This window comes from Leptosomus discolor, chromosome 8, assembly GCF_034619465.1.
Source record: "Leptosomus discolor isolate bLepDis1 chromosome 8, bLepDis1.hap2, whole genome shotgun sequence".
In the NCBI taxonomy this organism is placed as follows: Eukaryota; Metazoa; Chordata; class Aves; order Leptosomiformes; family Leptosomidae; genus Leptosomus; species Leptosomus discolor.
In genome coordinates, this window is record NC_141398.1 from 6,393,708 (window position 1) to 6,537,886 (window position 144,179).

The 144,179-nt window shown below is 43.6% G+C and overlaps 2 protein-coding genes across 2 annotated transcripts; one reads left to right on the top strand and one right to left on the bottom strand.

Annotated features, from left to right (window-relative positions):
• Positions 1–339: 339 nt before the first annotated feature.
• Positions 340–46,328, bottom strand: GALNT12 (polypeptide N-acetylgalactosaminyltransferase 12). The gene is made up of 10 exons (XM_086469016.1): positions 45,946–46,328; positions 32,807–32,976; positions 31,893–32,082; positions 29,080–29,265; positions 26,665–26,782; positions 20,041–20,217; positions 17,281–17,412; positions 9,025–9,138; positions 3,514–3,669; positions 340–902 (listed from the first exon to the last, which is right to left on the bottom strand). Exons 1-10 carry the CDS (start codon positions 46,326–46,328, stop codon positions 765–767), a joined length of 1,764 nt encoding a protein of 587 aa, XP_086325142.1. The 3' UTR covers positions 340–764.
• A 9,278-nt stretch (positions 46,329–55,606) lies between these two features.
• Positions 55,607–99,342, top strand: ANKS6 (ankyrin repeat and sterile alpha motif domain containing 6). The gene is made up of 17 exons (XM_086469041.1): positions 55,607–55,950; positions 59,128–59,627; positions 63,696–63,740; positions 67,865–68,069; positions 71,044–71,150; positions 72,573–72,721; positions 77,548–77,758; positions 78,372–78,421; positions 79,441–79,644; positions 81,452–81,617; positions 82,301–82,470; positions 85,943–86,129; positions 87,582–87,698; positions 89,601–89,668; positions 90,958–91,074; positions 92,013–92,109; positions 98,593–99,342. The coding sequence occupies exons 1-17, from the start codon at positions 55,607–55,609 to the stop codon at positions 98,640–98,642; spliced, it is 2,787 nt and encodes a 928-aa protein (XP_086325167.1). The 3' UTR covers positions 98,643–99,342.
• Positions 99,343–144,179: the final 44,837 nt, after the last annotated feature.

Below are 144,179 nucleotides of genomic sequence, written 5' to 3' on the forward strand. Positions count from 1 at the left end.
CTAAACAGCTTTTCCCAGAGCATCACCTTTAAATATTGATACCTAATTTCTTTAAGGAAGATGAGAAAAATCCCCATTTTACTCCAAAACCAGACTTAAGCATGACTAGAAACTTGTCAAGTGCCATGAGGATCTAAAATTGTCGCAACATTTGATGGGCAGTATTGTCAAGCATGTGCAATCTGTATGCGTCTAGATTGTTGTCTGTGCAAAAACATGCAGACCCCGCTCTGCCCTGACGTGAAAATCCCCACTGGCTTCAGTGTGGTCGCCACTGAGAGCAGAATCTGTCCTACACTTACCTTCTTGGTATTCAAAAGACAAGAAGAATTATCAACTACTACCTGTTAAAAGGCCCAACTGCACAATGTTTTAGTAGAAAAATAAACATTTTAAGTTATTGGCTGATAACATTAGTGCAATTATTTTGACTGACTGACTTTCACACAGTAGATTAAAAAAATATATTGTCACTTGTGAAAAGAACCTAAGACACTCCAGAAGCAGTTATGCAGCTGCCAAGTAAAGAGAAAAAGAGGAGCAGATTCTGTGGCGTGATACAGCCACTGCACCTACTTTATGTAGCTCTCAACGCTTAAGAGTCTTTTAATGCTCCAGAAAATGAAATCCAAGGCTTGTAAACCAGTTACAGTTCTTTCCATACAAAAAATACATCACTTTTAGGTGATTTTCAAAAGGCTGACTAACTGCTGACTAGAAAGAGCACATTTTCGTATTCAGCTATATCCTAGGCGACATCTGGATCAACTCCTTTCTTTGAAGAACCATTTTTGGTAGTCCGAGTTGGTACACGGTCGTAACAATGGTGCTGGGTTACCGTTGTAAGCGTTTGACTCTGCTTGTACGCACTTCTGGGTTTGCAGGTGAAACAAGGTACCATCCTACAAAAGACAGAAACAATTTTTGCTTTTCGGGTCTTAAAAATTACAGGCAGCCCGCTGTGTTTTAGAAGCGACAGAAGACGTTCGTAACAAGTGTGTATCACGCGCATCCTTCTCATGGGGCCATGCAGTGAAGCCTAACTTAAGCCTAACTCTGAATCTTTATCAAAAGACCCTGCTTTCAAACCTACATTAACATTCTTTAGAGTGATTCGTGCCTTGACATCTAAGCCTCTAAAGGATGTGTTAACTTCCTTCACTTTTGCTGCCTTCTGTTACTGCGCCGGAATATGAGCAGAGAAAACCCAAGCCAAGTACAGGCACTACCCAAATTCACCAACTTACTGCACATCTTGCAAGGAAAATGTAAATGTTGTTAGCTAAGTGCAGATGTTGGATATATTTTTAGCAAAAAAATTTTCCCCTTTCTTCACAGAGTATATTTTTAGTGGCAAAGGCAAAAATATCTCAGCGTGCCCCTTGCCTGCAGACGCGTGGGGAGGCAGCTTGCTTTGCACGAGGGCAGCGCAGCTGCCTCAGAGGTCTAAGGTCTGACAGGCCTCCCCAGTCAGATTCCCTAAAGGACACATTCCGAGGCCTCAGGCCCTCCTATCACGTGAACCTCCAGTTCACGTCGCTCGCTCCAATCCAGGAGTGAGCTGCAAAAAGGCGGCGCAGCCAGCTCTGGAGATCTGCCCTGCTGCCAGACCGTTCCTTTGGCCCAGCTGACATTCCCACACGGAACCATTTCCAAATCCTCCGGTGGCTTCAAAAGAAAAATGCCAACAACCCTGTTTCTGAGCGTAACCCCGACTCCTCTGAAAGTCTCCTCCTCCCGTCGTCAGGAGCGTCGCACTAATTGCGCCTCCAGCCGCAGCCCCTGATGCCCAGCGGCGCGCGCTGGCTCACGGGCTCGCTGACAGGCTTAGCTGCTGAATGACTTTCCCGTTTCTGCCGTGATAATTCAAATTTTTGAGTGGACTGATCAATATCCACCTCACTCTTTTTTGACTCGGTGCCCGTAAGAACTTAATTCTTGCCAGGCTGCTGGGAAAGCCGTTCGAATCTTTGATTATGCTACATCCAGTGTCCGACACTTCTCTGCACAAAGCAAGAGAAACGAGGTACTGACACCTCACCCATCACCTGCCGTGAAAGGTGGGGACAGCTGATTGTGACACAATGCAATGGAAGAGGAGGAATTGGAGCAGAGCAGTGCGTTCAGATCACGCACAGGCGCAAAGCGATCACGAGAAATAAAGATGATTTAAAATAAGTCCTGAAGTTTCACACGCTGAACGTTAACGGTTAGGAATGCAGTGTAAACAGATGTATTCCAAAACTGGGGTTTCTTAGTTATTTCCTGAAGGGACTGAGAGTCATTCAATAGATTTCATTGTAGGGATTAATGCATATGACCTTGAAAAATTTTGTTAAAAGTCAGCATTAAAAATGAAACGTCATTTATGAAGTCAGCCTTTTAAATATTTTGATTTACTCCATAATATCACTGCGAGCTTCAGTCTGCACTAGATTTAGTGAATGGACAGTAGTTTTCTTTTTTTGTTGTTGTTGTTTTTGAATTTACTCTGCCCTCTACCACTGGTGGTAGTATCCAAACATGAAATCTGTCAGCCATGGAGCCTGCATAGTTTAGATGCATTATGCAGACACACTATGTAAATATACCATTTTGATATATTATATGACCTTTTCCCTTAGCCAAATAATAACACTCCAGAACCTGACCAAGGCCGTCATTTTTCATCAAATTTATTTTCTCTCAGGCATCCAGGAACTCCTTCAGAGACCAAAAACTACTAAACACAAGAGTTTCTAAGATCACGTCATGTTTATTAAATACACTCAATCCTTCTCAGCATTTCTCCCCTTTGGGAGCAGGCACTAAGCTTCAAGAAGAGAGCTACAGATTTGCTGAGCCCCACAGCCAGTCAGATGTGTCCTGCGTAGGGGCAGGATGAAGGGCGGAAGGTATTTTTTGATGGTGCATCCAGTTACACAACTGCACACCACACTGCAGAAAAGCTCAGGGAGCACTTTTGGTGCTCACGGGGAGGGTCACGCGAGACGGTTTGCTTCCTAAAAGCAGGGAAGAGCGTAAAGTGACGGGGGTATGTGAAGAATCAGGGATATATGGTGGTACGAATAATGGGAAATAAAAGAAGCCAGTGAAAGGAGAGCAGAGCAGGCCAGCCAGGAGACTGGCTGGGGAAGTGGTACATGGAGGCACCTCAGATCTCAGGAGACAGCAGGGGTAAGAGGTGAGAGAGAACCGAGCAGCCCACAGAAAGCCCTAGATGTGGACAGGGCAGAGAGACCTCTGCCAAGCTCCTGAGGTTAAGAAGGGCCCTCTCCTTCCTCTGACCTTCCTACCCTTTCTGACTGCCATATTCTTCACCTGCGCGCTGCTGCTACCCTGGTTCTGTGTTCAGCTATTAAAAGCCAACACAGCTCAGTTCTCCCAGAGATCTATGCCGACGTTGTGGCCTGCCTGATGTCTATGCAGTAAGATAAAAAGGGAAAAACTCAACAATTCTTCTTCCACCCACTCCCCAAAAAAAAAAACCAACCCCCAAACCGGCACAGTTACCTCTCTGAAAACAAACTTCTGGTTCTCAGGAATACTGCGGATGTTTTCTTGACACAAGTACATTGTCAGGTAGTCGGTCCCCGAATCAACTGCTGCACAGACCTCTGGCTGCCGGGTGTTGTAACGGATTTCATTATGGGAGGTGTACTCAAAAAACTACAAACCCAAGAGAAGAAACAAAGGACAACAGTCAGTTCACAGGTACACAGGAAAGTATTTATAGGGAGGATATACTAAGATACTAAAATTACGTTCACATATGAAAGTTGCTATTGTGGAGTGAAATTCTGCCAAAAATACTCAAGGAGACTTAATTGCTGCCGTTTGCTTACTATTTTACAGAAAAATCAATCTCACCACAGCACTGCTTTACTCTGGTAGCACTTAAAATGTATGAAATGCTGAATGCACGTCCTGGAAAACAGACATTCCAGCTTCAAAGAATGTACAAAATCTGACTGTAATATTCTCCTTTCACATTCTAGATCACCCTCGAAAACAGGACAGAAAACAGTTTCAGCCTGTCGTCACGCCTTCTTAACTCGGTTGTCACAGAGCAATGTGACTTCTGATTAAGGAGTTGCCCACTGCACAGTTCACACGCAGTTCGGTCGAGGTTCATTTCCAGTTACAAAGTACCCAGGATGCACGGCGATGAGCATTTTACCACACCACATTTTAAGATATTATTTGAAGCAAATCAGCTACCGCTGCTTTTAAAGATGAACAGAACTTTATTAAATCAAGTTACTGGCTTTGTACAATATCCTACAGAGGTGTTCTGAACCCGCTCTGAAACATCTTGGCTTCTATAGCAATTATGGTTAAAGACTTCCTTAAAATTTTTATATTTATCATGGACATTTGCCAAATTTTGGATTTCATTAAAGAGCGGCAGAGTTTGAGAGTTGTTTGTATTTAGCACGCTCGTAAATAATTTAGATGACTATAGTGCACGGATGTGTGTTTAGATCTGATTTAGATTATACTCGGTAGAGGAGAGTTTTATGCACATCAGAAAATTGCTTGTTACCAATAGTACAGCTGCATTAGTGGAAACCAATAAAAGGATGAGGGAGAGAAGGAATCCTCTTCGTTTTGTTTCACCCTTGAAAAAAGAGACTGTAAGGCCGTGTGAAGGAGGCTGTCACAATTCAGAAATTCCGTATATACTTGAACTTGGCACAAACCCACCCTCAGCAACCACCAAGGCTAACTAACCTTGAAAGAAAATCTGGAAACGGAGTTTTAATGTAAACAGGACCGTGTGATTATGAAGTCTGCCCTCATCCATTTCCAGGTGCAAGAGCTCCGATCCAGACGGCGCTAAGGGTAGTTGTTTCATGAAATCTCTCTGCCCCTCCTTCCATCCCAACCAGGAATTTCTCTGCCGAGGTGGCCGTCGCAGCCGTACGCAGACCCGTGCTGTCCACTGCGTCAGCCGGTGGAGCTCCGTGGCTTTTCTTTGGGCCGTGACCCAAGTGACGCCCCCAGAACTAACCCGTTGGTCACCATTCATTCGTGGCAAGCCGCGAAGGGAAGCGAGCGTTTCCAGAAAGCAACTTCAAGTCTGAGAGTCCACCCGCTGACGTAACGCCCAGGAGATCTGATGTCTGCTCAAAACTTGCTGCTAGGGCCTGTTCCTACGATGCGGGCTGCACTGCCTTTACAGCGTTTGCTTTATGCCAGAAATGTCTCATCATCAACAAAAGCCAACTGTGGTAATACGGGCCCTTTTTTTTTTTAAATTATTATTATTATTTTCTACCCTAATAGGCAGGGGCTATTCCCTGGCCTTCAGGCTTTAGTTCCCAGGTTCAGTAGCTGACTGGCACATGGAAAGCCCGCTACTTCGGGCACCACAGTGAGCTATAAGGGCACCCATTTTAAGCCTGTGACTCATAAATAAAGAAAAAGCTCCACTCCTGCTCGTTTGTGTCTGGACGGACACGTTTTTACAGCCGCCACTTTTACAACGCCACATTTACAGCCTTGCTCATTAGTGGATTTGTAAGATATAACAACTCTTTCTAGCAATTTGTATTCGGTATCAGTGAAAACCTGCAAACTGCTGATTATACCGGGTGCATCAAAAGTAGATGGAGCAGCTACCAGGTCAGTGTGCTCCTTACTACTGACATCTCTCCTGAATGGCCTCTCAAGGACTTGCACTAGATTTTGGAGAAGAGCAGCAAGCAAAATAGCTAATTTCTGGATAACATTAAGGATTGAGGTTACAGTATTAGCAAACAAGCACTCCTGCCTCCTTGCCCAATGAACATTATACAGTTCTTTACCCTATACTGCTTCAAATGGAATAAATACTTCAGGCTTTGGGCTTTTTCAAGCTCTGGTAATAAAGGAAAGAAACCTCTTCCTTCTCCTCAAAAGATGAACAGTTTTTTTAGTGCTCTTTCCTTGCCCAGTGGGTTCTGTGGGCAGAAAGGAACCATTTTCAAACTGATCCATGGCCCAATAACTAGCAGTCTTATTGCACTTTCCTTCAGAAAACCAGTAGATTCCCTTGAGTGCTACTGGGAAACTTGATGAGGACTTTTACCCAGGGCCTACTGCTTCCGGGCAATCTACAGAACACACCGCAGCTGCATCAGTGCTCTGCGTACAAGGGATGGAGGCAGATTTTGGCTACCCCACCAGACCCTGAAACACACTCTCATCCCTCTCTGTGCCTGGCTACCGCTCTTCTGCACGCAGGAAGAAGTTTGCACTTGATGGGCACAACCAGCAGAGAGGTTACCCGGTCTGATACACCTTTTGCAGAAAACCCAAGGGCTTTGCTAAGCTCTTTGCGTGCCTCTCCCTATTTGCCTCCGATCTACCAGCTGCAAACGGGAATATTGGGGGGTACTGTCAGACAAAGCAGGCTGCTCAGTGGGTTGCCACCCTCTTACCACGTCAGGGCAGCTTCCTACCATCGTTGGTGCCCGTGGTACCTCTTCCCAGCCATACCAAGAAGGGCAAGGGGCTTTATTGGTGTTGCATTTCAAAGCCTTTCATTCTCATCTACTGGGACAGACACTTCCACAAACCATCAGCAACCTGAAGTGCAAGCACCAAGTAGCCCGTGGTTTGTGTATTTTATGCCTCTCTTCCATATACGCTCAACTCCTACCACTGCGGTCGTATCCTCACCTTCTTGCTATAATGAACACACTAATTTTAAACAACCCAGAGTTACCTTTCTTACTGCTTACACAAAAGCAACCTGAAAGGACTAAAGGGAACACTCTCACTTGGGCCATGGATTCGAGGAAAAATAGCAACAAATTACCAGGGACCTTACTTTTCTGAGAGTGTTTTTACTTACTGAGACATAAAATGAGAGCAGGTGCTGGACTTCATAAATAATCAAGAGCCCAGAGGTCTCTCCTCTCAGCACACATATTCAGAGGTCACTTTAAACAGAGAATTGCTTTCAGTGAAAAGAGCTTTTGCAGTTGTCCCCTACATAAACAGCCACCTGCCACTTGTGTATCATACCAAAGGACGGGTGTACTGGAGTGTAAGACACGTATGGCTGACCAAGTTAACCTTCGTTAATGTTAAATCCTATCAAGATGTTTTTGGAGAATAACTTTACTGAGCTGTACTCTGGAGAACAAACTTCATTCTTTTATACCATGAGAGAGTGTGAATGGGCAGCAGGGAGTACTATTTGAGAAAGTGATGAATGGTGGAACAAACTCTGCAACTGGAGGATGGGATGAAAAGGAGAAGACTAGAGGATTAAAAATGTGGGCTAGCCAGGAAAGGAGCGAAGCATGACCTAGTGTGGGTAGTAACTGGTGGAAGGAATAAGTGAAGGGAGAGACAGAGGTGTTAGAGAAAGAGTGGGAGCCAGCCAGCATGGAAAATAAAGTGTTAAATAGCACAGAGTGGAGACACCAGAGCTGTCTGTGACACGTGGTGCAGGACAGGGGACTGGAGCGAAGCTTTGTAATGGGGGTTTGCGGCTGAAGCTGTATGCGGGTAATGAGCGGAGCGATGAGAGCAGACTGGAGGAGAGCAGGCAGAAGAGCTTGGGAGGAGAACGGCAGATTCCCTTCCAAGGGCAAAACAGAAGGTAAAGGCTGCCTGTTGTCAGCAAACATCTGTGAAACTCTGTGGTGAAGTGCCTCGCTCTCCTTAGCATTGATACAACTAGAGGACGACCAACCTTATCACCATCAGTTCCATCAGCTGACAGTGGTGGATGCACATGTGGGAGATTTGACTGTTTCGGTCCTGCCATTGCCACTGAGCTAAGGCATTCACACCACCAGCCTGTTACCTTTGAAGAACAGCTGTCAAAAGTGTGGGTGGATGGGAAGGAAACGGAGAGAAATGTCCTGCTGGTAAGTTAATGGCTATTTGTGAGCCAGAAAAAGGAGGTGCAAGTTCAGCAGTCCTGACTTCCATTGCCCATCTCGCTTGTGCTTCTGTGCCTTGTCTTATTTTGGCCTCTCTCTGTTCCCCCACCCACAGCTCTTCCTGCTGTCCACTACGTGTCTTGCAACTACTACCTGTCACCCCTACTCGTGCCCCCACTTGCCAGCTGGTATCTCTGCTCCCACGTTCAGCCCCCTTGCCCCTTTCCACTGAAGGGGTCTCCAGTGATCCTGCCTGCTTCACGCTCCCTCCCTTTGGCTCCTAACCACTCCTTCCTCTGCCACGCATGCCCTCCTCCTCACCTGTTGCCCTGCCTCTGTCCCAAACTTCTGCCCTCTGTCCCCTTGGCCCCCTTGCCCTGGCTCCTGTCAGCCCCCCCATGCCTCGTGCCCATTTCACTGACACGGTTTTGCCCATTTCCTTCCCTCCTCCGGCTCTGCAATTCTCCTGTGCCATCTCATATTTTCTTTTATCGGTTTATACTGCACTCCTGTCGTTTCTCCACTCCTCCATCCTCCTCCTGCCTGGATGCCAGCAGAGGGAGTACTAATTGCACAGCTCCGGGAGCCTCGCTGCTCCCAGCCTGGTGCCTGGTGCCTGCTGCCGCAGGGGCGCCGATGCATCGCACCATCAGCAGAGATGTTGAGAGCTTTAACAGCCGGTGATGGGATGTCTTTGCAGTAAGTTAATCTTTTAGTGCTCGCTAAACAAAGGATAACTGTAAAACTGTCATCTCACGACAATTCAACCCCGAATCTCTTTTGCTTTAACCTTTTATCCTATGTCATTATTTTTTTCTTGGTGGAAGAGATAAAATTTGAACAAACTTTTTTGCTCAGAGGAATACAAAAAGATTCAGCCCCTTTCCTCTCCGTACTCTGTAATACAAGGAAAAAAAAAAATACGTACCTTTTGTGCCTGAGCATGTAATCCCACACACGAAATACTTCTTAATCTACAAAAGCCATCAACTCTTCCTCATAAGGAAGTGGCTTTCAAAAGGTTCTCTGATCATTAACTTATCTTCTATATAGTTGTATAGAAATATGCTTAACTGAGCTGAACTGAGAGAGTAAAATGGGCTGGTGGTTAGTCAAAATGAAAACAAAACATGAAGCTTACCTGATTTTGTCCCATGCCATGACATGGGTACAGTATGATCCTGTGTCCGGTTACTTGATGTTCATTTGGAGGGTTATAATCAAAACAGAAGTTTGCCATTCCTCTGCTCTTCAGCTAATCAAAACAAAAGAATATTTTAAAGTATTGAACGAAAGTAAGGAAGATATGCTGTAGTCACTTCACACCCATCCCGCTGGGCTGTGAGGTTTATGTCCCAGCGCTGGTGCAAATTAACGGGAATAGACCAAACTGATCCAACGGCAACATCTGTCTGACTAATTTGAAATAAAACTCTTGGGACCGTCTTGACTTTGGGCACTGAAGCAGCCAGTCACAATGGCTTCCCCTAGGAATGACACCGTCTTCCAATGTATTTGCAAACCAAGTAGGTAGGAACTAGGAAAAGCTGTGCTGAAACCCAGCAAGCCAACCACTCATGCAGAACAAAAGAGCCTGCCATGTCTTCCCGCCCCGCCCCAGGATCTACGTGTTCAATTTTCTTACGAAGAGAAGACCACAGACTTTTCTCAGTTTGTCAACTGGGAGATGTTAGAAGGATTTGGTCTCAAAAGGACTCCAGTACCCTCTTGAGGTTGAACAAGCAGACAGATTTTAAGATCAAAAATCAAAGAAGTGGGAAAGATGTACCTTTGGAAAGTGACACTAGGTGTGAGATGAAGCATTCTTTACTAGCATTGCTGATCTCTGACACGATGGGTGCCTAACTTTTAGACTAAATTTTAAAATATTGAGTTACCTGATTTTAAAAACATCAGGCTAATTGACAAAGAATTGCATTAAGTATTCAGGAGGCAAAAGTAACTGAAAATAAGTTAAACAATGCCGTAACAATTCCTGACTCCTAGTATTAGCCACTTAACCACATTTAAAATGACACAGAGCAAAACAGGTTCTGAAACATAGGTTCGAGCTGAATGCGCCCGTTACTGAGTGTAACTCTATCACAGACAAAAAGAATAAGCAGAGCAAATCTCAGAAGAGTTACTTCAGCAAGGTGTGTTTTCACCTCTCTTCCCTAGTCGGGATAATTGTATCCTCAGTCCTTAACGTGGAGAATGAACAGACACGAATGACTGCAGAAGGCTAAAACCAAACCAGACAAACCCCGCAGGACCCAAACCCACCACGGAGCAAACCTCACAAGCTGGAAAACTAAATACTTTATGTTCTACATATATTTTGCTTTCCCAACTTCTACTTTTATTGCTACCCGACGTCTTCTTTCCACTGCTTGGTGCCCGCTCCTGCTGAAAGACAGCCAAGCTCTCGGTGCTCTGCGGGCCTGGGCTGCCGGCCCACGGCAACAACAATACACTGGGGGGCTGGGGAGGACCACGGAGCCACCACAGCTTGGGGCCCCTTGCAGGGCTGTGAGGCTTTCCCGTCAGAGCCAAACGTACAAACGTAGGGCTGAAGCCCTGCCCTTACAGGCTTTGCCTCTGAATTCCTCTCTGAACATGCTTCCACTCTGCATTTGGTGTTATTTTTCAGCACAGGATACACTAACGGCTGAATCTGGTGTATGATAAAATTCATCCTCAGTTTTAGTGCCCAAGTTTACTGGAAGCAAAAGAAACCCCCTGGGCACTCGTCCTACAGAAAGCCCTGCTGGGTTTGATGGGAACGCACTAGATCTCTGCACCCCTCCTCGAGCTGTCAGAAGAAGACATGTTGTTTACCTTCACAACACTAGGCAAGAATTACACTTACAAAACCAGGAAAGAAAAGTGTCTTTTACAGGTTATTTTTAATACTACCGTGGAACTACATAAACCAAACAATAAGCTTCTCGTGCTTCCACATTCTACATCAAGAAATGTCAACTTAGAGTCATAACCACTTAAAAACAGCAATTGTACCTCTACAACCATAAATTGGTTTCGGTTTGTCAGCAGCTGTCCTCAGGATCAGAGGGTCTCTCACTAGTGTGCTTAATAACATATGACTTTGCCTGTCTACCGGCTCCAAGGGAAAACAAACGCAGCAAAGCCCTTATCCGTGGTGCCTTTCCAGCCAACCCAACGCCTTCGCTACCGCTCCCAGGGTGCGCTCTTCGCTGTCAGCCCCCGGCACGGGCTCGAGCACCTGCTCCGTTTTGTGGCCTGCGACTTTAAATAACCTACTTTAAAATGCTATGCACCACCAGAACTACGGTAACTCTCCTCCACATCTTACTCAATGCCCAAAGGCAGGCCACAAAACAAAAGCTGGGTAGAAGATTACTAACTTAAGCTTCATTTCAGATCGTTTAAAAGCGAGCCTGTACTCCCAGGGTGCTACCACGTATGTTCTCTTATTTTTCTCTTTCATGTATAAATGCTTGTGAACCATACAGACATATTCCTAAACATACGTGGTCCATATTTCAACCTGATTCTTTTAGTTTGCTTTATCAGACATCGGTAGATGTTCTTTTATACCCACGTTTCATCAGGAAACCTAATAGATATTGAAGGCTTAATTTGTGGGAATAGTACATACTAAGCCGTTGAATGACCTGATCTGAAATGACAAAGATTTGAAAATAATCAGATTTGAAAAAATCTGATCTCAGCATCATGTATGAAAAAACAAACAAACAAACAAAAACCCAACAAAAAACCTGCCCTCTGTTCCAAGGCAGAAAAAAGTATGAGAGAATTTGCGAAAGTAATATTTTTTTCTCTTGTTAAATGAGAATACAGTTTAAGTTCCTTTTACGTGCAACAGCTCTATCAAAACAGTAATCACCCATTCATTTCTGAAGCTATCTTTGTTCCCATATCCACCACAAGCAAGTCATGCAATAAGAACAAAATTTTCTCCGTGACTTACCTGAATTCTTTTGCAGAATGCTGCATTAGAGAAACAGAAGCAAGAAAAAATGTTGATCACCTTGCCATTAAAACACATAGCTCAGTGCTAAAAAGTTCTGCCCATGCAGGATTACTGGCTGTGTCTTCCTACAGTGTTTGTCTCCTACTGAAATGTTGCAGGTGTACCCTACAATGCCATTTAGTTACCACTCTGGAGGCTGGGACAGGTAATAAACAGCAACTACAGAGATACTCACCTCAGACTTTAACCCTTACTGCCGGGAGAAATTTAAATCTGTTGTTTCCTAACATCTGGACACTTGCACATACACCATACAGATGGCATTCTGTAAATAATTCTTAGTTTTGGGTCTGTTTTTTTTAAGATAAAATCCATTTCATATAACTGTAAGCAAAGCATCAACAACAGATTTTTGACATTAAAACTTCATTACATTAGTTGATAAATACAGCCAGTGGAGCACAGCCAACCTTCCTCTTCATCCACAAAATAGATCAGAATCCTCTTTACTCCGCCACAGTGGCGCTGGTGCTGATGCATTAGTGGTATGGGCAGATGATACTGTGGGACACAGTAAAACGTGAACCTGTAGCAAGCCAACAGCTTCATGGTACTGACCAGGCATGAGCTTTTACCTCAAAGGTAATCTGAGCAGCCACAGGGAATGATTTTACTGAGCGTATGCCATTTTCGTTATCACCCTTTTTGGAAAAAAGATCCTAAATATCCCCAGATTTCTGTTAACTTGTTAAGAGCAATGCTGAAATGGATATGCAACGTTGATGACTAAGACCCTTTGAAGGAACTGATAATGAGATGCTGCTGTTGGAACTCAGTTGCTCACCCCAGCTGCCCTCTGGGAGGCCCAGGAACATACCAGAACATGTCTCAAGCGATGGTGCGTTCACTTGAGATTCATATCAAACACTTGAGTCTCTCTCACTGTCTTTAAAAAAAGTCTAGTGGCTGAGCAGCCAGCTAAGTGGTGCGTATTTTTCTGTGTTGGGCATCAGATCTCCAGGTCTAGTCAGCCATAACCCTGGGTACCGATTCAATCTCAAGGGGCAGCTCTACGAATTGTATTACAATCAGAGGTAAATCCTAGAGGAGGCCGTTTTGGAGGCCGATACCTCTGGGAACTTGTAACACTAGACATGCAACAGTCTTTTTGATAACACAACTTAAGCCACATGGCTAAGACCATTTCTCCTGTACGCCTGTCCCCACATATCTTGTGTTACTTCGATAATTTACAAAATGGCCTCTTTCATGTCACAGCAAAACAAAATTCCTCATTGTTTGAAAACCTTTCTTCCTGATTTTTTTTTTTTTTTTAAGGTTATATCTGGTCTAAATTTAAAGAAAATTATGACTAAACGTTTGGACATTCATTGAAGACAAGATGGTCTTGGGGGAAAATGTGGAAGGAAGCCGCCATCAGAAAAGTTCAAGTTTTTGATCCAACTGATTGAGCCAGTCACACACTCCTTTAAGGATAGGTGGTGAAAAGAGCCATTGGCTAGATAGTCACAACAGACATCTATCAGCTTGCTTGCTTCACATTCAGCTGGAATAAAGTTTGAGAAGATCAAAGAAAAACTTCTCTTATCAGAACATAACATGGTCTCACGGCCAAGTGATCAAACTTACAGAAAAGGAGAGATAAAATCCTGATTTTTGTGTCAACACTGTCTTTTAAAAGCAATCTAGATGCCAAGTTCAGAGCCAAATTCACTGACTGACCATGACCCAGTTCCCCTACCTTCACTTAGCTACACAGTGCAACCGTGTCACAGTACTAATACTAAACACACGATGAATTCCCTAATGCTGCCCACACTATCCCTCCCCAGGGATGTAAGCAGGCCTAGTCTGGGCTCTCTAGGTGGGCAATCTACACAGCGCACAGACCTGGGGTTCGGGTCTTTTTAAGATTTCACACCCGCTGAAGCAGAAGTACAGCACGCTGGTAAGTGCATATTCAAGGACAGACAGATCAGATGCTATACCAGAAAAAAGAGAGACATCATCAGTGCTCTACCCAAGAGCCTACAAGGTTTATCAGCCTTTCCAGAAACACTGATGTCTTATTACTTTAACCCACAAAGTGCCTACACCAGCCTCACTCCCACCAAAATAAAAAATATCTAAGTCAAAACGTTTCGTTCATGTCCCACACAAAGTTCCAAAGCCACATGGAGCCCAAGGACCAGAAACACACTGACTGCACAGCTGCCCGAGGCACTGCATGGCTTACAAATGGCAGCTGCTTGAGCCACGCAACGAGACAATCATATAGCCACAGACTGGTTTGGGCTGGAAGGGACTTTAAAGACCGTCCAGTCCAACCCCCCTGCCATGGGCAGGGACACCTTCCACCAGACCAGGTTGCTCCAAGCCCCATCCAGCCTGGCCTTGAACACCTGTTCAGCACCTTACCATCTGCACCGTAAAAAATTTCTTCCTTACATCTATATACAGATACAAGACAAGACCATGCCTACGCCCCTACCCCGGCAGCTGAGAAGACATTTGATGCCCTCTCATTCAGAGCTCCAGGAGCTTCCAGTTCACCCGGCTTTAATACGCCACTGCACAAAACAATACCGGGCGCTCAGATGGGAAGTCAGATTAACTCTCCAAATTTTCTTTGCTCTTTTCATTAAAATATTGAACAGGGACTTAGGATGTGCTCCTACAAAGACGCTATGCAGAAAAGGGAACAGCCCACAAAGTTGTGGCAATTTATTTTTTAAGCTGTCCATGCAGTTACCTTTCTCTCTAATGCTGCTATCTCATACAGCAATTTACATATTTACCAAAATTTCATCTCATAATGGCATCTGCAGCCTTAATGTTTGAATTTTTACGTTTTGAACATCTCCACTGTTCCAGTACTGGAGCTTCTATGGAAAAATCTGACTTCAGTTTAAAAAAAAAAAACAAAAACCAACAAGATTTTATGAACAATAACACTCATAATATTGATAGCACCCCTTCTCAAAGTATGATTTTGTACCGAGTACTGGGCGAAATCAGCATTGTGGCATTCCAGATTTATTTATTGTGGCATTCCAGATTTATTGATGCTACACGATTTTGGTGTACAGTGTACTCATTTTACTAGTAAGGAGATGTATTTCCCTCATTTCTAGGCCTCAGGCAGTTTGTAAGAATGCAAACATAGCTCAGGCAAAAATATTCAAAATTCTGTACATTGAAATAAAGTTTCAGGCAGCTAACCTTTTAGACAACCAAGCTTAGTGCGGACAGGAAAAATTTATCTATGTATCAGGAGAAAAATTTTAGCACAAGTGTCAGTGCATGGCACTGAGTGCTGCTCAGTAATTCTCACATTTATTTCAGTAACACATAGCTGACCTACCAGCAATCTTAGAAAGATTTTTCAACTTCAGTGTAAAGATTTTCAAGGGAGGGATAAATCACCATATCCCTTTGCAATCTCTTTGAACAATTAAATAACCTCACACTAAACCGAGCTGTTAACAAAGCCGACACTTTTAAACACAGTATTTTTGTAAACCAGAAAAGCACTACACGGCAGGAGTAAAGAACAGGATCAATGATTCACTGAAGTTAGCAGATGGGACTCAATATCCACAAATCAGCTGAATCATTAGGTGTCACTTTTGCACTGTCACTTTCTCAGAGTATAACTGTACTTTAATCACATTTTAAATTCTTCCTGCCAAAAAAAAAAAAAGGCGTATTCCTATTATGCTCACAACTGGATGACAGCATTTAAGAATGGTTTTTAAGAGAAATACACAGAGCACACCTAAATTACACTGTAGGTACCTCATGCAGCTCTGAACAAGAATAATTATTTCCAAGTGTTGTCAACACCTTTCCCGAGGATGACACGCGCAGTTAAATCGTGCAAGAAACCGCACAAATCCCTTCCCCTCCCCAGGAGGCTGAAGCGCTATCACCGCCACCAGTCTAGGGTTTCTTTTGGAGGGCGAAGGATGGAGGTGGAAGGGAGGATAAGGTTACTGAAATGCTCCTGGGAGGTAAGTCTTAGAATATCTTATCGCTTCAACTGCCTCTGACCTTGCCAGTTAGCAGTCCAGCACAAAAGAACAACCAAACCAGTGCTGTACTGGGGTCTGTTCAAGGCACGGGATAAAGGTGGGTATTACCTTCAGTGTCAGCGATCACACAGAGATACCGACTCCAGTGCAAGCTCCCAGACAAACGGTGGAGGGCGGCTACCGTCTCAGAGGCTCCCTAAGGGCTTTGCTGCCAACTGACACGCTCCCTACGGGAGCTCCTACAGCTCCCCGTGGGAAACCCAGCGGCTCCCGATGGGAAACCGCAGCGTTTCCACATTAGGATCATCTCTGTTCAACAGGTAACAAAGCCATTAGGGAAGACGGCAGAGAGACCTGGTTCCTGCGTGTTTTCTACGCTCACAGCGATCAGGTTTTTGTCCCTCCACTGCAGGAGACCCAGCAGAGGCCGAGTAACCGAAGCGCAGACGGCAGCAAGACCAGGCTGCTGTGACACGGGCTGGAGGGGATGCAGCGGGGTGGGAATGCAGCCCGGCAGGATCTGCAGAGCGATCGAGTTACCAGCAAAAGTACTTCTAAGCCCATGGGGCACTGGTAATCAGGAAGGTATTTCCTACATCTTTGCCTGGCAGAAAGGTGCAGTCTGGTCTTCCCAATAAGGCACGCAGCAGATATCCGCTGTTTTTTCAGAGGAAGCAGGTATTGGCTGCATCATCTCTGCCTTCATCCCTTCCAAATGAGATTACTGTAACGTGATACACGTGGAGCTAGTGTTTATATTTATTTGTAAGCTGCAAACAGCATAGAAAGTTGTCGACCCTCAAAAAAGGAGGATTCTGGTATGGAACCAATGAAAATCGCTTGTGAACCTCTGCTGGTCTGAAGTGACCTCCAGATTGAAAATTAGCATGTGCCATACAGAATCCCGTATGAGCTGGGAGTACACAGCACCGGGTCTCTTTCCTATCATCAGGGCATCAGAGTTTTCATCAGATAAAATGTGCAAATACATGTTTCAAAGCACACTCTTTCTATTTTCAAGTCGACAACTAAAAACTAAAACACTTCAGTGTTCTCTTTCTTTGCCATGCAACGTTTCAAGAAATAAAAAAAGTCATCCTTTGCTTCCTTTAGCACTCCTAAGATGTCATGTGGAAGGCGTTAATTCACGGCAACGTTACCTGTTCTCCTACCCTCTCACACAGCTTCATAAACAGCATCCCCTAGAACAAAGGCTCTGATAGAAACCCCACTTTAAAGCCTACCAATTCTAACTGAATTCTTCCAAAATCTCCAACTGATTTTGGCATAAAAATAGGTTCCTATGGAGTTCGTATGAGAGCTCAGAGAACCACGAGGAGGCCCCTTCTCAGCAGCCACGTACCATTCCAAAGAAGCCTGGTCTGTCCTCGGGTACATGAAGCTCTGGGTACACGTTCTCCAAGAACCATTTGAAGTCCTTACATTTCAGCTTCTCCCGAAGGAGTCTCCTTTCTGTCACATCTCCATATGGCTCCTGAAATTAAAAAAAAAAAAGAAAAGAAAAGAAATGAGATTAAAAAGAACCCCAACCAGAACAAATGCTCTCTTTTAAATTATCTGTATACATTAATAGGAACTGTATGCTCAAGTGACGAGTAGGGCTTTTAGTCAGGAAAAATCCCCATGTTTGGGTACTGGATATGATTTCATTGTCCTTACATTTGTTAAATGTCGACAAAAAAGAATTGGAACGGAACATGTAAAACTTCAAAATATTCTAGAAGACAGTTCGTCTGAGAAAACTCCCCAAATCTGCAAGTACGGAAGTCGTTGAATACAGATTGCTGGGAACTGAGAAGGCGTATTGGAAAATAAAACTTCCTTTAGCTGGATAATTGAAAATCTCAAAAGCACTGAATGAATCTTGAGAATTTAAAATTATTCCACCATCCATTTGCAACTTATCCGTACAGGCAGTTTTACACTTAACTGATGAAATTTGTAAAATCTGCTAATGTTTCCTTTGAACTTCATAGTTTTGGGGGGTGGGGAGTATGAAATCTTAAACCTCCAAAGAAAAGCTTTCATTGCAGCCTTTTCCCTGTCTATAGACTGGAGCAGAGTTCACATCTTTTCATGTCTGTCTTCAAAAACCGATCTTTGTACTGACTGGGGACTTCAGACAGTCAGGCATGAGATACCGTTTGCAGCCCCCAGATTTTTACAGGTCACTTGACACACTGCTTCATCAAACCCCGGATCTATTTGCATTTCTCAAAGCTGTGGAAATATCACCGACAACACAAAGCAGATGTAAAACAGAGGCAGAGATTCCTGCTTGAATAAACAAACAGCACGACACATTAGCTGCGAGGTCTGAACATTAATCTTGGAAGTGAAACTTTATGGAACCAAATTCAGCAGCCCCAGCATCAATCATTTTTCCATTACGCTACGGAACTGAATATTTGGGTTCGATGAAGTGAACGGGTCTGAACTCAAGCACCGCAACAAGTGGTGCACAGGGCGCGACAGAGCGCGGTGGCGGCAGCTCCGATACGTGCCAAAAACCGCGGGGGTCTCAGCTTACATCCACCGTGTTACAGTAAGCCGACAGGCAAACCTTCCAACGCTAACACACAAATATCCTTTAAAGTTCTGTCATCACAGACACCAGCTGCCCACAACTTTACAAGAAAAATTGTCAGCATTTATTGCTGTTTTCTCCGTGCACGTGACAAGCGGAATCAGCCTGGCACTGCCTGCGAGCTCCCACCTTCGGATACGCAAGCCCTGTATTTCTCTCAAAGTCAGACTCTAATCATAAAACCTAAATGGCTCTTATGATATTGAAGTAAAACAATTATTACCAACGCGCAGGCTATAACCACCTCACCACCCAGTTTAATCCAAAGGAACGCGAGACAGAAGCTAACCAAACCCAGCTTCCCCGCTCTCCCCCAGTGCATTTTTTCAAAGCCTACTGGTTTCAAGAGCATTTTCCCCCCAGCATGTCTCTCGGCGTAGGCCACCCAAACGCGTGGGGAGCTCCCTGTCCCCCTGCCTGCTCCCGACGCTCAGGACTGGCACGGCCGGGGGCGGGTGCCCACCAGCCTGCCGCAGGGCACTTCTCCCCACGCCCAGGACCAGAAGGCCGGCACTCGGAAAACTCTCCGTGCAAGGAGACGTGCCCGGCGAGATGAAGCACCTCCAGAAACAAGCAGCACCAGAGAGTGGTTTCTTTTAGGCCCGAGCTTCGGACTTTGTGCCAGAGGTTCAGCTAAGTCATTTCTAGACATCGGGAGGGTATTTCAGCGTTATTGTCTTCCAGCCTACAGGCCCCTCGTGATAAATAGATCCAAGGTATGAAGTTGCACACGGCTTTGCTGCTCTGACCTATGCAACTTTCACAGTGTTTATCGCCTGAAAAATTTCACAAGCAAATGATCTTGCGTCTTCTTCCTCATGGAAAATAAAAGTAGTAACTCTTTTTTAAAAAAAAATCCAAAACAACAGAAATGATACTTCAAACATTTTATTAGGAACATTTTCATCTGAGTTCCTAGGACTGATTTTAATTAATTTTTGCAATATTTATTATGTCGGGTTTTTTTAAACAAAAAAAAATTAAAAAAAAAAAAAAATCAAGCATTGTGCAGCAGTAAATAAAACAAAACAATCCATTTTGTCTTACATCAGTCCAAAGTTTTACACAAGACCGGTAATTTTATTACCATGCTGCTCACTTAAAGATCTACTGCCCATTGAACCTTGTTGATTAGCATTTGTTAATTATGTGTCTCCTCTGTAATTCTTTATTGATAGAATCCTGTATCAGCTGTTTCATAGAAGTGCACACTTTAGGCTAAACAGCTCCTCCTTACTTGGGTCACCTTGCTTAACTTTAATTTTTCCTTTATTCATTTGTTCATTTAATATTGACACAAATGTAGCCTTCTCCTAGTCTTATAAAATATCTGATTTTTTTCCATGGAATTAAAAATTAACTATACATATACTTATTCTAGGTTTGGGAAAAAGTTTCAGAAGAAATAAGAAACAAATGTAAAAAGCACTTCATGTTAAATATTAGCTAAATTAACAGTTATTTCACTGAAGACAAATTCTATTGAAATTCCAAGAACAAAGGACTTGAACTTACCAGGCGAGCGTGTGGGTTTCGGTGGTAATAAATTTCTTTATATTCGTCCATCCACACTTCAGCTGCACGCACGCTGTTTGCCAAAGCTTTGGACCGTGAGTACGGAGCTTGTTTGGGGAAAACGTGACCTACATGTGAGCAAGGGTGGATCTCAAGACTCCCTCCACACTGCCATATCTGAACAAAGAATTGACATCGTGCATCATTCATTTGAATCTTTGCAAGCAGAAGGATACAGCAACAATAAGTCTTTGCAAGGATAATACCTTCCCACAGACATCACAGCATACTACAAGCAACACATACAGTAACTGTGTGTTTGATTTGACGGCACTAAATGACATCCTTGTGACCTCAGAGCAAATGACTGGGAGTAACAAGGAGATAACCCCATCTCCGGTTTCTTATGGTGTGCAGTTACCCCTTTCTTAGCTTTACTTTCTCTGAAGGCATGGTAAGAAGGGTCCACAATATTTCTGCAGGTCTCACTGTGGTCTACAAGTTTTATAGGCTTTAGTAACAAAAGAGCCATGCTTCCAGTCCAAATGAGCCACACACACAGCCTCCTCAAAGAAACCAATGACTGACTTTTTACCAGAAACTTACTCTTGTACTCTGCAGGAAAGCCAACTTGACAAACCACGTAAGCTCATCAGATTACTGTAGAGTGACAAGTTGTGTTCCCATTTCTATATTCACCATTTCAGAAGAGCAGTATGGGTGCCTGGTCATAAAATACAACTTACCTTTTTCATTAGAAAGCTGGGAAAAGAACCCAAGATCTAACTCATAAAAGCAATAAGCAAAGTAATTCTGTAACTGACCCATGGTGGTCCAGCCAAGATTAGTGAAACAACCTCTCCTATCCAAACTCATATTCCTACTTGCTGTCAAGGAAAGTACTTGAACCAGAATGTGGAGTTGGCAGAACTCATCCGGACCTCGTGCCTCTGGCTCTCCAAGTCAGGAAATACACAGCCCTGGAGATAAAGCCCACAAACGACCACCAGGCAGGGACACCAGTCTCAGAACCCTGTGCAAATTTTTGAATTATTCTCATCTCCTTCGAAAACCGGGGACTTTTGGCAGCTCACCCACACAGCCACTGACCTCAAGTCTGACGTAACGGAAGAGAAGCAGGGCCAGCCATTTCCCATTCAACGCCCTGCGCAATGTGGCGGACAACCTGTTCCTGACAGGCACCCGAAACAAGGTTTCTGGCACTGTCAGATGGGAGGAAAGGACACGTTGCTGCACCTGAAAAGACTTGAGGCTCTCTCAAATTTCTTAATTTAGAAACTAATGAATGCTGTCTCAGTTGATTTGGTTTTGGATAATGACGTCAGACCCTTACATGTGCCACAACACTGTCCTTAAGAACAAAATTATAAGCACTCTAATACATAGATTTACTTTTAAAACAAACTGTTTCCTTAAAGGTAGAGCTAATTCATTACTCAGCTGTAGGCAGCACTGGATAATCTTAACTTCCTGGATTTAAAATTTCAATTTCTTGCTTTTCATGAGCGGTTTCTCTCTCCTTTTTTATTGTTTTTGGGGGAAGCAGTATATTTGTCATTTGAACAGAAAGATGATCAAAGGAATTATACAAATAAATCTAGAATTCTGCACTGATCTTTTAAACAAATTGCATATTTTTGCATGTAGGTTATACCACTGCAATTTTGAAAGCTGCTATGAAACCAGCTATCCCCTTTCACTTCAAGATCTTCCTTTTTGAGATTTGTTTCACAACAATAGCTTTTTTACATTACTGTTTCTATATCCAAGATTACTTTTTTAAAGTTGAAATTTATCACCCAAGATCTGTTTGTCAGCAAATATTAAGTGCCATTAAATTTATTAAAGTTTAATGATTTCCATATTTGTTACATTCCATACAAGCATTTTTAATTGATCATTACTGGTTTGATCAGTCTGTTTTTAAACAAGATATGAGAAACGGACCATAAAGACTACTGAAGTAAAACTGTACAGTTAAGAAGGAAGCATATTCTTCTACCCTTCCACAATAAAGTCCGATTTAAATAGACTAAAACAGACTGACCAGAACTCTGTTAAGTTGCTGCCAAATGAGAATTCCAGAACAGCTGATTTTTCAATAATTAAAATTCTGAATTTCTCTAAAAAATAACCGTAGGTTGCTAAGCAATGCTCATTAAATTCTGCTTTTTTCATTAAAACAGTTCAAAAGTTCTCTTGTCTTCTTACTACAAAGAAAAATTAAATACATTTCAGCTAAACAATTCCTCAAAAAGGTTTCTTTATTTTTATTTTAATGGAAAACATTTTGACCTCTATATAAAATCAGGTACAAACGACCAGCCACAAAATAAAGCAAGGAATTAAACAGAGAAACCAAGGTTGATTACTAAATAAGTGACTCTGGAGAAGATTCTCCCCTAAAACTATTCAACCTCCTCTAACAGAGAAGCACATTAGATTTCACATCTATTTTGCATGCTCACGTGCATGAAAATACGTTTCTTTACTAGGTCTGGCTACCTCACCGCTCTCACTGTAAAAGTATTTTTTTCTTCCACCACAAAAAGAAACCAAGGTGACATTCCTTCTTACTTTCACTTTCATCTTGATGCATGCAGACTACCGATATTTTTTCTTTTCAGAAGCAGATGGTGGCATTACAAAAAGCTACAGTAAATGTTCAGATCTCGCCTTGAGATCCCCGTCCCTGCCAGAGCCTCCGGACAACTGACCCAACGCTGGGTCAAGGAACGCGAAATAAGACAAGCTCTGTAAACACTACCACCTCCATTCCAACGCTTTAGGACTCTGGGAAAAAAAAAAAAAAAAAAAAATTGAAAAAGGATGCTACCTCCTGAACAAAGCCAAACTGCAGAAAACTCTCTGTTCCTGCCCCTCTCCCTGCTGCAGTTTAGCTTGCGGGCTTGCGGCTGAGCCCCCCGGCATGGTGCTCACGCACAGTCTGCTGGGAGCCGGCTGGGCAGAGGGGCTTCCCCAGCTGCATGAACCCATCTCGGCCACAAGACAGACTTCCAGATTTGGACAGGAAGAATCAACACAAAAAGATCAGAAAAGGGAAGACCCCAGGCGATGCGAAGCATATCACCGAGGCTCATGGGCAATGCTGCCTTCAACAGAAGGAAGGACTTCCCAGTAAATCGTTTTGTCCGTTTGAACATGCCCAGTTTTCTCTTGTGCCATGATGGTGGCTTGAAGGACAGACCTCAAGTCTATCAAGCGGTGGTCCCCAGAAACAAACTTAAATTGCGGGACCAAGAGCAGAGAGGGGGGGAAAAAAGCTACAACCAGGTTCCCCTTGCTCCATATACCGGAGGGATAAGATGAAAGGGCATGTTTTGCATCCCTCAAAGAGGAGTTTCAATGTCCATTATGCCCATGAAGTGAAACTTTACCCAGACAAATAGCATTAAGCAATTCGAAATCAGGGCACATTGACTCGATCCTGCATTCAGCACACAGCCTCCATCTCTCTTAGTCATCATGCTTTTAGCTGAAGCTTTGTCCTTGTGGCACCTCTCAAAACCACAGAGAATTTTTTTCAGTTTAGAATAATCGAAGTATGAGAAAGAGGAAGCTTGAGGACAAGTCCTTTCATGTCATCAGGAAAGCATGGTGTTTTCAGAGAGAAGAACAATGAATTAATTTGCACTGTTTTTCAGTATCCCTGATCCTAATTTTCAGGTCTGGCAGGTCTAGAAACCATGGGGACAACAGAATTAACACTGATTTATCCCTCTTGACCTTCTTGAGCACCCTGGGCAGCCAGAAGAACATAGTTAAGCAACATCATAGCGCTCTGCTCTCCCACAAAAACCCTCACCGCAGGAAGCACTAGTACAGGGGCTCGCTATCAAATAGAGGAAAGCATGTCGCGCACAATTTGGATCCAAATGCCCAGATCTTACTGGCCAGCTGCACCGGTAAAATTAACACACCCAGGTATAGTCGCCAGCCATCGCACAGTCTGTCCTTCAAAACCATCGGCCCCCAGAAGACAGCCTCTCGATCCAGCGGGGCACAGCAATGTGCCTGTGCAGACCCCCCCCCCCAGCACCCTGGCTCCTGGGGACTCTGCTGCTGCTCCTTTTGTGCTTTTCTGAGCGCTAGGCAACCTCTGATGCTTCCTCCAGCCCACGAGAAGACCACATTTCTCCACGCTGAAGGAGCAGAGGCACTGCTCGTTCATGCCGCTGCACCCCGTGGGGTCAAACACCTCATTCAGGGGAACTGGTAACATCAGAGAGAAGACTTGATGCCAGAGTCTGGCAGAGGTCAATGGTAGCTTGGGCCTAAGGCAGCAGCCAGTGCAGGGGCACTCCATGTCGTACAGGGCAGGGGTCAAGCTTGTCCTATCTGCAAGCCTCGGTCTCCCAAAAAACAAGGCATGAAGAGCAGGGCGCCAAGAACTGCATGCAGAGAGGGCCGTCGTTGAGGCTTGCTACAAGCAGCTGTAGGGAGCTCCTCCTAGAAAGCCGCCACAATCCGTCTCAGAGGAGAAAATCACTGCCGTCTAGGGCAGTGCTACCCCTAACTCCTACTGGTTAGGAAGCAACCATTTTGGTGCCACCAAATCTGTGGCAGCCAGGGTCACAGAAGACTGCAGACTTTTCAACAACTTGAAGTAGATCCTGTAGTGTCCAGTTCTGTCAACTGTGGCTGTTGTTTCGAAGATTTCAATCCCTCAGTAAGCAAGAAAAACAATTTTCCCTTGCCAGAGTTAGCTGGGGATGGCATCGACCACCAGGCTGCTTGCCAGCTTAACCTACCTTGGGTTGTGGCTGATGACAAGCACGATCATTTCTTTGGGCCCCCAAGTACAACCCAAATCTATTGCTACTTGTGGCTCCTGGAGCAGCCTCTCAAAAGGAAATATAAAAATAATTTCATCAAGAGTTATTCCATAACTCCTGACCCCACAATGAAGCAGCTATCCCACAGAGAAGAAATCCCTTCCAGTGGAAAGAGGGGATCACTGCAACATACACATCAACACGGGCTGCCCCAGAACTGAAGCCAGCGGCGGGACTCCTGCTTCAGAAGCTCACAGAGCTGACGGAGGTGGGTAAGCTGCTTTGAGCTTCAGGCACAGACCTGCTGAATTTACTGACCAAGACAAGTTAGGCCGTGGGTTCGGACTCACGTGCCAGAGAAACTTTTCCCTACGTGAGGAAGAAGGTGGTCATGAATCCAGATCAAACAGCAACCTCAGCTCAGAAATCCCCCTCCAGAGAGAAACCACGTCAGCTGAAGGTCTGTGCTTATTATCTTCCCTAATCCTTTTCTTTCCTTATTTTTGTGCCCTCTCTGCTAGGATTTCTGCACTACAGGCATCAGGAGACAGGAACAGCCGCCAGGAAGACTCCATGCTTCTGTGGTTAACAGCCAGACATACCACATTAGACTGCCTGAAGATGCTTCCCTGCTCAAGAGCGGGTTTATAGCATCAAATGACTATTCAGAATCAGAACGGTTTGGGTTGGAAGAGACCTTTAGAGACATCTAGTCCAACCCCCTGCCATGGGCAGGGACACCTCCCACTAGACCAGGTGGCTCAAAGTCCCACCCAACCTGACCCTGAACACTCATTAATCCCTGAAATCTGTCATCTGAAAAAAAATACCAACCAAAACAAAACCCCAAAAAAAACAAAACAAAGCAAACCCACCAACTCTCTCCTCCCACAATCCAGTGACACACAGAAGTGCCATTATGACCATAAAACATACTCGATGATGAGCAGCAAAAGCAAGGGGAATCCAGGATACTAAGTCGTGAGCTCCCTGCAAGCCAAACCCAGCCCTGCCGTGTACCCCTTGCACCACCACTGGACTGCTTGAGCAAGCTAAGGGTGAGAGGGGGCAAACCACAGGCAGCCAGTGCTCTGTGGGAATCAGCAGCAGCACAAGTAACAGCGGGGTTAAGGAGGAAAAGACTGTTTTGCTCGCCAGTCTGGACTGTCTTGTACCTCCTTTCTCTTCCTCTGCCACAAATTCGTTTCACCCCAGCAGAGCTAGCTAGCTGCTTCACACCTGAGCACTGGTCCACCTTCCAGCGGGGTACAGCTCTACAGTTCCTGGAGATTTTCCCCATCACCTGTTACAACCTTTATACAAACTTTTCCTGAAGCGAAACAGAATAAAGCCTTCAAGAAGAGCAGGGGCTGGCTTGTCCTGCCCCGCTGGTAACTGCCACCAGCTGCCTCCCGCTCACTCCAACCGTGGTGAGAGCTCCAGAGTCACGTTAAAGCATTATAAATGCTTCTTTCCAACAACCCTCTTCAAGACACAGAATGTAAACTTCATCCACTAATATCACACACCTCTACTTACATTTTACACTGGCATTCAAAACAAAAGACATATCCTTTTAAATGGTTTTAAAATGGCTACTCTGAAGGAAAATGTAACTACACTGCAGCATGAGAACAAGGAAGAGATTCATATAAACATCTCCCAAAATATTCTCCTCTTAACACTTGCTTACATTACAGCTATCTCATTAACTTAAAGACCACGAAGAAAGAAAGAAGAAATTTGTTTTTGTTCTCCCAAAAAACAAACAAAACCAACCCAAACAAATTTCAATTCAGCCACTTACCCTAAATGAGAATTCAAGGTTTTCTCCTCCCCAGACTTCCATTCCTGTGTCATATGAACCAAGATAATCAAAATACTGCTTGCTCACAGAAAACAATCCACCTGCCATGGTTGGAGACCTATAAAAGAGAATAGTAACTCTGAACTGAAAAAAAAGTGAAAAAAATTTAACAAACTGCAGATCAAAAATACAGTTTATGTTTATTTTCCATTTTCACAGTCTTTTCTGGCTACAACAGTCTGCCACTGATCCGTTAAGCGGTGTATCGTCAGGCCATTTACATTTAATTTTGTAGTAAAAAATTGTATCAGAAACAAGTTCCAGAATGTATTAAAATAAAAATAACAACGAAACCAGAGAAGATAAACATTGTGTTATCAAAAATTTTCGCAATTGCAGTGTCTTTGCAAGTGGCCACGAATGGCTAGCCTCGTACCTTCACACCGTAGAACATAAGCTTTTTTGTGGCAGAATTATTTCAGTCAGCTCTGAAAATCTAAGTGAAGCACCCTTATATATTTTACTTAAGTAGTAAGTAAACACATAGTTTTGCTTTAGTAATTAGTAACATTTCTTTTCCCATTTATATCCAGTGGAAAAACTCTCAGACATCAACTGCACAGAATTAATTAAACAGAGCCCCTGAAGAGATTTTTTTTCTTTCTAAGATCCGCCCATCCGTTTTATTTTTCAATTGTTTGCTACATTTGGAAGAAAAATCAGGGGCCAAGGTTGGATCCTCACTGAAGACCACAAGGCCCAGAGCGACAGTGCACTTCGGGGATGTACCTTCAGCAGGGTGGTGCGTGCACGTAGATACAAACTTGACTTTGTTGCTTATTGTTCCTAATTGTTTACAGTCTTAGAAAATGACCCTCTTTAAAGTGCCAAGCATATAATGCTGGTTGGAAGTAAATCCAGCTGACACTTTATGAATTCTACTAAATTGCTGTTGAGGTTAATATTAACAAATATGCTAGGTGCAGTGATCAGTTACTCTTAATCTGTCAAAACTAATTTTACCAGCCATCTTTTTGAAGCAACACTGTCTTACACTGTCATATGTTGTTTCAAAGAACTGAAAGAGATGAGGTGAGACAGAAGGAAAAAACCCCCAAACTCCATAACCAGTCAAGCTCTTCTGTCTCACTCCAGATCTCATCCTTCCAAACACAGCTGTCGGTGACACCACTCTCAGCACTGCTGCTTTCTCCAGACACTTGCCGAGCTCACAGTCCTCAGGCTACTGTGAAGCTTTATCCCTCATCATTTTCACCCCCCTTGGCATGCCAAAGACGATTCTTGTCGTGGAGAAGAAAAGCATCACATTTAAACTAAAGGCTTTAAAAACATTTACTGTATTTTGAAACTTTATTTCAGGAGGATGTGGACTAATACATGCTGAGAAGGACTAAATTACTGCCTCACTTTTCCCATTTAAAAACCCCAACTGTTCTCTTCTCTCAGTTGAGGATAAGTTTATTAATACTTGTGAAGTAATGGGTATTATTACCATGATAAGCGACCTATAAAAGACCAAAAAAATTCTAAGAGAATTCTGTATTTGTTGTAGTCCGTAAGATAACAGCTTATAAATAAAGCAAGGAGGAACAAAATCGTGACGTTAAAAATGCCAAATAACTGCTTCATTTCTTACAATACACTAATGAAATTTAGCAACTTCCAAATTGAGCGTAGCAGACCCTCAACTCTCAGGGTTTTGTCTACAGTGTCCATTCTCCCAAAGCACTGTCTGTACTCTCACCTTACCTCTCCTAAAAACACAGTATGGAGTGACAGATAATACTGACTAATTGCAACTTGTCTTAAAAGAAACCAAAACTAAAACCCACAAGGACGTCACCTGCGTGAGCTCTTACGAGCTCGCCCTTCATAGAAACTATGATGGGTAGAGCTGTATCGTTTCATCCCAACGAAGAACTGGCAAACTGGTTCACCTTTGAAAACAGAACAAGGAACCACCACTATTGCTACAGCACGGATGAAGTCTTCTAAACCGCTTTTGCCTTCTGACTGGTTGATGATTTTTTCCCCTTTTCATCGTTGACCATGAAACATTTTTTACAGCGCGGATCTCTGCTTTGCAGAGGACGTCCTTCAGTATTAGTTAATGAGTTACACCCTTCACATTGTTTGCCTGCAGGAGTCCAGAGACTGCTTGTGCCATAAGGATTCCATATGGAAAAGTATAAAGGCATTTCAGCTTTTAGAGCAGAATTTTTTGAGAAGCATGGTGAGCAGGAGCTATTTTGGGAAAAAAAAGGGGAACTAAACAAGACACGTAATTTTGAGTAACACGCTTATTTCTCAAATATTGTTCAGAACCTGGCATTTCCAAGTGAAGTCAAAAGCACTTGTAACATTCACAGTTTCACAAGATGTGTAAAAGTTAACCTGATCACATCGGTCTTGGACTTCCTCCGTTTCTGTTCTCTTTCAGGTGTAACATGCCAAGTGAAGACCAGTCTCCAGTCAAATCCGCCGATCTGTGGCTCACCAGCATTTCCCAAGTACTCAAACGTATTCCAGTCAATAACATCAATAACAGGGCAGACAACAGCTGATTCTTCTTCTGCAATCCTAACATGATTTTAAAAGAAAAGGGTGACTTCCATTAGAAACGTCTCTCAAAAACCACAACTGTCAAGAGCAGAGAATACTTACAAATACCAAACGCCAAGTTTTGACCCTTTTCAACCCATGCTGCAATACAAGAAAGGACAGCTACAAGAACAACCACCGATTTATTGCTGAGGATGCATCAGGATGGACTCAGCTGTAGGCACCTGGCAAGCATCAATCTTCCCGGACAGTGGAACTGAGGCATGCCAGGTGGCCCGAGATAACACATTCAGCATCTGGCTTGGCTGCCATACCCAGCACCGCGGTCTCAGCAAAAACATCTATTTTGTTTTGTACAGGTAGCAGCATTCAAGATATTCAGAAAGCAGCATGACTACCATGCTGCAAGGATGCCAGGCTCTTGGCTCATGGGCTTTCTTGTAACTGATTATCTGCAAAAAGTTATACGGAGCACTGCAACAGTAACTCAAAAGGAAGGCATGAGCTTAAACAAAAAAAAACCCACACCCATGTGACAGAGGAATTAGACCTCCAACAGGGACAGCGACATGCGAGAGGCCTCCAGCAACCCTGACAACACAGGAGATAAAAAGGAGAAACAAGACAGTACTGCAGAATGACACACCTATCAGCAAGGCTGATGTAAAGATAGTCAAGATCTTTATCCTACCAAGAATACATCAAGAGCTGACAACATTTCTTGCAGGTCTGTTTTTGCAAGGAGATAAAATCCTTCCTCCCATTTCTCAGTACCACACAGGGTTTTCTGGATTCCTTTCCAAAAGCATTTGCCCATACAAAAGACCGTGGGATCCTTTGCCTTCGGCTCAACTTCTGGAAAGGCCTCTCAGTACCAGGAGAGATCAATTTCAAGCACACCAGCTCAAGCCAAGGAACTATCTTGTTTCTCCTAAATCACCCTTGAGCAGTCTTCCCTGCACCAGTCTTAGACACCTCCTGTCAGTTCAGTGAAAAACTGACTTGTTTGACTTTAAGGTGCTGGTACCGTTTTAGCCCTGCATCTTCTGATTTGGGCACTGCAGAGGAGAAGAAAAACTGAACACGTTACATTGCCAAACCAGGAAGAGACCTGATGTATCTGTCATTCAAGGGGAGCCAGTTCCTCACGGGATTAGTAAGCTTAAAACCCGCAGGCTGATTGAGGGGCTCCGACTCTGAAATTAGAGCAGCTTGTGGTGGTTAAACGCAGCAGAGAACAGAAGCCATTCCGAAGAAATATTGTCTGAGCTGAGAAAGACTGCCTTAAGTATGAAACGGTGCCTTGTTGCCAGAGGCAAGATGTCACACAGCTGTTTTCTTCTTTATGATCTCCCATTGAAATCCTGTTTGGTAAAGCGCACAAAAGGGCTTAGACAAATATTGCTGTCTCCTGTCTCACTTGCATAAAGCTTAGGTACGAAGCAATGAGAATGACACATACACGGAGGAAAGCAATTCCCAATAAAATGTAAAAATGCAGTATCTGGAACGTGATTTTAGTTATGAAAGGAATCAGGTAAGTGAAAACCCATCACCTTTTCTGTAAGTTAAGGATTAATTGTGGTACAAAGCGTGGGCAGCTTACAAATACAGCTGTGCTTGCCCTGAAAAATGCTAACACTGCGGTATTGCTTCCATACATGTGAGTCAAGAGACGACGTGCAAACACCCCTTGGAGATGTACGGCTGCATCTGCAGCAAAAAGGGCAAAAATTCCAAGACATATCCAGGGCTAACTTTTTACAGAAGGCGATTTATTACATGTAAAATTATCCACATCCTTCCTCAAGATTGCCATCTAGTGGTTTGCTAAAGAAGTGAAGAAATTACAGCAGCATCTCCAGAGTTACATACTGGTTTTTTCAGAGAACAGTCGTTAAAACCATGCTTATGCTTTGATTATTACGCCTTTTCCTTTCTTCACACTATCTATACTGTTCATAGTTAACCCACAGTTATCTGGAATACACTTGGTATGAAATTTAGAAAGTACGAGATTTTTTAGATAAGTATGACAACTTTAAGGGAAAAAAAAAAAAATTTATTCCAGATACAATTTCAAATAAACATGGGAAGTTGGAGAACACAAGTTCCACTAGGAATCAGGAAGATTCACATGTCTCAAGGGAGCGTGTGCTTTTGGAAATCTCTCTTCAGTTGGAGAGAGATGGATTAGCTCAGGACTGGGAAGATGGAATTTACTGACTTGTCTTCCAATCTGCTTACGTGTACGTTGCCCTGCAAGAGGGGATGTCTCTGGGCACACACCTCTCCAGATCTTCTCATCCACCACCCAGGCTGATAGAAGTAGCCACCTTTCCCATGGTAGTTTGAAAGCTGGAGGAAGATTATTCCTCTTGCTGAGAACAAAACAAAAAACTTTCCCTTTTCTGAAGGAAAAAAAAGAGCAGCCTGGCCTTAGGGAGAAAACAAAAATCCACCTCCTGATCTTCCACACATCCATTCGCTACCCCACGGCCAGGAAACACACCCTCGCAGTGCCTCAGGGACCAGACTTCGGCCAACGCCTACCAAGAGCCATTTTTTTCCGCTGCAGGAGTGTGCCAAACCCTCTCTTCTCCTTCTGCAGCGGGACAGACACCCAGCCCAGAGCACCAGCTCACCTCGCCAGCAGCGGCTCCAGCCAGCCCTCGTGGCACTCGCAGTGGCAGTCCAGGAATGTCAGGATGTCTCCTTTCGCCACAGATGCCCCCAGCAGCCGGGCTCGAACCAGCCCCTCTCGCTTGTTTGCACGGATAAGACGCACCTTGCGCAAGCCAGACACGTAGTTTTCCAAAGGCTCCTTTAAATGTTCTGTAACAAATAAATAAAAAAAAAAAGAAAGAAAGAATATAGTTCTGGAATGACTGGTTTGCCTCATGCTAGAGAAAGCTCTTTTTTCAGTAGCATATTACTTATAGCACTGCCTTAAAGACACTGGCCTTTTCAACTCTCGAGCCTGTCTGTGTTAGGAAAGGACCAGGAAAAGGCACAGAACTTGAAAGGACACAAATCACAGTGATTTTCAAGAAACTGGACGCTTCCTACTTGCCTCCGTAATTCATTTCCAAATTGCGAAGTGTTTCTCAAATGTTACGTAAAACTTTTCCATATAAGAAGTTTTATTCTTAACACAATTCTTGTGTGGTGGAAAATGCCAGCATTGCCTGTGTGTGCCGTAATTCAAACAGAAACAGGCACCGAGGTAGCTCTCATTAGACGCCCGGGCAACCTTGGAGCAACCAAAACTTGCTCCAATTAGGAAAGCTGAAATGCTCTGACCAGATCGTAGGTCTTCTATATATGCAAGCACTCATGTTACAACCCAGCAAACGTGCTTCCCCATTCTACACTAAATTTGGTCCAGCAGTCACATTTTTCAGCGGCACGCTACAAGAAAAACTGTTTTCCAATTAGATGCCTACATTGCACAATTTCATGGTATGTTACCCAAAGAGCCTATCTTTTTCTCCTGTGAACTGGCTAATCAATAACATCTCATCAACAATGAAACATCATTTAGAATTATTCTTCCTACCTTTGTTACTGTAATCATCTACAAGGATAATTTCTTCCAAAAGTATATCCGGGGATGTCTCCAGAACACTATGAACAGTTCGCAGAAGCGTTGACCACGCCTCATTATAAAAAGCTATCACGACGGAGGTTTTTGGCAGGCTGTAATAGTCATACTTCTTCTCTCTGCATCTGTAAGGGAGGGGGTCACCTTTAGTACAAGTGCAAAAGCATCTGTTAATTTTCAGAAAGCTATTCTCAAACGAAGATTTTGTACGCTATTTACTAACTGTAAGCAAGGACATATGAAAAACCTTAAAAGAACGGTATGGACGTGGAAGAGTCATGCAAACACTTTCAGGAAGCTTGTCTTCCAGAAGTCACATTTCCCCAGCAGCTTTATGACTAAAATTCTGCAACCCCCCCATAATGTCTAAAAAGAAAAACAACGGGAGGTATTTTGGGCTGGCGGATTTGCAGTAGTTGTCTTTGCACAACGTTACCTCAAGTAGAAGAGCAAGCAATGGACAAAACATGCCTCAAATTACAGAACAAAAGAAATATACAACCTAAGTGTGGTAAAAACAGTAGCATAAATTACCGACAACTTGTGCTTTGGAAAATAAAACAAGTGCTAGACAGTAAAAATATAACTGTGAAGGAACTGCAACATATAAAGAGAGGAAAAAAAAAAAGCCAGCAACAGAACTGAGATGTATGTACACTGAAGCAGAATTTGGGAAGACCACAGAACTGCCAAGATATAATAGTGAAATCTGTAAAAAACACAGACAGACATAGAAATGCATGGTTTTGGCTCTATGGAGAGCCAGGAAGTTTGCAAACTTTTGGATTAAGCTCCAGAATGTATTTCCTATAATTATATATATATGAACTTCCCTAAATGAACAGAAGGATGCCAAGAAACTTACAGCTGAGCCAAATGTGTAAATCGTTAAAGATTCCCCTGGTCGGAAAGAATTTTAAAATAATGATGGTATTTATTACCATTTCTCCCCTTTTCTTAGAGCATTCTCTATGAGCAGGTTTGTTAAAAAACAACAGAAATGGTTTAGAAATGTTTGAATTCTCTTATGCTTCCAGTTTTCAGGGTAGATTTAGATTGGACATAAGGACGAAATTCTTCCCCGTGAGGGCAGTGAGGCCCTGGCACAGGCTGCCCAGAGGAGCTGTGGCTGCCCCCTCCCTGGCCGTGCTCAAGGCCAGGCTGGATGGGGCTGGGAGCAACCTGGTCTGGTGGGAGGTGTCCCTGCCCAGGGCAGGGGGCTGGAACTGGGTGGTCTTTAAGGTCCCTTCCAACCCAAACCAGTCTGTGATCCTGCCTGGAGTCACCAGGGCTTGTAAGGGGCAGAAGGGCACACTTCAGCTGCTGCAGACTGCCAGGTCACAACAGATACCGAAGCAGGTAGGACATCTCTCCTACCAGAACAGAACAGCAGCACGTCCTCCAAAACCTTGCTACGGGAAGCTGAAGAGGGAAACCAGAACTGATCAGTAGAAAACATGACAGCAAAATCCCTCAGGTCAATTTAGAGGAACCAAAATTCCCCAAAACACTCAGAAAAGGACATTAAAAGAAAACTGCTTACCTATAGCACATTAAGAATATATTTACTGACTATTTACTGCTGCGGTGTTTACAATAAAAAAGACTTCTTATAGGTTTCTTTAAAGATTAGGCAATATCTATTAAGATATGTGGTACAGAGAAAAAAGGCTGAATCTGAATATTTCTAAAATTAAAATTCTTATGAGGAAAAAAGCCTGTAGAGTACTTTTGTAATAAATACCTGAAAATAGGAAGCAATGAGAGGAAACGACACTTGGGCAGAGGAGGCACACAGAAGGCCGCCTCTCAGACACGAAAGGAACGCTGTGCAACACCCCCCATTGTATAGGATGCATATGCATGCCTACCCACAGGTACACACAGACAGGGAGGTACACACACACTTCCACAGGGAAGCACAAAAATGCCCGTCCCTCCAGGCTGTAACTCGTCCTGAGGCAAACAGGGGCATTCACACCGAGAACTGCCTCACACCAATGGCTGGCGACAGAAGTGATTGATTTTGCCAAATGTTCATGTAGTAACACATAAAAAAAGGAGTGACATTTTAATTAACTTTAAAAAAAAAAAAAAAGCAATCATTTGAATATGATCCAATCCACTCCATACGAATCCAATTTTAGAAATACATATTTACTTTAGCCTATTGAAAAACATTTATGCTCAGTACTGCCAGGAAAAAATTCTCCTTATATATCACAGTCACTTGTACCAGGTAATTTCAGTTCATTTCTTGATGGAAATGGGATCTTTACCTACTCATTTCAGAAAACACAAGGAAAAAAAGAAATAAATAGAAAACTCCCAGGAAAGCCTTCTCTGGAAAATACGTCAGAGAGATTCATGGAATAAAAATGTTTTATTCCATTATTTTAAAAAGGAAATCCAAAAGGTCTAAAGAAGCTTATAAACCTAATTACAGATTAAAGACTTCAATGGATTTGCCTGAAAATTACATGCTGGAGATGGGGAAACATAATTTGGCAGAGAGTGAGGCAATCCCCGAGCTGTTTGTGATTCACTGTGCACTGCCGCCTCCTTCGTCGAGCACACCCTGCGCTGTGGGAAACGGTCAGCTCCTACGGGACATGCCAGGGTGCACGTTTCTTAGGGTTCTGAAGAAGAGGCCAACACGAAAAAGGGTGTTTTATTTACTAGCTGCAGGGTGGAAGGCAGCACGCAAGTGCAGGGAAGCGACCGGGCAGGGCAGGACCCCCAGCAGCCTGCTCCCCCCGAAACGGGCTGGCTGGACAGAGCTGCCAGCCCCCCAAAGAGAGAAACCACCTCTCACCTTGCACATGAAAATACACAGAGCACAACTGAAAGCTTAGCTTTTTAGTACATTAAGTTTATCTTGGGGAAAACTAATCGCCACATAGAGACCAGCTAAAATTTTGGAACTTTTACTTTTAAAAAATTAGAAGAAAAAAATGAAGTTATTCAACTTCTATGCAGATTTGCAACTTTATCTCAGAAATTATTTCCAACACATATATTCCTTACTAGAGTGCTGTAAGCAGTCTCAAATATTGTTGCTAAAATGCAGCATACTTTTTCTTGTCTTTCTGTACTGAAAGGAATTTCAAAGAGTTTTGCTAAGTCTTAAAAAATAATCCCACTGGGGAGACTACAAACCCAAAGCGTTTAAACCCTGGAAAAATAATAGTGCAAGGAAATCTTACAAAACCAAACAAATCCCTGAAATGGAAAAGCTTAGAAGTGTGGCTGAATAACAATTAAGGGGCACGCATATGGCCACTCAACATTATTGCTTCACAAGACAGACAAGCTTCAAAAACCCCACTGCAAGTATGAAACCTGACTTAAAGCCCAGTGGTCACAACTCAGCTTTTCCATTTCCCAACTCCTGTTTACAACAGAACCACCTTAGTAGTGCATCTTCTGTATTCACCTTGGCAAACTTCAGGATGTATTTTTATCCTCCGGGTGTCGGCCAAGTATCCAAGCTCCTACTCTCCAAACAAATCATTTCACTCCTACTTTGTGTTATTCAGAAAAACAAATGCCTATCGGTTACAATATGCCATTAAAATGACAGGGAGGATACAACCTGGTGACAGCAGCCCCAAAATATATTTTTGTGGATACCCAGCATGTGTGTTTATACTGCCTATACGGCAAGCTGCTTTTGGCTTCTGACCAAGGCGCTCTTCAGCGCCACCCTCAAACGTGTAACACTGTCCTTTTATCATGTTAAGACAGGATTGATGGCATCTCAGTTAGCCATAAAGCTAAGTGCCAACTTCGAGCTAATCATCTGGACCCCGCGTGTCCGTAAGGACAGATCCAGCAGGCGATTCACCTCACCCCCCCTTAAGCCATTTATCTAGCACGGACAAACGGACCCTTGTGGGCCCCCACCTCCCCCTTGTCCACAGAGGTTCAGCTACAGAGCAGACGCTTAACTTTTCTGCAGCTGAGGTTAAACGACGGGAAACTACCCCCAGTCTCCTACGGGCTGCTTGGGACACCACCTTGAACCTACTTATCGTAACTACCAAACGTTTAGTAACAACATGAGATGCCTGTTACGCGCCCAGCACGGACGACACACGCAGAAGCACCACCAGCTGAAGTCCAACACAGCCTTTCCCTGCTCTCATGCTGCCCTTCATCCCGATCAGACGCATTTACTTGCGGCCTACAAAACGCCACGTGGGAGCACACCTCTCGCTAAACACCTGCTGGTTAATTCAATGTCTTAACTCTGTTCAAATTAAGGAGAGAAAAGGAAGTTGCGTTGTGAGTCGGCAAGCCCAGGGCCCACCGTAAGGAACGCAGGCAGCCTGGCTCCCAGCCCCCTGCCTGACACCCAGCCTGGAGCAGGGCCCTCACGGTGTTTGCTAGATGACACTACGATGGTGTGTATGTGGCAATGTCACGTACTGTAGTCACGTAAATCTCGTTAAATCAGATATAGCAGTGACACGTGCTGTTTCGAACTGCTTGGAAGAAGCTACGCAATCTCAAACCGGCCTGTATTCTCAGGCATTCCCATTGAAACTGCAAAAGCAAAACTGACATAGTATACCTTTAGAAAGCATTAAATAATTTATGAAAAGATTGTATTCTTAACAGATCTCTGAAAACTCACAGAACATTTTTTCTTAAAATATGAGTCACCGGGCATATGGAACATCAAATTTGGAGATTAAAAATGTATTTTCCCTTGCCGGATCGTTGTTGTAGTTGTGGTGAAAGTCTTACATAAAAGCATGTCAGCAGCCACTCCTAATTAACTCATGGCAGCATGCCCAGTGTACACACATTCATGCTGTCTCTCCCTGTGTATAGATACGCATCTCTAAGAGAAACAGCTCCTTACAATGCAATAAATTGAGTGATTACATTAATTGACATAAATGTTCTCCAAAATAGCCTATTTAATTTTGTTTAGGCATTTCCTGACTGATGTCTCCTTAGTTTCAAATAAACAACCTATTGTAAAACTTGCTAACAGAAGACTCTGTAGTGTGGTAGATCCCAAGGTTAAATTATTCAACTTGTCAGCCGCGTAGTCTTGGTTAGACCATGCCCTGAAAATGCAGTGTAAAAAGGTAAAACCAAAAACCCAGAGGAATGTGGCTGTATGATGATACACCTTCACATGGTTTGCTTCAGTTTGCATGTTGTGGAGTTTGATGTTTGGGTAGATGTTGCAGTGAAAGATCCAGGAATGATGGTACATAGTGAACGTGGTTTTAAGTTTGTGTTTGGGTACGTACCAGCATTATTCTCTCCCCCTGTCTAGAGATTTAAGGATTCATGGATGAATACAGCTAGAATTAAAAAATCTACATGTTTGCTTTAGTATAAATTGTTAAACAAAAGCTATGGATAAAATCCCATACGTGAGCCAAAAGCGATGCAGCCCTCCTACATCAAAACCTGGGGCACAGAGGTACAAGATTTTCAGTGGAATTAAAGACTAAGCTGATTTATCACATTCTTATCTCCTCCAAATTTATTTTCTCGATATAACAACCCTGAACTGTCAGTTCTGGTTTAAAAAAAAAAAAAAAAAAAAAAAAAAAAAAGTCTTATCGGAGCACGGAAAGGCTGCGCCCAGCTCTGCACACCTGCATACCACGCGTGTGTTCGGATACCACAGAAAAAGGTGCTGACATTTACGGAAGGTGTGTCTTGGTCTGATTAGCAAAGCCGATAGCAGCAAGGCGCTGGTAACTGCCAGAATGGCCAAATGAATCGGGGCAAGGCTGGAACACGTAAGCAGCAGGAGCTGATGTGATGCTGGCCCACACCTCCTCACCACCCGGTCCCAGCCCAGCTAAATGCCTCCTGAATCGTACCTGCTGAAACAAACCTTGTTAGGAAAGAGCCTCCCAGGATATAGCTCCGTCTACAACACCGTGATATGATCAAGTCTTTGAAAACAGAGCCTAGCTAGGTTGTGAAACGGTGTTCCAGATTATTTGCTGCTTTAAAGAACAATTCTCCCCGCAACAACAAGGTCTCGACAAGACAAACTGCCAAACACCGTTTTAAGGTTTCAGATAATAAGAGGCTGCGCTGGCTTGTATAAAAACATTGTGAGAAGCAAGCAAGAAAGGTGGGAAGTCTGAAATAGAAGAAAATATTTGCAAAGAAGTTTTGGGGAAAAAAAAAAAAGGCAAATCTGTTTAAGACAGATTAAAAATACATTGAGAAAAAACTGTCTAGAAAGCCCACCTATGAGGGTGGACTAAATCTATATCCTAAAGTCCACAAATGTAACAAATCCATAGATTGTCCTAATTCCATATTGTTAGAAAAAGGCAAAGGAAGTTCCTACCTAACCCAGATTCTGGATGTGCAGATGAGAAGGCATTTCTGCATTTAACCATGGGGAAAAAAAAAAAAAACCACACAAATTTTATTTTATTTTGCTGATTTGAAACAGTGGTTTCATTTTGCCCAAATGGTTACCCATGTTTGCAATTTTCTTTCAAGGCAGTGAGACACACTTAACATCTGCACAGAGCCGTATCACTTCCTGCACCTACATTCAGAAAACTTACTTTGGTGCGAGTGATTTGATTTAGGACAAGAAAAATATTTTGCAAAGTAATACAATAACTGAAAGAAGTAATTGTAACCATCACTGACAGTCTGGGATGGGGGAATGCACCTGGTCCTTACAGACAATCGTGTATAGTAAAAGCATTGTTTGCATAAAGAAAAAAAAAATAATTATAATTTGTGGTTACTACCACTGTTGTGGAAACTTTGTCAGGCTAAAAATTAAATCAACCGAAACCAAGCACTCATCTAGACATCAGAGGAAGCTGAGGATCTCTATCAGAAGCTGTAGAGAAAAACAGTCAAAAAATAATCATGTGAGCTCTTCTGGAAAACATTTGCAGGTGACTATCAAACAAATGCATGACAAAGAGAACCGACACATTTTTACAGAAGATAGGAAACAATAATAGTAAAATATTCTAAATATCAAAGCACTTCTGGAAGCATTGTTGTATTTTGTACTGCTATAAAATGAAAGCCTGCTTATTTAAAAAAAAAAAAAAAAAAAAAACCAAAAAAGCTGAAGATTTATTACTTCCTCACTTAACTGTATGAGGGAGAATGAGATGTCCCAAAGACACACTGCTCTGCAGGGCTAAAGCCTGTTTATAAATACAAGGAAACCTGCCAACTAACAATAAAGGAATGACTAAAAGGTATTACAATTAATGTAGCTACTAGTAACCAATTACCCATCCCAGAAAAGCTCAGGAAACAACCAAACCAAAAAAAGCCAGCCCCAAATCGGTGACCACACGGTTACGAAACTCCTAAGCCAAATACACCCACAAGTGTTTTATGCAAAGCCGTTGCTTGTAAGAAGAGTGCGGTGTCTTCTGGACTCTGATCAAATGTAAAGCACGGGAACAGCTCTGCCAAAGCAAGTCCCAGGCACAGGGCGCACCACCAGAGGGAAGGGATGTGCCGGCAAGGCCAAGCTGCTGCAGATAAGCTCTCCAAAGAGTTCACTTTTCCTACACACACTGCAAAAAAAAGTCACGGCAGTTATTTCACCTTTAGCTAACAGATGAGAGAGAAGCTCCTGGGTGAAGTCAGGCAGTGGTGGCGGGCTGAGGAGGAAACACCCGGCTGCTGCACCCTTTCCTGGAACAGGGTCCGGTTAGAACTCCTGGCAGGAGCAGATGCTGTGATTTTTGGAGGAGAAGAGGGATCAAAACCTAGTCTTGACGATTATTCTAGGAATTTGCTAGCGAGATACTATCAGATGAGCAGCCTACATAATTCAGTATTTACAGCCTAGTAAACAAAACAAACCACGGTACCAAGAGAGACTGTAAGAGAATCACATTCAAATTTGGGAAGAGACGGAAAAAGCAGTTTTGAAGGTCGGAAAAATCTTAGCACAAGATTGCTACGCCAAACTCAATGACAGTATCCTCAAAAATAAATAATAGTATAGGCATAAATGATGATGACAGAGGAATGTAAGTATTTGTAGATAGATAGATAAATATCTAACTACAGATCCATAAATATATACACACAGATACTTAAATATAGATTTAAAAACATATATATATAAAAACCACATATATAAACAAGTGTTCTCTCCAAAACTCAGAAAATCATCTAGAATTAAAGAAGGAACCACTAAAACTTTTTTTTTTTTTAATAGCTTCTAACTATAAACAGAGGCCACATTCAACACTTTGGGGCTTTTGTGGCTACTCAAAATCATCTGCCAGGTAAGGAAAGACAGGAAAGACTGACAAACCCCTTTGCTTGCGAGCACAAGTGGAATGAGGCCCAAGGGCCAATTCAGGCTTCTACCATGAAAGAGACAACACAAAACGCTGAGTCAGCACAAAAGCGCCTATCCCTGCCTTTTGTTCCTTCCGTAACAAGAGTCGGCCAAAAGAAGGCTGGTGAGATTTTACACAAACCATCCTTGAAATAATTGTGAGAAATACAGAAAGAAAAGGGGGAAAAAACCCCCAACAAGATACGACGTCTAAAATCAGGAACAATGCTCGAGAACAGTCTCTAATCTAAAAGAACCCAAGCAGAAAAACTGGAAATGGCTTTTTTTTTTTTTTTTTTTTTTTTTTTTTTTTTTTTTTTTTTTTTTTTTTTTTACACACTGTAATGAACTGCAAAAGGCTGCCTAAGAGGCCCTGTCAGCTGTCGCCCTGATCCTGCAGGCCCAGGAGAGCCCAGGGATGGGGCCCTGCTGTCGCATGGGGGGAAGGCAGAGCAGCGGCAACCAAATTGGGTGGCCCAGAGCCCATCCCGCTGCACTCACAGGGTGCCAACACTGCCCTCAGAACGTCAACAGAGGGTGCTTGCTTGCTTTAAACCTGCCATAACGGTCGCTCCCCGTATGTGCATAAACTCAAGAAATGAAGGACACCGGGAAGACAACCCGGGCCATCTGGACAACGTTGTGATGGGGGGCGGATTTCACTGTAGCCTTGAAAAAGGTGCCCAGAGAGGCCGCTCAATCTCCGCCCTTGGGGACTTTCCAAATTTGAGAGGACAAGGATGGCCTGTAGCAACACGCTGTAACACTGAAGCTGCGCTGCTTCAGGCAGGAGGATGGAGTAGGTGCCCCAGGGGTTCCTTCCAACCTCCGTCTTCTCTGACCCTATGACATACTTCACTTCTAGCCTTGTACAAACTGTTATCACCACTTAGTGATTTCCTTACATTCTTATGCATGATGTTATACCAAAAGAATTGGTTTTATAGTTTTTATATACATAATTTGTTTATATGTATGTTTAAATATACATATTTATGTATATGTATACATATAGGTACATTTATACACATAAAGATACACACACAATTCTAGCCACCAATAAAACTAAAATGTTTCTGTGTGATGAAACACGTTATTATCAGCTGCTGACCTAAACCACAGATAGTTAAAGAAAGCAGGAACTGTCTAAAGCAAATAATAGAAGTTGTTGAGTTCTCCAGGTCCATGTTTCAGGATCAGTTCTCCAAAAAACACGTTACAGTGGTCTGTGAGAACAAGAAGGAATAAAGGTCTTCTGAATATTTACATTGATGGGAATATATTAGTAGGAGAAACACCTAAATTTGAAGAAACTTTATAATAACGTAACAAACATCTGTATAGGATTCATAGTCAAATATCGCAAACAATAGATTATTTGAGGAAGTAATCTCAAACTATTCTTCTTTTCCTCCTGCACAGTATTACCAGACACAGGATTAGCAAATAACTACATATTTCTGCCCGATAGCAGGTCGAGGATGTACAACATGCAGGAGCGGGAAAAGTTTTTTGTCATCGCTTTCTGATAAAGCAACATCTTGTATACGTAATTTTGGAGACCAGATTTAAAAGCTTACTGGTTCAGGTATTCTCAACCTTATTAGCAAAATTCTAGTTTTCACTAGATTCACGCTTGCGATTTTCACAATTCACACCCAGCCAGCGGGTTCACTGAGGAATGTGGGAGGGCATTAAGGTTAGAAGGAGCAGTGGGGCATCCAGGTGGTGGGGATATGCCTACCTTTATTTCCTTTTCGTTCTTCCTCCCATTTCCCTGGGATCTAAAATTTCCAGACTCATCTCCACACACATAAGAATATGCTGAAACAGACCAAAAGCCCATAGCCCAGAATACTGTTTCCAAGCATAGCATCTGTTAATACATCATGAATACTTGATGTCACTTTTCTAGTAGATGGAATTCCTGATGCTTTACAGTAAATGGATTTTTGGAACAAGGAGGTGATAGAATTTGTGTTGCCCACTTCATGCATCAACCTAGTATTGCAGCGGCTCAGCAAGAGGCACCCTCTCAGCAGCCTGCCTGTCTTTCAGGCTGAAGAGCTGTAAATAACTAATCACTTCCTTATGGAAGCCATGTTCTAAGTTGAACAGCACTGGGTCCAACACAAATTTCTGTGGAACTTTACCAGTGACCCTCCACTATTTAAAAAAAAAGAAAAAAAAAAGGTGGGGAGCACAAAAGTGCTTCCCAGTTTTTATCCAGTTATTTATAAATGCAAGCAATTTCCACTTTATTTCACAGCTGTTTAAAGAACCCATCAAAAGCCTCTGGAAATAACAACACACATGCTTATCTATACAATTACAACCTTCAAAGAACTCCAGGAGATTTGCAAGACATGTCACCCTTGAGAAAGGCCAAGTTGACTCTTTCTGGATAGATCACACCTACCTATCTGCTACTGATTCTTTCCCTTACCACAGTTTGTAAATAATATGCCTGGAAGAGATCCAAGGCTGGCCAGCACACAGTTCTCTGGTTCTCCTCTGGGATTCCACTGAAAAAGTGGTGTATTTGTCACCTTCTGGTCTTCAGGTACCAAAATTGTCTCATTGATCACATCCAGATTTTCAGGCTTTGTGTCATTTTTCTGGACAGCTGAAGTCTAGCTGAAGTCTACCATCACCACTTATTTCCAACTATTGTAGCTTCACCCAAATGGTCATTAAAGGTCATGAATGGTGAAGCATTACCAACCTTAAAATAAAGAAACTAAGTCACATTTTTCCTAGACTTGTCTTTTCAACCTATACATACTCTGATCTTACACTGAAGTGCAATGAATTTTCTGTTGTTACAGGCTTGTGGATACCTTTTTCAAGACTTTTTTTTTTGTTGTCGTTACTTAGATCCTTACATGGTCTTCCTTCTTAAGAGAGGTAAACAACTTTATGACAGTAAGAGAGGTAATTAAGAATTTTATTGCAAAATCACCTTTGGAAAAGTTTTATTTTGTTTTTATATTTGCTGTGTGAGTGGGATAGATGTTCTGTGATAGTTCTGCCATAATTTAGATTTAACTGTGAAAACACATGAAGCACCTACCAGCAGAATCTACAACAGTACACCACAGCCCCAGCCTCAGAATGCAATTATCTCTGAGATTACATTACTGAGGCCTTGCAATCCTTTTGGTCTGGAGACATTTTGTCATTTCAACATCCTAACATTCAAATGAAAAAGGATGTGCCATTGTAGCAAAATCCATCTGCCCGCTTATTTTCATTTCAAGAACCTTCCCCCATCTATCATGTCCCCTGCTCAACAACTGTGCTCTTCCATTTCCTCCAACATCCTGTCTGAAAGAAATGGCAGGAGTCCAGAATAATTCATTGAAATTGTTTAAATTCTTCCTGTATAGATGCAACTAAAATGGGCCCTTTTAGCCTATGGTCTACAGACTGCTTCTAAGGGGAAAATAAAAGAGAACTAAGAAAAACAAGTCTACTGTCACGCTTAAACATAAAACAAAAGATCTTGCACTTGCATCGCAATATTTTAAGAGCTATTATAGGATTCACGTTTTAGATTCAGCACTTATAGCTAGAATTGGGTGAATACCGGACAGGACACACTGATGTGAAGAGAACACATGGTAGAGACGGAGCCCTGCCTTTTCCCCAGCTGTTTGCTACCATTCCAACCAAACCTGTTGCAATGAAATCAACTGGCTGAAGCCAAGCTCAGGTGAAACGGAGGAGATGACTCAATCCGCAGCAGCCACGGCTCCGTCCTGACCCCTTTGGCTGAAGGCACATACTGGTAACCACTCAACCCATTCTTCCCACCAGCTGGCTGCTGGTTACAGGACAGCCCCTGCTGCGGTGAACCACTCAGCTACACAGAGAACCTGCCTTAGGCCAGAACCGATCATGCAGTCAGACCCGCCAACAGCACTGACTTCACCACTGCACCGAACTGACGCCTGCAAACTAGAATCATCTCATCAAACAGCATCTAATCCTTAGCTGGCAGTTGCTTATGACATCATAAATTGTCCCAGCAAGTATCTGCGAAGAAGCAAAGTCCCAGCTCGGAACCACGTTAGGCATCTCTGCAGGTATTTCTACATCGTGACACAGCAGCACGCTCGTGGTAAACCCAACGATGAAACAATCTGTTTTATACTGTGTGGCGTAAGATATTTCAATACCACGCAAAGCCAAGGTCTGGGAAGCGTAAGATCTGCAAAGCTGGGGAGTGACTGGAAGAGCACGCTGCTGCCTGCGGTGACCTATCCAGGGGGCAGCAGGAGGATAAACACGGCAGCATGCCACCGCTCGAGGGCTCAAACCGCACCGCCAGGGCCACCAGAGGGGAAACCACCTCTCTCGAGTTGCCCACCCACCACCATCAACCACCGCTACTTGCGGACGAGCGGGAGCCAGGCAAAAATCAGTGACGGTTCCAACTCCGCGACCCAACGCGGTGATGCGAAAGCGGCCGGGACGGGACACACACACACACATACACACACGACCACGACGACGACGGACGGACGGACGGGGACGACAAGAAAGTTTCACCAGCCTCCACGTTTCCCAGCGAGCTGAGGCCGAGAAGCGGCTCCCCCCGAGCGCTGACCGCTGCCACCGAGCGCTCCTCCGTCTGCGGGAGCCGCCGCTCCAGCCAGCCGCCCCGGGGGCAGGCACGGTCCCCGGTCCCCCGCTTCCCGCCCCCGCCCGCCCTCAGGGTCGCCCGGCGGCGGCGGCGGCAGGTGGAGCGGGGGTTACTCACAGCGGGTGCCAGCGCTCGGGCAGGCGGCGGTGCAGCGAGATGCGGTCGCTCAGGTAGGTGTTGATCTGGTGCCGGCGGATGCTCTCCTCCTGCAGCCGCTGCTCGGCCGGGCTCAGCTCCAGCCGCACCGCCCGGCCCAGCTCACCCAGCGCCCCCGGGTCCAGCGCCGGCTTCGCGTACACCGGCTTCCGCAGCAGCTCGGCGTCGGCGGGCGGCAGCGACGGCGGCGGGGCGCGGCGGGCGGCGTGGTGGGGCGGCGGGCCGTGTCTCCAGGCGAGGAAGCCGACGGCGGCCAGCAGCCCCACGGTCAGCAGCGCGCCCCCGCCCCGGCAGCCCCGGCCCCTCTTGACCCGGCACATCCCGCGGCCGAGGCGGCCGGCCATGCCGAGCCAGGCGGCGGGGCCGCGGGGTGGCCTTTCCCGGACACGGACGCGGACACGGGGCGCGCCTCCGCCCCGGGCGGACTACGGCGAACTTCTCACGGACCTGCCCACGCCGCTCCACCCGCCCGCCGCCAGGAAACCCGCCCGGCTCCTCCGCCGGCGGCTCCTCCCTCCTCCCCGCCCCGCCGCCGGCCAGCACGGAGGGGCGCGGCGCGGAAGAGCCGCCGCGCACGGAGGCTGCCGCGGGGCGGGAAGCGGTTCCCGCCGGTGCTCCCTGTCAGGGAAACCGCTCCCCACCCCCACACCCCCCGCGGAGGCTGCGGCCCTCCCGCTTCCCGGGAGCGGGGCTCCTCGGTTTCATGGTGGTCGGCAGGGCCCCAGGACCCCGGGGAAGGCGCACGGCCTCCGGCTTGTGCCGGGCTCTCACTGGGGGCGCAACTGGCGAAGCCATTAGCGGTCCTGAGCCAGCCCCGGACTCCTGCCCCACAGCTCCCGGGAGAGGGAGGGAGCAGAGCAGGGGCAGCCCCGTGCTGCTGGGATGGAGGGAGGAAGGCATATCCCCTTCGCACGCTTGCGGTTAACCTTCTTGGAAGAGGTGATCGGGTCACCCCGAAGCTCGAGGGACCTTCATGGACACTGGTAGCTGAGTGACGGGTACGCAGGGGTACCCCCAGCCAGGCTGGCACAGCCACAGCAAGCTGCTTTGGCCCTTGGAGACCACCGGGATGGCCCCAAGGCTTGCTGTCTCCTGACAGAGGTAGCCAGGGCTGCGGGGGGATGGCAAGGGAGGTTATTTGCCACGGAGGGACTAGGAAGAGCTTTGGAGCTGAAGGAAACAAGTCGGTAGGAAACCAGGCTTCATCCATTTGGCTGCTTCTAGAACAGCAAGTGAAGTAAACAGAAGATGGGCCAAGAAGCCGTGGGAGTTAATGACAAACTCTTTCACTGAAGAAAGCAGTGTTCTTGGTTGAAAAAAAAAAGTCAACCAATGTGGCCTGATAGATAGAAACCCAGAAGACAAGTGAAACCCCCAAATGTATTATCCAGATAATGGGAGTTTATGGCTTGACTGAATTACAGGAATAAAGCAAGTGTGGCGTTCAGTCAAAACTTTCTAATTTGCTTCATGCTTCAGCCACACATCCATACTGCATTTTCACTTCACCCCCTAACAGGAGGCAGCCCTGTCTGTCTAAATTTGGTGGTCCTCAGGCTGTGAGATTACATGAGAATCTGTGATTCTGCGTTTGAAAAACCTTAACATAAGTGTAACGCAACTAACACAGTTTACCTCTCACGTTCAGCAGGGAGCTGAAACTCTGATTTTTGAGGTGTCATTTGTCCCATCACCACCCTCCCTGATCCAGAGTCCCTCCCCACCTCTCCTGCAGCCCCCTTTCAGCACTGAAGGCCGCTGTAAGGTCTCCCTGGAGCCTTCTCTTCTCCAGGCTGAACAACCCCAGCTCTCTCAGCCTGTCCTCACAGGGGAGCTCCTCCAGCCCCCTGGGCATCTTCATGACCCTCCTCTGGACCTGCTCCAACAGGTCCATGTGTGTCTTGTGCTGGTGCCCCCAGAGCTGGACGCAGCCCTGCAGGGGGGGTCTCACCAGAGCGGAGTAGAGGGGCAGAATCCCCTCCCTCGACCTGCTGCCCAGGATGCAGTTAGTTTTCTGGGCTGTGAGCACACATTGCTGGCTCATATTCAGTTCTTCCCCCACCAGCACCCCCAAGTCCTTCTCCCCAGGGCTGCTCTCCATCCCCTCATTGCCCAGCCTGTATCTGTTCTTGAGATTATCTCAACCCAGGTGCAGGACCTTACACTTGGCCTTGTTGCACTCCATGAGGTTGGCCTGGGCCCACCTCTCCAGCCTGTCAGGGTCCCTCTGGACGGCCTCCCTTCCCTCCAGCGTGTCGACCTCAGCACACAGCTTGGTGTGATCGGCAAACTTGCTGAGGGTGCACTCGGTCCTGCTGTCCATGTCACTGACAAAGATGTTACACAGCGCTGGTCACAATACTGACCTCTGAGGAACGCCACTCGTCACTGGTCTCCACTTGGACATTGAGCTGTTGACCATGACACTTTGAGTGCGACCATCCAGCCAATTCATTATTCACCAATCACGTTATTCATATGATGAGGGGACTGGAGCATCTCCCCTATGAGGAAAGGCTGAGAGACCTGGGGCTCTTTAGCCTGGAGAAGAGGAGGCTGAGAGGGGACCTTATAACGCTTATGAATATCTAAAGGGTGGGTGTCAAGAGGATGGGGCCAGGCTCTTCTCAGCGGTGCCCAGCGACAGGACAAGGGGCAACGGGCACAAACTGGAGGACAGGGAGTTCTGCCTCAACATGAGGAAAAACTTCTTTACCCTGAGGGTGGCAGAGCCCTGGAACAGGCTGCCCAGGGAGGCTGGGGAGTCTCCTTCTCTGGGGATATTCAAAACCTGCCTGGATGTGATCCTGTGTGACCTGCTGTAGGTGACCCTGCTTTAGCAGGGGGTTGGACTGGATGATCTCCAGAGGTCCCTTCCAACCCCTGCCATTCTGTGATCCTGTGATTCTGCGTGTAAAACAACTTTTAAGATAAAAAAATGGGCAACAGAGAACAGAATGTGACAGGACTGCAGGAGGCATGCTGGAGTCAGTGGCAGACAGGGTAAGATCAGACAAGACTGTTGAAGAAGAAAACCAGCGTAGCTACCTCTCTGTCTGATTTTTAAAAGGAAGAAAGGGCTTGAAGAAAAGGTAGGAGAGCTTCAGCTTGCTTCCACAGAAGCAAGGAAGGTTACAGCTGGTGGGAAAGTAAGGGAGGAGGCATTCAGTAGTAATAATGCCCTTAGAGCAAAGCAGCTGGGAAGGCTTTCTGTGATCGCCATCATCGCAGTGAGGATTGGAAGTAATTCTAATAAACGGTAGTTCCCTGGGGATGATGTCCGAGAACATAAATAGAGTAAATTCAGCACAGGATAGTACAATAATGGTGTTAGTGCAAAAATCATTAAGGATAAATCAGTTGCATTCACAAATCAGTTTGGACAAGATGTAAAGACACTTTTTCTTAAACCTTTTTAAAAGTTTGTGGGGTTTAATTAAGATGGGAAGACTGAAAATTCTGAGCTGAAATACTTAAAGACTTGTGCTCTGAACGTAAAAATAAGCTGTAGAGAAAAAAAAAAATCTACAATTAATAAGGCAAATGAGTTTCCTGCTATCCATAAAGCTCGTAGCAATGTTTTCATCAAAAAGTTCCTTTTAAGCAATTCTGTTGTGTTTTTCAGGTTAATAACAATGGAAGTTAAAACAATTGGTTCTGAGGGTTTTTTTTAAAAAAAAAGGTTAGTAAGGATGTTTAGTGATGTATAAAGTCAGTTGCTTCAGGAGATTCAGTCAGAAATGAGTAACCAGACATGTCGTATAAAACCTACAATTACTCATCTCGGAAGATCTGTTGTGCCCTCCGTTGTCAAAATTAAAACAGAAGATCCGTGGAATAATTAATACATTTGAAGAGTTTATTTTTAAAAAGTGAAATAGTATTTTTTTTCCACCAAAAAAAGAAAAAATATTAACTAAACCTTTCAGAAAGCACTAAGAAGACTAAAGACAACGGTATGTAATTGTCCGTAAGAACTTACATTGTAGTGAATGTAATAGCTGAAATCAAGAGTGGTTCTGTTGCTCACTGAAATATCCATTTGAAGTGAAGGCAACATCCAGTTTACCTAAAATACCCGAGCTTACTGACAGATTTGATCTACAGACAAGGAAAACGTCAAGTGGTAAGTTATGATTAACTACTTTACACCTCTATTGTTATTAAAAGTTATTCTTGTTTTGTAGTGGTGAAACATACCTTACAGAAAAAAATAGAGGTATTAAATTCTGCAAAAGATTTACAATTTACCTCATCCAATGTTTTCTTTTAATTTTTTTTGTTAGATCTGTATTTTCAGTCAAAATGAAGCACAATTCTAAAATGGAAATGGGGTGTGGAGAAGTGTCAGCAGATAGATACTGCATTTTTCATAAACCCAGAGTTCAAATAGGTTCCTAAATTCATACTTTCAGGGGAAGAGTAAGTACCAAATAACGTGTTCCAGTCTTAGTAACAGCCAACGCTTACATATTCTAAAAAAAAAACCAAAAAGGAAAAAAACTTTATCAGAGGAATATGATGTACAAATACTTTGCAGATAGATAGGATATTTGTTCAAGGAGAAGAAAATTCAGCCAAGTTGTAAAATGTACCCACTGGAGATAGCTCTGGACCTGCGGGTCATTGTTCACCACCACTGTAACTGGGTGTAAAAGCGCATTGCCCTGCAAAGAAACAGCCCCCCCAGCTCCCACCTTGGCTGCTCTTTCTCTCCTTTGTCAGCACAAGTGTATCTGTATTTTTAAAATATTATTATTCGGCCCATTCTCCTACCAGTGCCAAGGATTTTTTTTTATCTATGTGTTTGTGTGGAAAGTGTCTTTACTTGAGACAGCTGCATGGCACGAGCAAAACGTGCCATGGGCTGCACCCCGCTTTCCCGGCTGCAGGTCTGCGCCCAAGGGTGGGTGTTGAGGTCCCCGGTGCTTCAGCAGGGACACGTTTTACAGGGTAGGCTGTGGGTCAGGAGTGAAGCTGGGTGCATAGCGCAGAGGCAGAGCGCAGCAGGAATTTAGACGAGAGGAAGAACAGTGGGTACAGAGGCCTAAAAATAAAATAGATTAAAAACACGGACTTGATGAGTGAGATAGAAACTGTCAGCTATTTCAGGGATCTTCCATCAGACTGATGGATGCTGTGTAATTCTCATACTGATGCGCCTATAAAAACGGGCAGCTTATAAAAACTCAGTGGATTACTCGGGCAAGACCTAACCTGTACCGGTTTGCAGATCTCTGTAGTACGTGTATGTGCATATGTACATATGTATGTCTCTCTCTGTATATATATATATATACACACACACATACAAAATACCTTGTTCAAAAGTTCATCTGCAAGCCAGGAGAGCTGAAAGGTAGGAAGGACATGCATGCCAAAGGCATCGGTGGGTGTGTTTGCTTGCTATGGGTACGTATTGTTGATATATAAATGGTCTCTCTAGCTCAATAGCAAGCATGAACTGAGAGATTGTCCATAAAGGAAGCCGTGGCTAGCGAGCGTAGATGTCAAAAACCATTGGAACAGAACTGGGGTTCTGTGCACAGAATACGGTATGACGTGGCATGCTACTGAAGGTCTGTTATGTTGGAAGCCTGACTGATTTTTCATATACTCCTGTGTGGACACAGTGAATTAAAATACTGAGTTGCAAATAATTTTTGAAAGTTTGGTCAAAATTATGGCATAGTCTGAAAATATAAATGAAGTAAATTCCTCGCAGAGTTACAGCAACTGGTGATAGCAGACAGAGTGGAGACCGGCTATGTATGCCGTGATTAAAATTCTGAACCAAGAACCCAAGGGGATAGTACGTGGTGGAATTAATCTTAGTCATCCTATACTGTAGGCACTTATCACCTTTTTTTAGTAATTTTTTCCAAGGTTCTTTCTGTTTCTGTGTCTGAAAGGACCAAAGTTAACATACATCACTCTAATGATTCTGGAGAAGCATCTGCTTTTCTATGATGGTGTTTCTAATACATGTGTCTGCCTTTTCATTAAGGCAGAGATAAGAGTCTTCACACAAAACACATGCTGAAATTTTCAGGTTTTTTTTTTCTCAGAAGCATGACTTCCTTGTGATTCACATCAGTAAGGCTTTACAGTAGAAAATAAGCCTTTTACTCCTTGAATTGCCATGAAAGTAATGCCATGGTATTTGGGGATTTGAGATGCCATCATCCCCAGACCTTCATAATGAAGATTATGACCGAATCAGCTATCTCTAGTTTACTGGATTAATTTGGAACAGATTGCTTGACTACCTGCATTTTTCCCTTTCTGAGATGCTTTCGATTATGATGGTAGTTTTATAGTCTTCCACATTACGTGGTCCTGAATTACATATGAGGTAGAAGTTTGCTCGTGTGTCATGGTATAAGGATATGTCCAAATGCATTATGTCTTACTACTGTAAGAGCAACAGAATTTTTTTGCCACGTTACCTGGCCAATTTGTACTTCTACATCACTGCACATTTGCCATATTATACCTCCTTTATTGGCTCCACAGGCACGTTACGTGCCCTAATGGTTTCCTAGGCCTTGTTTTGCAAACGAGGAGTTCTGCCTCTTGCAGAACGATGGCTCTAAGTTTAGCATCTCCTTTGTCTCGCCTTGTATTGTGAGTACCTTTAATAAAGCATACGATGGCCCTTTTATCTCCCTGCTGGTGTTTTGATATCATTTGCGAGGGAGACTTCTGTCAGAAAAGTCTGACAAATGTTGACCTCACATGTTTGCTCTTGCCTTATCTGTTCTGCCTTTTTTGGCGGGCCTGTTCTGTTCCTTGCACTTTTCTCGTCTCCTTTAGCCTAAAATCATTTTTTCATTCATCAGGTTTTTCTCTGTCATTTTAAATTATTTTAACCTCAGAGCAGTCCAACACTGACCTGTACAAATTACCACATTGATGACGTGAAGGAATTTCTCGTCAAAAGCAACGCATTTTCACTGACAGGACAAACCACAAGCGGTTTGGACAATCCTTCTGAACGACTAATGCACAATCTGCACTTGAGAATCTTGGTTTTGTTTTCTCCTGTGTTATCTTCCAACCTAAGCTTTCTCCTTCATCCCAGTTGGAAAGGCTTAGGCTGTTCTTTCATTAGTGAAGGAATCAAGTCCTGTATTTTCCAGAGCGCTTGGTGCAGCATCACCACGAGAATATTCTATGGCACTTTATTCATTTCACAACAGATCTGATTATTTCTCCCTCGCCTCATGGTATTTTGATTCTCCATCAGTGGCAGAAATCACTGAGTGATCGTGTCTGTATAAATGTCTGGGATGCTGACTGAAGATAGCAATGACCATCAGGTGACAGCAGCGGAATTTAGCACAAATAATTTCCCCTCTCACTTTGTAAACCCCAACAAGTATTTCCTATTGCTTACTTACGAGTTTCTTAAAATAAGAGTAGCATCTTTTCCTAATTACATTAATGATATCTTTGTCTGGACTTTCAAACCATTAGTAGAATCTGACAGAGTAATCATCAGCTACACGACATAAATTTGTACGATCGACATGTTCAGTGGCTTATCTCAGAGATAAACTGGAGTCATCCTGTCACTAATTTGACTATATCTGAGGACGCACTTTGATATGGTATGACCCAGTTCTCTTCAACTGTGAAAAAAGTATTGCATTAGTCACTCTTGCCATTCTTCCAAGCTCTAAAATCTTACAGAGAGTGAATTGCACCAACCAGCTTTACTGATAATGGCAAAGTCCTTATAGTATCGTAACATAACAATGGTTGTACTGGCTAGACCGAAACTCTGCCTAGCCACGTGTCTTGTCTCTGATGATGCCCCTATAAGCATCTTTATGCTTAAGGATATTATTTAGCATAAGTGCACGTGTTAAATATTTACATATTTTACATGGATTAACACATGGTATCTATAGTGGAGGAAGCATCGCTGAATATTTACTCTGTCTAGGAATTTATCCTGTTCTTTCTGTAATGATAGATTTGCAAAGATGTAAGTAATCTTTTATTCTTTGCTGTGAATGGTATTTTCCCAGCGGATTGGCCATAAACACAGCCAGCACTTTTGTTTGCTGGGGTCTTTCTCCAAGCATGACTTGTTTGGCCCTTTGCCGTGATGGTCTGGCAATCTGGATTTGCAAGTGGGTCAGAGGCAAAAAGCCATATAACTTGGAAGGTATGGATGCCACTGACTAAAACCAGGGGATGGCTTCATTTTAGTGGCATTCCGTGGTTTCACTACAGTCCCTATAACCTCTCCTAGTCCCGTTGTCCCCAAACCCTCCACCACTGTAGTAAGTGCCATGTTCTGACATAGAAGTCACTGATTTTGATGAAGCGCGACCTGCCCAAACTTATAGGGGCAGTATCTTTAAGTGACCATTCAGCTGCAGTTCAAGGGTTATTTCATTGGTGCTTTATATTTTTTTTTCTCACTTTGTAAATCAATAGAACCTGGAAAAGATTACAAGTTACCTGGGAGGCTCAAGCTAGAGAGAAGATACCTAGAAACACCACAAGAAATCACAATTTTATGCTCAAACTCTTTAAACCAAAGGCCTAACTGATTGGCGCTATCAGGGGGTGGCAATTTGGTTTTGGGGGAATGGCTCAGCTATGAATCCTGTATTTCAGTGCAGGAAGGTATGGATTTTCAGCGTTAGGAAAAACAAAGTAGGAAGGTGCGAGTAAAAGCTGAACTATCTTGTCAGCGGAGCGGGGCTGACAAAGAGGGACCACACCAGGCTGTTGAAGTCATGTTACAAAGAGGGGAAAAAGGGATGACTGTGTCAGGTAGAGCAAATAAGTGAGCGAAGGCTTGCTGCCATGACCCCAGTAAGATAAACGTGGTGGAGGGTCTGGAGAATAGGTCTTACGAGGAGAGGCTGAGGGAACTGCGGTTGTTTAGTCTGGAGAAGAGGAGGCTGAGGGGAGACCTTATCGCTCTCTCCAGCTGCCTGAAAGGAGGTTGTAGTGAGGTGGGGGTCAGTCTCTTCTCCCAAGTAACAAGCGATAGAACAAGAGGAAATTGCCTCAAGTTGTGCCAGGGGAGGTTTAGATTGGACATTAGGGAAAATTTCTTTAGCGAAGGAGTGGTCAAACACTGGAACTGGCTGCCCAGGGAAGTCACCGTCCCTGGAGGTCTTTAAAAAACGTGCAGATGTGGCACTTCAGGACACGGTTTAGTGGGCACGGTGGTGTTGGGTCAACGGTTGGACTGGATGATCTTAGAGCTCTTTTCCAACCTAATGATTCTATGACACTTCTTTTGTGGGAGTCACTAATGGTAGGAAGAACATGACGGAAAACACCGGGGAAAGGGGACAGGAGCCGCAGTGACCCAGGTGCTGGCTGGGGCGAGGAGGGGTGGCACTGCCGGGCCAGGGCAGGGCGGCCCGGCGGGGAGAGGCTCCGAGACCCTCAGGGCCCGGCGGGGGAAGTCGCTCGCTGGCTCCGAGGAGGGCGGCGTGTGGCCCGGCCCGACCGCCCCTCCCCGCCTTCCGAGAGCGGCCGGGGCGCTGCGGCCGCCCTGGGCCGGCCTCCTCCCGCCAGCCGAGTCCCCTCCTCCCCGGCGGGGGCGGTGGCGGGCGGCCGAGCTGCTCGGGGCTCGGCGGCTCTGCCCATGGGGGAATGCGGGGTGGCTCCCCAGGTCCAGCTTTTCCTCCGCGCCTGCGAGCAGGGAGACTGCGAGACCGCCCGGCGCCTCTTGGGGCTGCCCGGCGGCGGCACCGCCGACCCGGCGGCCTCTTCTTGCGGTACCGAGGAAGCGGCGGAACCCCGCGGGGAAGCGTCGGTCACGCCGGCTCCCGCCGTACCCGTGGACTGCACCGACGAGGCCGGTAACACGGGGCTGCAGTTCGCCGCGGCGGGGGGCCACGAACAGCTGGTGCGGTTCCTGCTGCGGAAAGGGGCCTCGGTACAGAGCAGGAACCACTACGGATGGAGCCCTCTCATGCAGGCGGCCAGGTAGGAGAGGGATCGGGGGGGTGGTGGTGGTGGTGGTGGTGGGGTGGTCTCCGGCCGCCATCCCGTCTCGCTGCGGGGCACCGGCCTAGTCGGCGGGAGGGCGGCTACCGCGCCGGCGGCAGCCCCGGGGCGGGGAAGGGAGGGCCGCCGAGGCGACCGCCTCGGCGGCCCTCCCTTCCCCGCCCCGGGGTTGCCGCCGGCGCTCGGCCCCTTCACCCTCAAAATCCCGCTCCCCGGGCCGGGGGAGGGCGCCCGGGAGCGCCGGGGTGGGTGGGTGAGCGTGTGTGAGAGCCGGGGGGAGGGAGGCGCCATGTTGTAGGCCGCGGTCGGGGGGTGCCGGTGTAGCGGTGGTTCTCCCGGGTGGTCACCTGTTATCTTCTTCGGGGGTGGGTGAGGAGGGGTTGTGGAGTTTAAATTTGGGTAAGTGTTGCTTTGGGGCGTAAGGGTTTGGTTTTTTTTTTTTTTTCTTTCCTGGTGGTGGTTGAAGCTGTGGGTGCTGTTTCTTGGGTAGAGTCCGTGCAGAATCACAGTCGGAGGCAAGGTGAACGTGGAAACACTGCTCCCCGCTTTCCTTCTGTGGAAATAATATACGTGCAAACCTATTTTGTATTTTGTTGTTTGTTTGTTTGTCTATGTCTTATCTACGTGTTGAAAAGTCGCTTCTGACATAAAACATACTGAAGCAAACAGAAGTGATTTCACTTGGCTTTTCTGTATTTTCCGAAGTGGCTCGCTGGAGGATGTGGGAAATCATTGCTGAGGGGTTTAATGACAAAACTGGATTGTTTTCTGCAGCAATGACTCCGTGCTTCGTGTAATCCACTGCTGGGCTGTGGGAGGTCCCTGTATTGCTAATGCTGGTGTTTGTGCGTGCCTTTACATATACAAGTGTTCTCTGGGTTTTGCAAGGTTGGAGGGTAGTGTTTTCCTATAATTATTGAATGCTTAATTGAGAGGAGAAATGGTTTTTGAGTTTGTTTTTTTTTCCATCACAGATTAAATTACGTGGAAGAAAAGAGTCTGTTTCAAAGTCAACATTTCTCTTTTCAATTAAAGCCCATAGAAAGTTCCCAAAGAATGAGTCAGCTGGTTTCCCAGTAAGAACAAGGAAGACAAGGTTCAACGATTTTGTTATTTTATGAAGGTTAAAAAAAAAAGAAGGAAAAAAGTTGCAGAAACTTTCTTAGTTTTTTTTTTCTCTTAATGAAAACCACATGCTCATTCTCTAAAAACAATAAACTCAAATCACTATAACCCTCTCCCTGTTTTAAAGAAATGACTTGCTGCCATTTGAAAAGCACTGTAGATACCACTGAAACCTGTGGAGGAGGCATAAAGTGGAAGAGCATGTTTCTTTTTTCTTTTTTTAATGGATAACCAGAAAGGAAACATAGTGTTTGTGCAAATGCAGGTTTTGAACTATGTACATGTTTAATGTTCTGGCTGTGGTTAGTCCTGCTGAAATTGGACAGGAGATAGCATATATGCATAAAATTAGTCATGTGTACAGGGGTTGCAGGCTCTACAGAGGTGACACAGTGAAGGCTGCCAGGATAGACCTAGGGATTAGATAGGCCCTGGAGGCTTCCTGCTGCACCTACGTACTTTCTGAAAGGAAACCAGGGAGTTTTGGTCTCACCTCTGCTGTTTGTGGTTGGTAGCATTCTTCGGGATTTCCTCAGCTCACATTTGCTTTGCTGCCCTGTACAAAGGCTGCTTTCAGGATCAGAGTTCGATTGTGCTGAACGCTGCACAAGCACATAGTAATGCGTATTTGCGACAAGAACACAAAGTTCACATCTTGTCAATGTTTTCTCTTTATTAAAATGTGGGATTCCTCAGCTGAGGAACGAAAAAGGTTGCCGTCTTCTCACGGTTAGTAGCTGGTTGGGTGTGTGGCTTGCATGATTGTCTTTTGCTTACAGACAAACTGTCGGAGCCCCTGATAGTCAAGTGGTATCAAAGCTGGGTTACTGGTGAACTGGAGTCAGAGTTCGATACTCTGACTGAGTTCTTTTAGATATTCCACACCAGAAGGGTTTAATGCTGTAATAGCAAGTCTTCTTATTGGAAGATACTTGATGCTACACAGGATTTTGATTTAGCCTGCTGATAAAGCAGTCTCCTGAAACCACAACACTAGCATAGCAGCTGCAACACAGTTGCACCACAAGGCAAAGAGCACGCCCGTTACCAGTCCCTCCAGGCTCGCTGTCACCATGCTGGGCATCCCCAGCTGCCAGGGAGGAACCTGTGGCTAGAAGCCAGCTCAAGCCCCTTGCATTTTGTTGGTTGCTCAGTTCTGGTGCTCTGTGTTGGGCTGAGCTGTGTAGACGCTTCCCCCATGGTGGTCTGGCTGAGTCAGGAGGGTCGTGCTTTCTGTTGATTGTTTTGGGGAAGGCCACTCTCACAGCCAGTTGTCCCACTCTGCTGATAGATTAGTTTCTCTAAAACAAAGGCCACCCTCTGATCCCCTTTGTGCTGGGAGAAGTTCAGCTTGCTTTACAATGGCTGTGACCACTGGTGATGTTCTCCTCTGAGCTGCATGGGCACATGCCTGTCGTCTGTGACCCTTTTTCCGTTGTGAGGGGTTCATTGATGGATTACAGCTGGCAAGCAAGGGATGATGCAAATACAAAAGATTTTCTATCTAGTTCATAAAACAGTCTCTCTTTTTTTTTTTTTTTTCTTTAGCATTGACTCCTTGAAGTTTTTACTCTACTTGTTGAATAATAATGAGGGTGCTTAATTAAGATCTCTGCAAACAAACTGGCTTTGATTCTTGAATGTGAGACAGGGCTGGAAATAAGAGGATGAAGGTGACTCTTTGGTTTATGGAAGTTACGTGTTGATGTCATGCAGTTGAAGATGAGGCTAGCACGTTGCTGCTTTGACCAGAACAGAGAATCATGGAATCCTCTCAAATAGGTCCCTGGTTTATGAGCGTGGCCCCTGGTACACCCAGAATGGTTTAGTTTACAGTCCTCAGCTGTGATCACTCCCCTCCAGTAAGGTGACTGCTGTCACAGTCAGTGGTGTGTGCACGATCCCACCTAGTCTATTAGTCAGTAGGCCCATTTGGTAACAAAATTTTCCGTCTTCAGTGTATGTCAGTTTTCTTTGAGAAGCCTCTGCCATCCAAGGTGTTAATTCTCCTCCTTATCTCTTTCTCTCAAGGTTTGGCCATCTGAGCGTGGCTCACATCTTGCTGGAGAATGGTGCTGATCTCAATGCACAGAACAAGTTAGGAGCCAGCGTCCTCACAATGGCCTCCAGAGGTGGCCACGTCAGCATGGTGAAGTTGTTGTTGGAATCTGGAGCTTTTGTAGACAGTTATGACCATTTTAGCACGAGCGTACTTAACAGCAGCAGAGATGACCTTCCTGATATCACTCCGCTGATGGCAGCTGCTCAGCATGGGCACGAGGCAGTGGTGCATCTGTTACTGGACTGGGGAGCTGATTGTAATTACACTGTGAAGACTGTGGGCTGGAGTCCTTTAATGCTGGCAGCTGTTAGTGGAAAGGTGAGCTTGGCACAGCAGCTTGTGGAGAAAGGTGCCAATCCTGATCACCTGAACGTACTGCATAAAACACCTTTTGAAATCTCTGTGGGCTTCAAACACAAAGACATGAAGGACTACCTGGAATCTCTCACAACGATCAGGCCTCAGGCAGGTATGGAGCTTAGGTGTTCGTTTCGCTTCCTTGAGGTTTTGATTGCATATTCAGAAACTGAAAGGGTCATTTTGGTTGTACGTCGCGTTCTTTATAATTTGTAACTAGACTTGTGTGAAAACGTTGGAGTAGGAGCACCTACCTCAGGTGAGGCAGGAGTGCCCAGCTTCAGCAGATTACCTCCACGTTAGCATGACGAGATTCCTTTCCTGCAATAAAAATCACGTGAAACTTCTCAAAGTGTTTTAATGTTTTCAATTTTTTTTTGCTTTTAAAACATGTGATCCAGATGCTTGTTCAGGAAGAAAATTACAAAGGCCTACTTGAAATGGCACTAGAGAAGGGAGGTAAAAACCGTAGTAGGATATCAAAGGAAGGATGTTGCAGACTCAAAGGAAACCTAAAAGGTACAAAATCTTCTAAGGACCCACTGAAAGAGTTCAGTCTGTCTAGTTTCATGGGGAGGTGGTTAAGAGGTGTGATTAATGAAGTGTCCATGTTAAGGGCAGGAAGTCTGATACTGGAGTGTCTTTTTATATGGCAGCCAAAGGAAAAAACCTGCGAGTTTAAAGTTAGGAGAATTTGAATGGGAAATAAGACACTATGTTTTATGGTGAAGCTTAGAGCTGGAGCGACTTAGTAGAGGTGTGCAATCTCTTAACAGTTGCAGTCAAGGTTAAATGCCTTTCTGAAGCTCACTGGCGGATTGTCTTCACTGGGTGTCACCTACAAGGCCTGTGACGTGCAGAAAACCAGATGAGGTTAACCTAGCGGTTTCTTCTACCACTCTCTGAACGTATGAAACCTCTTCAAAGTCCTTTGATCGTGGACTGTGTGTTCTAAGAAAACCAAGTGTTAATGCGGATGAATAATACGTCAGCATATCCCCTACATTTCTGTTCCTTGCAGGAGAGGGGCATAGTCAATTAACTTCAGCACTTGATAAAATTTAGAAGCAGTTTTCAAATGTGAGTATGCCTGTTGGTGTATGCACACTGCTTGTGTATGTACAGAACTAGATTAAAATAACATCATTTCAATGCAAATCTCAATTAAAACAGAGTTAAGAGATGCTGCTTTTATAGTTTTTAATTTCGCCCTGTAATCATTTGCTACGTGCACTGAATGAGACGAGAGAGCTGATAAAGAACCATTTTGTGACTGTAATTAACAAATGGGGAGTGGTCATGTAGCTTTAGCCATGAGCATGGAAGGATAGAAGAAATCTAGGATTTTGTAGAGAGAGGTAATATCTTGTACTAGGGGATCTGAAGGCTTAAGAAGGTGTGAGCAAACTTAGACTACAGCATTTTTCCTTCAGTCTTAAGCAGTGTATTCAGTACCATACACTCAACCAAAAAGACAGAATAGTATATTGTGTCCCTTTACCAGTAATTTTCCGAGTTTTTTTAATTACTAAGCAAAACTGTTTTCTGTTGATTGTTTTGTATGTAATTTCCTAGGATTTTTGTTTTTATTGAAGATAAAGGTACTTGCTGTCATCTGTCAGTTTGAAATGTTAATGAATTTAGTTTTTTAAAAATTTTTACTTATTGCAGATATCTCTCCCAGGTATCTTTCCAAATTAGTTTTTCTTTCTAGCTGGTTCTATAAAATAGTGTTATGAATGTCTTAAGTTTCTTAACGTATTGTGGATTTGCTTCTCTTTCTTTCTCCAGAAGTTTGTTTATGCTCACAGAAATGCATTAAATCTGTTCCTGAAATCAGACAGTTTGGTTTGGAAATTATGTTGGACATGGGAATGTCAATAAGTCATTTCAAAAATTGAGACCTTATTCTGTGTGTGCCTGTTCGGGGACACTTTTCAAGTTATTTGTGCTTTAATGCAGACCAGTGCTGGGAGGTCCCTAACAGGAGGGTTCAGAAGAGCTGCATCTGGATGTGGCTAGCCCTAGAAAGAAACTTTTCCAGGTGCCACCAGCCATCTAGCTGTGGTGGCAGAAAGCTGTTGGGTAGGATAGTCCACTCTAAGCTCTCTGCTGCTTGTCAAAACCCAAGTAGGCTTATTTCAATCCTAAGCTAATTGTGTCTATATTGCACTGCTGCACGGACGTGTCTGTAGTCCCTAAAATGGTTAGATTTTATTGACATGTGGTGTCATTCCTGTGGATCAAGCTTCCCTTGTTTTTTAAGAAGCAAGGACAAAAATGTGACATTTGTTTCTGCTTCAGAGACGGTGCTTGTGTCGTCAGCTTTTGACTCACAGGTTATGTTGGAGCTGGGGCTTTCATGCAGCCGCACTCCCAGACAGACCCGGCTGGCTGTAGGCGGTTGCTCATGGCCAGTCTCTGAGGGACAGACACCAGCTGGTTACAGCACCCGGGGAGAACGGGGCCTCTGTGGGGTTCACCAGTGCAGCGCCTCGTGCCTTGCCCGTGCGTTCGCCCACGCAGAGCGTGTGTGCAGGCGGAGTTGGCCTGATGAGTCTCGAAACCTTTCTGCAGCCGTACGGCTTCAGGTGTGGAAGCAGCCTGTTTAAGCTGGGAGAGTGGACTTGCTTTAAAGCAGGTGAGTGTTCCTGTCACCTCTGCTGAGGGGGAGCTTCCATCGGCAGAAGGGTAGAAACTACTTGGGGCAGAGCGTGGGGTAAAAATGTTCAGCTTCCACACAAATTTCTGCCTTGGTTTTTGACCGTGGTTTCAGTCTCCTCCTAGCACTGGAGTCTTGTACGTCCTGGGAAAAAAACCAATCCTTTCTGTCCTACGGAAGGCAGCAGAAAAGGAGCTTGTCTTCTGATCTGTTGCCACGGATAGGGCAAATTGCCTCCCAAAAGAAAGCACCTCTCTTCTGAGGGCTGTTTTCAGTAGCAAAATCAGAAGTGCCCGAAATGGCCTGGGTGTTGCCTGTGTTCTGTCCTTGCTTCAGCTTACCTGGATGATGGTCCTTCCTTCTGGCATCTCCTCGTGGTCTCCTGTTCCCTGAGGCTGTCTCTCTTTTAGGCTCTTCATGTGCCAAGTACAGAGTCTGCTGCTTTCCTAAACTAGGCTTTTGAAATCTGTTTTCCAGTGGTGAACTCGTACACAGTTCCTTCTGTAAGAGCAGTTTCTAACCGGGAGAAAATGTAGAACCAACAGCTCACTCTCCCACTCTTGAAATAAGAGTTTCCCATGTCTTTATGGGCTTTCCAGCAATTGCTTTTGTTCAGCGTTTTCAAACTACTTCGTTTGGAGCCAAGCTATGAACATTAACCTTTTCTGTATGATCATAAAAAGGGAGAATTGGGTTCTGGAAATCTCTCAACTCTCCTTGTTTTCCTTAAAATCTTTTTACCCCATTGATTCTGTAGTGTCACTAGTGCTTTGGAAGACGGAGGAGGATATATACTTCTGTCTTGAGTGGAAGGTGCAAAACGTGTCACTATTTGTTCCTCATCTTACATGGGGTCAACAGTTTCAGAGCACTTCGAAGGCATATGAAGGAATGATCCTTCACTCAAAATATTAAAATTCATAATAATTACAGTTCTTATTATGGAGATGGTGATCTGGGAGGTGAAGGGTATCTGTTAATGCACAAATAGCAAGCCGTGCAGTTAAATCATCGCTCTTACTTTTGTGACCCTCACAAATTAACCTGGCAATACTCAGTAGGAAATAGAAACGGGACAGCTTGAGAAACTCCCTTTGAGTCACCGTTCAAAATAATCCTGCACTATTTGAGTGTTTGCTGTTGTACAGGGGATTAGAGCAGACCACAGAACCGTACTGTGGTTCTTGAATTGATATTTTAGTCTTCCAGGCAGGAAACGCAGAAGTTTCCAAATACAATTTCCTGGTAGAGAATGGAAGTTGAAAGGCAAAATCCTGTGCTGGTGCTTTAGTATGGTTTGTAGCTTGAGCTTTGCACAGAGAACCGTACAGGTGAGTTGTTCTTCCTAAAGGGAATAAAAAGGTTATCAGTGCTTTCTTTGTTCTTGTTAAATGTTTGTCTAAACATATGTTTTATAGTACCTTTATGTAAATTTTAATAGTTTTTGCTATAAAAACTTTACTAGAAATTTTTGCTTTTTTTAATGATTGCTAATAGAAATATTTATATTTCTTCCAGATACAGAAAAGAGGCAACCTGATGTCTTTCATGCTTTGAAATTGGGTAAGTACTGACAGACTCTTCCACCATGTCTGGCTCTTGTAACATCAGAGCACGTTTGTTCGCTAACGTGGGAAACCAAAACGTGTTTGGTTTTTACATGCAACTTTGTTTTTTTCCTCATTTTCCTTTTCATTTAAAAAATATGTTTATTTCTGTCATTTATATTTATTTTTCTTCATGATCCAATATGAGAAATTCTTTATGAATCCTGGTTGTGCCCTTCATTCCAAAATGGTGTGAAATAGTAGTTGCAGTTATTCCAAGACCATGCTGCCCTTCATAGGATTTATTTTTTCCTTCCTCATAGACTTGAAGTATGAAAAGAGAGGTGCTAATTAGTGCAAAAAATATGCTGGCCTTTACTCTGTGTAAGCATTGTAATTACTCTTTAAAGTTGCTTCAAGAAAGGAGTAGGAGTCTCTGATCTTGCCTGTTCGCTCATGAGCAAGAGTGACTTTCATGAGCACGTAACTGGTAAAACTGTTCCGTGGCAAACAGAAAGAGCCAGTGCCCTCCTGTTGAGTTAAATTTGATCCAGGCTCTGATGGGTTGTACCCCTGGTGGATGGCAAGCTGCTTTCTGGTTACCTGTTTTCCTGGATCTTCAAGCGTAGGAAAAAAGTGCTGAAATGAAGGGTTTGGCGCAGGCTGTCTGATGGCTTTGGCACGGGAAACAGGGCTGTATTCGCTTGCTGCTGAGGTGCCTGATAATGGTGTGGGTCAGAAAACTCTGCAGTGTTTGCAATCTCTTTGGCAGGTTAGAGGGATTCAGTATTTGAACCCTACCTGATTCCTGCTCTTACAGTTGTTTTGCCATTTAAATGTTTTCAGCTATTTGATAATACATTTAGCCTATTGCCAGCAGTCCTGGCTATATAGAGTCAGACAAAAAATGCTCAGTAGTAAAGAAAAGTTCCTGATGGGTGTATTTAATTTTTGTTTTTTCAAATATTGGAAAATGTCATTCCCGTGTGAGGGTAAATCCAGTGAAGTCATGAGAGGTGTTCTATGAGACCGAAGCAGGGGGTCTCTTCTCCAGTCAGCCTGCCCTTACTTGGGACTAAGATGCCCCAGACAGTGAGGAAGCGTTGGTAATGCAGCCTTGTGCATGTAGTGGACCTAATGATCCTTACTGGTGCTGTGCTTTCTATGTCTGTGGCGTAGAAAATCGGATCATACCTCGCTGAAAGCTGGTTATACCCCTCCTGTGATGCATGCATACAGAATAAGCAAGCGCAAGCGAGCACAACTACCTCTCATTCCAGCTTTTTTGTCCATGCACCCACTCCTGACTGTAACATAAGCATGAAGCCTTTGGTATGATTGACTTTCTTGCTTTCAACAGGGAGCTGCAACTTGAGGAGAGCTCAGAGTTAGCAACTTTACAGTTTCTGATAGATTTTTAGATCTTTTTTATTATTATTATTTGTAAATGAGTGATTTTTGTGAAGGAAAACATAATTTTTTCTGAACATCTGTCCAAATGGATTTCAGCAATGCATCTTTAAATTGACAGTTATCTCCCAAGTTTTACTGTCGCTGTGTTCCTACTGAAAAGTTAGAGGTGTGTTTTGAACGGTCAAGCCTGGCCTTAGCGTTCAGATCTCGTCCTGGGTTTGGTACAACAGTTTTAACCGTTGCTTTTCAATTAACCGTCGTAGAACCATAGAATAGTTTGGGTTGGAAAGGACCTTAAAGACCACCCAGTGCCAACCCCCTGCCATGGGCAGGGACACCTCCCACCAGACCAGGTTGCTCCCAGCCCCATCCAGCCTGGCCTTGAGCACTGCCAGGGAGGGGGCAGCCACAGCTCCTCTGGGCAGCCTGTGCCAGGGCCTCACCGCCCTCATGGTGAAGAAATTCTTCCTAATATCTCATCTAAATCTCCCCTCTTTCAGTTTAAAGCCATTACCCCCTCATCCTGTCACTACCCTCCCTGATCCAGAGTCCCTCCCCACCTCTCCTGCAGCCCCCTGTCAGCACTGAAGGCCGCTGTAAGGTCTCCCCGGAGCCTTCTCTTCTCCAGGCTGAACAACCCCAACTCTCTCAGCCTGTCCTCACAGGGGAGCTGCTCCAGCCCCATGAGCATCTTTGTGGCCTCCTCTGGACCCGCTCGAGCAGGTCCATGTCTGTCTTGTGCTGGGGGCCCCAGAGCTGGACGCAGCCCTGCAGGGGGGTCTCACCAGAGTGGAGAAAATACCTCCTGTCATAAGTCACCTTCTCAGAAACTTTATGACTTTAGAGGCTACCAGAACTGGAGATGGGCAGACATAATAGTGAAGAAGAAGGAGGTGATAGGTAGCAGGACCAGGAGCTCCCTCTTAAATGTCGACTCTTCATGCGCAAGCTGCTGAATTCTCTTCCTGGGAAAGCCTCGGGTCTCTTAGATCGTGGAGAGTTCAGCTGCCCTTCTGGTACCCCTGTGACTTTTAATCTGAGGTTTATAAAGGTCAGTGCGGTGTTGGAAGGAGTCCTAGGGAGCGAGCCAAATGAGTCCTGGTCAGCATACTCCTTTTGGGTTTTTTCTGAAATACTTGGCTATGGATGGCAGCACTGTTAAAAACCCAACTCGCTAGGTTAAGAGTCGTCCAGGCCAGAGTTCTAAGTGAATCCTGGAGCCTCTGAAGGTTCCAGGGTTTCTGTTTAACAAAGTCTGTGATGCAGGCTGTGTTAGAAAAACTGCCTGCTGTGTTTTACTAAATGGGGATATAAAAAAAAGTAGTTCTGTGCTTTTGTGTCTTTCCCGTTCCAAGAAATGAGCGGAGTGGCCTGGGTGAGCGTTAGTTTCAGTGAGTGCGCTCAAGCGCTTGCAGGGTTTGTCTGGGATTCTGCCTGCCTTTCCAAGGAAATTGTTCATGCCTGTCATTGAGTTGAAGGTAGCCCATGTCATGAAGCAGTTTGCCGTCTGAAGGTTTTTAATAAAGGTGAGAATTTTTTCATTTGCATGGCAGTTGATGGTTTGCTGCTTCTTGCCTCTGTTCCTACTCTGTGACATACTTGGTCACAGGGATCTTTTTTTCCTCTTAACCTCTTCCCTGCTTTTGCCTGCGAAAAAAGGAGGTGGGGGAGCTTAAGCTCTCTGCTTAAGATAACCCTGACTGACTCATACATTTTTAAAAGGTGCTTGTTCCTACTTTTATTAAGAATTATTAAAAAAACCCCACAACCTGTTTAAAATATGTTCAGTAGCATATTTTGTACTGCTTTTCATAATCTAGACAAAACCTCAGTGAGTACCAGCCTCTTTATGTGCAAACTTGAACGTTACGTTCACTTTTAAAGAACTAAAAAGATGACAGGAATAGCACATTACTCCAGAGCAAGGGTTGGGGAAGTTTTGCCTTGGAGATATAGTTTAAATGTTGAAGGCAGAATTAAAAAAAAAAAAATAACCTTTCTGAATAAAAGAAAGTTGAGCACTGGAGTAGATTAATTCATTGGGAGGTTGTGGAGTTGTACCAGTATAGGTTTTTAGGATCAGTGAACCACCTTCCTTTGTAAGAGGAACTTATGGGTCCGTGTGACATAGGGTGTTGTTCTGCCTGCTTAGGGCAAGGGATCGAGCCTCCTCCACCTTTCAGAGTGCCTTTGTACCCACTCTCTTTGATTCTAAAATGATGGCTTTCTGTGATTTCAGCCTATGGAAATGGAACAGGGATCTCTGTCCTGCTGAAGGACAAACCGTGGTGTCTCAGCTTCATCAGTTTTTTCTTGCACGACATCCTCTTAGGACAATTTAGTAGAAATATTCGCTGCTTGTGTCTTCCCACGTGGGATGCACTGCAGTTTATACAGCCTTTATAGCTTCGTCGTTCATTTTGGAAAATAATTCCAGTAATGGGATCGTACTGCAAGTGTACAGGTAGGGAGGATGAGCGGAGACAGCGCCTCGTGCTTATGCCACAGTTTTATGTAGCCTGGGAGGATGTACTGATTAAGTAAAAGATCAAAGATCAGTACAAATATTTTGCTTTAGTGTCGCAGTTGCTCTAGTACTCTATTTTTTCTGTTTTGATTCCACTTAATGTAGACCAATCTCAGCAAATCAAAATACATATTAATTCAGTGACTAAGCACTTCTCTGTTGCTCATGTAGATTATCCCTGTTTTATCCCTGTTCTGCAGGAAACTTTCAGCTGGTTAAAGAGATCGTTGATGAGGACCCAAGTCAGGTCAATATTACCAACGTTGACGGTGCATCTCCAGTAATGATTGCGGCTGTAACTGGACAGCTGCCCCTTGTTCAGCTCCTTGTGGAGAAAAATGCTGATATTGACAAACAGGATAATGTTCATGGCTGGACAGCACTAATGCAGGCCACGTACCACGGGTAAGGTACATACTCTCCTTAGGTCTAGTGGTAAAGAAGTTTCACTCTTTTTAGCATCCCAAGAGAAAACATCTTTTTGATACTGACTGTGGAAGCAGAGAGGTCTTCCAAGGAACTGAGAGATTTGTGACCTCAGTTTTCCATGACTTTTGCACTGCCCTCAGCTTCTCAGAGCAGACCTGGATGCTCTTTGGATTTCAGACTTGAGTGGCACATTTGGGAACTTGAATCTTACGCAGTAAGTGCTGAGAACATAGTGCTCCAGGCAGGCACTAGGAGCTTTGGTGCAGACTTCAGCTTCCATCCTTTGATGTTTTTTAGTGTTTGGTAAGGTAGTATTGCCCCCTGCCAGGGTTGCAGGCCTACATCGAGTTGTGAAACTTCAAGACAATCACCCTTTTATTTGCCATATTTTCTAGTCTTAAAACCATTCTTATGTTCCCCTTTTCAGCCTTTAGTTTTCATGAAGTTTTCTGAAATGCACCCACTGGAGAACTGATTGTCATTTTCTCTAGAGCTACTTCATAAATGCAGGTAGGCACTTAAGAGTCAGACCCCAGAAACTGGCCTGGTACTTCACGTGTGATCATATACTTGGCATTGTCCAAATACAGGATATTCGGTGTAGGAAGGTGAACTTTTCTCCATTGTTGTCGATGAGGCCCTCAGCAAGGTGGAGATTCACTTCGCTGCCTGGTAATGCGCACTTTATAGTTGTACAAATGCAGATGTTCTGCTCCAGCTTTTATTTTAGTCAGCAGATCTCACTGGGCTGTGAAAGTGCAACAAAGGGGCAAAACAGGAGGTCGGGTTGTCATTGCTCTGTGACAGTTTTCTGAAGTGGTTCCCGGGACCTGCATAGGGTGAGGTTCTCTGCCTCCTCACCAATGCACTGCTGATAGCAGTGACAGGCACGTCTCAGAAGTGCCTGAGGATCCGTTTTTCTGCTTGGCAGCAGCCACCCCTGCGGGCAGCAGAAAGGGGGGTGCAGGGCTGCTGGCATGTCCCCTCGCCGGCACTCAGGAAGCACAGAGCGCAGCTGAGTGCCGTGTGTGTTCAGGTGCTGCCCTTTCGGTTTCCTGGAGGGCTGTGTTACGGAAATGCCCTGTTATATCAATCAGGCTTTGTGGTGTGAAATTGTATTAACTTTGTTAATACACTTAATGTTTGAGGAATTTTTCTGGAGACTTTGGTATTGTTCATGCTTAAGTAAAACAAACTAAAGGACACCGGCTCAGTGGAAGGACCACAAGGACATCCCTGGAAGTAAGGACTTGGCTTCTTGGAAGCTTAGAGCTGTCCACGAAGGATAAAAGATACCCCTAGTCAACCGAGATAACGCCAGAATCACAGCTGTCTAACACGTCTTTGAAACCCTCCCAGTGTTTGGTGTCGTAGAAGACTGACTCCAGGGACATCTGTGTCAATGGATGAGCAGCAAGAATGCTGCAGAAATACAGTTGCTTTGCAAAATTTTACTATGATTAATAACCAGTAGCGTGGGTGTTAGTGATTACTCAAATTGTGTTGTACCTAAACGCTCGAAGTGCGCAAGAACCTCCTGTAAAACCGCAGTCAGGCTGCCCCAGTTTGTCTGGAACGCCTCATGTGCATGGATAAATACCTTTGAAGTTCTATACTTTATGTCCTAGCTTTTCCCTTTGGTCGGCATGGGCCAGTTGTGAATTTTCCAAACCACGGGAAGTCTCTAGTCTCCGCAGAGTCTGAGCTTACCCTTTCTCGCGAGCGACAGTGGGGAGTGGAGGGTGTCTGGTTTGAGGGAGGGAGGGAGCAGGCAAGGTCTGCGTGAGCCGGGGGCCCTAAAGGGTTGTGTCTTGGTGCCCTCAAGGTGCAGGACTGGAAAGCAGGATGGGGGGATGGCACAGTTTTAAGGAAGAGGAGTAATGGGAAGTATGCAGAGGAGCTGTGGTGGGGGTCAGCAGAATTTTTGGGTGAAGACAGGAGGAGCATTCCTCTATTTTAGGTTGATTTTATCTAGAGAGAGTTCAGAAGTGAAAACTTCATCTGTACATTAGGTATCGCTTTGAAGTCAAGAGGCGGAGATCTGTTGGTCAGCTTTTGAGTTACCTATTGCTATGTAAGAATATTTTTTCTCTGTGTTGCTGAGGCATGTCAGAGTTTGTTTTTATACAAGGTCAGTCTCTACTCAAGAGGGGTTTTGTATTAAGTATATTTTCCCGAGCTTTGTTGTCTGCTCGCTTAGTTTGGAGGCTGAATTGCAGTATTGTTTTTGACTCACCAGGCAAGTCCTGCTTGTTTATTCAGGTGTACGAGAGGGGAGAGGGGCTAATGGGAATGGGATGGTGAGTTCCTTTTATGCAACTAGCTTTTATGAGCTTTTATTGGAAGGTGTTTGTGTTGGTATACCATTTGATACTGATTGTGTTTGCATTTCAGACACTTCAAGGATGTGATAATGTGCCTTCTCAATTATATAATTTATATCTCTAATTAAGTGAAGTACTGTTTGGAGTTTATAAATTATCTTCAGTCAATTTGGCTTTTCTGTGTGCAATTTCTTACCTGTTCTCAATATGAAGTTCTGTTGAATTATTAGTGATGGCACATGATGACTACTGGATTGACCTTTGTCTTTCCATCTGCTTTTTTGCCCAAGGCATTAATGGCCTTTCATTGGGAAGGCGATTTACAACACATTCCAGAGTCAGTTCCGAAGGGTTAGCTTAAAAACTGACTGTTCAGGTTGGGGTTTTTTAGGCTGACTTTCTGCATGTTGATTAGTGTAATTCATAGTGAGTAAGCAGTGAGTGGCAAAGGAGTCATGGGAGCTTCTGAATAGCTTGTGAAGAAATTTTAGACTTGGTTAGCTACAGGAAAGGTAAAACTGATCTCTAATTGAGGAGCAGTGGTATAAAAGGATGAAAATGGAGTATTAGGGGTTTCTTCCTTTTTTTTTTGTAACATGAGCAATGCCTTTTTTCTTCCCTTAAAGAAACAAAGATGTTGTAAAGTATTTGTTAAATCAAGGAGCTGACGTCAATCTTCGTGCAAAAAACGGATACACAGCTTTTGACCTGATAATGCTGCTGAATGATCCAGGTACGTTACTTCAAAGAGCACTGAGGAAATGTGCGACACAAATGGGTAAACATCCCTTGCCATCTAGAAAATACATTAAAGTTGTTAGGAAGTACCTTCTGAGGGCTGGGCTGGGCTGGACCAAGAAAGGACACTGCCTGAAAATGGTGGGGTTTGAGTGAATCGGTTAGATGAGTGTATACGTTTATGGGATAACAGATTCTGTACCTTCCTCTTGCCTCTCTTTTTGAAGATGCTCCAAAACGTGGTGTTTGTGACAGCAGAGCCAGTCCAGTGGCATTTGACTGTGGTGGCCCAGGTACTCTGTGGTGTCACTAGCGCAGAGCTAGAGATTTGCACTCTGTAAACAGCAGTAGAGGGACAGGACCAAGAGAGTGCGATCAGAACAGAACTGGTGAACTCCTGGCCGAACCTTCCACTCGGTCTGTAGAGGCTGAGAATAAATCATGCTTCAGGGGTCAGGCTTTTTTTATGGGAGTGCTTTGGAAAAAAGGCAGCATATTTTGGGAAGACTTCAATGAAGCACATGGAGTTTTTGTTGTAGTTTGTTTAGCCTGTATAATTTCTTATTAACCTTGCCTGGTACCTGCATTGCTTTATCTGAAGCCAAAAACCACTACTGCTGATGGAATTAATGTTTTTCTCTGTATTTGCTCATTATGATGTTTTTGGTCAGTAGCAGATGCCTTTCCTTTGTCAAAAGTAGATCACTAATAATACAAAATTTTAAAAATAAATAAAGTAAATTATTTTATAACTAACTTGTAGGAGAGAGTAGTTTGTCTTGTTACCTGTCAATATAGATATATTGGTCAGTTCTGTCTGCCCTTCTGAAAATCTTTCCTGACTTCAGTATAAATACAGATTTACAGAATACTTTTTTTGCTTTCCTCTCCTCATCTCATGCTCGTTCTTTTTTCTTCCTTTCTTTTTTCTTACTTTTTTTTTGTCCACCCTTTTTCTTACCATGTCTTTTCAGTCCCTTCATTGTCCAGGCTGAACAGCTCCTTTCTCTTTGGGATTTCATTTCAAGCTCTTTTTCTGCAACCTGCACTTGAAGAAAGAATATTCGTTTTTCTCTGCTCTCTTCTGTGTCAGGTGAGAAGAGGGAGCATCGTTCTTCTACAGAGCGTGAGAGGAGGCAGTTCGCTTGGTCACACGTGACTGATTCCGACTGAGTAGCGTGCTTGTTTGTGTTGATAGGTACCTTTAGAGAGGCGATGGTAAGGCTGCAGCCCCTGTGTGGGGAGAAGGTGTGGGAAACCTAGGTCGAGAAGGAAGGTTTGAGGATTCATTTGCTTGGTGTTTGAGAGGTAGATCAGTTACTGCTTCTGTGGGATTTATAGGGGAAGTGTCGGTGTATCGGCTGTAATTTGGGAAAGCAGAACAGACTAAACATTATCTTAATTTGTTTTCTTTCAGACACAGAGCTTGTACGGTTGCTGGCATCAGCATGCATGCAAGTAGACAAAGACAAGAATAAAGTGAACAGCAGATCGTCTTTGCCTTGTTCCAGAAGCAGGCAATCCTTAAATGTCCCAATGTTGCCAGATGACAAAGGAGGTCTAAAGGTAAATAAATATATTCACTCTTAATAATAATCAGTGCATTGTTTCCTGTAGCGTACGAAGCAGAGGAAGTCGTTGGTAAGAAGTGCCTTGGACCTAATGTAACTGGGCTTTTTGGGGGGTGTGTGTTCTGAATTCCTCATTGACAGCACTTCCTGGTTTTATGAAATGTAGCATGTGCTCAGTTTTCGTTTTGTCAGATGGCAAGGCAAAGGGAAGACTTCTAAGGAACAGTTTGCATCGAAACATTTCAGTGCCTAGAAATAGATCTCATAATTAAGTAGTGGAACGTAACATGCTCATAAGTTTGGAACTGAATTTCCAATATGACTGTAATTTTAAATGTACCTTTAAAATCAAATGTACTCCAGTTTTATCAGACTGGTTTTAAACTCGTTGCTGATTTCTTTTTCTTTTTTTGAAATCGGAGTGGATGTGTTATGGGGATTGGGCTGAGATCTCCTAATATCGTGAGAAACTGCCTATTTATATGTTTGGTCTGGGTAGGAATTGCAGTAGTAGTTCTTATTTTACTTTTATGTTGTTTAGTAGACCCTAGAAGAAGGAAGGATGATGTAGGAAGGAAACAGAAGCTCTGGTGATGTACTTGAAAGTACTCCTGGGACTCCGTGCAGGACAGCCCAAGAAACTGAGAGGCTGTATCGCTCGTCTGCCTCTAGGACAGAGGGTAGACTTCATTTCAGCCCTAAGTAGAATTGGCCTTGAAAATTAAGAAGATCATAGCAGAGATTTTTAATATGGCTGGGGGTGGTGGTCATCAAACTCATCTCCCTTCGGACCAGCATGTGAAGAGAGTGGTGAAGTGAGGGACCTCTCCTGGGTTTTGTAGCAACAGTGCTTCCGTGTGGACAACTGCTCTGTGCTGAGCCAGGACTGTAAACCAAAGCTATTTATGGTGACTCAGCCAGTACATAAATTTTCTGTCTAGATCAGTGTAAATGACAGAATGTGGGGTCTGCAGAATCATGGAAATGTGAAAATGAGAGGGAACTCGAGAGGCTTACCTGCCTTTGCGTAAGGAGACAGAATGAACGTGCTGAGAACATCCTTGACAGAAGTTTCTGTTCTCCCTTCCTTCACTGTGGTGAAGAAAGTCCCATGGTCTCTCAGCACCCGGTTCCACTGCTTGTTGCTTCTTGTGGTCAGAATTTTTTTTCCCCTGATCTAATCTGTATCTGTCTTGCTGTGCATTAAATGGATTGATTCTTGTTCAATGGCCACCTTCATTTTTGTAAGAACTGCATAAATACTTAATGAATTAACATATTCTCTTCAATCTTTTTTTTTTTTTTTAGACTAAACAAAAATAATGCATGCAAATGTCCTTGTTTGCAGCTTGTGTTTCCTAAACTTCTTACTGTTTCTGATCTGTCTGTATCTGTCAAGGTGAGGGATCCAAAACGAGTCACGAGATTCCAACTAGGGTCTCAGTATCCTATCGTGGTGTACAAAAACTACTTGCACAGTTGTGTGTTTTATGCTGTTATCAGGGAAATTCACCTTTTTTGCAGCAGTAAGACACTGTGCATCTATACTTAGTTTGCAGTATGTTACAGCTCTGATTTTCTTCTTTTCGTCAGTGCAGCTGCTTTGCTACTTACTCCCTTTAATGTATTTGTACACTTGGTTTCTTCTTCTTGCATGTCAGCTTGACCCCTACTGAATAATGTCAATTTGTCACTGTTTAAGTTTACAGTATGTAAGGTCCTCCCAAAACTGCCCAGATAAGATGTCTTCTGCAGACTGTGCGAAATCTGTTCTGTTTCATCGTTGCTGTGTTAATGAACGTTTCCAAACTCCTGTTTTACTCCATGAAGTACGTCTTCCCAATTGGAGATCAAATTGTTGGTAATTTGTCTGTTGTTTGGCTATGGTGCTTTCCCTATATTAGTTTTACTTGAACCATATTTTCCTCACTCATTCAGTGAATGTTACATGGAATAGCGATAAACGCTTTATTAAAAGTCAAGCTGCCTTACAGCTTTTCCTCCCTTCTTCCCACTTGACCAGTTACTCTGGCAGAGAGAGAGAGAGATTGATTTGGTGGGATTTATTCCCAACAAACCCATGCCAGCTGTGTCTTACGAGCTGTGATGATGTACATGATGTCTGTTTGAGTTAAGCTTTTTGATCAGTAAATTTTCAGATTTTCCTCTTTGGGCTACGGGTGATGATGTATTTGCCTCTTACCTGATCTCTGTGACTTCTTCCGTCCTCTTAACTTGTCTCGAAGATAATATTTGTTCAGGGGTCATGTTGTCTATACTTACTTCAGGGTAATTTTAATCAGTCTTGTCTGGTTTTCATTTAAGCTCATTTAAATGTTCTTACTCGGTTAGGCAAATGCACATATATTCCTACCTTCCTCCTGTTAATTAATTATTAATTATTTTTTAATGTAGTAATACTAAAATAGCTGATCACAAGTAGGCTGCTTTTGAAGTTTAAAAAAACTAAACCCTTTTCAGTGTCTCCTGTTTGATCACTTTTGTCATTTACTGGTAGACTTCTTATTTTGTTGTGTGTTTCTTTTATTTGTAATTGATGCATAATACAGGCCCTTGTTCCTTTACCTACGGATAATGTAGTGGATAACCATGATCTCATTCTTTACCCCTTTCACACAGGAACTGTTAACTGCGTTTTCTCCCACCATTTTGTGGACCTGAAAGCAAAGTTGTGCCTTTTCCATACACAAAACTCTTATTTCCTCTCTTTCTTCCTGCCCGTGCTGCTTCAGCAAGTTACACTCTCAATGTCGGTATTAGAGCTGTGTGAATTATCACATCCAGGAGGCGGTGGAGTCACCGTCCCTGGAGGTGTTCAAAAGACATATAGATGTGGTGCTTAGGGACATGGTTTAGTGGTGGGCTTGGTAGTGTTAGGATAATGGTTGGACTCGATGATCTTAAAGGTCTTTTCCAACCAAAATGATTCTATGATTCCTTTGATTAAAGTTGTTTGAGGGCAGAGATTTCCAGTTCTTCCTCTTGTTCTTTCATTCCTAATATCGTTAAAGTGTCTAAGGTATTTCTCCAGTGGCAACACCGTTTTTCTGTTCTTTGATACTGTTGCCTTCTCCCATTGCTGTTAGGTTTCAGCCTTTTGGCAGACGCTATTTTTAACCACAGATGCGTTTTCGTTACTTGGCTGCTTCAGCCGAGTTTAAAGCCCCTTGTTCCGCATCTGTACGCGTGTGACGTGGTAGGGTGTATGGAGAGGCCGCCGCCTTCTGCAGCAGCAAGCTGGGAACTCCAGAGCTCAGACCACCGTACTCTGAACACCAGAGGACAGGATGAGCCTCTCCACTATCGTGCCTTTCTTGCTGGAGAGCAGTAGTTTTTTCTGTGGTAACACAGGGGCTGTACTTCCTCCATTTCAGGTTAGTTTGCGAGGCGAGCATATGTTTACGAAGCAGAAGCCCTGTGAAGAGGAGTAACAAAGATGTTAGGAACTTCGAAGTGATCCTTGTTACAGAAGCAAGCTGGCTTCAGTGGGCGAAACCAACCGCGTTGTACAAGCAATCTCCTTTGTAAACTCGTTGTACTTTGTGTTAAAACTACATGAATTTTGTTGCCCTTTCACTTCCTTTTGGAAGGTGAATAAATGATGACCTGTGTGGGTTTTATTGCTTTCCCGGAACTATTTGTGCCTCTTGCCTTTTTCCATCAGGTCTTTGTTGCTGAAAGTCATGTAAATCTTTATTAGTTATGGCTCCAAAGAGATACAAAGGTCTGAGAACTCTGTCCATTACTCATGCTTTGTGCAGATTGAAAAATCTTTTTAACGATCGTCTGCTAGAAGGATTGATTCACAGGGAATAAGTTTGCAGTTTATATTACTTACTTCTACTGTATGACAGTTGGGAAGACATATATCAGTAAGCAGCTGAAAAATGGTAGAAGAAGCAGCTTTACTAAGAAATAATCAGGCCATATTTATAATCTGACTGATTTACCTACAGGCCACATAATCTTTAACACAGATTGCATAGGTTTTCTCAATATAGCCTATGGGTCTTGTATAGTCTAGAGAAATGTCCTGCTAAATACTTGAAGCATCTTGCACTGTCTGCCTGTATGTGAGTCTGTAAATTCTTGGACAAATTTTATTTTGAAGGAAGATGGTCCTTTCGTGTCACGGTTTCCACATATGTGATACCTGTATAGATGGAGGCTGTAGGTGCAGTAGTCCTAAGGTGCGCGTTGTTTTCACAGCGGGTATTTCCTTGCCTTGCTCTTTTTGAGGCTGTAGTCTTTCCGGTCTGGCAGGGTTTAAGTTACCTGTATAGCAGTGCTGTGTGGGTTGTGGGTCTTGAGTTTGACAGGAACACTATTGAGACATTTCCAGTTTGTCGCTGATTTTGGAGAGCTTAAGGAGAAGCTTTCATGCAGACGGGGTAAACTTCTACACACCGCTCTAAACAGCAGAAAATACACATGCCAGAGAGTGTGAGAATGGACGGTGAAGTTGGAAGTGAATGGGAAGTATCTGCAATGTAGCTGTAAAAATTTCCTATTCAAATTCCCCTAGTACTTCTGTCTACCTTGTCTTCCCAGATAGTGTGGAAAAATAGAGTAAGGCATTTGCCAGATGAAAAATAAGGAAGGAGATTAATCTTACGCATATGAATTATGGGTGAAGGATTCTGTAGAAAATTGCAAACCACTTTAACATGGCTTTTGTAGTTTATCTCAAAAACTCCTGGACAAATTTATCGCTGCTGTAAGGATTACTTAATTGTACGTTTCTTTTCCTCGTTTTTCTTTTAGTTGGAACTAAATTGTTGTGTCTTCTTGTCAATCTAGTCCTGGTGGAGCAGGATGTCCAATCGATTCCGCAAGCTGAAGTTGACTCAGACGTTGCGCCATGGATTTCCTTCCAATCAGTTTGTGCCTTTTCCTGATGAGCCTGAACCATCATTAAATTCCACCATAAAAGCAGTTTCACAGAGTGATACGGACACCTCTGGAAACCTTGATGCTGCTGCAGCTTGGATCACAGCTAACAAAGCTAGTGGTAAAGCCGGAGTTGTCTTGTGGGAAAGGAGCTCTCATGGGATAGTCAAGTTGATACTATTTATAATGTGTTGGTTTAGTTTTTACTTAGCTTAATATAACTGAAAAGACACGTAATGTATTTGTAGTACGTAGAGGGAGAGATGTTTATACTCTTGACTGTTGATCATGCTGAACGCTGAGCGCTGAGGAAAACGCTGACAGAGCCATGTGGCTGCTCTGCAGCAAGCACCATTAAATTGGACAGCAGAGGCAGGTCACTCGAAAGTTGTTGGTATCTTTGGTAAACTAATTTGTGTAATGAAAGCAAATTTATTTAAACAAATAAATAAGTAATTCTGAGAAGAAAGAGAGGTTGGAAAAGCCCAAATTGTAAGACACATCTTCTGAAATTGTACAGTTCTCCGTGCAAAACCCCCACAGTCCGTGGTGCGAAATAAGACTATTGGCTTCACTTCAATTTAGGTACGTGGCGGCGTCACTGGAAATCTTAGTTTTTGTGTTTACTAAGTTTACTAAGGGTAAAGCTGTTGAATGTTTGAAAACAGTAAGCTGTCCTTGAGGACAAAAGCAGGAGCATCTAAACAATAAAACATCATTTATGTGTTTTCCAGGTGTAAACACTGCAAAAGGAGGAAAGGATGATGAATTATTGACAACCATGGTATGTTGCAATGTTCTTGGTGCGTTCAGCCCAATTTGTGCAGCTCCCATCGTTTTTATTACTTTTGCCTCCTATCCCAGTGACCATTAGAAAGAGCCATCATGTGTTTATAGTTAGTAGACAGGATCTGACAGGAACTGTGATGCAGTACTTCCTAGTCTAAGAACTACTGCAAGTAGTACGGCGTGGAAGCTGTTCACAGGGACTGACTTTTCTCAAGAGTTACCCATACCTTTGTGTGATCAGCAATGAGTTAGTAAAATAGATGGAAGAGCCGATGAGCTGCTGACAAGGAGTATGCCGTGAGGAAAACATGGGTGAAACGTGGGACAGTGTGAAAGTGAGATATTACTGGCAGAGGTGACCATGAAATACTTAGTTTGGGGTGTTTGTTTGTATTATTCTATTTCTGCTTTTGTTATGCTGTAGCTTTAAATTCCCCTACAGCTTGCTCCCTGGAGATATCACTAAATTTGTCTGGTTATCCTTTATGTTCCTTTTTAAGAAAACTGAGTTACTTTTGCTGTGACTGACTGAGAACTCCAGGGAGCCAGATCGGGTGTGTTGGTTCTTTCCCTTTCTGGAGAGCACTTGCAGCAGGAACAGGCAGTTGTTCACTGTTTTCCAGGTGTCCTGTCTGCGAATACAGAGAGGACCACCGTGTTATTTCTTTGGAAATTAATTGTTAACGTTCCTGTCAAAATCAATTTGAAGCAAGATTCAGCCCAATGAAGGAAGAGACAGTTTCTGCCACTTAAGGAACTGTATTCATGGTTTTAAATGCATGAGTGTACTGACAGGTGCCAGAATGTCCGTTGGATTCTCTCTCTGTTATTATGTGTTGCACATCTTCACAAATACTACTTTTATGTCTCGTTTCCTCTTTATTTTGTTTAAAAATGCATTTGTCTCCATCTTTTTACTTAACTTACAATTTTGAAACTACATCATCAGCTGCCAGTAACCTTGCTTAAGAAGAGGCTCTTTTCTTTTTCCCTTTCTTTATTTCCCCCTCTCAGCTGAGAAGTAGCGCTCCGTTCACCCGGCTGCCCAGCGACAAGCTGAAAGCGGTGATACCGCCTTTCTTACCGCCCTCAAGTTTTGAGCTTTGGAATTCTGACCGAACACGGCTCAGCAAAGATGGCAAAGCTGAACAGATGAGAACTGCCTGGCCGCAGAGAGCGATCAAGCACGATTTTAACAGCAGTGGGAACTCTGATATAGTAAGCGAACAAAATGTGTAGGAAAACACCGTGTTATATCCGGGCCATGCCGACTGAGCCACGCTGTGTTTCTGATTAGAAATTACTTCAAGCCCCCTGTCTCAGTAACGGCTTGTGCTTTTAAGCTCTGCTGTTTAGGAGGAATACGCTTCTCTACGGAAGAAACATAAATGGAGCGAAAGTTTTGCATTAAATGAAATGACTTGTTTGCTGTTAACCAGGATAACGTCAAGCCCTAACAAATTTGCTGCGAACAACTGAAATGGCTGCTGGTTTCACCGATATATTGCAGTTGCCAGAGTAGGTGCAGTCATTGAAATGTGGTGGAAACCGCTCTGATTTGGAAGAAGACTAGAGGTGGAGGAAAAGAATGAAAGTTTGTCAATGTTTAGGAACTGGAAGGGAGGGAATAAGTATCAGTGAGACATAAATATACAGACATATATTCTGAAAGTTTAGTAGTAGATAAAATTGTAGCAACTAGTGATCAAGTGGACTTGAAGGCATACAGCCTTGAAGTGCAAGTACTGTACAAAGGGAAAAAGTCTGAATAAATACTACTTCTTGTAGAAGAAGCGTGCCTGATTCTACAGTGCTTTTAGTGAAAACGCAGAACAAAAGGAAAATAGCTCGTTTGCCTTGAGACAGGAAGCAAAACCTCAACAACCTTTGCTGTCATAGTTAGTAGGAGACAAAGGAGAAGTGCTTACTCCCCTGACTTTAGACTCTAATTAGCCAAGTGTAGAGAAGAGTTTATTTTAGTAGTGCAGAACAGTATTTCATGTCAGTTCTAGAAATCGGACAGTGAAGACGTTTTAGGAGGAATTTTTTTCCTGTATTCCTCTTTGAAGTGAAGGTTGTCTTGGTACCAAGGGAGGTGATTTAGGTGGAATAAGGTGGCGTATTAGGAGGGAAGTGGTAGATCACAGGGAGGTAAACGTTCATCGTGCTAAAAAAGACGTCTGTAATAACCGAAGTGGATAATTGGCACCTGTATATGAAGTGAGGAGCAGGGGAAGTAGGGGAGGACTAGCCATTGATCATTCTGTGCTTCTGCTAAGGGACTAGGGAGGAGGAGAGAAGCCTAGTGAGTCAGAGATGGAAGAAGGGACTTGAGCAACAGAATAAGAACGTGAAAAAGCTGAGCTGCAAGAGCCATAGGTCAGGTGGCCGGCGGTGGCCAGTGGTGTAAAAGCAGAAGACTTGAAGGAGTTTGTGGGGTGGCTGAGGATTTCCCTAGCGTATGGCTAGGTCGTTAGTGCCTCCGTTAACGACAGACAATGAAGTGGTGCAGGTAGATGCTTGGATTGAAGGGGACATGGAAGTGCAGCTGGAGGAGAGGAAGTTCATGTCACCTGTTGCAGCTTAGTCGGTGAGAAAGAGGGATGCGATGGATGGGAAGTAGGTGGTAGCTGTTTTGTAAGATGGGAGAGACGAAACCAGGGTTCTGCAGGAAAGACGTTTCACATGTGATAATTTTTTTCCTTTCTCCCCACTGTTCATTGTATTGTGTGTGTCGTATCTCAGGTGCATCGTGTGTCCTCATTTTGTGTTGGCCAAAGGTTGAGGAGAATTAATGCCTTTATTATGATGTCATTTCTTTTGTTGGATATATATTCAATGCATATATATTTATATAAATATCTATTCAATATATTTGTATGTGTAAAATAAGATTATTTGTGGTATCCCTTTTGTTCTTCAGTGGAAGTTTAAGCATTTACGATAAATAAAATAGCAGTTGAAGTTCGATCTTTGTTTTGCTCAAACAAGAAAGATGAACGTTATTTTTCTTTTTGTTTTCCAGACATCTGTCAGCAAAGGTACTAGACCAGTCAAATTACCGACATTTGCAAGAAGACCTGCATCTCCTTCAAATTCCAACAACTTCAACCATTCTCCCCATTCTTCCGGCGGATCCAACAACATTGCGGGCATTAACCGGCACGGAGGAGAGCTCCATAACAGATCAGGTACCGTGCTGCTCTTGGTTTTGATAACACAGTCATTTGTATCTGGTTCACCTAAACAAATGGGTGTCTGTGGTGGTCGTAGAAGATACTAAACCTTTTTTTGAGGGCTCCTGCTGCTGTATAAGCAAAACTTTTTATAAACTTTGTTGAAACAGGATTGGACTTTGGACACCTACATAAGGGAACGAAAGCCTCACTCTGTTATAGAAGTCTCTCGTAGGTTTGCTCTTGCCTCAGAAAAAAACATGGTGGTTTTATTGAGTCCACCCACGATGGATCAGATGCTTGTTCATGGCAACATACACTTCATAGAGCTGTCTCTTACCCATGCTGCTTGCTGTTTACTTAAAACTAAAATTGGTTTTCCGTTAAAACCACAGCTGCACGCATTGTATCTGGTGGCTGTGAAGACGATACAGTGAAGCAGCTCATGAAACCTGTATCCGAGAGTATGAAAGTCAGCTCGGTGTGTGTATAGACAAGGCTGGCTTCTTTCTTCCGCTGCGATTGATTTTTTGTTCCCTCTCCTGAAAGCTGCTGAACAGGTCTGAGCCTTGCATTCTCTTACTTCATCCAGTTGGCTTTTAAAAGAAAGTGAGTGGTAGAGGCAGGTGAATTGAGAAATAACAAATATTTTTGAAACAGTGGTTTCCCTGACTGTTTTTATTTTATTTTTCTCGTAGGTGGCAGTGCGGATAATGTTTTGTCTCAGATTGCAGCCCAGAGAAGAAAAGCAGCAGGCTTACCCGAGCAGAAACCCAGCCAACAGCATAGTCCAGTCCAGTCAGCTCCTTCATCCTCTCTGTCTGATTTGCAGGGTGCTCAAATTGTTGGCAACGGACATGTTGTAAAGGTACAGGGAAATGTAAATTTTTGGACTTCCAAATTGGCTAGTTTTGATAGGTCATGTCTCAGTCGTGGGTGGTTGATAAATATAATTGCAGGACATTGCACAGCCTAAAATGAATGAACACCTGTTACAGCAGTGGATACTTCTCAGCTCCACAAACCTTCCTTTTACTTACAAGTCTACAAAAGATCAGACCTAATAATAAAAACATGATTTTGCTTTGTTATTGATTTAAATCTGTTTTAAAAACAGTAAATATAATACTTGATCTTAGGGTAGATCTGCACTGTTGTTTTGGTTTCTCATTATTTCTTTCTACGGCCCTGGTTGAGTCCAGTGTTTTAAGTTAACTAGCCCTGGGCTTTACTCTGAAGTGGTACAGCTGCTTTCCCTCCAGAGGCCCAGTCTGAGTGCAGAACATGAGGTAGTTTGCACCAGGATCTGCCACCCACAAGAATGTGCGTGTATCCATTCTGCTCCACAAGGTGTTACTTTTAGACAGTGTGAACATTAAGTTGTCATCACCACAGTCAGGTTTGCTCCTCCGTGCAGGCCCTATTATCAGCGCTGACTTGCCTGTCAATTCCCTGGAGTAGCTTTGCCCTCATGACCTGCTCGTTTTTGTTCGTGTACTTTGAAGTTAACAACTGGTTTGTAGAAAATTTTTGAGGATTAAGGCTTTAAATCCTCAATATCTGCAGAGACACAAGTGAGAACGCAGCATCGTAACAGAAGATGTGATACACTGTTGTGAAATGCACGGGCTTACTCACACAGAGAAACATCACATTTCAGAGAGCAAGAGAAAGAAAGGACGTCATTTGGGCTTTTAGTTCTGAAAATGTTAGAATACATGATCAAGAGCAAAAATTTCTCAACTTTTTGCTTGTGTAATCTCCAAACAGCTCGTTTTGCTTTGTGTTGTTTTCTTTGCATCTTCTCATGAGATTCTTCTTGAAGTTTTGCCCAAAGAAACAAAAATGGCCAGAGTATAAAGTCCTTGCATTTGCTGTCTCATTCTGTGATGTCTTACATGGCAACAGTAAGCAATATGTATGTTTAATCAGCAAATATCAACAATAAATGAAGTTACAAAGTTCAGTGATACAGTTGAACTTTCTGGAGGGCAAAAACCAGAAAAAGGAGAGTGTGCAACTACCAATGCCAAAGCAGTTTCCATGAATAGTCACTTTGTCTCTGATCTATCAGTCCTGATTCTGAAGGGACTGCTGGTTGCTTTTCACAGATGAGATTGGGAGCTAAAATTTATAACCCTGCTGGGTCCCTAAAAGCTATGGACTCATGCTGGTTTTTTGGCACATGATAATCTTTCCTCCCTTTCTGTCCCATATAACTGCTCCCTGGGTTATAAATGATCTGTCTCTTTCTTTCCTGTAGACAAAGCTACTTTATTATCCTCTTCCCTCATTAAAGTCTCCTCTACTGAACAGCTACTAAATGCTTTTTCTTTCAGAGGTGGTCTGACCGATATATTTCTAATTAAACTCTCAGTAGTTCCTCTCAGCTTGTTTTTATCTTGGAAATAATTTCAGAAGAGCTGCTTGTGTGCCCCAAAAAATTGTATTTTTCTCCAGTTAGGTGAGTTAGCCTATGAAGAGGTAATACCTGCGGCTGTGAGCAGTGGGCTGCCAGTCGTGGGGCCTGTTGTTACAACAGTGCTGCCAGCAAGAAGTTCGGCTATAATTCCCACTCACAGTGGAAGACATTAGGGGATAAAGAAGTAGTGAGGTGCAACGCCCTGCAGATCATCTTCTGGGAAGGCAGTTCGTGGTACTGTTGAAAAGATCTTTAAGTAAAAATTACGCCAGCATGTTGGAAAGGCAACAGCTCTTTCAGTGCTCTTTGCTTAGGTGTCTAGGTGAATTTCAGTCTGTCCACCAATAACAAAACATGGAATCAGTGTGGATCTCACTATAGATGTTCACGTACCACACGTCTGGGGTGATTTTTGGGACATCTGTGGCTGTTGGGAGTATACAATCACATGGATCCACACTGGCTGCAAAAGCTTAAACAGCCTACTCTGTTGTTGTAATCAGCAACAGAAATGCTGCAAATTTACCATCTCTACCCATTGTGGAAATGCTTGTGCCCTCCCATCAGGGTCATGCTGCCTAAACTTGGAAAGAGCTGATCTAAAAATGCAGCACTGTTAATGCTGATCGATTTTTGCAGAGGTTATCCATGAGGAGTGGGATTGTACAAACCTTAAAGAAAGGAAAAGAAAATCTGAGTAACAATTTAGAGGGTGATGTAATTTAAATAAATGCAGACAATGTGTTAGAGAGGGAAGACCATTCTGCCACACCAATGGCCAATAACAGAATACAGGGAAATTTGGGACAAAAAATTGAAAGGAGTTCATGATGCCCTTCAGAAACCTCAAATTTGTATCGTGCTACATTAATTGTAGTCAATTCAGCGCAGGGCTAAGGAGGTAGGACGTTCTGGCACAGCATAGAGTAACGGAAGGATGTCACCGTTCAAATCAGTTCTGTCATTTTAATCTGCATCTCTTTCGTTAACTAGAAAAGTTTCATTTATGCTGTAGCACAGAAGCAAAATTGTAGAGAGGCAGGAGCCACTGTCATTCTCCCTTCCTGCCTTGTTACCCAGCTCAACTTTTTTTTACCTTTTGTCTTGTAGCAGCCTGACTGACAAAAGGTATTGTAAGTTAAACTCTGAGTTCAGGAATCCAGGAGAAAATCACCTAAGTCTTTTTAGATCATGTGATGCAAAGATCGAAATGTGTGAAGGGATACATAGATTGGAGAATTGAGGAGATGAGGTGCATTAACTTGTTTTAGAAAAGACTGATATGCATACCTATATATTCTTATTCCTCATTTTAATTTGTCTGTTTTGCTGTTTTCCATGCCTTTAAATGTATTAAATATTTTATAAAATATTTTAATACATTTGAATACTTTTTCTCACGTTAGGTAATAACAGTTTTAAGGGTTGACTAGATAACTTTCATTCCAGTGCGTCAAGGGGGTTTAAAGGCAGCTGAAACTTAGTTTATGCTTGCTACATGTTTCTGGTTAATCCAGCATGAAGTGCTACTTTAAATTAGCATTTGATGTACTTTGAAAAGCTTTAATTGAGGCTTTATTTATTTAATTAAATCTCTGGATGAAAAAGACCTGTTTTCAGAGTCAAAGCCGTTTTAGCTTTTATAAAAAGAGTAGTTGTTGTGCTTGTATGTAGTACTGCTTTATAAGAAATCATTTTCTTATTCCAGAATTACAGCCTTAAAAAATGTATTTTTCTTGATGAATTTGAGGGGACAGACTTTCACCTGGGATAAATCAGTGTTGCTCCAATTATTTCAATATGAATCAAGGAGAAGTTTCTAGTTGTGACTACGTGCTCTTCAGAAATGAGACGCAACTTGAGTAACTTTGAAGCATCATAGAGGTAAACACTGAAATGATTGTATCGTTAACTGCAGCAAAAGCTGGAGATGAACAAAAGGCCTCCATCTGGGACTTCATCTACGTCTAAAAGCACATCACCAACTCTCACACCCTCCCCATCACCCTCCCCGTCTCCCAAGGTTCACAACGCAGAGTCCTCTCTCTCTTCTCACAGGCAGGCCAAGAGCAATGGCTCCAGCAGCGGCACTATCACAGAAGATGGTGAGTAGGTCACTGTAACTATAGGAGATTAATTCATCAAGAGCACAAGGTGTTTAAAGCTGTAACTGTGCTGGATTAGTGTGGATCTGCATGAGAGTGACAACTTTTTTCTAGCTAGAAAAAATGTTTTGGTGTTCCTTACTGGGAGAGTGGCATTCCTGCGGTAGCTGGCTATTTCTCTCCCAAAAGCCGTGATCCCTCCCATTTAGCAGGAGGCTGGTGCCATCTCAAAGCGGGCACGGAGCATGTAGGTAGGCCACTCTTAGGTGGCCTCTTTCCTTCCCCCCTTTCTGGCTTAAATCGTGCTTTCACCCTTTGCTGAGGGTAGAAAATGCACTTTCTCCACATTCAAAATCGTTTATTTATTTTTTTTTAATAAATGCAGCAAAGCACATCGCTACAGAAATACAATTTTGATTCATAGCAAGCCATAGCTACATGCAGTTGATTTTGAAGAGCTGTATGGCATTTCTTTTTTGTAAATTGCAAGAATAGCTTTATTTTGACCTTATTTTTAACTTTAAGTCATCAGAAAGAATAATAATGTTATTACTTTTCCAATGACATTACTGCCTTCTAAGTTGAACTTTTAGGTCTAAATTACAACACTTTGTTTTGTAAAGTCACGTTACTGCATTGGAAACAGGATATCAATTACTTCGTTTTCTTCTGTAAACATCTCAAAAAAAGTGAAAAAAAGCTCCATGACTCAGAATCTTTTACATAAGAGATGGAAGTATCTTTTATCTGGTTTCTGCTAGAGGCGCTTTGTACTAGTTTTGGGGTTTTTGAAAGTGTCTGAAGTGATTTTGTGTTGCTTTCGTTTTTGCTGACTTTTATCCGTTGATGCTGTGCTTCCGTTTGACACTGAAGCGAGGTGATATTTGACCTCCTTTCTGTCCTCTTACCGTGGCTTAGCTCTAGCATATTGTACTGCCTGCTGGAGAAAATCCTTTCACATTTTAGTTGGTGCCATTTTATAATGATGGCTTGATACCGTAAGAGCTGTGGGTTTGAAATACATAAAGGGAAGAAGGCTCGCTGTTGGATATCCAACAGGAGGAATTCCCCAAGCTATCGGCTGTCCCAATCTCAACTGGGGAAGCCGAGCTTTGTGGCTGCACCGCTAGTGTGTGATACAGGGAGTTTCCCCTGTAGCAGAGGGATAGGTTGGCAGAGGCCGCAGTAGTTCTGGGTTCTTTGGGCTTGTAGCTTTGGTGGTTCAGTGGCCCTTTAATTCAAGGGCTTCTCTTACTGTGGTTTGGTTCGGCAGCAGCAGTACAAAGGCTCATAGGCCCAGCAGTAATCAGAAGCACAGAAGGCCTGCAGTGTTAACCTTTTTCTTTCAAGTAAACTTACGTGAATTAGAAAGTTGATCTGCCTTGACTATTACTGTGAAGGAGAAGGAGCAGTAGGCAGCAGTGTTGAGAGGTGTGTGTGATTTCTTTTTAGGCAACCACTTGGTGGACCATCAACAGCTTGTCCCTGTTCTGAGAACCAGTGATGTGGAGAATCATGAAAGACGAAACCACGTGAGAATAAAAGGAGGCTCTGAAAACTTGGAGAAAGGTAATCTTGCCCTACGACTACAGAGTAGTACAAAAGAGGTGCTAAACAGTGGCAGAAGTAGTAGGAGCTCTGAGAACCTTTGCTTTTTCCTGGGGTGTAGGTGAGGAGACAAGATGTGAGCAGAGCAAAAGAAAGACATAGTGAAAAAGCAAAAGAGAAAGAATTTGTTATGCAAGCGTTGTAAAGCAGAGGTTTTGGGGTTTGTTCAAACTTAATAGAGGAACTGTAAGAGGGAAAGAAAGAGGAGAAGGGAACATGAAAGGCCCACAGCTGAAAGCCTTGTCTCTGAGTGTGAAGTGTTAGATGATGTAGTTGTTTATGACAGCGAGGCTCTGGGCTCAGACACCCTGAAAGTTTCTTCCCATATCACAACCTATGATTTAAGCACACCAGTGCGATGAAAAATGAGAAGGCGAACTAACAACCTAAAAAGGTTAATAATATATCTAAGGGGTTCTAATGAAACTCTTATTTTCTTTCTGTAAGGTGATATTTTTCATCAAACTGCATGGAGAAGTTCTCGTGCTATGTTTTTAAAGCTGGCTACATTTTCCCATGGATTAACCTCAGTTAGGGTACTAAAGCTTTTAGCCTGAAACCACACCAACCTTTACAAATCATGTTAAACATACCGAATTAATTGACCTTGCGGTAAAAATCCAGAACCCTAGCAGAAAATAAGACTCAACTAGAATTTTTCGCTTCAGTTTTCTGTGGGCCCTTCTATGGAAAGAAGGAGGCTTCCAGAGTGGTGCATAGAAAAATGCGTCCATCTCAAGATACTTGGTGTCTTTTGAGAAGCTTAGAGAGCGAGATTCTCTTTCATGTTTCTACTGGTGATGAAAGAAAAGGCACAGTCAAAAGGTAAAGAAGTGAAATAAATAAATGCAAAGCGTATTTGGGAGTGGAATAGTGATATCCTTACAGTGAAAGTGAGTTTATATGGGTGATATTAAATACAGTTTGGTTGTGTGGTGTAATCATTCATGTTCTTCTCTTTGACTTTGACTCCGTGTTTTAACTGACCGCTTTGGTACTTCTGGGAAAATCAAAAATAAGTCACTTGTGATCAGCCAGTTAAAAAGCGTAAGTGCAAAGCAAAGCAGTCAGAATAAACAGAATCCTGAGTGGAGAGAGGTAGCGTGTGATTGAAAGGGGTAACGGTGGGTTATTCTGAAACTGCACTTACGCTTTTTAACTGGCTGCTCACATTTTAAACGTGTGGGAAGAGTCACTGTCAGATCCTCCAACTTAACTTCCTTAGGCTTCGAGAGGGAACCCAGTCTCCAGTGCTGTTAGCCTTGGGAGGTCAGCTTAGGAGCCTTAATTTCTGCCCAGGTTTCAGCTCAGCTGGACTCCAGTGATCTGTGTTCCAGGTGCCTGGACGTCAGGCACTCGGGAGGAGAGGTTCAGGAACACCCTTGTCGTGTCAGTGGTTTGGACGAGCGAGGGGCTGGTTCCTTGCCCTGCGCTTTGCTTCCCCGGAGCGTGACCCGCAGGTAGGCCGCTCCGTTCAGTGCCCGCTGGCGTTGCTCAGCGGCCTCCCCTGCGTGGTCTGGGCAAGCGCCGGCGTTTCGGGTGTTGAAGTGCCTACGTTGTCCTGAGCGGTTTGGGTTTTTAAGATCCTCTTAATGAGGAAGAAAGGGCAGTGCAGCAGAAGGATTTAGCCTAGCAAGGTAAGACCAGATGGAATTGCTGTGTACGGAAGGAGGTGAGGACACAATAAGCCAATATTTTCATTTGCAATGCAGACTAAATGGGATTGGATTTTTGTTATCATGTATCGCTGTGTGGAGAATATGTTTTAATAGATATTTTCAGCAGTTGACAATGCAGGGATCACTAAAATCTTTCCTGATCCATGGGGTTTTTTTTCTTTTTTTTTTTTTTCTATTACTGCAGATGAGCTGACTGGCATCCTTAAAAAATTGTCACTAGAGAAGTATCAGCCTATTTTTGAGGAACAAGAGGTATGTCTTTTTTTAAAGATTTATTTTTTCCTGTTTCAGAAAAAGTAGAGTGCGACACACATTGCATCAGAATTGTGATCCAGAAGCTCAAATTTGAAGTTTTACAGCCGTTTCGGGTTGCAGAGAGGACCTTGAAACACAGACCAAGCGGTATTCATGGCATTCTCCAGGATACTGCAAATAACAGTGCTGTTTACACTGAACCTACAATTTTGATGTAGATGGGAGCTTCAGATTTACTTTTCCCCTCTCTATTGTTACGCTCTGCTTTTTCTGTGCATGTCTGTATCCAGTGTGGCTGAACAGTTTATAGGCCATACTGTATCATCCCTGGAATCACAGCTGGAACTTCATTTGCGGATGGAGAGCAGCAGGGTGTGAGTCACCGAGATGGCGGCTTTCTCTCCTCTATCTGCTGTGAATAGCAACAGGAGAATTAAACTGGGGAACCTAAGCGTCCTTGTAGATGAGGCCTGTGACAGTGGCTTGCCTGAAGGATGCAGTGGAAGGAAACACTGCTGAAAATAAGTAAAATTAATTCATTACAGTGTTTAAGACAGTATCAGATGTGAGCAGTAACTGTGTGTGTTTGGCCAAACGCAGAGGGTAGTGAACGGATGTACCATCAGCTGACATTGCTGCAGAGGTCAGGATTCAGCCCCACAGGCACGGATTATTTAGCTCCATCACAATACACTGGGCTTATTAGTGTTCCCCTACGTGATGGGGAAGGGGGCATTTTGTAGAAATGAATACACTCTGTCTGTGAAGGTTAAATCAATATGAAAAGTTTCAGATGTTCTTATCACAGCCTTGTGGATGTGGTGATATAATAAAAACTGATGTGTGAGCAAAGCCCAGGTTTTCCTCAGGAGACGCTGGAAAACTACACACAATATTTTGAAATACCAAAAATATTTGGGATAGGGAGTGGAGAAAAGAGAAATCTTAGCCTTATTAACCAGCTGCTACTGTAAGCAGAGGAGTTGTTGTGGAGAGTGTATATTTTGTGTTCATAGAGCTTGTCTGAAAAAAAATTTAAATCCATTAATAATTTAAGTATACTATCAAAATTAATTGAATGATTTAGCAGCAGATTTAAAATCTGTCAGCAAAGTGGTAAAGTGGGTACCATTTGGTGCTGGTAATTCATTACAAATTTTTGTGTGAACAATACTTCCAGTAAGTCTATACAGTTGAAAAAAAAAAACCCAAACCACTTTTAACCTGTAATAGTGAATCTTTGCCTAGGTAAATTTGTCTTGTCCTTTTTTCTTTTTCATATGCAGGTGGATATGGAAGCCTTCCTGACACTTACTGATGGTGATCTGAAAGAGCTGGGCATTAAAACTGATGGATCAAGGCAGCAAATTTTGGCAGCTATTTCTGAACTGAATGCAGGAAAGGTACATTTTGAAGTACGGTACTTAGTAAATTAATTCAAGGTTTGCTTGTGTTGCTAATTTAACATACATTTCAAAATTCAGCTGTAGGTGTTAGTTAGAAAAGCCACATGAATATTTTCCAAACAAAATATTTAATGTTTTTGATGGGTGAACAATATCTCCCTTTGGGGTCCTCCCTGTTCTCTTTCATTAACTCTTTCCTAGTTCAGTGACTGTACGGTTCTTTGCAGAGTATTGGAAATTGTGTCAGAAGCTGCTGGTAACACGCACGTTGGCAATATTGCACTTACTGAATATTGAGTTCGGTGGTGCTAAAGAGAATCATCTGGCCCCTATAGTCCAGCTAGAGAATAGAACATAAAAGGAAAGGCCTCCTTCGTTTTGCTTAACAGCCTTTGATTTCTCTGTGATTAGGTAAATAGCATTTTTATTGCCCTTTAATTTTATATTGACGTAAACAAATTTGCTGAGAGCGGCAGACAGTAAGCAGTGTTCTTGTCAGAGGGGTTATGGACTGGAGCATCTCTTTAGTTGGGCCTGCTGACACTCAGCTGCTTTCTCAGTTTTGAGGTCTGTTCTCTCTCTGATACTCAACGCTCGGATAAATGAAACGTAAAGATAATTTCCCCAAGTTAAGCTCAACAGCAGCAAGTGAGGAGGCTAAAAATTAGGGGAGGTGGATGATGCTCCATGCTAGAAAGCCATGAAGAAAATAATGAAAATGTTTCCTTTGCTGTCTGGGAGTTTCAGGAACAGATTACTACAAGTTTTTCTACATGTCTGGCAGGTATTGATTTGTTGTTATTCTTAATAGTACGCTGCGACTCGCTGGGCATAGGCACACATATTTACACTTTTTTTTTTGTGAACTCTTATTAAATTCCGTTTTTAAACACAAATTTAAGAATACCTTATTTTAGTTTATTGTGCTTTTACAGGGACGAGAGAGACAGATTTTACAAGAAACTATACACAACTTCCACTCTTCCTTTGAGAGCAGTGTTAGTAACACACGACCTCCAGGCCATTCCCAGTGTAAGTAGCACCTGAAATTAATTGAAAAATGTCTGGATGCTTTTAATTGATATTGGCTAGAAGACAAAATGTGACAAACAAGCCAGTTAACTGCCTTCTGGGTTAACGATTGGTGCACTGAGACTGTAGAGAAGATTTCAAGGTAAAAAAGGTAGCGAGATCTGGAAGGTTTTTATACACACTTTAGTACTGTCTGAATTAAGCATAAGGTTTTTGTTACGCATTACTGAACACAGAAAATGGATGTAAATATAGCAAACCATAGTATACAGTATAGTGTATGTGGGGTGTGTGTATATATATATATATATCAGCAGTGGGAGGTGCGTCTACTTTTTCATACTTTTTATAGGAGACAATTTTCTTTAGTGTGATCAAGTAGATTAAGTATGTTAAAGCTTTACAGTTTAGTATACTGGCTAAGATAGCTATGTAAATTTGTATTTCTGTGTGTATGCATTTAGTTATTTTGTATAGGTAATACTTTTATGATTGTCTATAGTCGGTTTCTTCGGAATACATGTGTTCCAACCGCCAGTGTTAACTGCTAGCCATTGCTGGAGAAACTGCCTTGTGAGATGTGCTGTCTGTAATCACAACGTGCAGGAAGGTGTTGCTGACCTGTCACAAATGAATGTGGTTACTACCGTCACCCCTAGATGTTAAAGTTGCAGATCTCTGTCCTGCCAGCCACCTGAGCCAAAGGCAGACGCGCATCTGTTACGCAAGGTTAAGGAGTGGGGCAAAACCTACTCGTATGTGTATTTCTGGATCCGTGTTTTGGGAGGAACAGGAAAGCTGTTGAATGGCCGCGAGAAATTCACCATGTTGAAGTGCCTCTTCCTCTCCTTCAGTTGCTTGTTTTGCTGCTTGCGTCCACTCACAAAATGGTTTCATTAGTTTAGTGGTTATGTTAAATAATAGTTCAGGTATTCTGTACTTCAGGAGGCCTTAATAATGAGCAAGTGCCAGTTGTTCCAATCTCAGTCAGCTGAATATCCCTAGGGAGGTGACAGCAGGCGCTAACAGTAGTCCTGCTGCTGCCTTGGGGAGAACTGGCCATTGCTGGGGTAGTCAGTCACTGTGGGCTACTTTCTACATTCTGTGTAGTCCGCTTGGCTGAAAGCCACTGCCAGGCGTCACTGTAAGCACTGTGCAGCTTGCTCCCCCTTCTCAGCGTAGTCAGCGTGTGTGGGAACTTCTGGATGTCTCTTGACAACACCCCAGACTTGAAGAGCCTCTTCTGTAGGTGCCGCTAGGTGAGCAGGAGCTGCCGTTTGGGATTTGATAGCATGGTGCAATGAACTGGCATTACTCAAGAACTGAAGAAGCGTACAGATGTAACACGTCTCCAAGCAACTTGTTGAGCCCAACCAGTGAGCTTAAGTGTCTTGAAGACAGGAAAAGACAGCAGTGGTGGCGCGGAGGTGGGGAGAATATCCTTTTGTAAGAACAGAAGCAATAGTGGTTCCTGCTGACCAGCTGACGAGATGCTGCAAAAGAGTCTGCCGTCAGAGATCTGGCTTTTGGGTCTTTGTCTGTGAGAGCTCCATGAAATCGATTTGGCTATGAAACAGCAACAGAAGCACTAACAGAGAAGGAAGAGGCATGTAGATAAAAGAAGTTTCTGCACCAGGTAAGCTGCTTTTTGTTGTAAAAAGTAGCAGTGAGACCCTTATGCAGTCTCTGGAACTCAAAGTAATTTCCAGGAATATGTAATATTTTAGAACACAAGAGCAGCTGTACCAAGTCAGATCTGAGATCTGGACAGTTGGCTTCAGCTTTTTCATTCAGTCTCGTCTGACATTGGCATGAAGAGCTGCTTGCTTTCGTTTGCTGTGAACTTGCCATGTCCTGACTTCTTTTGCTTCACCCTGCTGGATCAGAAGATACAGCGGACAGTTGTTCCTTCTTCAGTGCCTCCATGCCGCTGGTGGTTTTGCAGATACCTGTGACACTCTTCCTCAGTCATGTTTTTTCCAGACAGAAGACTTACAGGCTGCGTAATCATTCCCTATACCAGAGTTTTTTCTGACCTCTTTTCCGTTTCTGCTATATCCTTTCAGACTTGGAGATACCAGCCTAGCGTACAACATTCAAGATGCAAGCATACTGTGGATTTACACATGACAGTGATGTTTGGTTTTCAGTTGTGTTCTCTCGTTTTTTGGTTCTCTTGCCCTTTCCTAGTTATTTCTAATACTCTGCTTTTTTTTTGGCTATGACTGAAGACTGAATTGGTTTTAACTGGAACTACCTCTTATAACCCAGCTCATCTACTGAGTTCGAGCTCAGAGCCTATCATTTTATGTAACCACTCGTACATCGTTTTTTCCACATGCCTTACTTCATATTACTTCATATTTACCTTCGTCAAATTTTGTCTGCCATCTTATTGTTTGGGCACTGATGTCTCCTGAAGTCCTTTTGCCAGTCTTCTGTTTGCCTTTCTTTTTATTTACACAGGTAACTTAGGAAAGTTTGCCACTTCACACTATACGCCCTTTCAAAATCCTACTGAATATCCTGAGTCCTCATGCAGATCCCTGTGAAATGCTAGTGGTGAATCTCCACTATGGAAAAAAAAATAAAAAAAACTCACTGTCTGCTCCCACCTTCTGTCCTCTGCCTTCTGAACCGGTTCTTTATCCACACAAGAAATTTTCATTTTACCCTGTGGGCTCCTTATTGCCTCGAGAGCCAGCCTGGGACCTTGGGAAATGCCTTGTAAAGATCCAGGCATCGAGTGGGCCTCTCTTGTCTACAAGACTGTTGGCACCTTCAAGGAATTCCAGTAGGCTGGTGAGACAAGACTTTTCAAATCCCTTTTTGATTGCTTTCTGCAAAATTTCGGAATCTTTATAGTTCATGCTAATCTGCTTGGTAATACTGGCCGTCTCAGTGGTCTGTTTCCCTGCTTCTCGTCTTGAACCATTAAAAAAAACAAGCATCTTGTTTAGCACTTCTCAGTTGTGTGGCAGTTTAAACAAGAACCCTTGCTCTGTACTCAGCAGTTCAGCTGCTTAATCCTTGTGTTCCTCTAGAACATCTGGCTTAGCAATTTTTTGTTATTTGCTTTGTGTATTTATTTCATAACCTTTTTTACCAGTACTTCAGGTTAAGATACCTTGAACTCCCACATAAAGGCAGCTTCTGAACTGGGAACCTTCCCAAGCATTTCCATGGTGAATACATGGTGGAAGTTTTTCTGATGTGAGCTTCCTTCTCTAGCTCGTTACAATCTAATCATTGCTTGGCACCATGGCATCTGTCACTGGCTATGTTTGAAAAGTAATATGTGAATTTTTTTATGCTTTTTGCATGGTCTACAACCGCTGGTTTCTCTACAGCTCTTCCTAGGAGCCTGTCTGGACACTGTTAGCAAGAAAGCCAGTTCATGATTTGCCCTTTTGGAAAGCTAAGTGTATTTCACAGGGTAGTAAAAACATCCTGCTCTTCCAGCTGTGTCAGTATCACTGTTTTCACACCTATCACTGTGATTTCCTTGATATTTTGAGGCATTTTAAAAGCTCAGTACCTAAAACAGAGTGGCTGCCAGTGTAGCTCTGCTTTTATGAAGTTCCCAGCCTGTAGGGGAGTAAAGAAAATAAAGAAATACCATCTAAATATATCCATAAGACTCAGAAATGAAAAAGCAGGGGAGAAGAAACTAAGTCCTCGCTTTCTGGAAATGTAGCTTGTAATTGTGCAAGGCCTGGAGGCTGACTGCCATCACCAAGCCTGCGAGTGCATACAACCTCTACACCGTTCCCCAGCCATAGCTCCAGCAGCCACTTAGCTTCAGTTCCGCCCAAAATACCCCAATCCACACTACCCAGGCTCAGCCCCTCCCCTGCTGCCGCCGGGCCAGGAGCGCTGCTCATCACACCCGGGCAACAGAATAGAGAAGCATCTAGATGAGTATTTTTAGAGTGGAGAACTGCGGTGATTATCTACGTTTACTTTTCAAAGGGATGCAGTGGAAGGAAGACAACGAGAGGCAGAAAAAGTGAAAGCAAAGACCATCAGGAGTTGGAGGATTGATGGTACAACTGATTTCACACAACAGGCTTGTTTAGGGAAGATACTACAGGTTCTTCTCGATATTTTTTTGGCAGTTGCTGGCTTGTTGTCTCCTAAGCGAGCTTCTGGTTGAGCACCTCCGAGCTCGCTGTGGTACTCACTGCAAGAACTCATAGAAAATGTGTTGTGTGTTTGTCGGGTTTTGGCAGATGAGCTGCTTCGGTTATAATAAAGCTCACTGTGGGGAGAAAGCTTCCTTTGTACGTCGGTTGCTGTGTCATCCCTGGGGCTGGAATTGTGATGATTCCGTTTTGCGGAAAACAACAGGCTTCGACATAGGTTTGTTTGTGTGAGGAGGGCACCGAGACCGCTTCCTCCCCGCCCCACACCAGTGATACTGGGTTAGGCTGTGGGAGCTCCCTATTCCAGTCCCTGCCGGAACTGCATGAGCAGATGACTGCAGTGTAAATAATTCAGTGGTTACGGGACCCATGAGCCATTAGATTTGGGGGCACCACGGTCCTTGTCCCTGTTCTGGATAGGCAAACAGTCCTTGCATGGAGAGTGTTGCCTCTGTCCCTTTTTTTTAGCGGAAATGAATCGGTGACCTTCAGAAAATTCTGCCAAAATTAATTCATTTCAGGAGTGAACATTACGGAGTTTTTTTGACACTTTGGTAGTTTTCGGGGGGGGGTGGGAGTGGTGGTGGAATTATGACCTGGAAAATTGCCAATACATGCTGATCACCCTGTCCTTGATAAGAGGAACTACTGGGAAGATACTGCTGCTTTATAACCGAATGAACTGCGTCAAACAAACACAGAATTAACAGTGAAATTTAGAGCAGATGACCAGCCCATGGAGGCATCAGCTGAGGAACAAAACACTCCTCCTTTGTCTGGACTCCAACTTCGATGAGACAGCAAGTGGCAGCCTGAAGTCCAGATTTCTGAGGAAACTGGATTTGAGAAATTATATCACCCCAGGAAATGTTTTTGTTTGTAGTTTGAGGTGACCTTTTTGCTTACATGATTCTGGTAAAAAAGAAAATCAAGACCTTTTGAATGCCTAATTGGCAGGACTAATAGTTTAGTTTTGGGGAGGGGAGATGTTGAGGGGCGTGTCAAGAGTCGTGCAGTCATCAAGTGGGTAATTAAGGGGTTGAACAGATCTGGCGGTGGTCTGCAGGTTAGTTGAAAGAAATGACACCAAAGGAGAGGGAGCTGCATCTCAGCACAGACTTGCCAAATCAGAAATGAAAAGCTGAAAAATGTTTGTGTGGATTCTGTGAAACTCTATGGAAAGAAAAAGAGCAAACCAACCAAAATGATTTCTTCCAGAAGACTAGAAATAAAATCCCATCTGCTAGTTATAATACATGTGTAAGGAGGTGTTATTTTTTAGATCTGTGATAAAAGAGTTTGGGGCTTGTAACAGAATTTACCATTTTTATAAAGATGACATGAAAAAAGCAAGAGAACATCCAAGGTTTGCACGGCAAAGGACACAGTCTTCTTTTTCTCCTAGAGCATTTCTTAGCCTCATTGTGAAAGAAGAGTTAGCAAAGATCTGTTGGAGGTAAGACTAACTGCCAGTTAGCTTAGGTTACCCTCTAATACCAAGGTTACTGAAATGCTTGAAAGAAAACAATGAGCCTTGTGGCTCGGTGTAGAAATCCAGCTGCTCTCCCCCACCTAAACGTAACGCTTCTCTTGTAACAGGTGGGAAGAAAACAGAGCACCCCAACGTCTAGCAGGGGCACTGAACAGAGGAGGATTTCAATATCAAAAGATTAAACTGAATATTCTCCAGATAGAAGTTAAATGAAGAGTAACTGTGCCTATGATGAAAAAAGAATATGCTACCATTCGATCTAAAATTCTTTGCAGAAATTCTGGTCTTGCAGTTTCTCTTTACATGTGATAGTAGGTTGCATGTTGGTACACACTTACACAGACACGTCTGCAGATAGACGTGTGGTGTTTTGAAAGAGGTGACAGAATAAAGTGGAAGAGAGTGGGGAGTCATTTGTGTATTTACTTTCCACTTTTGGATTCAGAGTCAAAAATATCCAGTGGAAATCAGCCAGAGGAGGGAGTTACAGAGACTGTGGAGCGAGAAGTTAAAAGAGGAGCAAAACCAATATAGCCTCACAAATAAAAGTCATACAGGATTCAGGTCATCACTTACTGGAAAGGTACACACTGAGAGAAGAGAGATACTGGAAAGGTTTGTGGCAGTAGATGACCTTTTCACGTGTGACTTTGACTTTTCATACGTTCTGTGTACAGGAGCAGGCTTAAGATGAGTTACAGGGCCAGATTGTTGGGAGTCTGGTATAACAACGATACTGGGAAATACAGGCCTGTTTCCGGTAGTTGTGGAATTCCTCTGTCTTTAAGTGGTGACTCTTGCTTGTTGCAGTTTTTCAGATTTTTTTTTTTTTTTTTTTCCCTACAGCACCTGGCTGCTCTGTAAAACCACAAGAAGCTCTTTCTCCTAAAAGGTAGCTACTGGAAAAAAAGATCTTTTTTCTTATGGTGAAGTCTAGCATCTGGCCGAATAAATCCGAGTGTACAGATGAAAATTTGAGAAGTTAGTGCTAACTACAGCTGTACAGGACTCTCTGCAGTAACGTGCTTAACATTCGAATCCCACAAAGACTCAAAGACAATTAATAAAGAGATTGCTTTTATAGTTCAGCCCAAGTGTTGAAGGCATCAGCAGTCTGGATTTGAGAAGAAGAAAGTCAGAAGAATGAATGTCCATATCTGTTTTCATTCTACTCCTGCCCACGGATGCAGAACCCAGAGGAGGCCTACATGGGCACAGGCAAGACAACAGCGGCGTGGAAGAAGGCATGAAAACCACCGTGAATTATGAGAGCTGCTGCATGGAGAAAGGCACGAACTGAATATGCCTCTATTGACTGGATGCAGGTATAAAGGAGTCCAGAATGAAAAGGTAATGGTTCCATGACAAGGAATATAAAGGAAAAGCGATGCTGCGTTCTTCATTAACCAAAGTACACTGCCTTTTCAATATTAAAGACATTAGAACAGCAGTAAAAGTAAATATGAAATACCTGTTTGTAAAAATAGCACTTTATTTAAGGAAATGTGTAATCTGTCACCAATATTTAAACAGAAATAGTGTTAAAATATTTTATATTGCTGATCAGTTGTTTTGAGAATAAAACCATTCAGCTGATATTGGCTGGGTTTTTTTGAACAGCAGCAGATCCTTAAAATACATTTTTATAAATTGACTTTTGTAATTGTAGTAATTGAGTGGAAATAATTTTCTACTTAGTAAATAGAAATTTTTGTTGAGCAATTAAAATACAAGTCATCAGAAGCCTCTGACACTATATTGATCTTTCTGAAGACTCACAAATATGTAACTTTACCGCTGGCTGAATCCAGTGTGAGTCCAGGAGTACTCATTCAGATAAAGTCAGGAAGATCTTGGAGCTCCAATGCAGAGGAGTCATCTCAAGGAATCACTTCTGTACAGAACTCAAGGTTTTACATTTCTCCACCCTCCTCACTGTACTGGTTTTAGCAGAGTTCAGCAAAACCAGGGGTAGAAGCGAGTGCAGCAATAGACAGAGCTAACAGCACCAGTGAAAGCCTTGATGGCCCCGCTGTCCCTCAGGTGCCTCGGGGTGTGTCACCTGGTTCTGTGACAGCTTCAGCGGTTTTGGCCATCTGAGGTGTCTTGGTTTGAAAAGACAGGTGTCTGTGGAGGAAGGCAGGAGCCTCCCTTGAAATGGAGAGTGCAACCCCCTTCCCTCCAAACTATTATAATTTTGAAATTAACGGGCCTTCAGGCAAAGATATGGGGAATAGGAATAACAGATCTTTACTAATATATATATATATATAACACAAGGCAGGGAAAAACAAACAACCCACTGGTTTACACTGACAGAGTCAGGAATACAACCTGACCCCCTGTTAGGGTGGCAGTAGCAGTCCGATAAGATGCTGGCTGCAGTCCTCCTGAAGCGATGGGTGTAGTGCTGTGGAAGCAGCGATCAGGTAAAAGAGTCTGGTCTTCCTCCGAAGGTCCAGTGGTCGGCAGGTAGCTCTTGTCCTCTGGAACTCCAGCGGGGGGAAAAGCTCCTCTGGGAATCCAGTGGAAGAAAGGCGGCTAGGGTGTTCAAAATCTCCGTTTTTATTTGGCATGGACTGCTTGGCTCCTTCCCCCCCCCCTCGCCGGGCGGAGCATCTCACCATGGGATGGGGAGTGGTGAGGCAGTTCCTTGATGGGCCATGAACAGGAGATAGCCCAGGAGCGAGTTATCGATGGGTCAGGCGATGAGGCATTGTTGTGCCCAGTAACAGGAGATAGTCCAGAGGGGGGAGGCAGGGAGCACCGCCCCACCTGATCTCAACAGCTCCTGAAGATGGTAATAGAATATTTTTTTTTTCCTTTTGGCACATTTTACACTGTAACCCAGGACATGAGGTACGGCTCCAGGTTGCCGACAGCAGAGCGGCTGAGCCGCACCAGGTTCTGCGGCTGTGCCATACCGAGCTGGCCTTGGACACAGGTAGCTAAACCCCTAGGGCAAGAGGAGGAGAGGTCACAGTGGGGTATCGCAGAAGAAAGATGGTTACGAGCTGATGATGGCGATCAGAGCCTGTTGGTACCCTCAGGCCCTGGGCGGTCACGCTGTTAACGTTTCAGGTGTTAGTAGGATAGCCACGTGCAATATAATTTTTGTTCCGTTTTTCTTTTCCAGTGCACGTGTGTCAACAAATTGACGACGCTATCAACTTTTAGCATGGTGGTTTATGTTTCTGACGTGTCTTGTGCCCAAGAAAATCACTCCTTATGCAGAATTGTGCTTCAGGATTAATTTCGGCTTTAGGGTAAAAATACGGAATTTCTGCTTTCAGAGTTTTCAAGAGCTGCTACTGAAGATGACGAGGCAGGACAGATCTGCAAACCATAAGCTAATAATGCCCCTGTCCTTTCCTGAAGAAACAGATGGCCAATTTTGGTCGAAACACTTCAAAATGCAGCTGAGAAATAATTTCGACTTCTTATTAAGACTAGGGAACAGTTGCTGCCTCTGAGCCAAAAACGGGCGGTGGCACCTTGGTCCGTAATGACCGAGACATCTCACCTGGTGCTGCTGGGCCCTGTGGCAGCACGATTTCCCCGTACAGTTTTGTGCTTTTAATGCAACAGGCAACAATCCAAACATCCCATACGCTGCTGGGAGTCGCTGCAGGCCTGCTAACAGGGAAACCCCAAGGTGAGAAGGCTTCAGCCGTTCCTGTAAGACCTTGCAGGCCTGGTTCTTTGGAAGGAGAAGTACTCGCCTGCAAACTTGAGGGGGTGGGTGTTCATTTTTTGTTTCGGTCCTTTTTAGTAAGACGTTCAACAATAGTTCAGCGAGAAACATGCTTTGCAAGGTTGAGAGATGCATTCTTCCTGCAGTCTGAGGGAGTTCAAATTCACACACCCCACTGCCCAGAAGACTGTAGGAACCTCAAGACTCTAAGGCAAGGTAGGGACGTGCTCCATTCCTCTGGCTGGGTCTGTCTCACTGCAGAGAATAATTCAAGATTCATGGAGCGTGGCCCCGTAAGACATTGATCTAGGGCGGTGAAGAGTTAGGCTTTGGTTCCTCTAGTTGAGATATTTATTTACCAGTTCCTAAGCTGCGTAGCAGCTGAAGATAAGTAGTGCTATAAATTTGGGGATGTTAGCCCAAGTGCATCGAAGAACGAGCAGCAGAGATTTAAATGAAACGCAACACTGTCAAAGGAGACCGACTGGCACACAAGTGTAGGGTCGTTGTGTTTGCACAACAGGCAGAAAGGATTCCTCAGACTGTCCCACCAACAAGTCCCACTATCTAAAGAGTTAACTTTTAAAGGTGTCTTCTTTTGCTGAGGAATGCTATTATTTTATAAGAAGCTTTTATGAGGTTCTTTGAATTTAATTTAATTTTTTTTTTTTCTTCTGCGCTTTGAGCGTTAATCAAGATCAAATTTTAAATGAAGATACTTTGTTATCTGGAAATGATTCAAGCAGTCATCTGTAGTATTTCTCATGCTTCAGCAAATGCCTCAGAAGCCAGGTAGCTTCTCAAGGGAACTTTGAGACTTTGGTTTCCAGAGTGAAGTGGAACATAAAAGTTCGTGCAAACAGATTTCTTTAATACCAAGATCACCTTTAGTTTAGAATTGCTTGGCTGGTCTGACTCTGACACTAATAGCCTCAAACGTGCCACTTCTAGATTTTATTTTATTTCAAACCCTCTTGGCAGTACAAGGGTACATTTGGTGGGAACAGGCTTTGTCCATTAAACCTGAAACTTCTTACGCTATATTTAAAGCTCATTTGGAATCCTTAATTTCCAGTCTCTCAGAAGTTTGTATTATTGAAATAAGCTGTTAATGCAATGTCCTCCTTAAAGTGTCACAGTGAAGAATTGTTTCGAAGTAATTTTTGCCACTTGTCCTTCACAGCATTCCGGTTTGCGTTACGACTTGATGGAGTTAACGTGCAGTCATAAAAACAAAAGCAAATAGATTTTTGAAGCATGATTTACGTAGTCCCAACATTGCACCTATTGAGTTTTAATTGAGTTCTTATTCCTCTCGGTTCTCAGCGGGAGGCATGTACAGCACTCTCGAAATAGGTCGGTCTGGTCTTAAGAGGATGGCCATGGCATGGCTGCCAGCAGAGCAGCTGGTGCTGTACTGGAGCAGGGTCTTGAAGGTGGTAAACGAGTAAATGTGAGTGCAGAAAAACAGGCCCATTCAAGCCACCTGCTTATAAATGGTCTAAAAATATTCTGTGTTCACGCATACGCTTGATATGTGGCTGTGAGCTCTTGATTTTAGTAAGCCCGAGCGATTTGTAACACCACAGAGTCGGTGGCCTGCGCTTAGCTGGAGCGGGGGGTCCCGTTTTGCTGAGTTGCGCAACAAAATCACTTGGCACAGAGAGCAGCCAGCAAAGTGCAGTGGGTTTGATCGCCGTGGGCATGGTTTTGACTATTCTCAAAGGATTTCTTCATATATGGTTTTTCCAAGTCACTCTCTGCTGCCAGTTTGTCCTAAGAATGGGGAGATGGAATAAAAAGAAAACAAACTGAAAAAAGTTAGGGATAGAAGCACAGATAGTATTTTTACTAGATTGGGATTGCTGGTTTTCTTTCCAGGATCTGCCTCCCCTTTAGGCTGTTTCTTGACTAGTCAGGATTAATATGGAATGCCCTGGGAGTCCCTTCCTTCAGCAGCTCAGGACTCCAAAGCACTTTTTATCGCAGAATCCATTCAAAGTCCATGGCTCACGTTCCTGTACTCAGGCACAGGGCAAACAGAGCACGTTCTTTCTCTGGGCTGGTAATTAAGTGGCATATGCAGAGGTGCACCTTTCCAGCATCTGGGCCACAGAATACAAAATGCTGCCCCAATTTGTAGATGCTGCTAATACCTTGTATGGTTTATCTCCTCTTGTGCATTTTAATTGCTTAATCAGGATATGTGTCAAGCCCACGCCCAAACTGTAGTCCTTGGTGATGCCACAGATTCGTTTCACAGAATCACAGCATGGCTGAGGCTGGACAGGACCTTTGCAGATCATCTTATCCAATGCTCCCCTGCTCCAGCAGGCCACCTATAGCTGGTTGTCCAGGACCATGTGCATTGCTCTCTCCTCATCCACTGGGACAGTCATTGTAGAAAGCTGTGAGGTTGGTCGAACATGATTTCCTCTGTAAATCCATGCTGACTACTCCCAAGCCCTGTCTTAAAATACTTGGAAATTATTTCTAGGATTATTTTCTCCATCATATGCCCCGCTATAGGTTCTAGTTCCCAGGATCCTCTTTCTTGTCCTTCTTGAAGACTGGGATGACATATGCTTTCTTCCAGTCCTCAGGAACCTTGCCCAGTCACCGTGACCTTTCAAAGGTAATTGAGAGTGGCCTTGCAATGACACCAGACAGTTCCCTCAGTACTTGTGGGTGCATCCCATCAGGTCCCATGGACTCGTGTATATCATACAACATCTCTTGGAATCCCAGGTAAGGATGTTTTGTCATCGACATGTCCACCTCAGACAATACTGTGGGTGTTCTGCATACACTTCTGCTAGGCCTGTGATGGTTTGTAGACATCCTCTTGCCGTGAACTTCCCAGCAGTTTGTCAGCTGCGTTCCAAGCATCCCAGCGTTTCAGCCGCACAGCGGTAGTATTCATGGTTCCCGTTCTGCGGCCACGCTGTGCTGCTTCTTAGCCTGCACGATGATCCGTCAGCTGTGGGGTCCTCCTTCCACTTCCTCGGACAAAGTGTGCGAACAGGTACCAGCTAAAATTTGCCAACACTTTTTGTGTTGTCGGCATCCAAGCAAGCCCAGCATCATCCCATGAAGTGGGCAAGGGTCTGTTTTAGAATGCTGAGACCTTGGTGGGCTCGGAATAGTCTTGACAAAAAAACCTAGTACGTCCTGAAGCCTGCAATACCCTGTATTTCCTAGGCCAACCTAACATCACTCTTGGCACTCACCACACTGAAGAGTATAATAAAACAAATTCATTCAAATAAATGCACAGTTAGGAAATGAGCTATTAGATTTAGAAACAGATAGCAAATCTGGGAATAATAGAGTTCCTCTTGTGAGTGTAGCCACAGGTGTTTTCCTGTGTTCTCTCCAGATAACAGACTGTGAGGTCATGCTGGCTAGTAGTATGATTCAGCCAGCCAACAGACCTGGGTCCAACTCTCAGGGCAGCCAATCACTCCAGGTGCTGTTTTCCAGGCAGCAATAATTACTGGCAGCCAAGCTCTTCCTTATTTCCTCTGCCCGAGGAGAAAGGCACCTCCTGAAGTATCCTGAAATATTAACCTTGATAATCAGACAAAGATACTGACTTATAATGTTGATATTGTCAATTTGTTGCTCAATTGAGAGGACGATGGTGTTCTGGGACTAGGCAGTGCTATGACACCTCCTAAATGTGCTGGGGTTTGTGATAGCACTGCTTCAACATAATAATAATTTTCTACTTGTGGCAAATACACTTGCTGAGAAGCTCTAACAAAAAAGAAACGTCCCTTTGTACCTTCCAGTAAATAAGTAATAAACTAAAGAGCCAAATACTGGCCTGATCTGTACTGGTGTAACTCCAGATCCAAGCCGCTCTGGATTTAAGTGTGGGGAACTGGGACAGAATCTGGGCTGAGAGAATCTGGAAATGTAGCACCCCCACCCACCAAGTCAGATTGCATCATCTCTGTGTCAGCACGGTGTGTACACAGGGAGACTGGAGTATGTTCTTAGACAAGTGGCTGAAGAACGTGTCTGCCGTGTTGCTTTAGGTACCGCTTTAATTTGTTGGAGCTCACTGACCTGTCGGCATTCGTGTGTTTAACACCTTGGAGGGCTAACACCTTCTTTCTCTCCTGGAGCCAACGTGCACTATAGGAAGGGTGACATAGCAGTTTCACAAAAGCATTCTTGGTTTTTGCTGCGACTTGCTGCTTCTTCACAGGCAGGAAAAGCCAAAGAAAAAGCAAATACAGAAGCCAGAGCTGATGGTAGGGTGGAAATCCCTGTTATTTCGTTTTCACCTTCTATGTGTGGTTCCCCATGTTGTGATGGATTCCCTCTAGTGTACTTCCACACAGACACAGAACAACCTAGATTATCTGTTTCGTGCCTTTAAGAAGACTTCTGGCAAAGATTTCTTAGATGAAGCAAGGATGATTCAGGAAGGGAAAAAGAAGAGAAAGACACTCTCCTGTGCTTTTTGCGTTTTCAAATTAAAAATTACATAGAAAGTTTTACAACATGAGTAAGAGCCGTATAACTACATTTCTGTTGAAATGTTGGGGGTTTTTTGAATCAAAACAAAACCACCCGCGTTTAGAAATTTCCTGCAAAAACACCAAGTAAGAAATTTCTACTTTCCATTTCCAACAAAAATATTTTTTCTGGCTTTGCTGTTTTCAGTTCACGTGCCTGCTTTTTTCAGGCTGTCACCCTAGGTTTTTTAACATTCCCCAATGAGCTCCTGTTCCCTGTAAGTGCTGATTATCTGAGCCAGGTGCACGTTACAATCCAGATAATTGGCTTCATGAACGTGTTGCTTTTTTTGTTTGTAAATTAGATGTGTGTATTTATAATGCAATGAAACCTCAGGCTGAGGTCACTGGGTGGAAGAAGTATTTGTCTCAGGAGTCTGAATGGAAGAGTATGTTCTTGCAGTAGTTGTCATGTGATGAATTTGGGGGTGACCAGGAGGGAGTACCTCCCAAATTCTGCTCCTGCCTTGAGAACATTGTGTGATGTTGAGTAAATCAAAAAAGAGTGTACCAACTGCCTGACCAACCTGACTGCCTTCTGTGACAAAATGTCTAGATTTGTGGATGCAAGGACAGCAGCTTGACTTCAGCAAGGCCTTTAACACTGTGTCTCACAGAAGCACAGAATCACAGAGTGGTGGGGTTGGAAGGGACCTCTGGAGATCACCTGGTCCAACCCCCCTGCTAAAGCAGGGTCACCTACAGCAGGTCTCACAGGATCACGTCCAGGCAGGTTTTGAATATCCCCAGAGAAGGAGACTTCCCAGCCTCCCTGGGCAGCCTGTTCCAGGGCTCTGCCACCCTCAGGGTAAAGAAGTTTTTCCTCATGTTGAGGCGGAACTTCCTGTCCTCCAGTTTGTGCCCGTTGCCCCTTGTCCTGTCACTGGGCACCACTGAAAAAAGCCTGGCCCCGTCCTCTTGGCTCACATTGTCTCACGATACTTATACCCAAGGTGAGGTACCACACGTTGGGTGAGCAGGCAACTAGATGGGTAAAAAATTGATTGGATGATCAAGCTGAGATGTCAGTAGTTAACGGTTCATGTGTTACCTGGCAGCCAGTAGTAAGTAGACCTCAGCGGTCTATCCTGGGACCTGCCCTGTTTAACATCTTTATCAATGACCCACAGGAGGTGATGCATTGCCTGTTCAAGTTTGCAGGTGACTCCAAACTGGGGGATCAGTTGATATACTCGAGGGCAAAGCTGTCATCCAGCTGGGTCTGCACAGGGTGTAGGAATGGGCCTGCAGGAACCTTACAAAATTCAACAGGGACAAATGCCAAGTCCTGCACCTGGGAAGAAAGAACCCTGTGCAACAATACAGGCAGAGTGGTGGGGGAGCAGCTCAGTGGAAAAGGACTTGGGGGGCCTGGTGGACATAAGACAGCAGCATGGAGTGTCCGCAAAGAAGGCCAACAACATCCTAGGCTGTAGCAGCTGCAGGCTGAGAGGAGTGACGATCCCCCTCTACTCAGCATTTGTTAGAATCATAGAATCATTGCGTTGGAAAAGGCCTCTAAGATCAAGTCCAAGTCCAACCGTCAACCTAATACCACCGTGCCCACTAAACCATGTCCTGAAGTGTCACATCTACACGTTTTTTGAACACCTCCAGAGATGGTGACTCCGCCACTCCCCTGGGCAGCCTGTTTCAATATTTGACCACTCTTTCAGTAAAGAGATTTTTCCTAATGTCCAGTAAGGAGGTTTTTCCTAATGTCCAATCTAAACCTCCCCTGGTGCCTGCCAGTTAGACCCCAACTGCATCTGGTTTTGGGACCCATAGTATAGGAAAGAAGTGGATAAACTGGAGTGAGTTCAGCAAAAGGCATGGAAATGGTTGGGGACTGGAGCTCTTGCCCTGTTAGGAGAGGCTGAGGGAATGGGGCTTGTTCAGTGTGGGGAAAAGAGGGCTTTGTGGGATCTTCTGGTAGCTATGTCGCTAGTGAAGGCAGCAGCCTTCTGATTCTTACAAAGAGGTCAGATGGAGCCAGGCTCTTCTCAGTGGTGCAGGGTGGGAGGACAGCAGACAAACGTCACAGGCTGAAAGAAGACTGCGTATCAGTGGTGCTTTTTCACCATGAAGACAGCCAAGCGGTGCAGCAGGTTGCCCACAGGGCCGTGCATTCCCCAGTCTTGCAGGACTCCAAGACCCGAGGGGACGAAGCCCTGGCCAGACTGCTCTTACCTCTTAGCTGACCCTGCCTTGAGCAGGGAGCTGGACTAGAGCACCAGACCTCCTGAGGTCCCTTCATACCACGTATCCGTGAGGAAAGGCTTCCACCATATGGTATGCCGCCCGCTCCCTCCTGCCTCGTGGCAGCTCCGTGACAGGAAAGCTCGACACGCAAAGCTCCTTGGCGGGGCGCACAGCAAAGAGACCCTCACTGCTCCGTCCATCCTGCTCCGCTGCCGGCTCCCTGTGCCCGAGATGAGAGGGTGCGTTAAGCATCATTAAGCATTTCAGGACTTTTCTGGGTGAAAACTGCTATTCGAGGGCCAGCTGGTACAGGCAGCGCACGCGTCAGAGAGCGAGTGTAACGGTTTCCCTTTACTTTGGAAAAGTTGGAGTCTCCTCTGAGCTCCCGATACCCTTATCACGGGCACCTCGGCCTGCGCGACGACCTCTTGAATTATTCATGGCTATTGACAATCCCAGAAATTAACGTTCCCTCAGCAAAACCTCCCCGAAAGCGCGCTGCAGCCCCGCGATAATAACGACCAGAGATTAAGTGAGATTACAGGCGGCGCCCTCAGCGCCGGGGCCGGCCCGCTGCCCTCCTCACACCGCACCCCCTCACACCCCACACCGCACCCCCTCACACCACACCCCCTCACACCGCACCCCTCTTACACCGCACCCCCTCACACCGCACCCCCTCACACCTCACCCCCCTCACACCGCACCCCCTCACACCTCACCCCCCTCACACCACACCCTCTCACACCTCACCCTCCTCACACCTCACACCTCACCCCCCTCACACCTCACCCCCCTCACACCGCACCCCCCTCACACCGCACCGCCCTCACACCGCACCGGCCCTCACACCGCACCGCCCTCACACCTCACCCCCGTCACACCGCACCCCCTCACACCTCACCCCCCTCACACCGCACCCCTCTTACACCGCACCCCCTCACACCGCACCCCCTCACACCTCACCCCCCTCACACCTCACCCCCCTCACACCGCACCCCCTCACACCGCACCCCCCTCACAACTTACCCCCCTCACACCACACCCTCTCACACCTCACCCTCCTCACACCTCACACCTCACCCCCCTCACACCTCACCCCCCTCACACCGCACCCCCCTCACACCGCACCGCCCTCACACCGCACCGGCCCTCACACCGCACCGCCCTCACACCTCACCCCCGTCACACCGCACCCCCTCACACCTCACCCCCCTCACACCGCACCGCCCTCACACCGCACCCCCTCACACCGCACCCCCTCACACCGCACACGCGCCACCCCCTCCCCGCCACCCCCGGCCTTGGCCCCAGCCCTGGTCCCGGTCCCGGTCCCGGTCCCGGCCCGGGCGGGAGGAGCGCGGTGACGGCGGCGGGCCGCCAGGGGGCGCTGCCGCCTCGGCGTTGGCACCGCGGCAGCCGCCGGCAGAAGCCCGCCGAGGCGGGCGACAGCCGGTACCGGGCGGGGGAGAGCCGGTACCCAGTCCCCTTTCCTCAGCGCGCTGCCGGGGAGCTAACGGGTCCCCCACCTCGCCTCACCTTTGCCGGCCGCTGGGCCGTGGCCCTCGGGACCCCCCCCCCCCCCCGCGTTTCCCACCGGAGATGAAGCCCAGCGTGACGGGCGGTTTAAACACACCGAGGCTCTGAAATACAGCGGGGGAAGGTGATGCGACCCTCAGCCCCGGGTTGTGCCCCGAGGAGCGGGGAGGAGGCCCGGGAGGAGGCCCGGGAGGAGGCCCGGGAGGTGCCGCTGCGGCCAAGGCCTGTGGTCCCACGGCGGGAAAGAGGCCGCGCTCGCCGGACACTGGCTGCTCTGGCAGTGACCGCGGTGGCTTTGGGTCACGAGAGAGTCTCATAAAGCATTTGCGACACCTTCTTTTGCCGTACCCTGAGCAGAGTCCCCACGTTTACTGGGAGAGAGCGGCTGAGGAGCCAACCCGCACTGACATAACCGCTTCATGCCGCCTCCTGAGCATTTCTGGCCGTCGCTCTTCCATTTAACGCGATTGCTGCGTGTGACCTGGTGGGCTGACAGCTCCGGGAGAAGCTGGGTGGACTCGCCAAACGCTCTCTGAAACAGACACGGGGATTTAAGCTTCCCCCTGTTTACATACAGGAAAGGAGTAGCCACAAAATAATACTGGTGAGTGGCAAACCAAATTTTAAGTACTATCTAAAATTACCCTTGCGCATTCTCTACCCCATTCGTTACGATATATATTTACTCTAGAAACAGGGTATAGAAAGCTCAAGGAAGGGAAATGTGACAGGAATGGCATGTTCTCACATGGGCCTCAAAACACACCAGCGTTGCTCTCTGTTGCAGTCAACATCCCCGTTGCAGTGGGAAGAAGTTTGAGCCCTCCAGGTTGAGTATCTGTTAGCTTAAGCCACATGCATCAAAAATTTTTATGGTAGTTAAAAAATCTCTGATCTGCTTAAATTCTTCCAAATTTAGGTTCAGGCTTGAGTCATCATTATTTCCTGTCAAATGGTTTTGTGAAGTTACCCAAAATAATGAGATGTCACTTGCCTGGATACATTAATAATCAGAAGGGTTTATTGTAGCAGGCATCAGGGGAAAGTGTAACTTTCCCATTAGATGTCCTTAATTAGAAAAGAACGTGTCAGATTTCAGATCAACGTAGGGGAACTACAACCATCCATTAAAAAGAGAAGGACAAATAATGCAAGTGACAGCCCTTGCAGAAGTACAAAGATTTAAATACTTTATAAATTAAGGGGATTGAAGATGCTCGTTTTCATCACTAAAGCTCTATGACCTGTCTTCATCATCAGAAGGATGCAGCCTCCAAACTGAATTAAACGTAAAGAGCAAATACTGTATATAATTCTGACTACTGAATATTTGAGTAATCAGCGATTATTCCTTTTGATGCCTTTCAGCAACATCTCCTTAGGCTGGGCCAAACTGCTCTGGAGAGTGTTCCTTTGTGCTAATAGGAAAATTTTATAGTGACAATGGTAACTCTTGAACCACAAGAACTGTAGCTTGTACATTTGTGCAGCTGGTGGCAAGATGTGGGATAGAGAAGTGGTCTGACTGGCTTTGAGATAAAAATTAGAGGGCTGTTAGGTAATCGTAACGTGTGGGAGGCATCACTGTAAATCCAGGCAGAATGAGGTGCCTATCTACTCGGGCATGTGTAAGGGGTTAATTTAAGTACTCGGCTTCTGTGTCTTCCTTTTGGCTGCAGATATTTCCTTACAGATCCAGGCCAGGGGCTTTACTCGGTGGTACACAGAAGCTAGAAAGTAAGTCTTACAATGCTTACATTTCCTTAGAGCTATGAGTGGAACCAGTTTACACTCATCTTCCTGCCCAGTGCTTGGTTAACACGCAGGCGTGTATTTTATTTGTGCAGTCTTAAAGTCATGCTGTGAATGACATCAAAGCAAGAGTCGTGTAAGGAAAGGGAACATGTGTCCGCCGTTTATTTCTGCTTGCAAAGAGATGATGTTCCAAGATGGGGAGACTAAAAGTTTGCAGCATAAATAACCTGCTCCCTCTGGGACATTGGATCTATTGTCACTTACACCTGAAAGTTACTACAAGCTAAAGCTTTTTCTGTGGCTTCTATGAAATCAGTAACATTAGAGCAATGCCTAACTGACAGGTGGCCACATTACCAAGTTATCAGCTCGTTTGCTGCTCTCGATAAGTGTTTCATTAGGGCTGGTTTTAGTAGGAAAGCTGTATTCATTCCTTATGGGGAAAGGAAATCCTTTAACAAGGATGCTGAGCCACACAAACAGGGCCTTGTTGGATAAGCTTTTCAGTTTGAGTGACCATTTTGTGCAGCATTTTGCTTGAAAAATACGTTTCTGGGGTTTATGACTATTTATCCAAAGCATAATTACGAATGTTAGGTTTGGATTTAGAAACGGGTAGATCCAGTTTATGAGAGGGCCTGGTGGAGATAGGTGCTCAAAATTTGTGTAGCTCAGCGGGATTCAAAAGTGTGCATGTGTTTCACTGAGAAATTAATTAAAACATAAAGTGTAGGTAGAACGTTAGAGGCATGTCATAAACGTCCTTTTGAAGTACTGGGGGAAGTCCTTTTTATTGTTAATTTACTCTTCTCTTTTCTAGATTGAACCTTTTATCACATATTAAACCCTAAGAGGACTAGGGAACACAGGGCGTGCTCCAAAGGGCTGCATAAAAATCACCTTACTTCCATAACTCGTTAGCATCCAGCATTTGTGCTTTTAATGAGCTGAAATGAGAAATCTTGTAAACTAATTTGAACAAACCACAGTGTCTTACTCGCAGCAAGATGCCTCCAACATCAATCAACTCTTGAAAGTTTGTTTGTGAGATACTTCTTTAAGAATCTTTCATCCTAAAAATGACACTTGAAAACTCCACAATAGATCTTGACAAGATTCACACGTGCACGCCCAAGAAATAAGCGATGCATTGTTTTACTGTGGAAGGTGGTGTAAATATTCCACTTCTGAAGCTAGGACTAAACAAAGCTTACCTGCTCATTAAAACAGAATGAAACCTGACTATTTTACATACTGTTTTGTAAATGAGATTTCCTAACACACACCTTTATTTTCAAGCCTTCTCTGAAAAACCTCTGGGGATAAGCAAAGTTCGGTACGATAAAGAAAACATTTTATTCCGCTTTAAGAGCTGGAATCGCTGCCTCAGAAGAGTGTTATGTAGGATGGCTACATGCCACACCATCAGTGGAGCTGACTATTCTCTTTTGGTAGTATTTTTAGTTTTAAATGAAAATCTGCCTGAAGCCACAGATGAGTTCTCAGCTCGCTGCGCTCTGAATAAGGATACAAATCAAAATTGGCACTTTCCTCAGAAAGCCCCTTTGAAGGTTATCTGTCCACTCGGGCTGAGCGAAGCACCTTTGACTTCAGGAGGACTGCCGTGCTGCAGGTGCTTGCAGGCCTGGAGGGCTCTCAAGCACTTCAGAGCAAGAGACTTCCACTGTACCAACCGGTAGCTGTTTCAACTCTTTAAATACGGGATGAGTTATGCTAGAGAAAGAGACAAAGAAACAGATTGAAGCCAGATGACCACCCATTTATTTTTTTGGGCAAGCGAGGGTCTTCACATGTCTGCACACAGTAATTTTAGGGGTTTTGCATTTTAAGAATCTCTACCGCATGAATTCAGGTTGATGAACCAACACACCTGTTTGACTTTTCATGTGTTAAAATACATGCCCGACTTAATTTTGCCAGTAAAGGCAATGTATTGAACAGATTATACAATGAAAAAGGTGCCCAAACCAAACACATGATTTAGCTATGCCTGCAAAGATTGGAAATTCAGTCATTCAGAACAGCTTAAGGCACCAAAATATGCAGATAGATGTTTCGGGAGATTATGAAATATGCCTGATGTCCCTTGAAATCAAATCAGGTATGCTGAGTCAGTCTTGCCTGTTTTTGGTGGTATATCCTGTGCAACAATCACGAATAAATATATGTATGTCATTACTTATGGGTAACCATGTGTACTCATGGCCAAAATAATTGCTCAGACACCAAACACCTTCCTGTTTACTGGGCTTTCAGGAGCTTTTTTAATATTAACAGTGGTAAGAACGATGATAGTAAACAAAGTCAACAAAACAGGGCTTGTGCAGGTCATCTCAAGCATTTGCACATAAGCAAGGAAGTTCTTAAAAGGCATCATTATGGAAACATCCCAGACCTTTACTGGGAAGTCAGCAACCTGGGGGCGTCTCTCTGAAGTGCTCGTACACTCATACACACAGCGTGGGCAGTAAACACGAGGAAGCAGAGATCTGTGTGCAGCCAAAGGGCTATGATGTTGAGATCACAGAGACAGGGTGGGATTGCTGCTGGGGCTGCAGTGCTGCAATGGAGGGATGCAGGCTGGGGAGACAACGTGGTGGAGTTGCCCTTTATGTGAGACAACAGCTGGAGTGTACAGACCTCTGCCTATGGGATGGATGATGAACCAGCCAAGAGCTCAAATGTATCAGTTACTGAGCACACCAATATGGGTGACATGGTAGTAGGTATATGCCATAGGTGGCACGAGTAGGAAGAACAAATGGACGAGGCCTTCTGTAGACAGAAGTAGCCTCATGTTCACAGGCCGTGGTCCTCACAGGGAACTTCAAACGCCTTGATATCTGCTGGAGGAACAACGCAGGTGGGCATATGCAATGCTGGAGGTTCCTGGAGAGCGTTGAGGACAATTTCCTGACCCAAATGATAGAGGAAACAATGAGGACAGGTGCTTTGCTGGACCTCATAATTATGAACAAGGAAGGGCTGGTTGAGGCTGTGAAGGTTGAAGGCTGCAGTGACCATGAGATGGTGGAGTTCAGAACCCTGAGAAGAGGAAGCAGGGAGAATGCAAGATCACAACCCTGGATTTCAGGAGAACAGACTTTGGTCTCTTCAGGGACCTGTTGGTAGAACTCCATGGAATAAGGCCCTGGGTGGAAGAGGGGCCCAAGAAAGCTGTTTGATGTTCAAGGATCACCTCCTCCAAACTCACGAGCAGTCCATTGCAACGAGCAGGAAGTAAGGCAAAAATGCCAGGAGGATTAACAAGGATTAAAAATGGATTAACAAGGAGTTCCTGAAAAATCTCAAACACAAAAAGGAGAGACACTGTCTGAGCATGCAGAAATGCTGTTAGGAAAGCCAAACCCCATCTGTAATTGAATCTAGCGAGGGATGTTAAAGATAACAAGAAGTCCTGTCAAAGTACTAAATAGCAAAAGGAAGACTAGGGAAAAAGTGTGCCTGCTGCTGAGTGGAGTGAGGGGCCCGGTGACACATGACATGGAAGAGGCTGAGGTACTGAATGCCATCTTCACCTCAGTGTTTACTAGTAAGACCGATCTTCAGAAATCTGAGGGCCCAGAGACCAAAGGGGAAGTCTGGAGCAAGGGAGACTTATCGTTGCTGGAAGAGGATCAGGTTAGAAAGTAGTTAATCAAACTGGACATACATAAGTCCACGTGCCCTGATGGGATGCACCCATGAGTGCTGAGAGAGCTGAGTGATGTCCTGATAATCTCTAAATAATCAGGGTGACTAGGACGAGTGTCTGAGGACTGGAGGAAAGTGGGTGTCACTCCTGTCTCCAGGAAGGGCAAGAAGGAGGACCCAGGGAACTACAGGCCGGTCAGCTTCACTTCAATCCCTTTGAAGGTGATGGAGAAGCTAATCCTGGAAACAATTTCCAGGAATATGAAGGACAAGAAAGTCATCAGGAGTAGTCACCACAGATTCATCCAAGGGAAGTCATGCTTGACCACCTTGATAGCCTTCTACAATGAAATGACTGGCTTGGTAGATGAGGGGAGAGCAGTGGATATTGTCTGCCTTGACTTCTGTAAGGCTTTTGACACTGTCTCCCATAAAATGCTCACGGAGAAGCTGAAGTATGGGTTGGCTGAGCAACTGGACAGAATCCAGTGAAGGACCACTAAGGGGGTCTCATCAGCATGTACAAATATCTGAAAGGAGGGTGCAAAGAAGACAGAGCCAGGTGGTTCTGGAGTCTTCATCCTTGTTGGTGTTCAACAGTCATCTTAACACAGTCGTGGGCAGCCAGCTTTAGGTGGCCCCGCTTGAGTGGGGAGGTTGGACAAGATGACCTCCAAAAGTCCCTTCCCACTTCAGCCATGCTGTGACTCTGGGAATTATGCCATGCTTTTATTTCAGGTATGAAGACAGATTAAATACGTAATTCTAATCTGTATTTACAACACAATACCTGAATCACACAGTGTAAAAAATTAAAGTCAGGAAAAGAGCTGCAGAGGGTCAAGACACTGCAACAAGTAGGGTTGTACTCTTGCAAAACTAACCAGTAGTTTTATTGTCTCACTTTGGACTTGCTTTGGGTAAGTAAAATGGCTAAACAGTATCCAAACCAGTGGGGAATTAAACACCCAGATAAGAGATGTATTCATTACTCTGTCATGGAAAGAGAATAAGCCACATGTGTAAGAGAGGCCACAGAGAAGAGACGACGCTTCCTGAGAGGTCTTGGTGTTGCATCAGGAGTTCTTACTGGTTGTAGGTGGTCAGCAAGAGCCACTGCGGGTCTTTTCCTGCTACGCCAACAGAGCTGCCCTTACTGCTCACTGACCCAGGAGCTCCACACCAGGATTCTGGAGCAACCTAGAGGTAGGGCAAAAGTCCATGTGTTCAGTCCTTCCGCTTAAGTCTTGATACTGCTTACAAAAGAATTTTAGTCTGTGCTTCCACAAGGAGGAAGAGGTCCGAAAAGTGATGCGAGAGGAAGATTTGTGTAGCCCTGTAGATAGAGGAGCACTCGAGCTACATCAGTTCACAGGCCTGTGCAAAAAGGGCCTCAGACTGTAGGCCAGATGAAGTGCTTAGGTGCAGATGGGGCTCGGTCTGAATCCTGTGAGAAGTGAGTTTAAACATCTGCCTCAATCCCTCAGTGCAGGGGATGTAGAAATGAGCTTCCCAAAACACCGTGGGACAAACGAGGGGCACATGAAAAGGATTTTTCAAGGAGCCCGTCTTCCCCTGCACTGATTTGTGAAGTCAATAGCTCCTTGCTTCTCATTGTGCTGGCCAAAAATGGTCTCTGTTTAGAGGTGGGGGAAGTTGATGGAAACAGTTAACATGTGCCCAGGCTCTTTTTATCTGCCTGACTATAAACATCCGTGGATATTAGCACAGTTTGTGTATATTTTTCCAATTACCATGGAAGTGAGCATTGCTGCAGTGTAAGCATTTTCATCCATTTGTCTTTTGAGAAAAACCAAGAAAAATAACCAATACCAGAACATTGAAAACATTGCAAAATCAGTAAGTGTTCATTACAGCCCATACAGATGTCCACTTTGACCTATTGTAATGCCATGAGTAAAGTTCTCAGTATTTTGGCAGGCTTCGTTTACCTGGTTTCATTATAACTTTAATCAAATGAGATTTCAGCTGTGTATTTTTTTAATTTTATTATTTTTGTGTGTGTGTGCAATCTGAATGTGATTGGAAGGGTTGCAGCTTTGTAGTGTATCCGGTAACTGTGGTCTGAATTGTCTTTATGTGCGAAACAGCCCAAATATGATTACAAGTATGGACAGTCACCAAAGCATTTTCGATTCCATGTGACCGACAGGGCTGAATCGGCTATCGCTGTGCTTGATGACTGAAGCTTCTGCTTTGCATCCTACATTTTTTTCAAAGCGTAATGCAGTTTCTATTTCCCTGTTGTTATGATTGTGTGAGACAATCCCTAGCTCTAGAAAAGGCAGCAGCAAGTCAGGGCATTAAAATTAAAGGGGAAAAAAATCTACACAAACCACTTAAGCACACTCATTATTATGGCCCTTGCTACCTCGGGCCACTGGAGAACTTATAATTTAGTCAGCATTATGCAGTTTGAAGTGTTTTATGTTCTGCACGGGAGCAGGCTGCAATTCAAATATCAGTGGCCATGAAAAATATGCACATACGTTTAGTATGAAAATCTCCAAGGGCATAACAGAAGAGATGGGCACATGTAGCTGCAGTGTGATGGAGAATTTCTGTGAATTAATCATTTGGACATAGTTTATCACCATTTTATATTTTGCCAGAGACGCCTCCTCGCCATTTGTTGGGAAAACTTATTATACATGCACATCTTAGAAAGATAATAAGGCCAAAGCCTTTGATGCTTAAAGGCAACAGGCTTTGTTAGATTCTGTTATGACACAGACAACTTCTCCACTGACAGGGCCATTCAGATAACAAGAGTAATTGCTTATTTTATCGAGTTTAGGGAATTGTGCTTCATTCTCCCTCCTTGCCTATTACATCAGCTATTATGACCCATCTTCTACCATAATTTAGGGGGAGTGGAGTATGTGCATTTTGAATGCTTTTCTTGAAAGAATGGAGTGCTGTATTTACATGTTTCCTTCATTAACCCGAAGTGCAAATACTTTAATGTATTCCTTCCAAAGAAGCAGGGTGGCGTGTGTGTGCATGTGTGCAGCTGTTTATGTGCTGGGCGTTTGAGTGTAGTTTGCTGTCTGGAGCGGGCTGGGGAACGAGAAGGGTTCGTTTAGTTGTTTCTTTGTACCCTCTTCTGACTGGAGACAATACCACTGTAATTGGTATTAGCAAAACTACAAACAGAGCAATCGCTTCTGACACTTTAAAAGAACTTTATTGACATCTCCAAACACGTGGGGAATTTTAAAGTAGAACTTTTCCATCTGTAAGGCTTGGCATGATCAAAGGCCTGATAGCAGCTCTAGATTACTGAAAATGAGGCTACAGACCAGATTCCAGCTCTTTTTTTGGGAAAAAAAAAACCCCAAAACTCTCAAGTTCGATTCAGCCTAATCCTCACAAAACTATCAGAAAACTAGTTGCAAGGAGATAATTAAAAAAGAGAAATAGATGCTTTCAAATTTTATATGCCATCCAAAGATTTTAAAAGGTACAAACCCAAAATTTAAGTGCAGGATTCAGTATCTTAAAATACATCTGTGCTGTATGGTTTTATTACTCAGGATAACCAGTTTTCCCCACTTCTAAAGTAGACATTTTAAAGTACGGCCTCTATAGCAAAGTCATGAAATGGTCAGAGTCTGACTTCTGAAATAATACCAAGCAATACTGACGTTAACAGGACAACTTTCAAGCGGACGTTGGGAGTTAAACAGAAACCAAAGTGAGTTACACCTGTTTCACTACACAAAAATATAATCATTTTCCAAAAGCATAACCAAACACAGAGGCCAGTTCTGAACAAGTTATACCAGCTGTTTTATGAAAAAGGAGTTCATGCTTTGTTCCCCCAAGCGGGATGGTGCCCTTTCACACTCCAGAAGCACTAGTGAAGAGGCTACGACTCCTAAGTGGGAACTTTGTGTTCACTAACATTTTTCCTGGTAGAGAGGGTTTCCTGACTCATGTGAGTGCCCTGGTAGAGTATCGGAACTCACTCACCCATCATCGCTGCTATCAGCTGGGTAGACTGGGTGCCAGCTTCATTTCCCTGATGCTTGTTCTGCTTTTGTCTCCATGAAAAGGTCTTGTTAATACATCCACCTTTGTGTTTGTCATATTTAAATGTGCAGCCAGATTCTTAGTTTTGCAAGGGCCTTTTCATCATCTTTTGAAGTCACTCCATGAGACTGGTAACAAATGAGAGCTTGCCAGCTATGGAATGGGTATTAACAATGAATTTTCCACAGCAGACATTCCTGCGTTTGTCTTGTGCCTGGCTGAGAGGACACAACTGTGTTCTGCATCTCAGTGGAGCAGCTGGCAAGATAAGCAGAGTGTCTGGATTAATGTGCTCTGCTCTAATTAGCTCCATGAAGAGGCAGTTGGCCTAGGCAGAGGGCTATGCTGGAGAAATGAAAGTACACTTTTTTTTGGGGATGCTCTCTCTGCATAGCACTGGTTTGTATAGATAGACTTAACTCTTTTGGGCCAGCTTAATTATGACTAAACCATGCTCCATTGTGTTTGCTGCCTTGTCATTTCCAACTGCAAGGTCAAGAGTGACATAACGTTTCTGTAGACTTGATATCCTTGGCAAAACTAAGGAAATTTAGCCACCGTGTATTCAAGCAGTTTCATGAAACTGAGGGAAAGAGGATGGCAGTTCGATATTTCCTTTCACAGATACTCCACCCCTGTTTTTCTTTGTAGGGAAGTCCCTTTGGTTTGTTTCCTGCAACAGCAGCTGCTACTCTCTACACCTCCTTGACCATTCTGGCTGCAGGGCTGTTGGATCAGGAGTGTGTTGAGACTCACGGGTAGGTTTGCTCTGTCTCCAAAGCGCTGTCCTGCTGCTGCCCTCGAATCAGCTGTGTGTGCAGACAGTGAGCCCGCAAACGGCCCCGCAGCCTGGCTGTAGAGCAACCGAGACTTCAGCTCTCCGGCAGCTTGGCACCCAGCTACCTGCCCGCTCACACGCAGTGCTATGCACACGCAACGTCTCCCACCTACCGGCCGTGCCAGGCTCACCGTGTGTGCAAACGCTGTGTGTGCAGCAAATCCGACACGCTGTGGGTTCGCTGAGCTTGCACCCTGTGCCCAGAGGGACTCCTCTGCACCTGAGCCGTAAATCCGAAGTGTGCCGTGCGTGCACGCGGTAGTCATTGGTGACTGAGTCCTGGGCATCTGGCAAGTAGTCCAAGCTACTGCCTCTGCTCTGACCTGTAGTGCAGGACAGATGCCCAAGTTCCCTGTTTTCTGTGGGAGCACTGGAAGCTGCTCATGGTAGAACAAGGCGCAGTGTCTGGGGAAGATCAGCGCACGGCAGCTACACGGGAGGGGAGCAGATCGCCACGCAGGAAGAGTGACTGAGGGCCACTCTTCAAGACAGACAGACGTAGCCGTTGGTAACAGACAGTACTGAGATCAGGCCGTGTTTGACCCGGGTGCTTCTCGACAGCACTCTGAGATACTCTCTGGCTGTGGCACTTCTGCATTACATTGCTGGCTCCCTTGCTTCACCTCCTAGGGGGGTCCAGTCGCTCAAGTCCTACACAGAAATGGCACCAGTAGCTTTTTAGGATTGCTAAGAGTTAGTCATGGCTTCTGTATCAGGATGTCATTGTACGGCAAAGCTACTTCAGGAGTATCTGAAGTGTTGGCGATGCTTTGCTGCAGCTACTGTTCAGTTGTCTGAAGTTATTTGCTTCAATGTTTAACCCTCTCCTCTTTCCCACTTCCCACTTAAGTCTGCCTCCCCTCCTCCTTTCGTGTTGCTTTTTATAGATACTGCTCCCTGTTTGTGTTTATTGCTGGTAGTAAGAGTAAATGAACAGCAGTAAATGAGTATCAATAAGCAGCAAGCAGTGTGGGACTTGCCAGGGCCAGGCTTTCCCGGGCTTCCCAGGACAAGGGCAGGGAGAACTGGACAGAAATTTTGATGGAGAGTCCAGTGCATTTCCCTCCACAGTGCCAAGCTGGGTTTCAGGGCACTCGCAGCCCGTGATCTTTCTCTTACTATTGGTGTAGGTTTTTCTTTTTGAAAGCAAAAGCCAGTGAGTGTATTTTGAACAGGAATCTCTGAGAGTTTATTAATTTTTCCATATTGCCACATCCTTTCTAGTTTGTGTCACTGTAACCTCCCTGTCGGGAATGCGTTCTCGCTCTTTCAGGTCATTTGTCTGCTCTTTGCTGCCCAGCTTCTCACTGCTAGTTTGTTCTCTGTTGGTTCAGGCTGGGCTCTAAACAATTTCTTATGCCTTCTAGTTTCAAGTTTGGCAGTGTATGTTGCTGTTCCTTCTCTCCAAATTAACTAATTGCTACTTTATAGATTCTCTGAAAAATGGAAAATCCAGGTCACTTCTGTAACCTGGGCATAAAGACTGTAGTCTAACAGAGCACAAGGCCTAACAGAGCAGAAAGCCTGTGGCCTAACTCTATTGCTTAATCGAGGTTATATATATTAATAACGGAAACTGCAAAGGTAGCAGAAATTGCAAGGGACAGGCAAGATCCAAATGACTTTGGCAAAATTTATTTTAGTCGGGTAGGGTTTTTTTTATTTATTGCGTGGGACAAAGTATGGACGCAAGCTAAAATTGCAAGAGCAAATAACCCCAGAGCGTGGCGAGTTATACTTAGCTAGCATTAAGGTAATGTCATGTAGAAGCAGAATATTTGTGGTTAGCTAAAGTGACAAAAATACAGCTGCACTGATATTAATCCTGTATTAATCTTGTAAAGAGATGGGATTTTGAGAAATAGAGGTCTTTGGAAGGGATCTACCTGCTTCCTCTGCATAGGCCAGTTTTCTCTTTTTAGGCATTAACTGAACTTGTTATTCTGATTTTGTTGCTGATAACCCGGCTGAGTAGAGAGCTAAGCTTTACTGCTTACTTATCTGTGAGTTTTACGAGTTTATTTGCAGTCCTTGTAACAGCCCTTAAATTCTACTGATCATTAGAAGTCCCAGTCTTGGACTTTTACTGATGTTTTAATAATTGGTCAGTAATTCAGGATGTGCTTTTAAAGATGCAGCTGCTGGCTAAATACTTTTCAATTGCGATGTGAAAGTCTGAATGGATATAATCTGATTTCATAAAACATGGTCCTAACTCAGGGAAGGATGAAATGTATGCTTTGAGTTACGCGAGTACAGAGATAGCAGTTGAATGCTTCTAAACCTATTGTATATATTTTAAAAACATACCCTGGCTTGAAAGAGACCATTGCAGGCGGTATAATAGCATTCTGTAGCGGGCAGTAGTATATATACGTGTATCTAATGCATAAATATGAACTATATTAGTATTATGCATTAGAAAGTCACTTTCACTTGAGAAAAGGTGTTAAATCGTGTAGTAAGTAGCCGTTATTCAATATGGCTACAAAAATTGTTTTTGCTGAGATATAAACAGAGAAATGCTAATATTTAAAGTAATTTGCCGTAGAAATAGGCTAAATTGAATCCGTGAGAAGACAGTCAGCCCATGCAATTTATGCAGTGCTGTTATATGTTACAGAAATTAGATTGGAACTGCAAGGTATCTGCAAGCTCTAACTTTTCTTGGTATGGGAGCAGTGCAATAAACTGACCTTGAGAAGGGGCCTTAAATATTTGATACGGAGTAGCAACTCCCATGTTTTTACTCTCTACTAAGGGGTTAATAGGATCCCATTCTGTTGTCATCTCTCTTTTTTTTTTTTTAGTTCTTCATTTTAGTTCTTCATTTCCTTGGGAAGTGCCTAGGTGAGAAACGTTAGTGAAATGGAGACAGCTTGGGTGTGTTGAGAAACTCTTGAGCTTACGTTGCTGGACATCAACCTTTCTAAATAAAGAAAACTGCTGAGCAGCATTTGCACTCAGCAGAACTTTTTTTTCCAGCAGTCAAAGGGGAGGAATCATGATCTTCAAGGTGTTTATAGCTTTGGCCAGTGTCCTTGTTCCCTTTTCCAGTTTCCACTCATGCCACAGAGCCTTTAGATCTTTTTTTTTTCCTCCAGACAAACACACCCTGCGGTGTTTAAAAACTGTCTGCACCACGGTTCTGTGAAAAACTGGTGGCCGTTTGCCTCAGATCTTCTGTTTTCTGTATCACTGGATTCATGGTTATTGTGTTAGTGGATTGCAAACCCAGAACGGTGATGAACACTAGGGTGTCCATGACTTCTCCCTCCAGGGAAATACAGTGCTGAAATGTGATTTCCTTTCAGCTAAGGAAATGTTGCACGCGTCTGTTGAGTTTTCAAAGGGAAATTACAAAGCAAATTTGGGACTTCTCATGCCTACACTGTCATTTTAAAAATTGTAACATGGATATCCAACGTGGATGTTCAGATCGTATCTCAGATATCAGTCCTCGTGGAATCAAAGTATTGCAGAGAGAAATGCTATTTGATTTGGAGTAAGTGCCTTAGATTGCATCCTCTATAGTTTAAGTGAAGTAACTGGTGAGAAGATATTGCAGAGCCAGCTGTTTCACATGGCTTCCCCTGCAGGCTCAGCTGCTGGGGGATGAAACAGCACTTGAGGTGGAGGGATTTTCAAGATGATTCACGCTTTAGCAGGTTGAGAACGTATTTTAGACAGCTGTACAAAAGGAAAAATCTACAGGATTTTTTGAAGTGTTGATGCTGTTACTGCCACTTTCTGACCAACTAGACATCCTGATATTTGCTCAAGCGGCAGCTTTCTGGTAGCAATCTAATTGATTTAGTTACTTTATTTGCTTTTCTAATGTCATTATCTTCCTTGATTTTCACTCACAACACTATGTAGCGCAGTGAATGCATATTCCAGTTTGTTTCTGTGGTGTTTTTTTTCTGTTAAATGATATGCAAATGATATGATATGATATGCAAATAAGCATATCCAGACAGTTATTTGGACTGCTTTTTTTGATGTGGGTTTGGGTACTTACCTGCTAGTCACCTGCTTCTCCACAAGGCAAGGGAAGGCATTTCCCTGTTGCCCATGTAAGACACAGAGACAGGAGAAGAGGATGGTGAGTGGCTTTACCTTAGTCTTGGGGAACAGATAGGGCAAAAGGCTTCCTTCTCATGGAGCTGTTCCTTGTCGATCAGGTGAGAAGGGGAGGAGAGATACTAAGGATTAACAATCAGATATGTCTGCAAATTGACTGAGTCTTCTGGAGGGACCATCCACTTAGGGTGTGTAAGGAAATCATTCATGTTCCTTGAGCTCAGTGTGACTACAAGGTCACTGATCAAGGTGTCACTGGTGTTGCAAAAGAAGCACTTATTTGAAAACTGGAGGGAGTGCTTTCATATTTACATGGCTAGCGACTGGTGATAAGGTCATTGATGTTATTTCCCAGTGTTGGTCAGTCTGAGCTCCAGTCAAGTTACACATTTAATATATGGATCAAAGAGGAATTTAAAAACTGGGTCTTGATACCAGCGGGTATTAGAAATAAAAAGAAAATGGAATCAGCCCTTTGGTGTTACTTTGCTTTGTTTATGGCATAATACCCTAAGCTGGTGAGAATATGATCTATTATAATGTAATTGCAACAAGATACAGTGCAATATTAACATCTTCAATTTTTCTAGCTAAAACACAGCACTATCACACAGTCTGTGTCTTTCATTTTGTGTTGCAGAGTGTTTAGTTGTTGACAAACACATGTGAAATTGGAGGAACTTGCGAGGAGAATAAGGAGAGTATAAATGAGTACCATTAAAGAACAAGCTACAGTAGCTTTAGAGTGGATGGCTTACTTGGAGGCCCAAATTGCACAGTGGTCGAAGTTTTCTTGTCCATAGATAGAATCATAGAAAGGTTTGGGCTGGAAGGGACTTCTAAGGGCCATCCAGTCCAACCCCTTGCAGTGAGCAGGGACATCTTTAGCTGGATCAGGTTGCTCAGAGCCCCATCCAACCTCACCTTGAATGGTTCCAGGCATGGGGCACCTACCACCTCTTTGGGCAGCCTGTGCCAGTGTTCAACCACCCTCATTGTGAAAAATTTCTTCCGTATACCTCATCTTAATCCACCTGCTTTCAGTTTGAAACTGTTACCCCTTGTCCTCTCACCACAGCCCCTGATCCAGAGTCCCTCCCCACCTCTCCTGCAGCCCCCTTTCAGCACTGAAGGCCTCTGTAAGGTCTACCTGGAGCCTTCTCTTCTCCAGGCTGAACATCCCCAACTCTCCCAGCCTGTCCTCACAGGGGAGCTGCTCCAGCCCCTGAGCGTCTTCATGACCCTCCTCTGGACCCGCTCCAACAGGTCCATGTGTGTCTTGTGCTGGGGGCCCCAGAGCTGGACACAGCCCTGCAGGGGGGGTCTCACCAGAGCGGAGCAGAGGGGGAGAATCACCACCCTCAACCGGCTGTCCACACTGCTCTGGATGCAGCCCAGGATATGGTAGATTGCTGTTTTATTTGTGCTTAGAGGTGCTGGTTTATGCTCTTTATAAACCATATTATATTCCAGGGTGATTGACTGGGGGAAGTCTGATACATTCTGGGTGCCGCATGCCAGACACTGGAGGCTGGATGCAGTGTAATCCCCTTGCAGCCATCTCATTACTGGAGTTTTTATGTGGGAGTGAAGCAGAGCACGTAAGCCAGAAAAAGTTCTATTGCCTTCAGTGGACATTGGCTTATGGGCAAAGAGGTTCGTTGTAATAAACAGAATCAATAAGGGAGAAGAGAAAAACCTGGGAATGAAAATTTTACCACAACTTCCCTGACTGCAGACGTACAAAAGGCCTGTGCAATGCTGACCTCTCTCTGCACATGATCCATTCCAGTGTGGTGTAGAAGCCTCAGCCAAGGAGCCACAGGTCCAGCCTGCGCCCACTCTGTAGCTAGAAAGAGATGTGTTTTTCTCAGAGCTGTCAAGCTATTGCTGTTCATAAGCAGTACATTTATACAAATTAATTTTAAGAGATGGAAAAAAAGTTGAGTTTGCTCACAGGTAATACATTTAGACTTCAACATTGTGAAAAATTTAAGAGCAAGCGAAAAGAAAGAGAGAGAGAGAGCGCGCCATACTTTTTCCTTATATTTAATGAAGCACTATGAATTTCTGGCTCTTTGGGAAAGGTGTATTACTAAGAGTCATTAATGGAACCTAGGCTTAAAATACACTCAGCTGAATTGCTGACTGAAGAAATGCCTATGTAAAACTTAATGTTTTCCTTTTTGTGAATATTTTAGAATCTTTAAAAAAATTTTTGAGGAAAAAAAAATCAGTGTTACACTTCTTACCATTTGCTTTAAAAAGGATTTTCCACTTGCTCATTTCCAGAAGGTCATCCCTGAGATGTACAAGCTAGCCCTTCATTTAGGTCTCCTCTTACATTCATATTTAACTTTCTTTCATTCTGTGGCCTTTATTAGCTGAGCTCAAGGAGCTTGTAGCACATTTTAAACAGCAACACTGGGAGGATGTAAATGCAGAATAATGTATCAGGACTCAAATTTGCATGGTCAAATGTCAAAAAAATTAGGCCTTCCCCAGAACCATGTCAAGAGAAATAACATAAGTGGCCAGCTCAACAGCAGGCATGCCATTATCAGTTAGTTCAACCTGTCATCACTGACTGGGAGTGGAAGCAGTGGTCATTAGCTTTAACTCTGCCGGGGAAGGTTGCACTTCTTTTTATTTTATTATATATATTTTACGCCATCTGACAGTATTTCACAGAGTGCCACAATGTTATGGTTTCCTCCTTGACAGGGGAAGGAGGGGGAGGTGCAGGTGAGGGAGGAGAGAAGAACACTTGCAATCATCTGTTGTCAGCTGGAGGGGGCAGGAATTGCATTGCCTATCGGATAAATACTCATTTAGAGTAATCACTTTATTTCAGCCCTGTAATGACATTAACAAGCTTGGAATACAGGGAATTACATGAGTCAGAACAAATAATTGAATATTCCACTGCTGGGGAATGCAGCACAAGTCTGACTTAATGTCATGCCATCTCTGAAGCCAGCACTAGCATGCAATTAGATGATAAGCTTAAACAGCATATAATTGGCACTACTAGTATGAAAAACATACTATTAATTGTTAAATTCTTACCTGCTTGTAACTTTCATGAAATAAAAGTATCTTCCATGTCTTTTTAAACAAAAAGAAAAAACCCAGAGGACACATTTCAGTAAGTTTTTAAAGAAATAAGGGTTGCTAGTGAGGAAGAGGGGAAGAACTGGAGTCTGGATCTAGAAGAAATAACTTCAACATGAGAAACTACACCACTTTATTTTTGTGGTTTTTTTTTTTTTTTTTAAAAAAAAGCATTTGATTGAGGGAAGGATGAGAATTATTTAATATATCAAATACTATCATATTTCATATCCAAAGGGAAAGGTCACAGAATCACACAGAATCACAGAATGGTGGGAGTTGGAAGGGTCCTCATTTGTTCTCCTTTTTTCTTCGGTACATTTGATCAGTTCATTGTTTTGTCTCCAGATGTTGTTGCTCCACAAACTGTGATCTCATAACTCTGAGCCTTTTTTTCGGTCACTCATTGTTCTTGGGATGTGGTTAATAATGCAAAGGCCTTTTTATAGAAATATGCCTGAGTATCCAAAACTGCTCTGGGCTCTGGCAAACAAGGAGGCAGAAGATTCTTAAAGTGATTCAGGCCACCTCATAATGTGTCTGATTTATTACTAAACTCTAGGTTTAATTTTTGACAAATTCATACGACACGCCAAGTCAGTATAATTTGGCAAGTTCTATCCTTTTAAGCATCAACTAAACTTAATCCATCAAATTGTACACTCTATGGTAGAATGTTAGAAGGATTCAGCTGCATATATGATATACATCGAATGATTTGACAGCAGTTACCACAGGCAGCACAATTCCTCAAGTATGTGCCAGTTTAGGTGAAGACTGATGCCGGACAGAAAGGATGTAAATGCAAAAGCAGCGTCCTCTCCATCACCTGCCTAGGTTAGGTCTGAAAATCACAGTCTTGTCCAACCCATAACACGTGAAATTTGCAACACTCGAACTAAACACAGTGGAGAGCTTCTCACTTTATTACAAAGATGAAAAGATTAGGCCGTCTTAAAGCTAAAATCCTGTTCTGGATCTTTGGCCATTGATTTCAGCAGCGTTGGAGCTTCCTTATAGTTAAAACAATAATTGGCACTGTGGTTGCTATTTATTTTTCTCACCAGTCTACCATCAGGCCACCACTGACCCTTCTGTTGAGACCTGAGCAAAGTACTTTGCTGTGGGAGCGTGGCAGGCCTAGGGAAGAGCTCCTTTTTCTGGAGGAGGTTTGTGGGGAAGCCCAGGCCCTGTGCAGCAGCTCAAGCTGGCAGGTAGGTTTTTTCTTTGAAAGGAGAGAGGAATCCAAGCTGACGGGGGATTGTGGGTTCTGATAAGTGAAGCTTTGCATGGCTAGCCGAGTCTCAGAGATCTGAGACTTGTCATGTTGAACACTTATTCCTGTTTTCTTAACAGAAGAGAATGACCCCACCTCTTGCTTTCCCGAAGATAAGGCATTCTGGGTGATCGTACCTCAGATTATCGCTGGCATTTGGAAAATGTGACCCATGTGTTTGACAAGTTGGCTTGAAGAAAAGCTGACTGTAAAGTAGCAAGCACAAGCTTTAGATTAGAAGGTCAGGTGAAATATCTACTATAAAGGGATGTAGTTGATCCCCGGATGGAATCCGGGTGTGCCGCTCCTGTAATGGTGTAGCTTTGAAATATATGAAGCTTTTTTAAAAGGAAATATTTGGTGCATTGCTCCTAATTAGTAATACAATTTTAATCACATTTACATTATGACTTTTACTCAACAGATGGCATGCTCTCAAGCCCTCCCATTTATTCTATCAATAAGAATACCTGCAAACCTCATCTCTTTTAATTTTAGTAATGATACTGCAATTAGAGAATGCATTCACAATTGACCTATTTAACAAAAATTAGCTTACTCAAATAGTATTAAGATATTAAAAAATTGCAATTACTATCAGCAATCTGAACATTTATATTCATTTGTTATAATTTGCTACCTGGTTGTATGCGTATTCATTATAAGAAGGCAATCTTTTTAGTATATTAGTATTATCCATGCATGTGCCAGGATTTTATGTTACTATGCTGGTTCATTGGTTTCACCTTGGAACTGTACTAGCACCCCTGAAGAGGCAACTAAAAATGTTAATTTATGCCAGAGTAGGAATTTGTGGATAATATTTATAAAGAAAAAATAAAAAATACTAGGAGGTACCTGCCTGAAGAAAGGTAAATGAATGCAGCACTGGTTCCCCCATCACTTCCTAAGTATTTGTCAGGTCTGAGCGCACCCACCCCCTTCTGCGGGCTTGGCGCTTGGCTGCAAGGTCAGTGCTGATTTGGTGGAGCTGGGTGCCCCTGGATCCAACTGCTGGGAAAGACGTGGTGTGAGAAAGAGCCGTGAGAAGTCTTATTCAAGCTCAGATCCTTGCTCATGGCAGCTGCCTGACCTTTATTGCAGCTGTGCCTGTGCTTGGCCACACACCCCACTGAGCCAGACACTGACTTGGGGGCTTGACTGCCTGGTTTGGCTGTGTACCTGCCTTGGCTTTACAGACTCGGCCAGTGGTCTGGGCTCTTGCTTCTGAGTGCTGCCACTAGACCTGCTTTGCTCCTCTTTTTTAGGTACTGTGGGTCTGTGCCCTTGCTGATGAAGCCTCTGCCTGCTTTGCTGCCTGGCTCCTTTCTCCCTTATGGAGCAGCCAGCCCTCGCTGCTCCCTGTTGGTTGCCTTGGACCTTCGTGAGCCCTGAGCCAAGCACCGTGCAGCCCGGCCTTTGGGATGTGCAAAACCTTTCCCTGACCTTGCAGTCTGCGCTCAGGGTCCTGACAGCATTGCTAAATCCTTAACAAAGAAGAGAATAACTTTCATAGCAATGTAAGTTTGGGAATGACTTCGAAAAGGCCAGCTAGTGCCTTTCCATTCATAGACAAATATATGTAGCTCATCCCTTACAGACACCCGTGTCACTTTTTCTTCAAAAGCTTTAATGACTGAGATTCTGCAGCCTCTCAGGCAACTTTGTCTGGAGGGGAACATTTCTTAAAATTTCACCTGACATCTTACCTGAGTGTTTTCTGCTACCATTGCAGCTGCTTACGTTTTGTTTCTTTCTCACTGACTACGAAACAGTATTGATAATTTTATGTTTTACTACAAATCTTGCAATATTTTTAGAGATTCTCCTCAGTACTTTTTCTAAGGCTGGACAAACATAATTCTTCACAGGCCATGTTGCCTCAAACTGTCACTATTCTTCTCCTGAGCACTTCTATAATTTCTCTGCTTTCTCAACGTATGGTGCTGGGAACTGGCTGCTCTGTTCCAGCCAAGGCTGACTGAACACAGAGCAGAACAATCTTTATCACTTTGGTCATGTGTATGACAGTCCTACCAGTAGGAACTACCAGAAAAAAGATTTTCCTTTCACAGCAGCAACATCACACTGTTGAGTCTGTCGATTTATAGACCATAATAACTCCGCACTGCTCCAGCTGTGCGGTTATTCTTTATATCATGTTAGGCACTTCACTTCTTCAGGCCACAGATCTTTATATTTGCCTATTGAATGTCTTGCTGACTTACTAGGTTCATTTTAATACCACTTCTGTCTCTGGTGTGAGGCCTTCCAGAGCAGTGACATCTGCAAACTGGTAATTTTTTTTCCTTTGCCATTCAAGTTTTATATTAATTTGTTGAATGGAGTTTGGCAAAGACAGTTCCATGTTCTACTCCAACAGAAATGTGGTCCCAGTCTGACACTGATATTCCGAATGTGCACGCTTTCTACCAAGTGAGTGGTCACTCTGTTGTGACTGAATCTGCACTGCCTTTGCTGGTTCACTTACAAGACTATCATGAGGGAAAATACCAAGTTTTGGAAAAAAGAGTATGTCGCCCCTGCTGCTTCTCTCTTTCCATCATGCCCATTATGCTATCAAGGAAGATAAGTAGCTTGAACTGATGGCTACAGGTTCTTGGTGTGTTGGCAAATTCTTTGTCTTCTATGTCCTTTAACACTGATTGCTTAATACGTAGTTCTAGGGTCTTGAAATTGGGCTGTTTCGTAGTTCTCTCCGTTTTCCTTTTCCTTCCTTTTAGGTACTCTGTTTCACTTTTGCTACTTTACCGATCTCTCCAAGTTCTCAAAAATGAGTAGTTTAGAGATCATTAGTAGGATGACTCCTAAGTGTTTCAGGGCACGAAGTCCTCACCAGGCGGTGAGAGATAAGGCCGCAGGGATATTCTGAGGCGGCAGGGATAAGATACTGATTCCAAGCTGAGAAATCATTGCCGGGCACATCCTTGTGGCAGAGGAAGCACAGCAGCCATGCCAAGACTGAGACAGTAAGGAAGCAGAGGGGAGGAGCTTTCCCTGCAGAAGTCCAGAATGGTGCTAAGTTTCTCAAATACGGCTTGATTACAGAAAGGTTGTCAGTTTCTGCTCAGATGATTTCTGCCAGGCTCTGTAGATTTGAATACGTGTAATTTATTCTTCTAACTTTTTTTTTTTTTTTTTTTTTTTTTTTTTTTTGTGGGTCTGGTTTTCTGTCTCTGATGAGAATTAATTGTGTTTAAGTTTTGTGAATGACTGATGTTATTACAAAGATGTAGACCATGCTTCCTTTAGGGGAACTGAAGAGAAGGTGCCTCGAGAGGGAATTAATCTTTCCTCCCTCCTTTTGTTTTGACGTTTTTCAGAGGAGAAGCCACCTACATGTGCAGTTGTTGAATGTTCTGATTTCCTGCTATTTCCCCACTTCTCCCCTGCAGTAAGCAACCAGAGCAGCTTTGCCTCCTGCATGTCCTCTGATAATTCAGCATCCAGTGGACTAATAATATCGGTATCGAGGAAGCCTGGAACAGAAAGTCTGCTTGCTGACAAAGCATAAATAAGCTTTAGCTTGGTACTTACAGACAGATGTGTATAGCAGCTGGATCTGAAAGAAGATTTGGAGTGCTCAGCACTTGTTTGAAGGCTGCATCCATATATGGTTTTCACGTCTGGATGAGCAGCATTTTGTGTTGTCAAATACTGCGTGGGGGAGAGAGGGAGATATTATGGCAACATTTGGTGCTTCGCTGTGAGAAGGCACTGGTGCCAGGAAATATTTCAACTTCAAGAACAGCTACGTTTCTGTACAGGCTTGAATAGGACCCAAGGGGTCGAAACATCAGATTCTTGTTTTCACTCTGTGACTTGTGGAATAGCGGAAGAGGGACATCAACATAGGACCAGAGGAATTTCAAATTTGTAAATTAAACTTTCCTTTTATTCGGAGTGATCTGTACCATGTACTGTTAGGTGTGATTCATTATGAATCTTCTCTGGGTATTCAGCTTTTGGTTATTATAGATTACTTCTTAAAGAGAAGGAGCTTTTGCTCTACGGACTTTGTTTATTGCTAAGGTGTCTAAACCCTCATGAATGCAAGTAGCCAGACTGATCACATGCCATAATGGAAATAAGGTTTTTTGATTTCATGTCTGAAGACAGGATGATTTTTGATGCAGTTGTGGAGTTTTCGACGACAATGTCAACGCTTTAAATTGAAAGTTGCATTATCTTAGAGAGCTGTTACGGCTGGAAGAGCCAAGTTTTTTTAAGTTCTCTTCACCACAGAGGGAAGTGACAGTAGACTCTTCCTTCTTTCTCCAGGATAGGAGTAAATCCACCATTTCTTTATAACTCCCCAGATGCTCCTAGCAGATTGTAGGGGTTTTTCCAGCAGCAAGCCTTGTCCACCACCACGACAGTGGAGGAATGGGAATGTGACCATAGGCCCGGTTCCCTTTGCAACTTTCTGAAGTATCGTGACAGTGGAGACTTGCAGAGTGATTTTGCCTGTTTGGATCCCACACAGCAAGGTGGAGGTTGAGAGAATGCGCCATCGTTCACTGATCTCTGTCTGGTGTTAGCAGTGCTGTGGCAGGGCGCTTCCCCTGCGAGGAAGGAGTTTTATGGATCGGTGTTGCTGTGAAATTATGAGGATTAGAAGAATAAAAGGAAGAGTTTGTTGTTGTTTTTTTTTGTTTTTGTTTTTTTTTAAAAGAGGCGGAGAACAACGATTCTAAAAACTTAAGAAATCTTAAATTAAGAGATTTGAGTGATCCCTGAATGAAAACAAAGCTGCCACAGGACTCAAAGGAAATGTTCTGCCTACTGTGTTTAATGGCGATTCACCTGGTATTTGCCTTTCTTGCTGGTAAACGTAAAAAATACTACCAATAAAAGGTAGTTTCCAGCTGGAAAAGAGCAATAATACATTTGTACATTTACAGTACATCAGCAAAGAGGCGAATCAACTTAAAACCCAAAAAGTAATCCAGTTCTGTGGCACAAACAATACGCATATAATGAATATGGAGCTGTCTGTGCTCGCAGGGACTGTGGATACATTTCTGAATAAGAGCTGGCATTTTCATGGAAATGGCAATTTTTACATCAGTGTCAGACTGGCAAAGGACTGGTGAGACGAGAAACCCTCCTGATGCGTTCGCCCAGACAGATGTTTCAGGAGAAGACATTTCAAAGACATCTGCATCTCCATGGCATTCTAAGGTTGCGCTGGTTCATGGCTGTTCTGCCTGCTGGTTCGAAGGGGGCTGACAAGGCAGCTAAGTACAACATTTGGCTTACCTGCTCTTCTATTTTTCCTCATCTCGTAGTTTACTTTAAACATTTCTCTGACCCTGAGAAGACTCAGGAGAAGGGATTTTAAATGTTGCAGTCCTCATTCTATCAGGTTGAGTGACCCAGTGCTCATTCCTGCAAATGTCTTTGATATGTCATCCTTTAAAAACCTGTATATAAATATCTTCCGTGTCTGTACCTGAACACAGGTGCTGCTGCTTCCACTTCGCAAATTTTTGCAAAAACATAAGCCAGCTTTCTTCCTTTCTCTATTCCTGTAAGCAGAAGAGTTTTATAAAACACACAACGCTAAACCCCCTGCTATTAAGGTGTTACCTGCAGATTCTGAAGAGATGCAGTATTTGTCATGTTCATACTTTCATTAAAGATATTTTCATCTCTTCTCTAGTATAGGTCTATGGAACATCAAAACTGCTAATATGTGGGACATGGTCTGTTTGGAATAAATTATCCCTGGCATTACAAATTTCATTCGGTGGCAGTGTTAACTATCAGTCCCAGGTTTGTTCCTGCTTTGAAGTGGGTGGCTCTGCATAGGAACTCCAACACATGTCCATGGAGTTCAGCAGTAAAAGCTATTCAGACATAGTGATTTTATTTAGCCAGCTTGATTAAGATTCAGCAAACCATTATTGCTGTTCAGTCCTACCGATTTCAGTGTATTTGTGTAATGATTTGTCCCCATATGTTAACCTAGAAACCATGTTTACAGATTGTAATCCTTTGTGCTCTACAGGCCTGATTAATCAGATTACAATACGCCAACTTTAAAGAGACTTGCTGTTTAAAACTGAACAAATTTGAGACAAGAATTCGGGGCCAAATTTCTTGTTAATGTTTTTCCATTGACTTGTTGAACAGTTGTTACAGACAAGACATTACTGTGATGGTCACAAAATGAATAACCATCAAGAAGAATTGTGCAGTCTGAAGAGTTTGTGTGTTAAAAATAGATATTTTTCCCTTCGTTTCCCATATATTTGGATGTAAGAGTGCTGTTTGGGGACGTCTCTGATAGCTGTAGGGTTCTTGGAGTTATAGTTTGTGATGGATGCATAGGCAAAAGTTCCCAAAAGTTCCCAATGAGCATCCAACACCCTGAATGTCTAGTGACACCTTCTGAGTTCACAAAATCTGACGTTAATATTGAGACAAGAGAGTCTTCCCTCCCTTCCCTTCTGTTTCCAAGTGGAAGTAGGACATCAGAATTTTTTAAACCTTAATAGACTGGTATCACACTACAGATAAGTTTATATTACTAGATACCTAGTCCTTTAAGCTGTATACTGTCCATTCATATTGCTGCACAAAAAAAAAAAAAAAAAAGAACCAAACCCCCCAAGCCTCAAAATTTCTGTTAATGTTTGAGAAAACATGTACAAAAATACTATTTCGCAGTGTTAATTTGAAAGCACAGTTTTTTGTTAAGGTCCACAGGCAACTGAGACCTTGAGTAGGTGGTAGTGAGATTTTTAATTAATTCTGAAAGCACATAAAGCCCATTTCTGTGTTTTTACAATTCAAAGTATAGCCCTTTGGGTCTGCTGCCTTGTACATAGTCCTTGCAGCTGCTTTCACTGAAGGCATGGAGGCTGAGAAATATCAGTTTCCTTTGCTACAATTCAGTCTTGTTAGAATATGAGATATTTTCAGGCCATTATGCTGAAGAAATTCAGGGACTTTTACCCATGAGTAGCTTTAGAATGATGTCCAGTTTTTCAGAAATTAGTTTCTCATCAACTCTATTAATTATTAATTACTATATTTTACAACAAGTATAGTTTTCCAAGTCAGCATTAATGTGATTCTTACGTTGTCTTTCTACAGTTTCGTTCAGCTGATTAACTCCAACTGGTTTATCGCTGCGCCATCTATTTAAATTAACAACCTGCAAAGAAAGCAGATAAAATGCTTCACATGTCCCATTACTGGGGTAGTAATAGTTACCCAATTAGGCACAGCTACTTCAGTTTCCAATCTGTTCTTTAATGATCAACACAAGACATTAATTTAAAGTACTATTAACCAACAAATCTATTTAAAACATATATTTTAGCAGGTAGAAGCAACACTATCGGTGAGAAAAACATGCTGTTTTACTTACTGACCATCTGCGCTACAAGTGCTATCATACCTGTGAAGCAGTACAGTGTTACAGACTTTCTAACTGTGACCTCTAGTTGCAACAGTACAGTCTGATGGATAGTCCATTGGCTTTCACAGGCCACGAACTAGGGACATTTCTGAACACTTCTTCCCATCACATGGACAGCAGGGGTGGGGAGTTGAGGGTGAGGACAGCCCCTATCTTGCTATAAAGTTTATCCAGCGTTTGATGTTCTGGGAAATCCTGTGAAATAATCATAATAATTAATCTTTAACAGTTATTTAAGCAGTTGCGGTGTTAGCAGTCTGATAACAAAATTGGTCGTAGGGAACATAGCTCAGAACAGGGAGACGTTAAAAGACAGTTCGGTGACATATAGCAAGTCCTGTTCTTAAGCATTAACATTTTTACACACTGGAGAAAAATAGAATGGAACATACTGAAAAAATCCTGACAGTCTTTTTGTCTCAGGAGAGCTACTATAGAGCTGCATTTATACCTTGATACAGTTCCAGTAGATTCAGTGTTGCATGAGCAAAATGGCAGCTCTGACTTGGAGAAGTACTAGCATGTCCTGCCTCTAAAATGCAAAAAGCATGACTCAATGATTTTAACCCTGATAAAGTGGAACTAGACTCTGTTTTTACCACTCTGTCAACGCTGCCAACATAGGAAATCACACGTGTTGGTACTTCCTACACACGTGCTATTAGGATTCTGAAGCTGAGTGCTTCCTTGAAGATTGATTAAACATCATACTAATTCTGCACGATCAGCGTGTTGCACAGTTTTTGTAGGTGGGTAAGCCAAAGCATGGAGAATCTGCTTTCCCTGACATTACACTACTAAGCTGATACCCTTGAAAACACCAGAAAAAGAGTAAAATAAGGAAAACTTATGTGGAAGCGTGAAATTTAAAAAAAAAAAAATTTGCCTCAGTGACTGATAACTGCAAAAACATTTTGTGCTTTATTGAAACTAAAACATACAATGAAATTTTGTGATGAAATGAAAGGAAAAAAAGTTAAAACTCCCTTGAAAAGACAGATATTGTTAGACCAAATTTGCTTTTGAACTTATCTCCCTGTTGTATCCTTGCAGATGTATTTCCAAAGTACGTTCTTTTCATCAAACATCCCATAATATTTTAACTGTAAAATGATTAGTAGCATTATTATTCACAATTAAAACAAAACTGTGCTTGTCAAAATAAATGAACAAAGTACACTCTGTGATGCAGTATCCTTGACTTTTTTAATCCTGTTTGTTCATTTACACACTAATTGCAAAAATTGATAATCCATATGAGGTCACCTAGGTCCATGCAAATGAGTTTTTACTGTATGTTCTGATACTGTAAATATTTATTTAGCTGTCCAAGTTGTTGGAACTAATCACTATAATTTTTCTGTAAAGGGCAGGTTTCTCTGTAAGAGCTTCCTGAAGGGGAAAAGGCAGTAAGAGAAGAGTTATTTGTAGAAATGTTCTTTATAATGTTGATATGCAATATTATGTATATTTTGTACAGTTGTATAATAATATGATTGCAAACTAACATCCGCAGATGGTATAATATATCATGGCATAACTGATATTATTTGCTATGTTCAAACATGAGTTGACAGTTCCAAACTAAGTTGCAGTCACCTTGAAGTTTTGGGGGAAATACATGAAAATATGTTTCAGCATATTTCTACATTTTCTACTGGCTCACTTCTTAGGTGATAGACAACCAGTTTTACAATGGATTGACGTACATAAAATGTCAAACATTGAGGAATGTAACCTTTTTATCACAAAGGTGTTTCAAGTTCCATATGTATTTGATAAACATACACTGATAATGTCAGATACTATTATTTTTAATAACAAATAATGACTTACATGAGTCATTAAACTTTTGTCATGCTTTTTGTCCACATTCGTGTCTTGTTAGGTTGGAGTTCTATAGCAGATTAGAAATACCAAGGCTTCTTTAACCTGCCTGACAACTATCCTTAACATTTCTGTTACAAACATACAAGGTAAGTCATACTGTGTGGCTTGTATCAAAATGTGCCTATAAATGTCAAATGCTTATTCTCTCTGAAATATTTTGGGCTTCATTATGTGTAACAATGCAGAATCGAATGGGCTTGGACTTAATGTTTGTCTCTATGTATACTCATAAATGAATCCTTGAAGGAACTACAGTTTCCCTGTTAAAAAGAGATGTCTATCTTCTTTTGTTTAGGAGAGAGTTTCAACCAGCTTCAGCCTCTGTTTATTAAATGTCAGGTGAAGCTGCAAAAATGATTCAGAGTATAGGATTCTTTAGTAATTATGTTGGATAAAAAAAGGAGGAAAGCATGATAATAGAAATGTTGTTGCTCTGTTGTTCTGTCAGAAAATTCAGGATTCTGAATCTACATCTTTGTAATAAAATGCAGGCATTAACAATTACATGCTTCTGCAAAACAGAACTGCAGATATTAACCAGACTGAGAATTTACATATCCTGCTTCAAAATCAGTTCTACATGCCAATATTTTAATGTAAGTATTTTTAAGATTATCTTTAAGTTAATTTTAAGTATATAAAAGGGCCTTCACTCCATCTGCATTAAAATATTATGTCTGCGTGTCCATATGGGGAATATCTGCATTCATACACACTAGTGTGCTCTCCTTCTGTAAAGTAACGGCTGAAAATCTCTAAGTGATACAATATTCCCTCTAGTGTTACAGAGACAAAATGTGTGTGAACGCAGATTTCCTCACCAGTAGACACATGAACAGTTAGGCCAACACTAGCATTTATGAAGACGTTCCTTAACCTCTAAAGGTTGTGGAATTGTCTATGGTTAGTCTTTGGTCTCAGTTTGTTGCTGATGATGGCAATTCCCTTCTTCCCCTTGGCCACTGAAATGTATTTTGAAGATAAAACATATACCATGTTTTCTGTTGTTACAGCCTTAAAGTGTCAGGTGTAATGTTCTTGACATTTTAAGGTCCATAGGCAGTGTACTTAATTCATATGGTTGACACACATTGGATTCAAGTGCCTGTCTTTAACAAAAATATCCTTTTTTTTTTTTTAAAAAAAAAAAATATTTTCTGTGGTTTTTAAACCACAAGCAGACATGATCCTCCAATCATTTTCAGAGCTAGTTGACTGTATGTTACCTTGTCCTGAAAAGGCATGGAATCTGTCCTACCAGAAGTGATGCCATGCCTCTGGATCCTGCAACCTAACATAAGGAACACAACTCTATCATATTTACATCAGTATGAGCTTGACACATAAAGAAGAGTGCAGTGCCCTTCCCCTTTCTCCTCTGAGAAGACCAGGGGGCTGGGGAACACAATGGAGAGAAGTTTTCTCCTAAAATCTGCTGGAGAGAAGGGGAAATAAATGGGTAAACAGGCATCAGTATCATGCTGAGACATTGTTCTTTTGCAGGAGGAGTGAAGCCACCTACATGTTTCTTCTGCACATTTTGTTGCCTTTCTTAGGAAAGATTTAAATTTTTTACCTTGAGGTACTGTAGGATGATAGTCGTGGGGAGGAGACTGTAGACATTTCTTTTGCCATCTCAGTACTGTTGTGACTTGTTAGCTTTGGTTTATTCCCTGTTGAAGGCACCTCTCGAGCTGGAGGTTTGACATTTGTGTTGATTCTGATCCAGTATTGATCTTTGGGTGCTTTGTGATCTACTTGACCAGAGATGAGTTTTGCTGGCTGCCCTCACTGCTCATTGTTTCCTTGAAGAGACAGCAAGGTCTTGAGAATGGTGTTACGTTCATATGTTGACCTTTTCCTACCTCAAGTCCAGATGCAGCAGCCATGGTCCCCTTTCTGAAGCTTCTCAAGTTAAATTTGCGGAAAGTGGTAGTGTGCATAGACTTCAAATCCCGGCCTCCACTGTTTCATTATTTATCAATGTCTTGGGTCTGACATAAAGACTTTGCTCCTCATGTGCGAAGATCAGAGCTGTTCAGACTAATTTCTAGTGTGTAATTCATTCCATGAATTCTGTTTGCTGAGTGCAAGTTGCTTGTTTATGGACATGCTTTGTTACTTGGACAATTTTATATGAATAGCCTTTGAGGGTGAATTGTTGGACAGTTTGCTTCAGCTGTTCACTCTGTGCTGTTCATTCCTCATGCTGAGTGAGTGGCCACCTCAGCTGCCTAGGACTGAGTTTGCTCCCTGACTGAATGACTGAAACTTTCAAAATGCAATCAGAAATGAATAATATATGATAAATGCTTATGTTCACACATGGATAGCCTGGTTTGCATGCAAATATTGGAATTCAGATTGTTCTTCGTGTTTTAGAATATCTCAAGGAATGTCCTGAGAACAGGAGCTCTCATGGTGCATTATTTTAAGCATTCGCACTGCATCACTTTAAGCATAAGTGCACTCTCTCTCCACCAGACCTTTCATGGTCCTGCAAGTTTTAATGGGCTCCTCTTTGTTGCCATGAGGGATCCACATCCTCCGTCTCTCAACCCAGTTAATGAAAATGCCTTCAGTTTTCTTTCATTTAGTATTTCTAGTATTGCTCTGTCACTACCTGAATATATGGGGGTGATGGCAACACCAGAGGTCACGTGGCATCATAACTCTTTTGACTGGTGAGCTCCAAGTGGTACGTTGCACTGTCTTCTAGCAAAGAGCTCTTTTGCATGAGCTCAAGGGAGAAATCTGTTAGATAAATGACAGTAATGAGTTGAATTTGCCTGCACCTTAAAATAGATAAATGCATCTATACAAATATATATTCATATATATACATTCATATATAAACTGATACATATACATACATTTGTGTGTGTGTGTGTGTATCTCATGGTGGAGAAGAAAAGAGGCAGCTATTGCCCATCCTTCACAAGGATTTTGGAATTCTTTACCCTCTGTGTAAACATCTAATCCCTGATAGTCCTGTAATGGGCTTCTGAGGTTGTGGAGCTGCAGTGTGAAGATGTTCCTTGGGATGATATAGTTCCCGGTGTCTTCATTATAGGCTGATATTTTAGAGTTCTGAGCTGACCTTTAAGAAGCTGTCCTAGAAATGCTTCATCCACTGCAAGTTTGCAATTGTTTTGTCTTGGAGTGAATTCTCCTGGCTCATTGCTAAGTCTTAAATCTGCAGGGGAAACCTGCAGCAAGTTAAAGAATTTCTCAGCCAGTTTGGATCTGAACACACACGTCTGTCTGTGTCCAGGTTAGGCCAGAAATGCAGCTTGAGAAAATGAGAGAAAAATGCAGGGTGAGAATGCCATTCTTACTGCCTCTTGGAGAAGCAGCGACTGGTAAGTGACATAGAAGAGAAAAGTGGTTTCAAAATTCTGGCTCAGTAGTGTAGCCTTTGCCTTTAGAAGCTGCTTCATCTTTTATAAAGGAGACTTCACCCTCTCAGTTGAAGGAAGTAACTATTCCCTGCATGTTCCACTTTTTTTGACATTGAGCTGTTTTAAGTTGAAAAAGGTAACTGAGTCTACCCAGAACATCTGCATGCCACATGGGATTCCTGTGGCCTTACCATCTCTTTTTACGAAGAAATCTACATGATGCTTTACATTATACATATTTGTGTATGCATAGTGCCAAATAACACCTTTAATTATGGGATACAACAGCTATCAGACATCAAAAGTTTTTACCATCATGTGCATTCCTATCACAGCTATCTGTTGATTTCTTGGACTGCTTTTCCTTAGTGCAATATATCTATATCCCATATGCAAATTCCACTGTGAGTGATTTGCCTGTTTTGTAAGCTAGACTGCACCTGTAACATGTGGGATTGAGTTAAAAATGACAAGCAGACAAGCACAAGGCACATTATCTTGACAAACTCAGCCTCCGAAAATTAGCCTGTGCCTGAATTATTAAAATAACAAGGAATATTTCACTCAGCTGTGGAGAAATGCTCCTAATTGTCCACTTTAGCCAACTTCTTTCAGACTTCACGATCGGTCAATTTACGGTAGCGGCTTGCAAATTCCTGAACTCCCATTAGAGAAAAGTGCAACAGCAGTCCAACACACCCTCATTTATTTTAATAACCTGCCAAGCAGACATGAAAATGTTAAAGTTGGAAGGCTGTAACATGACAGGAACCTGACTTGTCACAGCCACATTATAATCTAGTTAAACTACTTTCTTTCTGCCTTTCATGTCTTTTCAGGTAAGTGGAAAACTAATTGTCAAATTACTAATTTTGTTGGCATTAATATCAATACTAAGGCTAGAGAAGCATGAACAGATAAGCCTGTGGTGTTTTTTCATATTGTGCTGGGATGCTGGAAAGCATTCTGAAAATACAGGAGGATAAAATCAGAGCCCAGTCTTTCTATCAACACTGACCTATTTATTTTAAGAGGCATCGAAGCTCTATAAAAAGGCTCGTTAAAGTCTCTGGGTTCTTTTATTATTATTTAATGCCTGGAAATCTTGTTTACTTCAATCTTGTTTCCTTTGTGCATAATAGTGTACCTGATGTAACAGGGCCAGTATTCACATCTAAAGTATTAATGGCAGAATCTGATCTTGTAGGAGAATACAAGGAACTGCACTACCGAGAAAAAAATCTTCGGCAATGTCAGGGTCACAGTATCTTTCGAAATCGACTTGTAAGTAGGTCACGCTTCAACTGCAGGCAGGGTCGAGGACATTGCTGCAAAAAAGTGCTTGGGATGGTTGGGGAGCATGTTGAGAGAGTCAGGGACAGCTCAGGTGTCTGGAAGGAGAACCTAGTTGTGATGAACATGGAGTTACGAATCCACCTACAGACGTGCTGCTGGGCCCTTATACCTGCAGGGAGTTACTTGCCCTACACAACATGAAGGCTCCTGGGTGCTTTCTCAAGGCAGGACTAAATCTATTACTTGTGCTTTTTGTTTGTTTATTGGTTGTTTTTTTGGGGGGGGGGAGTTTACTTGCTTGCTTGCTTGCTTGTTTGTTTTTTCTTACCTACTCAATGGTAGCTTTCTGGGGAATGGGGCTTGGCTTTGCAAGGGTTCGCACAGACTTTACTGACCGTCACGGCACAGGTAGCTGCCTATGAATAATAACACTTCCACAAAGAAAAGCGATATGTCTTAATAACAAAAGAAGCACGGCCTTTCCCAGCAATACATGGAAGCCTTTCCTACCAGTTACTTCGATGTGCCTCTGTTTCATCTGGAACGGGCCTCTTATAGTGAGTCTAGGGTACAATGGCAAGTCTTGTTAGCTGTGGTTTTTCAGTGGGCTGAATGTTCAAATTGTAGAAACATGTTGCTATTTCTTCTAAAATTTGGGACAGAAGTTATTTTCCGTTGTCTTTTACCTGCTCTTTTTTTCTCTGTTGAAAAGGAACACGCAGAAACCCCTTCCCACAGCCTCTTAGCACATCAGTTCTGTTCCAGCTGGAACCAGGAAACGTAGCACTGGAAGACAAAACTCTTGACATTACTGACAGGATTAATAAGAGCGTGATTGCACTTGAGTGAGTCCTGATGGCTTTGTACATATATCCTCGTGGGGAGTACGAACATAGGCAAGCCCATAACAGCACTGAGCAGTGGTAGTTCAGCATGGGACTGAAAAACAAAACTCTGGAAAATTCTCTGTGCCTCGGTGTGTCTTCATCACCTCCTCTGTTCTCAGCACTCTCACCGTGCAAAATGAGTTGACTGCGTTTGGGCTACGACACAAACATGTGCAAAGCGGCACTGTTGCAGTGAGCAAGAAGAGAAGAAGAGAGGAGAAGGAAAGCAGGTCTGCCGGAGCACAAGCAGGGAAGGGCGAGCTAAGTGGTACGGTTAGCTTTTCAGTTCCCAGAAGATAATAAGGATCATGTGGAAACTTGGGATGGTAAATGAGGCAGCTAAGGGTATAAGAGCAGTCAAGCAGCACTGAGACTGGGTCTTACAAATAACTGATTTTCTGGTGTTGCTGGCAGAGCAGGGAAAGTTTCCGTAGTCTCCTGAGAACCGGGTCACCTGGGAGCAGCTGTAACAGGGCTTCACTCGGAGTAAAGTGGTGGCTGAGATGTTAAACCGGCTTTTGAGAAAACTCGCTGATTCCCAGAAAGACTGATGGTTCGGGTTGGAGGGAATTTTGCTAAATCATTTTTCCGCCTAATTAAAGCTTTTTGAATAATTAGAAATTAATAGAAATACAATGATTTGGTGTCAGTGACATTGCCTTTGTGTTCACACCTGTGTATGTGTGACACTTACTCTCCTGTGCTTGGTTCTTCCTGTCAGCAATCTACAAAGTACTTATAAATG

What these genes read in the sequence shown, in the direction of transcription:
- ANKS6 (XM_086469041.1), top strand. Translation starts at nt 55,607, where the DNA reads ATGGGGGAATGCGGGGTGGCTCCCCAGGTCCAGCTTTTCCTCCGCGCC. An exon ending in ATGAATTATTGACAACCATG is followed by an intron (nt 78,422 to 79,440) that starts GTATGTTGCAAT and finishes TCCCCCTCTCAG; the next exon opens with CTGAGAAGTAGCGCTCCGTT. An exon ending in CGGCACTATCACAGAAGATG is followed by an intron (nt 86,130 to 87,581) that starts GTGAGTAGGTCA and finishes ATTTCTTTTTAG; the next exon opens with GCAACCACTTGGTGGACCAT.
- GALNT12 (XM_086469016.1), bottom strand. Translation starts at nt 46,328, where the DNA reads ATGGCCGGCCGCCTCGGCCGCGGGATGTGCCGGGTCAAGAGGGGCCGG. An exon ending in AGATGATTACAGTAACAAAG is followed by an intron (nt 32,083 to 32,806) that starts GTAGGAAGAATA and finishes TATTTGTTACAG; the next exon opens with AACATTTAAAGGAGCCTTTG. An exon ending in GAAACCCACACGCTCGCCTG is followed by an intron (nt 17,413 to 20,040) that starts GTAAGTTCAAGT and finishes TTTTAATTTCAG; the next exon opens with GAGCCATATGGAGATGTGAC.